Source organism: Telopea speciosissima, chromosome 1 (assembly GCF_018873765.1).
Source record: "Telopea speciosissima isolate NSW1024214 ecotype Mountain lineage chromosome 1, Tspe_v1, whole genome shotgun sequence".
NCBI lineage: Eukaryota > Viridiplantae > Streptophyta > Magnoliopsida > Proteales > Proteaceae > Telopea > Telopea speciosissima.
In genome coordinates, this window is record NC_057916.1 from 26,232,820 (window position 1) to 26,371,137 (window position 138,318).

General features: G+C 39.4%; 9 protein-coding genes across 13 annotated transcripts; 2 read left to right on the forward strand and 7 right to left on the reverse strand.

Annotated features, from left to right (window-relative positions):
* Positions 1–2,242: 2,242 nt before the first annotated feature.
* On the reverse strand, positions 2,243–16,843 carry LOC122671537 (ferredoxin, root R-B2-like). 2 transcript variants are annotated; one of them, XM_043868826.1, is made up of 2 exons: positions 16,801–16,843; positions 2,243–2,822 (listed from the first exon to the last, which is right to left on the reverse strand). In XM_043868826.1, exon 2 carries the CDS (start codon positions 2,812–2,814, stop codon positions 2,362–2,364), a length of 453 nt encoding a protein of 150 aa, XP_043724761.1. In that variant the 5' UTR covers positions 2,815–2,822; positions 16,801–16,843; the 3' UTR covers positions 2,243–2,361. The 2 variants fall into 2 exon arrangements, with proteins under 2 accessions (XP_043724761.1, XP_043724754.1); XM_043868819.1 differs by lacking the exon at positions 16,801–16,843 and adding an exon at positions 4,533–4,590.
* On the reverse strand, positions 14,719–15,335 carry LOC122671529 (glucosamine 6-phosphate N-acetyltransferase-like). The gene has a single exon (XM_043868805.1). The coding sequence runs from the start codon at positions 15,272–15,274 to the stop codon at positions 14,798–14,800; it is 477 nt and encodes a 158-aa protein (XP_043724740.1). The 5' UTR covers positions 15,275–15,335; the 3' UTR covers positions 14,719–14,797.
* LOC122671523 (glucosamine 6-phosphate N-acetyltransferase-like) lies at positions 16,837–19,970 on the reverse strand. The gene is made up of 2 exons (XM_043868793.1): positions 19,464–19,970; positions 16,837–16,849 (listed from the first exon to the last, which is right to left on the reverse strand). Coding segments are annotated over exons 1-2 (477 nt in total). The 5' UTR covers positions 19,940–19,970; the 3' UTR covers positions 16,837–16,848.
* Positions 19,971–21,469: 1,499 nt separating this feature from the next.
* Positions 21,470–66,599, reverse strand: LOC122641152. The gene is made up of 5 exons (XM_043834491.1): positions 66,282–66,599; positions 65,361–65,496; positions 64,517–65,272; positions 42,725–42,926; positions 21,470–21,706 (listed from the first exon to the last, which is right to left on the reverse strand). The coding sequence occupies exons 1-5, from the start codon at positions 66,356–66,358 to the stop codon at positions 21,681–21,683; spliced, it is 1,197 nt and encodes a 398-aa protein (XP_043690426.1). The 5' UTR covers positions 66,359–66,599; the 3' UTR covers positions 21,470–21,680.
* Positions 66,600–67,038: 439 nt separating this feature from the next.
* Positions 67,039–75,550, forward strand: LOC122641162 (iron-sulfur assembly protein IscA-like 2, mitochondrial). Of its 2 annotated transcripts, XM_043834504.1 has the most exons (5): positions 67,039–67,320; positions 69,263–69,384; positions 70,192–70,300; positions 75,223–75,296; positions 75,430–75,550. In XM_043834504.1, exons 1-4 carry the CDS (start codon positions 67,180–67,182, stop codon positions 75,283–75,285), a joined length of 435 nt encoding a protein of 144 aa, XP_043690439.1. In that variant the 5' UTR covers positions 67,039–67,179; the 3' UTR covers positions 75,286–75,296; positions 75,430–75,550. The 2 variants fall into 2 exon arrangements, with proteins under 2 accessions (XP_043690439.1, XP_043690435.1); XM_043834500.1 differs by having other exon boundaries at positions 75,223–75,550.
* Positions 75,551–78,877: 3,327 nt separating this feature from the next.
* LOC122658434 (cytochrome b-c1 complex subunit 9-like) lies at positions 78,878–87,491 on the reverse strand. The gene is made up of 3 exons (XM_043853400.1): positions 87,248–87,491; positions 86,788–86,835; positions 78,878–79,152 (listed from the first exon to the last, which is right to left on the reverse strand). Exons 1-3 carry the CDS (start codon positions 87,365–87,367, stop codon positions 79,105–79,107), a joined length of 216 nt encoding a protein of 71 aa, XP_043709335.1. The 5' UTR covers positions 87,368–87,491; the 3' UTR covers positions 78,878–79,104.
* Positions 87,492–90,149: 2,658 nt separating this feature from the next.
* Positions 90,150–105,213, forward strand: LOC122647887 (protein CIA1). Of its 3 annotated transcripts, XM_043841195.1 has the most exons (11): positions 90,158–90,321; positions 90,352–90,567; positions 90,687–90,833; positions 91,113–91,331; positions 91,472–91,536; positions 95,381–95,446; positions 95,573–95,638; positions 100,323–100,385; positions 102,048–102,117; positions 103,504–103,587; positions 104,960–105,213. In XM_043841195.1, the coding sequence occupies exons 2-11, from the start codon at positions 90,364–90,366 to the stop codon at positions 105,029–105,031; spliced, it is 1,056 nt and encodes a 351-aa protein (XP_043697130.1). In that variant the 5' UTR covers positions 90,158–90,321; positions 90,352–90,363; the 3' UTR covers positions 105,032–105,213. The 3 variants fall into 3 exon arrangements, with proteins under 3 accessions (XP_043697136.1, XP_043697126.1, XP_043697130.1); XM_043841191.1 differs by having other exon boundaries at positions 90,151–90,567; XM_043841201.1 differs by lacking the exon at positions 100,323–100,385 and having other exon boundaries at positions 90,150–90,567.
* Positions 105,214–106,635: 1,422 nt separating this feature from the next.
* Positions 106,636–107,157, reverse strand: LOC122639066 (protein BIC1-like). Its single transcript, XM_043831932.1, has one exon. The coding sequence runs from the start codon at positions 107,155–107,157 to the stop codon at positions 106,636–106,638; it is 522 nt and encodes a 173-aa protein (XP_043687867.1).
* A 2,897-nt stretch (positions 107,158–110,054) lies between these two features.
* LOC122668151 (cell division protein FtsZ homolog 2-2, chloroplastic-like) lies at positions 110,055–123,485 on the reverse strand. Its single transcript, XM_043864741.1, has 7 exons — positions 122,706–123,485; positions 121,462–121,761; positions 120,645–120,735; positions 112,598–112,722; positions 111,348–111,440; positions 110,476–110,541; positions 110,055–110,404 (listed from the first exon to the last, which is right to left on the reverse strand). The coding sequence occupies exons 1-7, from the start codon at positions 123,366–123,368 to the stop codon at positions 110,276–110,278; spliced, it is 1,467 nt and encodes a 488-aa protein (XP_043720676.1). The 5' UTR covers positions 123,369–123,485; the 3' UTR covers positions 110,055–110,275.
* Between the last annotated feature and the right edge of the window lie 14,833 nt (positions 123,486–138,318).

Genomic DNA, 138,318 nt, shown 5'->3' on the forward strand with positions numbered 1-138,318 from the left:
TTTGAGTAACTTTCTTTGGATTAAAATTTGGCCATAAAGATGTCTGTGGGATTCTCTATCAATGGACTAATCTATGTACGGCCAAGTGGCGAATAGTAAAGCATTATACTTCACTAGGCATAGTGACACCTAAAAGACCCATTTTTCTTTCTTTTTTGTGCTCTTGGGATCGCTACGTGCCTACATCTGCTTCTAACCATATAACGTATTTTGTAACCTCTTTTCTCAATCCCTGCTCTCATATAGTTTCAGCTGATTTTGACCGATTCCAAGTTCTTGAACCTTGAAGACACAAGAAAAATAATACATGGATCATCTGCACCTACAAACAGGTGAACGTACATCTTAGAGTCAATCACATTTTAATGTTGTTTCCATAAAAACCCCTCCTCCCCTTGTAAATGGTAAAAATAGAACAGCTGTTTGGCTCTCACATGTACGTTCACCTGTTAGTACGCACGGAGGAACCAAACTCCGAAAAATAAGGGGGGAGGAGAGAAGAGAGAGTTCATAGAACCTTTTTTGTTTTTGTAAACAGAGATCAAGGAACTTCATGTCACTGTGGGTTGACGATTTTCGTATAATTTTAAGAGAGAATGTTCTCTGTATCGAGGGCGCAAGCTGCGCCCAGACACATGGGGGTGGGCACAATGACCACCCTGTCCCCTGAGTGACAGGCCCATGTGTCTGGGCGCAGCCTGCGCTACGGCACAGAGAACATGAGCCCTAATTTTAATCTGTCTGATGATGCATATAAAGGTGTAAATCGGTTTGGTTATTGTTTATTGATTTGGTTCTGAGTTCTGAATCCATTCAAGCTACAAGCCTACAATAGTCGTCAATCAAAATCGAACCAAATATTATTCGGTTTCAAGTTCCCAGACCAAAACCAAACTGCATTTTGGTTTGGTTATTCAGTTCCTCTCTCTCTCCCCACCGACCTTCGTCTCCGAAGTCCAAAACCTCAATCTCGTCAACGCCTGTGCCTATCTGCTGGACTTGAAAAAGGGCTAAGAGATTATATCCCAAGCGACTGGTTTTGGGTATAACCTTCCTCCCAACGTCTCTGTCTCGCACTCTCTCGCTCGCCCTATCTTTCTCCCCTCTCAATTGTCAATGAAAACCGAAAACCTTGTGAATTCTTGAAGCTTCATGAGTTGCGATTTTATTCGGTTTAATTTGGTTTGGAATCAACGGCTTATGGGCCTCGAAACCGAACCAAACTGAATTGCTACTGCATTATTGCCAAAGTAGAAACCATGTTGATACTTCATTTATTCAAAACCAAAACCAAACCAATTATTTAAAGTAGAAACTATAATGGTTTGGAAAATTTTTGTTTTAAACGATTATTGCTAGTGACAGCCTTTAACTGGAACACTAGAAATTGGAATTAGGAAGGAAAAAAAACACACAGATTTTCTCAAATCTATGAGTTTTGGAGCTTTTTATTCAATAATGGAGATATGTAGAATTGATTTTCTTTATTTTACTGACTAGGTGAAGCAAACAATGGCAAAAAATGAAGATCATGCACTAATAATCAACAATTCAATAAATAAGTTATAGGAATTATCTGGAATCAGAATAGCCCTCGTATCTTTATGGAAATTTTGTGCCAAACCTTCAAATCCGGCTAAGTTTGATTGTAAGGGAAATAAAATTTTTAAACCTAAAAAAGAAACTTTCTATCTTCTGTAATTATTATCTCACGTAATTATATTACTAACTTCAAATCATTTCATATTAGATTACAAATATTTACTTTACTTTACATCTAAATCCCTTAGATTTGAAAAATAAAATAAAAACTATATTTAAAAAGCATTATTTCTATATATAATAAGATTTAAGTAAGGGTCTGGCTGGGGCCTGGGAGCACAGTTGTGCTCTAGACACATGAGGCGGTAATTTGTACAATCATATCGAATAATGATTAACAAATTTTCTTTTTTAAGTTAAATTTTTTTTTACTTCCATACACTTTAATTTCCCTTGCAATCAACTGGAGTCCCAAATTTCATAGCCCTGTAATATTATCCTTCCCAACTAAACGTATCTTTTTCTAACGTGGATCTCCTTTGGGGTTTCTTCTTTCTACCTAGACTTAAAATGTACTTCTGATAGCAGTTGCAGTTTTTCTGAAGGGTGTGTAGGGGTGGGTGGACGCATGGGTGTGTGACGCCATCCAGCCACATAACCCCTTGTGCAGGCAAAGATTAACATTATGAAAACTATGGAATTAACACTAAGAAAGAAAAATTATCCAATATCATCAAACCCAGAGTTCTCCTTAGCAAATACTGGGAACCAAGACAACTCCGAAGTTCCATCAGACCAAAAAAATGACTGCAACAATACTCAGTAGAGTTCACCTTCTTTGTGTGTGTGAATCACACAGTCAGCAGTTGGATATGAGATGCAGGTCAGCACATAACCCTTCTCCATCTGATTCTCATCAAGGAAGGAACCATCTGACTGGTCGACTGAACCTGACGCCAACTGCCCCGCACAAGTAGAGCAAGCCCCAGCCCTGCAAGAGTAGGGAAGCTCCAAGCCTGCATTCTCAGCTGAATCAAGAATATAAGCATCATCTGGGGCCTCAATCTCCTGCTCATCTCCTTCTGGTCCAATCAGCTTTATCTTGTATACTGCCATTGCAGATGCTCTGAAGTTTGAGGAAACCTTAACGCCAAAGGCCTTAGAAATGCTCTTCACAGAACTCAAAGAAGCTGGACTCTGGATAAAGACACTGGTGCCCCTTGGGGCTCCACTTTTGAGCAGGCAGGGGGAGGAGAGGCTCACAGTTGACATCTTTAAGCCTGTATCCAAACAGTAATTCTGAGGTTTATTACGAGTTTAAAATACTGCACAACTCAAACCATAGTGAAACAAATGGTGCCTGATCCAGCAGCCAAGGCATATATGTTCATGCATGTAGATGGATGCAAGATCTATCATTTGCATATGCACACTAAAACGCTTTTTTTTGTGTGTTGGGGGGGGGGGGGAGGTGGGGGTAAAGGCAAATTTGCCACAGCATTCTAAAGAATGCATTAGATTGTACAGTGAGATTTCTCCTACAACAAGAACTCCCCTACCTGATACTAAGATCCACCAGCTGGGGACTCTATGCCTATTGCCAAGTATCGCAAATCGTATTCCCTTTAAAGCACTGAATAATGTGTGCCATGTTTTGGTACCCAGAGATGGATCCAATGCATCCATTCCTCTACGATAAACCAGGCAAATTTTTGCTATTTGGAGCTTTATGAGAAGAAACAAGCTCATGTGGCTATCTACTCTTCACTCGAGGCTCCATTTTCCCACCCAACTAGTAACCATGGTATATCATGATTTAAAAATCCCCGTCCAGGTATGGATTTAGATGCATAACTCTCATAAAATAAAGTTACAGATTATAGTAAGAATTTACAGATTATAAGGGAAACCCATTCATTGAAATGATGCTAAATTCCTGTCAACAATTAATCATGTACCAAAGTTTTCCGGTTAATTTTGACCTGGGTATGTGCTCAAGGACATAATAAAACTTTCTGTTCAATAAAGGAAAGGGGTAGGCAGATCCAGGACAATTTAAAAGTAATAAACGTCTGTACATAACTCAGTATAAGATATAGAGCATGAAGAAACAAGCTTCAGTTAGAAAACTTTGGTCGAGAGGTCAGAGGCAACCAAATTGAATCTAAAACACCAAATTAGGTTTTGAATTCGTTCACTGTTACCAAACACTATACCAAAAGATAGTTCAGTTCCCTTCATTGAATGAATATGTACAGACAGGAACTTGGTTCATCAATGATATATGGAAAATTCTGCAACAAAAAGATGCTGATTTGCCTTTATCAACAAAATAAAATACCAAGAACTTTAAAAAGCAGGAGTCCTACCAACAAGTTCCAGTTAATTTTGCCCGCTGTAAGTATTCAAGAGGATAAAATTATAAAACATCAAACCTAGTTTCTAACACATTCTAGGAGCATCCATCCATGCTGTAACTAGAGATATAACCAAAAGATAGTTCAGCTACAGTTGCTGAAGAAATAGAGATTCCTAAATAGGTACTCAATAGTAGACCGGGTAATTAAAGAGTAACCGACATGTACAAATAACAGAGGCGAATCAAATCCGCAAAAAAGTACTCAATTTTCTTACACTAGCTCCAGATTAGGATTTTTTTTTTGTCGGTATGATAGGGTTTAGATGATGCAAAAAATAAAACAAACCTACAATCTTAACAGAAATATTTAGGAGAAAAAAAAACCACCAATTTTCATAAATAGTTACTAACAATAAGACTAGAACAAAGGGAATCAATCAAATGAACATTCAAAGGGAGTCTTAAATCCTTGTTTCGAAGTGCAAAAAGTATTTCAGGCTTTTGAGCTCCGGAGAACAACAGAAAATTAGCCAGAAACAAAACCAAATTGAAACAGAAGTTTCATCTCATACGGATCGAACAGAAATAATCAGAAGAGATTATATAATCAAGAAGATGTAGGAAATAGTACCAGGCCAAAGATGATCGGAAACGGCGACGAAGAGATTCTGAACTAACTTTCTTCTTAATTTGTTGTTTCTGGGTTTGGTTTTTCCTCTTAGCGGAGATTCCAAGAGGACCAACCGTCCGTGCCGTGAACATCTCCTACTATGCCTCTCATATTTATAGAGAGAGAGAGAGAGAAAGATGACTTTTCGCCATTGTCTACAGCCAGCCGACTGAGAGACTGACCGAGTCGAAACTCGAAATGAAAAAGGGAAACTGCAGAGCGGGAAATTGTCAAACTGGCTAACCATAAACAAGTCCACAAATCACAATCGAAATCATAATCTATTTATTTTAAGAAAATGCTCATGTGTCTTTTTTTTTCTTTTTTTTCTTTTTTTTTTCTGTAGAAAGAAAATACTCATGTGTCGCATGAGCATAAGTCCAGACTCCAAGACTGTCCAGTGCTCAACACCAGATCATTTTTCTTCTATAAATGCCCAGATATACCCATCTTGTGCCCATGGTTCAAGGAATCGGTCTCAGGTCGGTAGAATCGAATGGATCGGATGGGGGGAACGATCTCGATTCTTAGCCGATTCAATACTGATTCATTGGTCCGACCCACGGGTTAAAAGATAATAAAAATCAATTTTTATTAAAAAAAATATATATTGGACAAATCTGTCAAATCTTACCCAATTCAGGGCAATCTGGATCGGTATCGGATAAAAAAACCAATCCCGGTCCAGAATCAATTCCCTATTACTAAAACCCTTCTTGTCCTCTAAGTAGATGAGACAAATATTGAGTGTTGGGTGTATATGCAATTTAATCGGTAAAGAACTTTGAATGTTCACTTGAAATTACCACCCCATTCTTGGGAAATAAAAAAATGTATCCATGTTATGCCCCCTATGCATGCCCTCATTGACCCCTGAACTATTGCAAGAGTTATGCAACCACGCAGGGATCTCTTGCCTCTAAATAATTCATCCCACCTCTCTCATGGATTTAGTGCACAATATGGCTTTGGGTATCGAGTACCGACCATCCTAAAAATTGATACAAAACATATACAGATCAGACTCTTGGATTAGCATGAGAAAATATATTGTTAACCATATATTAGGGGTGCAAGTTTGGCCCTGTCAGCCCGAACCCGCCCTGGCCCGCCCTGAGCCCGAACAGGGCCTGGGTTGAGATATCTGGCCTTGAGGGCGGGTCAGGGCTGGAAATTTCTGACCCTGAGTCAAGGTCGGGTCGGGTTAGGGTTGTGGCCTCAAGCTAAGCTTGGCCCTGCCCGGCCCGACCCTGATTTAAGTTATACTATAAAATATATATTGATATAATATATACATTATAAACTTTAAATGTCACCTACATTTTTTTTATATAATATATCATATATGAAGACAATAACTAATAAAATACTTTTTATTATAGTGTTATTTTATGTAAAATTGATAATGTTCTCCCCGGTCCATTCCAACCCATGCATTTCTTTTCCCTACCCCATGATCAGGGCCAATCAGGGTCAGCCTGGCCCGACCCTGAGGGCGGGTCAAGGTTGGATTTTTTGGCCCTGAATTAGGGTAGGATCGGGTCTGGACCTAGCTAAGGGGACTTAAGGTTGGGCTAGGGTTCTGTAAAGCCCGGCCCAACCCGACCCTGTTGCAGCCCTACCATATACAATAACGGATAAGAGTTAATGATGACAGATGCATGAAACTAAGAATTATATTATGAGAAGGGCAATTATGAGAAGATTAAAAAAATGATGATATAAGAGTCAAATCACAAGATCTTTTTGTGGGTCAGAAATAGATTATACAATAAGACCAATAGCGACGAGCAAGTTCAAGTTCATCTCACAGAAATGTGGGGGACATGCCTACCCACTTACATGGTATAAAAATAAGAGAAGAAGACACAAAAGAAGCTAGGAGATGGGCAGCGAAGTTTGCTGTCTTCAAAGTATGCTTAACAATGGAAGACTTGAATCACAAGATCACATCACCGGTTTGTGGAGTGATTCTTTCTTCTTCTTCATCGGTTGAAGAAGGAAAACTTAATCTTTGTAGAAATACTATAATAAATGGAAAAAGATTTATATGAGAGCATGTGTGTCCTGTGCCCAGATATAGGGGTAAAATGATCGCCCTACCCCCTATAAAAGGCTGAATGCCACCCTTCAGCATGTTCTCCATTAGCCCGTGCATACAAGGACCACGCTTCCCCACAAGAAACACTTCTCAAAAAAACCACATCTTCAAAATAGATGAAATTAAAAAAAATAAAAAATAAAAAAATAAAAAAATAAAAAGGGGAGAGAGACTACTTGATCATGTAACCTTTGGGTTAGTGCGAGAATCAATAAGAGCATATGCCAAGCATCCAATATAGAGGATGAGATGGTCATTTTGCCACCCATTTGTCTGGGCATTGGGCGTGCAAAAGAACCCACACACCATTCACATGCAGATCTTTAATTTGTTCATTATAAAAACAAGAAATTTTTCCTCACGTCTTTGCCTTTGTCTTCTTTCACGTCACTAAAAGTTTCCATGTGACCCTCGTTTCACTAATCAAAAAGGCTATTAAAGTTGATGGCTAATTAAGAATATCATTAACTATTAAGATTATTGTTTTTTTTTTTTTTTGGTAATCACTATTAAGATCATGGTTTTTATTTTATTTTTTGGTTAACATTAAGATCATAGTTCATGATTTCAGAAAAGGGACCAAATCTGAAATTAGTACCTGTTAATTCCAATATTGATCCAATTGAAATAAACCGGTAATTGGCCAGAAGCAACTGAACCCTAGGAAAAACCTTGTAAATATCCTATTCAAATCGCCCAGAATTGGGATCGGTTGACCAATTTGAATTTGAGACTGACCGATTCTCCAATCAATCCCGATTCCTTGAACAATGATTATATTTCAGATTATAGGTACCGGTTGGGATTGACACGTAAAGGTAACCGTGTGAAGTGGAATTGTTTTTTTTTTTTTTGGTGAAAGTGAAAGATCAGGTCAAACTCTCTCACAGTTGGTTGGAGATAAGAATCCACAATCAAGTAGATCTCCTACAATCTCTCAAATAAAGATAAGATAATAATCCATTTTCGTTGCAATTCAAAATACAAATTGTAACAACCTCTACGCAGATATCACTTGTATCAACTCTATAAATACAAAACTCAATCTCATTGGTTGAGCCAGCTTCACAAATCACTTCTGCTTATAACTTTCATGATATCAGTCACCTTCTATTAAGATCTGTCCCTTTTGATACTGTGCGCAAGGTCAAACCCCGCGGCAATGGTTATCCTAAATACCAACAAACCCACACCTCCACCAATCCATCATCACGACCTAATCAAACCACAATTCAATTCATTCCATTCAAGCAATCACTATCCCACCTTACACACCAATACCAACATCCACCATCACCAACCCCTGCCACATCACAAATCAAATGTCAGATATGTGCCAAATTTGGTCATAATGTTGAGTCTTCTTTTTTTTCTACTTACTATTGCTATTTTGGGAACATTTTTTATTTCAAATAAAGAATTAAGATGTTTCTTCCATGGTTGAAAAATCGGGTTTTAATTGGGTCGAGTCATTTGAGTTGAGTCAAAATTTTAAGAAAATCTGGTAAAAAATTTTGTAGACTAAGTCAAGACAAAAAATGACAAGACTCGATCATAAATTGTCCGAGTCAAATAAGATTCAATATTTTTACCTGTGTCAAGATAGAGTTGGCAAGTTTAGTCGTTTTTAAAAAAATCATAAAGCCGATTTACTAAGAAATTGAGTCGAGTAAAATCGTACATTTGTATTCTAAAATAGTAAGAAACCCTCTATTCCTTGTCTCAATTCTCTTATTCAATAGAATAAACTCAAAATACATTGATATGTGATTCCTCTTTTTCTTTAATCAATTTATACATATGTATTACATTAAAAATTAAAATATATATATATATAACTCACATTTACTTGGTTTAACAGAGTTGAATTATCATTCTTTCTGAAAGACGAATCGAATCAGAAAACCTAGTTTTCCATCACTTTCCTCCATAGTTCCTCCTAATTAAAGTTAGTGGTAGGTCAAACGCAAGAAAGATTAACAACCAAGCGACTTGCGATTACATCACGTACTGGTAGCTCATCCAATAAATTAATGGTGGTTAAAAGAATCCAGGGATATTTATTCAAATTTACTTGGTGGATTAAAGCAATTACTAAAATATAATTTAGATACTTTTGCATCCATTAGGTAGGTTGGTGGGGTAAATGACACATTTAGTCTGTGGAGCAAACATTTTCCTTTCTTATTTTATTTTCCACTTGTTGGTCATAGACCACGCTACTCCTATGGGTTCTTGAACAGCCACTGCCTGCATCTACCTTTTTTTTTTTTCTTCTTTTGATTGAATAAAAAAACCTAAGGGGAAAGAACCCAACCGGACGCCCAACGCACGCTGCCCTTGTGTCCAAACACAATATCATGCATAATGATTACCACACCCCTAGAAAAAAATGAAAACAACCTAAAATTGAGCTTATAGAAAGCAGAAAGTTTTCCCTTCACCGTTTTCTTAAAAAAAAAAAAAAAAAAAAAACCATTCAACCTCAAAAGAAATTATAAGATGCAATCAGTACCGTCCTATTCGCATAAGAAGGAAGCAACTTCTCTCTCTCTCCAATGATTATGGCTTTCTATGCTGGTTGGTAAACTCTCTCACAAAAACAGTTGGAAATTTATTTGAAAAGAAGAAAAAGTACAAGATTTTTGTCTAGGCATACCCAAACAAATACAAGTATCCAAAAACAAAAAATAATATATTCTCTTTAAAATTTTTCATTTTCAGCCTCGTTCCAATTAGCTTTATCAGAAGAATCCATTTTGAGTCATGTGAATAGTTGATCATGGGTTTAGTCATGGACGTTATAGATTAACAACATGTCAAATTTTATACTCAAATTCAATTAAATACCCTCCTATGTATGCAATGCATCCTTATATTTTTCAGCACTTCATGTCATGTCCATGCACCCTGCCATAGTCCTTAGATTTTAAAGTTTTATTTATGCACTCAGCAAACTCCACCTGGACTGAAACTTGGCAGATAGGCAGAGGATCTTGGAGTATATTTGTTCACCAAATTTAAGCTCCATCCAATCTGCCATGTGGCAGAAAGTTGGAACATTCTGATAGCTTATCAGAACAGCCCATTCTGGAAGCCATATTTTAAAAAAGAAAGCATTTAAGTCTTAAGATGTCTTTACTTCCCTTTTCTCTTTCAGGCTTCCACACCACTCGAGCTTACCATATTACAGAAAGGTTTAAAAAATATCCATACGGGGTGGCGTGCTCTTTCCCTAATCCATAGGTAGAGAGAACGTGCCGCCCTGCACCCACACATAGGATCATGCGTATTGATCCCTGCACCCCTGAAAAAATGGAAATGATCAGGGGTGCAATAGTAATTTCATGCACCCTTGTGTCCAGACACAGAGGCGGCGTGAGTTGTGCGACCAAGTGGCACACTTTTCCTAATTGATTTTATGTATTTTTTTTTTATTCCGAATATTATCTGGGAGCCGGGTTGGCCCCTGACAATTTATTAATAATCCAAAATTAAATGATCAAGAATTACAAAGGGGGGACATACCCCACCTTACCCCAACCCGAGGATACAAAAGAATCTCACTCTCTCATCAAATAAAGAATCTGCACACTAAAAACCCTATACCCACAAAAGAATGGCGGAATATCTGCCCAAGCATTGAAAGTAGTGTTGGACGCAGAATCACAAGCATAGTTGGCTAACCAATCAGTTGTTCTGTTTCCTTCTCTAAAGGTGAAAGTAACCATCGGCCGAAGGGCTTGAGTCAAAGTCAGGATCTCATGGAACCAGTACCACCCCTTCTAAATGTTGCATCTCTTTGTGGAGACGCAATGCACTACTAAAGTTGAATCAAAATTTACATGAAAGTCTGAAAGCCCATCTCCGCACAGAGCTTCAGACCATCCCTTAAGGCCCTGAATTCTACAATTGAGTTGGTAGATGCACCATAATAATTAGCGAAGGCAGCCAGGACTTTTCCTTCTCCATCTCTAATAATTCCTCCTCCACCCACTCCGGGGTTCCCCCTGCAAGCTCCATCCACATTAAGCTTTACTGTAGAGAAAGGGGGTACCAATAAACAGCAAGAGGCGACTTTAACCGAGGAGGGGTTGATGTAATATTAAAAATTTGAAAGACAAGGTTTTCTCTAAAAGAGGGGGAGGTCTTGTAGGAAAATCAACAAAGGGAGCTTCTTTCACCCAATTCTTTACCACCTCTATAATGACCCTAGTAGGTTTTGGCCTCCCAATTGATATTATGTATTCATACGGCACTTATAAATCCCAATTGGACCTAGAGTGGATATTCTTAAATTTGAGAAACGACCCTTGATAGGAGACGGGTTTTTCAGAGATGAATCAGTAGGTGAAAGAATTTTGTCTTCAATCATTTTCTAATTGAGAACAAGAATAACATTTATTATTTTAAACACAACAAACAGGAAAAGACAAAGGAAGAAAATTAAACACAATAGAGACAGAAGCAATGACAGGAATAACGAATAGGAGTTTCTTACATAAGTTCTCTCAAGTGTTCTCACACAATGTAGCACATTCAAAGAAAGTAAATGCAATCCAACTTCATTAACCATAGGGGAAAAAGCATATAGAAATCTTAAAAGATAGTCTCTACATTCTAATCCTAACTTGACTTAGAACTACTCATAAAAACAAACAGAACATACTAAATACCCAGACTAAGACTGCTCATAACAACACAAACAGAACGTACAAAATACCCAAACAACTAACATTATCAGATTTTTGTCCTCACGATATCATAATTCACAAAGAACCCCCCCCCCTCCCCCACTATTAACAATTGGAAGACTTTAAATCACTCAAAACCAAGACCAGATATCCCAACTAATCAACCAATCCTACATAAACACCACTACTTCTAACTGGAACTATTGAGAAAATAAAAAGACAGAAGACCTCAAATCAAACCGAATGAGCCCATAGAACTTAGAAGCTCTTCTCTTTAAATTCTTCATCATAATCTCCTAGACAAGCTAATCATTTTTCCAAGCAACTGAGCATAAAAGCATCACTGAAGAGTCCCCCTCCCACTAAATTAAGCCCTCTCTTCAATACTGACATGATGAAAAGCAACACTATGTATAGCCCAATTATCATCGAGCCCTCTCAAAATAACCAATGACCAACCTCACTTTGTATTGATGCTCTATTGAAAACTCTCGATGGCCAGGATAACAATTTTCCTTTTCTCGTTTCTCCATGAACTGAACAGAGACCATCTGGAGGAATGATCCCAAAGTGGTCATTGAAGTCATGTACTGTATAGCCCCTTCCAGACTCATCCTCCAAAATGGGAACTAATAAAACTGGAAAGGGCATATGTATATCACAACAAACTGACTAGCACTTCAGCAACAACATCCTTGCAACTTCAACACCTACAGCATCACGATTCAGATGACTACATTAGGTCAGAACACAAAAATTAAGATCAGATCCGCAGCTTGGCATGTCGTCCCAACTGGATTGTTGCTAGTTCTACCATCATATTATTACTTCTTTTTTACTACCATTAGAAAAAAAAGAAAATAAAAAGAAACAGAGGAGTGGGGAGTGGACCTTGAGGCACCTAGCCAGCTCACCGGTCCCCATTTCGTCCTTCACCCGCCATCATAAGTCACTCATGAATGTGATGGAGATGATGACCAAACTTAAACATTCAGTGAGCTGAGTGACCCCTACTGTTCTCTACAGATGTTCTGTTGGTTTGGATCAATATCTGGATTGCTCTCTGAAAAAAGATAAATTGCATCTTGTAGTTGGTCTAATTTAGCTTCTATACTTCTTAAAGATGTCCATGTATCTCTACCACCCCAAGCGTCATTTAATAATAATTAAGAGAAAATCATCGGCCCCTCTTCAATGACTCCATCAACTCTGCCTCTACCAATCAACAGAAGGATCATGATCAGAGGTTGTAACGAGACAAATTCTAACAGAAGACTGAATCACTTTCTACAATCTAAATGCTAGGACAGATGGAGCACAATTGTGGGGCAGGTACACTTGATGATCATGTAGGTTGAAACAAGCTGGTCAAATGACGACAACTATACAAATTATTGTTCTTTTTACTTAAGGAAACCCTTGTTTTTATCTTGCTCTGCTTTCAGAGAGAAATTCAGGTAGAGCTTACCGTAAAAAAGAATGCAAATACTCGATTCAAATCTTTCTAATCAAGTTGCTGTCAACATATTTAACTATATATTGTTAAACAATAGGTAGATAAGCAATGAAATTTTCTTGACAGTTTAATCGTTGACCAAAATCTGGATAATTACTTAGCCACATTATCCTTATAATGTCATTTAAATTGTTCGCATCATGTTAGAGTCCATCAACAGAACTGAATGCTTAATCATTTAAGATGGATTACATATGTCTTATTCACTAATTTTATCTTGTGCATTGAGGAAGAGAGGGGAAGAAACATGCTAGTGCATTAAAGTGATAGCTATTCTCCACAAACCTCAATCCCCATTAACTGAAGCAAGGATGCAAACGTGACATAAGTAATTTCCTCTTCCTTTACTTGTCTTTGAATAAATGGTAACAACTCTAGGTAGAAAGGAAGCTGATTGATAGAAATGAACATCTTATTCTTTCGATGCCTAGGCATATGAATGTTCTTGCCTGATTTAACAAAGATAAGGGCAGCGAGAGATTCCATTAAAAATTGGAGATACCGCCAATTAATGATAGTTGGCTCCTTGGATCACCTTTTCCTTTTTAACTGTTCTATTTTCATCTCCTAATACCACATTATCATTCATAAAAAAGAGGAAACAAAAGGGCCGACAAACTTAAAAACAGAACATCCTCCCACAAAAAGGTTTGAAATTAGTTTAGCTAAATTAACAGAGACTTTGTAGCAGAAACCAATGCAAAGAAGCAAACACATGGTTTAAAATCCTCCACATCAAAAATAATATTTTAAATTTTCAACCAAAAAAGAGCTAATTCAGGGCCTTCAGATTGCTATCTCTAATGGGTGACTGGAAAATATAATTGAAAGGGATTCTAGGACCATGCTTGGTTGGTTGCAAGGCAGTAATAGTGATCAATTTAATAAGAAAAGCTAGGCCATCTCTTGGAGGTTGTGTTCAGCTAATTCTCTTGCAGATGAGTTTGCTGGAGACGGGACAAACAGAAATAATCTGTACATGGGCAATTAACCATACGTAGCCCCTCTTGCAGGGTTTCGTGGGGACTGATCTTCTAGGGCTGTTCTTGTTGTTTATTGCTATTGTATATTTCCCATCAGTAATAATTTCCTTTTTTTATTATTTATCCACAAAAGAATTATCCATACATAATAACTCCAATTGCTTTGACCATGAACAAAAAACTAGTGTGAACTCAAGCATAGTGCATAAGATCCTACAAAACAAATGAAGGAATCCCCTCTCTTTCATTTTTTCTCTCCGTCATAGTAGCCTAGGCATCACCAACCTCATTGCTGCTCTCTTAGTTGGTTCAACACATAGAATACCCTTTCCATGTAGTGTAAACTCCTCAGTCCAATGAAGGTCAGTCTTAGATTAAATTTGTTGGACTGTTCTGCCGAAGAATAATCTGCTTCACATAGGGAATACAACCTCCCAGTTTTTATTCAAACTAAGACCACAGGGTTTTTCTTTTAAAAAATTTCCCCCTATTAAAAATCGGAAGGCTTAATAATCTGAAAATGGTTCTACACAAATCATCCCCACCCCCAAAAAAAATAACACCATTCACCCAAATCTCAAATTAAAGCAATGAACTATGCATTCAAACTGATTTCAAATTGCAAATCCCACAGACACAGCTGAGTATTTGTCCAAAAGGATAAGCCAACGTAAAATTTTCAAAGCTCAATTACAAATTGAGAAGTTAGTTTCGGAAAAATAATAACTCAGTAGTTGAAGTGAAAGAAATTATGCATAGGAAGCGACAGGGCAGTCAAGAAGAAAAGAAAAGAACATGTCAACAATAATAACGATATAATACTGAAAGATATAAGGTACTTGCATCCAACAACTAGTCAAAACAAATAAAAAAATTACTGCCAACTTCCAATAAATTTGCCACACTGAATTTGAAGAACGAAGTTGCGTTCACTAATCAAAATACCTCGCCATCTGAATCGACTTATGTTGGAACCCACATTTCTCATAAAAACCCTTATTCTCAATGCTGCAATCGAGAATCACCTTATAGCAACCCACAGATCGAGCATGATCCGTGAGAGAGGAAACAATCTTCTGCCCCAATTTCAGCCCTCGAGCACTAGAATCGACGACCACATCCTCAATGTGCCCCACTTTCCCACAGTTGCGCAGAAACTTCTTCTCCACAAAGACGCTACCCGTAGCGATGATCTTCCCGGATTGTTCATCTTCGATGACACAGATAACATGATCGTCGCCATGGGATTTGAGCTCTTGAAACCGTGCTCTGAACTCCTCGTCGGACACAGAATCACAAATGCTTAGTTGTTGCAGGAGCTCTATGAAACCTTTGCTCTTGTCTGAGATCTCTAGTCTCCTAACCTGGAATCGTTCTTCTCCTTGTTTGGTGGATACCTCGTTCTGCATTTTTTAGCGGAGACACAAATGTACTACTGTCTTGGATGCATGAACTGATGAACTAGTGAGAGCCCGTAAAAGAGGAATGAAAATTTATACGAGAAACCAGCACTAAGGCTGTTTTTTTTTGTTGTCATAATGTTCCCCAAAATCACAAGAAGACATAGATAACTATATTTGTAATTGAACATCAAAATTTCTGATAATGAATTTTAGGAATTTTTTTAAGAGTCTTGACTAACCAATATAACTTGTTCATTCAATAATGCTTTCCCTACCGTGTAGTGATAATCGTAAAATTATATGATAAATAACACTTACTAAATATTTTTGTATGATTGGCTTCCTCCAATATCTTATTATTGTGATTTGAAGTTTTATCATCGTAATTCTTTCCTGTTATTCTAACAACATCCATTTGGGTAGAGGATAGCACTTTGGGATGAATTGTGATGGAATTATACCCAGTATGTGTGTCACTAGATCATAGTGATATTGCAGTTTTGGACAAAAGAGAAGCCACAATTAACACTTAGATAACACATTGCAGAGGTTATATCTTTCTCTTTCCCACCCAAAAGACGTTTAGTCACACCGCTCCCATTCTATTTATATGCAATGAATAAGCATTGAAGCCTCGTGACCCTTAAATTCTGTTGGGCTGTAGCACAACCCATGAACCCATTATCATTTCATGAAGAGGCATCCAAAATAAGTCATAATAGGCAAGAAATAAAGATATAGGAAAATCTGTTTCTATGTGTGTATGGTTCACGACAATGGGCATTGGCCTTGAATCCGAATTCTCTATCCACATGGATCTCATCATCCATGGGATGCGGGGCCCATCTCTAACATACGGGATCTACACTGTATGGATGTTGAGATTTATTTGAAGTGACACGCCATGTGGGAAGTTGATCCCAATTAATTGGCCAATATAAAAGGGGTGATGACGGCACCTATGGAGGACTCCACCCTAAATCATATTCACATAATTCATTATAATGGCGTTATGGAGTTTTCCGAAGACCCTAAACATACAGGGGTGATGACGGCACCTAGACTCCACCTCCATCACATTCACATAATTCACTATATAATTTTTCACGGATTTGTTGAAAATCAATAAAAAAAAATCCGCAAAAAAGTACTCAATTTTCTCACCCTAGCTCCAGATTAGGATTTTTTTGTCGGTATGATAGGGTTTTTAGATGATGCAAAAAATAAAACAAACCTAGAATCTTAACAGAATTATTTAGAATAAAAAAAACACCAATTTTCATAATATTTACTAACAATAAGACTAGAACAAAGGGGATCAATCAAATGAACATTCAAATGGACTCTTAAATCCTTGTTTCAATGTGCAAAAAGTATTTCGGGCTTTTGAGCTCCAGAGAACAACAGAAAATTAGCCAGAAACAAAACCAAATTGAAACAGAAATTTCATCTCATACGGATCGAACAGAAGTGATGATTAGAAGAAATATAATCAGAAGAGATTATAATTAAGAAGATGTCTGAAATCGTACCGGGCCAAAGATGATCGGAAATGGCGACGAAGAGATTCTGAACTTTCTTCTTAATTTGTTGTTTCTGGGTTTGGTTTTTCCTCTTAGCGGAGATTCCAAGAGGACCAACCGTCCGTGCCGTGAACATCTCCTACTAAGCCTCTCATATTTGGAGAGAGAGAGAGAGGGGGGGAATCACAATCTAAAATCATAATCTATTGGGTAAATTACAGATCACCCCCTGGTTTAGCCCTATCTAAATCTAATTTAGAATTTGATTATTCTAAATTAGAATAATTGAGATTTCAATTCAATTAATCAATTAATTTAAATAATAATTAAATAAAAAAATTTAATATAATAATTATAAATAACTATAAAATTATAAAATACAAAATTTTAATATTAAAATCTATAGAAAATATATAGATAGAATTCAAAATTCAAATAGGAATGGTTAGGTCACATGGGAATGGAAGGTACTCTATATGGTATCTCTTAGGAATCGAATATCAGGTATGGGCTCAAGGGAATCAGTGCTCGGGATCAGTTCTTGGCATCGGTTCTGTGCATCGTATCGGCTATGTGCATCGGTTCAAGCATCGGTGCTAACCTCTAATTTTTTTCAGATTTGGCGAGCATCTGGAATAACTAGTGAATTACAACCCTATTGTACCACAATTGGTGCATTGGTCTTTGCAGCGTTAATGCTTTTTGCTGGTTTGTTCCATTATCACAAAGCTGCTCCAAAATTGGCTTGGTTCCAAGATGTAGAATCATTATTTTAAGAAAGGGCTCATGTTCTCTGTGCCGTAGCGCAAGCTGCGCCCAGACACATAGGCCTACCACTCAAGGGGGGCAGGGTGGTCATTGCACCCAACCCCATGTGTCTGGACACAGCCTGTGCTCCCGACACAGAGAACATTCTCCCTTTAAACCCCATGTGTCGCATGCGCATAAGTCCACACTCCAGAGTCCAAACTGTCCAATGCACAACACCAGATCATTTTTCTTCCATAAATGCCCAGATATGCCCATCTTGTGCCCGTGGATTAGGGGTGTCAATTTTGGACCGCAATCGTCCCCCTAGGAACCAGAAGCGATCCACCCAATAGCTTATTGGTTTGGATCTGGTCTTGGTGATAGGTTATTGGTCCGGAACAGTTGAGGAACCATTAAAATCGAAAGAAATGACCAGGACTGGATTATCATCTAATAAAATCTGTCGAATGATGTCATACAAAAGAAAAACAACTTCAGAAGCTGTGTTTTTTATATTATCTCCACTCATACCTAACAACTGCAATGTATAGATTATTATTTCAATAATAGTTTTTATTCACAAACCACCAATTTGGTGATGACAGATTGCGAATTATTATAATAGTTTGCTATTTCTAAACTCTCTCTCTTCCTCTTTCTTTACATAAATAAAGTCTAAATATGAGGAATTATGTGAAAGTTGTAGACATCAAAATTGGTTCAAGTCTAACATATGTGTTTGCATGAGATGATAATATATACATTGACACATTGGAATGTCTACTGTTTTTCTAGAGCAACTCCTATTGTCCTTGTTCATTATAATAATGTTTGGACCCGCTTAGGAACTGGAACCAAACCACCCATTACTTAATGGTCATGGATCTCAGATTTGGAACCGGTGAGCTTATTGGTCCAGATCTGATCTTGACACCTTAGAGTCGGAACCGTTAGAGAACCGGACCGATAGCCCAGAACCTGACCAATTGACACCCCTACCCATGGTTCAAGGAACCGGTCTCGGGTCGGTAGAATCGAATGGATCGGATGGGGGGCGATCTCGATTCTTAGCCGATTCGATACTGATTCACTAGTACGACCCAAGGGTTAAAAGATAATAAAACTCAATTTTTATTTAAATATATGGACAAATCTGTCAAATCTGGCCCTATTCAGGGCAATTTGGATCGGTATCGGATAAAAAAACCGATCCCTATCCAGAACCAATTCCCTATTACCAAAACCCTTCTTGTGCTCTAAGTACATGAGACAAGTATTGAGTGTTGGGCGTATATGCAATTTAATCGGTAAAGAACTTTGCATGTTCGCTCAAAATTACCACCCCACCCTTATGAAATAAAAAAATGTATTCATGTTATGCCCCGGACTTAGATCTTGTGTAGCTGTGGCGGGAGTTGCACTGTGCAGCACCAAAACCCACCCTGAATACAGGGGGGAGGTGGTCATTTCACATGTGGGCCCAAGTGGGACCCACCTGTGAAATGACTACCTTACCCCTATTTTTCTTGTCGTTTAGTAGTGCTGCATAGGTGCAGCTCCCGCCACAACCGGATAAGATCCTTTTCCGTTATGCCCCTGAGTATTTGTCCTTGTAGATCCCACAGACAACTGAGTATTTGTCCAAAAGGATAAGCCAACGTAAAGTTTTCAAAGCTCAATTACAAATTGAGAAGTTAGTTTCGGATAAATAATAACTCAGTAGTTGAAGTGAAAGAAATTATGCATAGGAAGCGACAGGGCAGTCAAGAAGAAAAGAAAAGAACATGTCAACAATAATAACGATATAATACTGAAAGATATAAGGTACTTGCATCCAACAACTAGTCAAAACAAATAAAAAAATTACTGCCAACTTCCAATAAATTTGCCACACTGAATTTGAAGAACGAAGTTGAGTTCACTAATCAAAATACCTCGCCATCTGAATCGACTTATGTTGGAACCCACATTTCTCATAAAAACCCTTATTCTCAATGCTGCAATCGAGAATCACCTTATAGCAACCCACAGATCGAGCATGATCCGTGAGAGAGGAAACAATCTTCTGCCCCAATTTCAGCCCTCGAGCACTAGAATCGACGACCACATCCTCAATGTGCCCCACTTTCCCACAGTTGCGCAGAAACTTCTTCTCCACAAAGACGCTACCCGTAGCGATGATCTTCCCGGATTGTTCATCCTCGATGACACAGATAACATGATCGTCGCCATGGGATTTGAGCTCTTGAAACCGTGCTCTGAACTCCTCGTCGGACACAAAATCACAAATGCTTAGTTGTTGCAGGAGCTCTATGAAACCTTTGCTCTTGTCTGAGATCTCTAGTCTCCTGACCTGGAATCGTTCTTCTCCTTGTTTGATGGATATCTCGTTTAGCATTTTTTAGCGGAGACACAAATGTACCAGTGTCTTGGATGCATGAACTGATGAACCAGTGAAAGCCCGTAAAAGAGGATTGACAATTTATACGAGGAACCGGCACTAAGACTGTGTTTGGTTGTCATAATGTTCCCAGAAGATAAATTTGAGTAATCTATTTTTTGGATTTTTTATTTGAGGGAAAGAGAATGCCACCGCATCCTTCACGGGTCTCGCAGCGCTCGCCCCTTTGCCCTGACACAGGGGCACATAAAATGACCATCGCACCCCTTGGAACCCCAGAAATGACCAAGGGTGTGGTGGACATTTCATGCGTCCCTGTGTTAGGGCGCAAGGGCAGCATGTCTGGCATGTTCGAGTGGTGTTCTTTCTCCCTTAACATAAATACTATATTTCCACTAAGAATTGGGAGAGTGCGCATTAATGTCTAAGTATTGATACACATGCATGGATATACACTGGATGTGTGTCAATAGAAAAGAGGGTGTTTGATTAAATCACACTCTAAAGTTTGACATGTGATTAATCTAGATCATATTCCTTCTATCAAACGGTTGAAATGGACATATCATCTGCCCACATGGCAGAATAAATACCTTGTGACATCAAAAAAAAACAAACACTAATAATAATTCGCACTTTTTTTTTTTTTGGTTTTCTGGTAACATGATTATACGAATTATTTCCAATCACATCGGACCAAGGTTTAAAAACTCGGAATCAAAACGGGGCCAACCGAGAATTTACTAAGGACTCAATAACATAAAAAAAAAACAAAAGGGCATTCGGATGCCTGAGACTCCCGCTACAATGGTTGGACTCGATAAGAATTAACCGAAAATTATCCTAATTCCTAACTCGATCAAACTCAATAGGCTAAGAATCAAGATTAATCAGAATCTGCATCAATTGCTTTTTTTTTTTTTTTTTTGGAGACTTTAACTATAGCTATTAGAGTAGGGGGGTGTTAAGGGGATGCCTTATTGCACAGGATGAAGACAGGAGAATCGAATGTGACCTCCCGAGAGCCTGCACTCTACCGGCAAGGCAGCAACCAACTGCGCTAGCAGTTGTCTTCAGCTTTCAAATAGTTCACATCAGTGTTGGTTTTGGGGTTTGAGTCTGCTAGATTTAAAATCAGGGTCTGCTTTCAAACAGCTAACCAAAACCGCACCAACCCATCAAATTGTTCGGCCAGTCTACAAAATTGTAATGGATAGTCAAAATAACTGGTGTATCTAATAGATTGTTTTGGTTCCATAATAGATCATATTCCCTGTTCCACCAAGAATAGTGAATTTGAAGCTAATCCATAGTTGGATGGGCAAATGGGAGCTATTTACATGAATAAACATCAGTACAGTCTGTTGGGATCCAATCTGATGATAGACAGAACCATGCTCACTGGAATTTCTCATTTTCCATGTATAGGCATGAAAATATCATTTTCCTTGCAACATTAGTATAGAAATTCAAAATTTAATAACTATAAATGTGGCAATTTAATGCAGTTTTAAACCGGCCAGCAGCTCAGATATATCTATCAGGCACAATCAATCATGATTCCATTCACAGCAACCTGCAAGCAGATGATTCTCTTTACATTAATATGAGAAATTGAAAGCTAATAGTAAAGAGAAAGCTGAAGAGGATGGATCCATGTTAAGAATACGGATATTACCCACCACAATTTGCCGGAACCATGGAGAGTCTGCAAAATCCACTTAGACAGACTGTGCTCTCAAACAACAAGAGAAACCAAGATAGCTGCAAAGAAAACAGAGATGTGGGGACCATTAATTGAGATTGCTATCACATATCCTTGATATGCATTACAGATTGGAACTCAAGGCATAATGAAACTTAGTTTCATTTTATTTATTTGGTTCTTAGGGGCAGGGGAGGGGAGTTAAAAAAAAGTTGAAGTTGGGTGTGTCAAACACATAATTGAACCCATAAGGTCATATTTCCTTGTTTCCTATCCTTGAAATATACATGTTAGATTAATAATACCTAGTTCAGGTTTTCTTTTTATGAATATGACTTGCAGGGATCAAGCAGCAATTCAACTCAGCTAGATTTTCCAACTTTGATGAGCTTAACTACTGGATAAAAACTTCATATAATTGCCAATTAATTGTCTTCTTCTCCAACTTCCTCTCTATTTGCAAGAAGAAAGAGAGACAAGTAGAAGAGAAGAGAAAAACACCTACACCTACTTCTCCCTCCACGTTCCTAGTCTTATTAATATGGGCAGCATCTATCTCTTGCTTTAGCCTGCTTGGTTTTTGCTTGCTTGTCTCTTAAATTCACATCACTTCTTCACCTTTCCTTACCTACTTCCAACTACCGGCTTTAGTGACTGAGCAAAACGGAGCGTGCCAAGTGCGTGGCCAGGCTGGGGCTTGCTATTAGCTTCCTCTTCCTCCATCTGCTGCGTTGTTGTCCTTCTCTGTTTCTCTTGTTTTTTTTTTTTTTTGATGAAACAACAACAAAGTGAAGTGTAATCACACAAACCACACACCAGCCCCAAAAGGTTAACCGACTTTTGGAACCGTGGAATGGCGGATATACACAACACATACACCACACACACACCTCTGTTTCTCTTTTTTTCTTCTCTGTTGCTCTCAGGTTTGCACGTTTGGTGCTCTGGCTCGATTCCTGAGATGTTTCTCTGGGGTTTATTCCTTTCTTTGTTACTGGGCCAAGATCTTCGTTCTTCATTTGCTGGGTTTGCTTGATCAGCGCTCTTCCATTTTTGGTGGAGTGCTGGTCTTGCTGTTTTTCTTTTATTTTGCAGTCATTCCACTGCTATCCCAGCTTTGGTTTCTTTGGCTTTTCCCTGGTCTTGCTTGTTGCTTGATCAGGTTTTCTTTTGACGAGGATCTTGGCCATTATCTTCTGGGTGTTATACGAGTGTTGCTTCTGTTACTTCGTATTAATGCTCCTTATGTCTTCTCAATATCCCCGGAGAGCTCAGTTGGTAGGCAATCACCAGCAGTACCAGGGCAGGCGTGTATTTGGATACAGGCATAGAGGATCCCTTAACCCATCTCCCCCCCTTTTTGCCCCTCATGTGCGTGGTGCCCAGCTTTTCATCCATGATCTTCTTCATCCCCACAACAGGATCAGGGAAGAACCAGTCCTTTCTTGTAATGGAAACCCTGTGCCATTCGGCTTCTCCATTGGTTTTCCTCAACCCTCCAACACAGTCCTAAAGGAGCACTTCTCGGCTTTGTGGCATCCATTGGGTCTTACATCTTTCACTTCTGTAGATGAAGGACGTTTTATGGTGGAGCTTAATTCCTTGGCTGCTCGAAATAATCTGGTTTCCTTGAGTCCTTGGTGGTGCGGCAGTAATCTGGTCCATGTAATTCCACATAATTTTGATGAAAATATTTTCGCTGCTGAAAGGGATTATGTTCTTATTTGGGCACATGTCAGCCCGGTTCCTGCTGAAGCTTTTTCGTATGATGCAATTAAACAAGCTGTGTCTTGTGTCGGCAAGGTGATTGATTTATATTTGAAAACTGATCTGGCTCTTCCACCCACTGTAGCCAAAGTGAAACTACTTATCAAGTGGCGACGTCCTTTATGCATGCATTCGAAAATCAGAACTTGTCGTGGAATTTTGATCCTTGTTGATATTAAGTACGAAGCCTTTAAAATATGTGGACGGTGTGGCCGGATCTGTCATGAGATCAGCTCTTGTCCCACCATATTTGGGCCCTCGAGTTCCTCTTCTGCTGATCCCTCCGCGGGTTGTTTGATCAAGCTCTCGCCGACCCATTACATGTGAATTTCACTGGTTATCTGGAGGATAACTTACCTAATGAAAGGCAGATTGACACTGTGCTTTTGACCGGTTCTGGATCCTCCCCTGATTCGGTGGTCCCTAAGCCTGTGCGGATTAGCTCAGTGGATTGTGATGGCAATGCCTCAATGGACTGGGAGGGTATGGATAGCCTTACCCCTGCATCTCCACACTTGGGCCTCAATACTGGTTGTTTCCAGGACTTCATCTCTGATCCAAACCCGAACCCGTTTGTGTCTAACCCTGTGGCACCCTCTGAGCCATTAACCATTACCTCACCTACGGAATCTAGTGATGACTCCTTCATCAATGCCCTCCTGACTGATCCCAAGTCTGATACCCTCTCTGCTGATGTGCTACCCAAAGTAAGAGATAACCTGGATAGTTTGGAATCTGGAGGTTCGGCCACACTATACCCTCCCCCTCTACCCCTGGACCTGGACCCTTATATTGGAATTTCCTCCAACCCTGTGCCTGGTATCCCTCCTCCTCCCCCACCAGCTGAGTTCTCTGCTGATACTCATCTGAGTCAGTTTATTGCTAAAAAAAAAAAAAAACTCTCTTTTCCTCCTATTTCTTCGTCCATCTCTTCTGATATTGCCTCTCTTAAGATGCTCCTGGATCACTATCTGGCATCCAGTACTGACCCCTCTTCCTTTCTTCAGTTCTTTCATGCCTGGATTGAGGAAGCTTCATCCTGTCACTCTTTTGGCTCTTCTAGTTTCTCTGCTGACATCAACTTCTCACCTGGCCTGGCAACTGGCACTGCTCGGGGAGCTTGGTCACTGCATCCGGTACACTTCTTTACTGTTTTTGTTGATTTCTTTAATTATTCGTGTGTTCTATTTATTTGTTTAATCTGTACATCTGTTTGCACCTGGGAACTTAACCAACGGGCTTTGAAAAGAACTTTCTTCCCTCGTCGGTATAGATTTTGTATGCCTCTCATTTCCTGTCTCATTTGTTTTTTAATCACGTTTATTCTATCTTGGAATATAAGGGGTTTAAATAATTAATTTACTCATAAATGTCTTCAGCTTCATGTCAAAAAATATTTTCCTGATATTATTTTCCTTTGTGAAACTAAGTGTGCTGATCATTCTAAAAATAGTGTAACCCAGTTATTGTCCTCTTATACTTCTTGCTGCCATGTTAATAGCTCAGGAACCAAAGGTAGAGAAGGGGGCTTGTGGGTTCTCATTAAAACCCATGTGCAGATTCTTGCTGTTAAGTTTTCTGCGCATTTTATTGCTTTGAAAATTTTAGATGGGCATGCCAGAGTTTTCTGGCTGGTTTGCATTTATGCTCCTCCACATGTAATGGCCCGTGATTGCTTCTAAAAGGATATGCGTTTGTTCCTAAAGCAGCTTGACAACATGATTTGTATTATCGGAGATTTCAATGAAATTCTCCACCCCGAGGATAAGTTTGGAGGATCCCCTTTTAAACCCTCTTCTGCCACCCTTAACTTAACCAACATTATTAATGACTTCTCCCTGGAGGATATCAAATTTAAGGGTTCCTGCTTCACTTGGACCAATAAACAAAAACCACCTCATCTGATTAAAGAGTGTCTGGATCGTGCTATGGCTTGCCCTTCATGGTTTTTTGTGTTCCACAAGGCCACCATCACTAAACTATCCCCCATTGGTTCTGACCATAACCCTACCTTACTCTCCACTGATGGGGATCACCCATCATATAAAAAACTGTTTCATTTTCAAGATGCCTAGACCCACCACCCTGATTTCTCAAATTTTTGCAAATCCATATGGCTGGATAATACTTGCGAACACATCAACACAAAACTTACAACCTTATCCAATGCCCTTCGTGTCTGGAACAAGGAGGTGTTTGGGCATGTTTCCAACCTGAAATTTTCCCTTGCGGAATCCTTCTTACAGCTGTCTGAAAACTCTTGGCCTGATCAACCTTTGTTAAAGCACACTTCTAATCAATTGCAATGGGTTTTCCAGGCTGAAGAAGTTTTTTGGTTGCAAAAATCTAGACAACTCTATATCAGAGATGGGGACAGAAATACTAGATTTTATCATTCAGTTTCCAAGTTCAATTTGCGTTCTCAAAGAATTGAAATGCTGATTGATGAGCGAGGGAATCAAGTGGAGGACCCTAAGCTTATGGCTCACTTATTCGTTGATCACCTTAAAACCATCTTCACTTCTTCTGAGCCGTTGGAGGCTAATTTTATTGAATGTCTTTTTCCCACAGTGCTTCAGGAGCAGGATTGTACCAATCTTACTTCCCTGCCCTCTCTGAAAGAGATTAAAAATGTGCTTTTTCTTTTGGTCCATTTAAGGCTCCCGGCCTCGATGGTTTCCAGGCTGTCTTCTTTCACAAATACTGGGACCTGGTTCAACAGGATTTATTTTCTTTTGTATCAAATTTTTTCCTTAATGCTTTCATTCCTCCTGGAACCAATCACACTCTCATCTGTTTGATACCTAAAACCTCAACGGCTACTAGGGTAGGTGATTTTAGGCCCATAAGCTTGTGTAATGTTACCTACAAACTTCTTTCAAAATTGATTGCGAACAAACTCAAACCCTTTCTGGCTTTCAATCATATCCCCTTTCCAGGCCGCTTTTCTGCCCGGTCGTCAATTCTCTGATAACATTATCATTGCACATGAGATTTTCCACTTTTTTAAACATAATAGGAGCAAACTGGGCTATGTGGCGATTAAGATCGATATGTCCAAAGCCTATGATAAACTCGAATGGGGTCTCATTACTTCTCTCTTCGATTTTCTGGGGTTTGGTAATCATTGGAAGAGACTCATTACAGCCCTCATCTCCACTTCTTCTTTCTCTATCAAATTGGATGGCAATCCTTTTGATTTCTTTCAAGCTTCGAGATGGCTCCGCCAGGGTTGTCCCCTCAATCCGATCTTTTCATTATTGCTATGGAAGCTTTGTCTCGACTCTTTGCTGTTTATAGAGACCTGAATCTTTTTCATGGAGTCAAAATCTCTCCTTCTGCCCCTGAAATTACTCATCTTTTATTTGCCGATGACATCTTCATTTTTTGTAGGGCATCCTCTGAAGACTTAACTAGTGTTAAGGCTATCCTTGATTTGTTTTCTAATATCTCAGGACAAGAAATTAATTTCTCCAAAAGTGGTTTACATTTTAGCAGAAATGTGCCTGCTTCAACCAGGAAAACCCTCTCTGATCTAATGGGAATTAAGGAAATGGTAAAGGATTCTACATACTTGGGAACTAATCTTTTTCCTTGCAGGTCCAAGGTTAAGGAATTTAGTAGCATTGTGGCCAAGATGCAAAAGAAGCTTTCTGGCTGGAAATCGAATTTATTATCCTATGCAGGTCGTAGGGCTTTAATTCAATCGGTACTTGCTTCTACCCCAACTTATATTATGAATTGCTTCCTGTTACCTGGTCAAATTTGCAGGACCATTGATTCAATTTGTCTCAAGTTCTGGCTGGGACACATGAATAACAACAGGAATTCGACTCTTATTGCATGGGATAAAATGTGTCGCCCGAAATCCCATGGTGGTCTTGGGTTTCGTAAAGCTGAGATCCACAACAAGGCGCTTTTATTAAAACTTGGATGGAGGGTGATCACTCAACCAAACTCTCTTTGGGCAAGGATTCTCAAGGCCAAATACTTTCCCAAAACTTCTTTTTTCGATTCTGCCACTAAATCCAAAAGAGGTTCACAAATCTGGAATAGTATTGTTCATCTGATTCCTAATCTTGAAAATATGGTAATTAGGAAATTAGGGAATGGTAGAAACACTTTCTTTTGGACTGAGAGGTGGAACCCGTCCTTCCCTTCATGCTTAGCCAATTACTCTTTATCTAATCTTTCGATCCTTGATAAAAGGACCACCATATCTCAGATCGAAGTGGAGGAGGGTGCACCCCCTAATAATCCCCGGTCCTTGCTTCCCTCTAACATGCACCCTTTGATTTTTAATTTTAATTTAAATAATTCTGATGACAGATGGTGGTGCATTTTGAACAAAAAAGGCAACTTTAGTACTAAGCTTGCTGCTACTTTCCTACTCTATTCTCCTACTGCCACAAATAATTATTTTTCCTCATGGTGGAATTTCTTTTGGAAACTCAAAATTCATCCCAAATTTAAGATTTTCTTCTAGCGTGTGCTACATGCAGGACTTCCGGTCAAGGCTTCAGTTTCCAAATGGACACAGATCGATCCCTCTTGTGCATTCTGTGGAAATTGTATCGAATCTTACTGGCATCTCTTCTTGTCATGCGATTGGGTCAAACACATCTGGGTGGCTGGCCCTTTGAGTTTACGTACTGAATCTCTGGTTTATGATTCCCTGAGTGACTTCTGCTTTAAGTTCTTTTATTCCAAACAGCTAGATAAAGTCTCAATTACCTGGTTCTTTGAGGTGTTTGTTATTACATGCTATTTTATTTGGTCGGCTCGAAACAAAGTTATATTTGGTTCTGAAAAACCAAATGCAATCTGGGTTTTACAACAGATTTCACACTAGATAGTGGATTTACATTTACAACCCTTTCCCTCTTTGCCCAATGATGTACTTAAGGAATCCCGAACTAATTACAATTTAGTTTCTTGGACACCTATTCCTAAATTTAAATATCCTATTTTATTGTGTACAGGAATCCAGACCCCAGGACTAAGACTGGCAGGTTGGGCGTATATTTTTTTGATGGATGGAAGGTTTTTGTTTTTCGCTGCAGGAAATACTTTGTCTTCTAAGGTTTGGGATCCAGAATTGTACAGCATCAGGGCTGGTCTAGACCATGTAGCTTGTTTAGGACTGAAAATCAAGGAGGTTTGCTGCTCAAACCATTTGATCGCCAATGCTCTTCCATCCCCTACTAACTCTCCTTGGCCTTGGCTATATATTAAGGATCTTATGTATATAAGTAATAGATCTTCAGATATAACCTTTTCTATTTTCAATCATACCTTATGCTTAGAAGTGGATCGCAACCTTGCGACCTATGCGCAGGACAATCAGGTTGTATTTTCTCATAATATTTAAGCAGATTTCTTTTCTTTCATCAAAAAATAAAAAATTGTGTGATAAAATTTCACCTTAGAAGTCTAAATAAGGGAAAGACACTTCGGACAAACTAGAGTTAGTAATAACAACTAAGTAACTGATAGTTGGATGCATTTCTCAACCAACCCCCTCTAAAAGAAACCATTGTTATCTAGCTCTTTTCAAGTTACCTCTTTGCCAGTATAATTAATAAAAGAAAGAGCAAATTACTCAGACCTCCCCTTCCCTTCAGACAACTACTCAGACCTCCCCTACTTTTTTAAACTTGGTTTCACTTAGCTCAAGTCCGTTAACGGTGTTAGTAAATGTTGAGATGTGTTACCCGATATTATAAGGGTATTTTTGGTTTTTTATTTATGCTTTATTTATGTACTTTTGAACAAGGGTAGGATTGTAATTTGGGCTGTGACACTGCTCACGTGAACAGTGTCGTGAATAGTATCGTGAACAGTGTTTCCCTTTGTAATCTCTTTTATTATTATTATTATAAATAGAGAGCTTGACTGATCTCATTGATCATTCAAGCCATTCACGAAATTCCTGTTTTGTTAACATGGCATCAGAGCCAAATACACTCTGATCTAGGTTTTCAAAACCCACCTCCCTCCCTTCGATTTTTTTCTCCTTCCCCCCATCGAGCTTCTTCCCTTCTTGTTTTTTCCTTTCTTTTGGTTCTTCTTCTCCCATTAGGGCAGCACTACTGAGGTGATTGTAATGATCTAGCTGCTGCCCCAATATACCTCCTTTTTTATGCCTCGTTTTTGGATCGAGTGGAGCTGAAGCACTGTCTGCGATTTTAAGATTCCTATTTTTTTAGGAGATCAGGCCTCTACATCTGTTTCGGCTGCATCTTCTATTGTGGGATCTTTATTTGATATTGTTCTCAGCCCCTATTCACTTCATCAGATTGGTTGAAGACCCCAGCCCCTTATCGATCTCTCTTCTCAGGGTTTTTTTCAAAACCCTGACATTAATCGATCTTGGGGTTGGGCTGCTGGTTCCTGCTGCATCTGATTGGCACCCTTGCTTCCTTCATTCGACATCATTCCCAGCCTACATATTTGAGATTTTTTGCTCCAATACAGCCCTTTTCTATTGGGGGTCGATTCCAGAATTTTTTTGGATATTTTTTGGCTGTTTGCTGCTTCATTGAAGATTGGTTACCTGCTGCAATGACTGGTTCAGATTCTTCTTCGGCCTCTCCTGGCATTGATGGCCTGCCCCGGACTGATTTTCTTCCCCTTGCTGCCCCAATCAAAATGATGGCTCTAACTACCTGAAGTGGTCTCGGTCTACCTATCTGACAGTAGCTGGCCGTGACCTCACTGGCCATCTTCCTGGGACAACAACTAAACCAGTGGAAGAGGGTTCTCAGCTCAACAAGTGGTTATCGAATGATGCGATGGTGATGTCCTACTTGATCCATTCTATGCAAGGGGATATCTCAAACAATTTTCTTCTACTGGACACTACCCATACTATCTGGAATGGTGCCAAAGAGACTTATGGTCGTACGGGGAATGATGCACAGGTCTATGAGATTAGAAAGAAGGCTAATGCCACTACCCAACAGGAGCTCTTTGTCTCCAAATACTATGTTGCCCTCAAGAACATGTGGCAGCAATTGGATCATTACTCCGACTATCAGCCCTCTACTGCTACTGATCTGGCTGCCTATCGCAAACACGTTCACAAAATACGTGTCTATGATTTTTTGGCTGGACTAAATATGGAGTTTGATCCTATTTGGGTGCAAGTACAGTCCCCTTTTCCATCCCTAGAGCAGGCCTTTGCCTTGGTTCATAATGAGGAATCTCGTCAGGCTGCTATGCTGCATTCCTCTACTGTTGATCGCTCCGCCTTGCAAGTTGCTTCCAGTACTCCTTCTCTTACCACTACTGATGGTGGTACTGCTGTCCCTAAAGGTCCTGTCAAGTGTGAACACTGCAACAGGCTCTATCATACTAAGGCTCAATGCTGGAAGCTCCATGGGTAGCCTGCTGATTTTGAGGAAAAGAAAGCCCGTGGGAAGTTTAAGCCTGAGGCTCATATGGCTGATTCTCCTACTACTGCTGCTGTTGCTGCCCCTTCATCTGACATTGGGCTTACTCAAGATGAGCTCCTAGCTTTCCGTCGCATGCTACAGGCCTCTTCCGCTGCCTCCACTACGGCATCTACACCTGCTGCCCCTCCTGGTTCTAATTTTGCCTCAGGTACTCCAGTCAGTAGTCTGTGTGCATCGGCTGTATCCAGTCCTTGGATTATAGATTCCGGTGCCACTGACCACATGACTGGCTCCTCCCATGTATTTCATCTTTATTCTCCATCTTCTGGCAAAGACAGTGTTCGAGTAGCTAATGGTTCCCTTTCTCCTATTAATGGGAAGGGTTCCATACGCTGCTCACCTACCCTTTCATTAAAATCTGTTTTGCATGTTCCGTCTTTTCTACCAACCTTCTCTCTATTAGTAGTCTAACTAGAGATCTGAACTACAAACTAGCTGTTCCCTTCTCATTGTGTCATACAGGATCTGGAGACGGGGCGCACGATTGGGGGTGGTAAGATGCAGGGTGGTCTCTACTTACTTGAACCGGGTCAGCCTTCTACTTTGCATTCGGCTTCTTCTACAGCTCATCATTTACAGTCCACCTCGCCTCCTGACCTTCATCTCTGGCACTACCCACTTGGTCATCCATCCCTTAGTACTTTGTCTCTTTTGTTTCCGAGCTTGATTAAGCATTGTAATAGGAATGAGTTTTTATGTGAGGCTTGTGTTTTGGCCAAACAGACTCGTTCCAGTTATTCTTCATTAAATAAAAGAAGTGAGTTTCCTTTTGCTTTGGTTCATTCTGATGTGTGGGGCCCTGCCCGTTGTACTTCCCTTTCTGGTCATCGATGGTTTGTCTCGTTTATTGATTGTTATACTCGTGCCACTTGGGTGTACATGATGAGCCATAAAAGTGAGGTCTTCCGTTGTTTTCAGTTATTTCATCGTATGGTTCAGACCCAATTCAATGCCACCTTGCGCATTTTACGCAGTGATAATGGCAGAGAGTACATGGAGGGTCAGTTCCAACTTTATTTGGCTGCACATGGTATTGTCTATCGGACCGTGTGTTGACACACACCGCCGAGAATGGGGTTCTTGAAAGGAAAAATAGACATCTCCTTGAGGTAGCCCGGGCCATTATGTTTGCACGGCAGGTTCCTTCTCACTACTGGGGTGATGCCATTCTTACCGCTGCTTATCTCACCAACCGTGTGCCTACCAGTGTCCTTGATGGTCGTTCCCCCGTTGATCTCCTCCAGGGTTCCTCCTCCTTTGTGGTTCCCCCCAAAGTTTTTGGTTGTGTTTGCTATGTCCGCAATCATCATCCTCATGGGAAATTTGATCCACGGAGCATTCGGTGTATTTTTCTGGGCCATTCTGCGACCCAGAAAGGATACAAGTGTTACCATCCACCTTCTCGTCGTACTTTTGTCTCCATGGATATTGTCTTCCATGAGTCCTTGTCATATTATTCCCAGACACCTCTCCAGGGGGAGCAGGATCAAGGTTTTGAAGATGTGTATGCTATTCTTCCGGCTTCTATTCAGGGGGAGCCCTTTGTAACTTCAGCTCCTACTATTCTTCGGGCTTCTATTCAGGGGGAGCCCTCTATAACTTCAGCTCCTATAGTGGCTCCTATTCAGGGGGAGCGTAGACCAGTTAGTCAAATCCCTGTTGATAAGGTATATACCCGGGAGCGCACAGGACAAGTTGAGACTACCACCACCACCATACCACCTCCACAATCGTCTGCACTTGATCCAGATCCAGACCCTACTACATCATCTGGTAAGGATCCCTCCCTTGACTTACCTATCGCTGTTCGTAAAGGCGTTAGGTCATGCACCCAACACCCCATCTCCAATGTTGTTTCCTATAATGCTTTATCTCCTTCCTATCGTGCATTTGTTTCTTCTCTTTCCTCTATTTCTATTCCTCAGAAATGGCAGGAGGCGATTGCAGATCCAAAGTGGAAAGCAGCCATGATGGAAGAAATGACGGCCTTACTTAAAAATGAGACATGGGAGCTAGTTGTTCTTCCTTCGGGTAAGAAACACCGGTGCAAATGGGTATTTGTTGTCAGCGAAGCGGATGGAGCAGTGGATAGATATAAAGCCAGGCTTATGGCCAGAGGCTTCACTCGGACTTATGGGATCGACTACCAGGAGACATTTGCCCTTGTTGCGAAGTTGAACACTGTCCGGGTCTTACTGTCTTGTGCTGTCAACTTTGGCTGGGACCTACAGCAGTTGGATGTAAAAAATGCATTTCTTCATGGGGAGTTGGAAGAGGAGGTTTATATGGATGTTCCTCCGGGTTTTTCCTCTGACAAGACCCATGGGAAAGTTTGTAGGCTCAAAAGGGCACTCTATGGGTTGAAGCAATCTCCACGGGCATGGTTTGGTAGGTTTCATAAAGCCATGGTCTCTTGTGGATACAAACAGAGTCATGCTGATCACACTCTGTTCATCAAGCGAAAGGGAGAAAAGGTCACTCTTCCCATAGTTTATGTTGATGACATAGTTGTGATTGGTAATGATATAGATGAAGTTTCTCACCTGAAGGCTTTCTTGGGACGGGAATTTGATATAAAAGATCTAGGACAGCTAAGATATTTTCTTGGGATTGAAGTTGCCCGTTCTCCAAAAGGCATCTTTATCTCCCAGAGAAAGTATGTTCTAGATTTACTATCAGAGACTGGTTTGCTTGGTTGTCATCCTTGTGACACTCCCTTGGAAGCTACTACTCGTCTGCAAGAGAAGGATGGTGAGCCTGTTGATAAGGGCAGATATCAATGATTGGTGGGCAAGCTGATTTATCTCTCCCACACCAGACCAGATATTGCCATTGCTGTGAGTCTTGTGAGTCAGTTCATGCATGATCCTTATTCCACTCACATGGCTGTTGTTCTTCGTATTCTCCATTACTTGAAGTCAGCTCCAGGAAAGGGGATCTTTTTATCTCCTCATGACCATCTTCGCATTGAGGCTTACATAGATGCTGACTGGGGTGGTAACCCTGACAGGAAATCTAGTCACATGGCGGAGTAAAAAGCAAAATGTTGTGGCAAGATCTAGTGCTAAAGCTGAATTCCGTGCTATGGCCCAGGGCATATGTGAGTTACTGTGGCTTCAGAGTTTACTCCTTGATATCCGTGGTTCTGTTCATCTTCTAATGATGTTGTACTGTGACAACAAAGCAGCAATTAGCATTGCCCACAATCCAGTACAGCATGACCGTACCAAACATGTGGAGATTGACAGACACTTCATCAAGGAGAAGTTAGAGAGAGGACAGATTTGTATTCCTTTTGTGAAGTCTAGAGATCAACTGGCTGATGTCTTCACCAAAGGGTTGAGTGGGAAGTTGTTTTATCCTAGTCTAGTCAAGTTGGGCATGTGTGATATCTATGCCCCAACTTGAGGGGGAGTGTTAAGATGTGTTACCCGATATTATAAGGGTATTTTTGGTTTTTTATTTATGCTTTATTTATGTACTTTTGAACAAGGGTAGGATTGTAATTTGGGCTGTGACACTGTTCACGTGAACAGTGTCGTGAGCAGTATCGTGAATAGTGTTGTGAACAGTATTTCCCTTTGTAATCTCTTTTATTATTATTATTATAAATAGAGAGCTTGACTGATCTCATTGATCATTCAAGCCATTCACGAAATTCCTGTTTTGTTAATAGTAAAAAACCTGCTGTGACCAAAATGCCCTTCTTCTTCTTCTTCCTCCAGCTACCCCATCAACGCACCCTTTCCCTTTTTTTTCTTCTTCTTCTTCCTCCTGGAACCCCATCACCGCACCCTTACCCTTTCCCTCTCCCTTTCCCTTTCCCTCTCCCTTTCCCTTTCTTCTTCTTCTTCTTCCTCCTGCAAACCCACCTGCTCCCACCCCTCTGCAACCCCATTCCCTTGGCAGAGAAACAGAGAAACAGAAAAATTAAATGCAATTACTTCGATTCATGCATCTGTACACTCATGATTCATCATTCATGTACTAATAATTACCACAAGACGAGCACCAAAGGATCAATAAGTGTAGCTACCTGTCAAAGAACAAATTAAAAGGAAAGAAGAAATCTTTGAGTTTTCTTCAACTGTGGTTGCAGAACCCTAACATTAACCAGCCAGTCGTAAGCTTCTTCTTCAACGTTTCCCGACATCCTCTTCTTTCTTCCCCAGCCTGCGAAATTCATCAATGGAAACATCACATCTTTCAATGACCTCGTCACTAACATTAACCAGCCAGTCGTAAGCTTGTTCTGAATCTTTAGGAAAAGTCATCTCCTTCCCCCACAGAAAACTCGATGAACCAATATTTTTCAATTGCGGTTTCTTTCATTGGAACTTTGAATTCATCGAAGTTGTGGAAGAAATGGAAATCTTTGTCTGAAGGAATACCTCTGGAAGAAACGGAAAGCTTCGAAACAGAAGACCAAAGGACCATTAGCCAACGCTTGCAATGTTTCAGCTTTTTGTTTCAAAGTCTCCCCTGGTACCAAATCAATCTCCATCGCCTCTGCTCTTACCGATCAAGAAAGATTGGCTAGGGTTTCGATTAAACCATTATGTAGAGAGACCTTAATAATAATAAAGATTAAATAATAGACAATAGAGTAACAGCAGTAAGGTTTTTATATGTGTTGAAGGTTAGGGTTCTGCAACCACAGTTGAAGAAAACTCAAAGACTTCTTCTTTCCTGTTCTGTCTCTGTATCACCTCTCATTCGATCTCTCTTTTTCTCTCCTTCCCCCTCTGTCTTATTCTCTTGCCATTTATCTCCCAAAACTCTTCAAACCAGAAAAGATCAAAAGCCCTTAAACCAAAAATCGAGGAAGAAGACCACTGCCCTCTTTTTTTTTTTTTTTTGTTAAATATTCTTTTGGGTTTCTTCTGTAGCTCACAAGCACAATTCTCTGATGGTACAAGCCAATCCTTACTGATGTATTCCAGTCCAAGGATCGACCTGGACCCGCGAGCTAGAGAGAGCAGGCTGGGAGCGTGGGAGGAGCAACAATTTGCTTTGTCTCTAGAAAATCTCACCATCGCTGCAGATTTCAGTCGAAGAAGATCACTTTCGGTGATAGGGCGAGGTGGGCGATCGATTAGAGTTGCAAGTTAGGGTTATTTTTGGAACATGGAAGGTAGCAGAGAAGAAGAGGAAGAAGAAGAAGAAAGGGAAAGGATGTAAGGGCAATAGGGTAACTTCCTAAAGGAAAAATAGGTATAATTGTCAGGTTTCTTAGGTTTTTCAAATTTATCCGTTAACTGGCATTAAATTACTAATGGACTTGGGTTAAGTGAAACCAAGTTTGAAAAGTAGGGGAGGTCTGAGTAGTTGTCAGAAGGGCAGGGGAGGTTCCCTGAATTGTCAGAAAGGTCAGGGCAGCTCTAAGTAATTTGCTCTAAAAGAAAAGGTACAGATAAAGAGGATAGAAGAGAGTTCTCCTAATAATACTAGAAAGATTAAGGATATGCTCACGCCAACTAAATTTTCCTAGCCAGGTGATTTGTGTAGCAACTATCAGTGTAAATAATTAAAGGGATATGCCTTGGCAACTGCAGGATCATCCACCTAGAGGACCCCTAAATTTGATTAGGTCTCATAGAGCAAAAAGTTCCTTAAGAGAAGAAATTTTAAGAGACACCATGTGGTACAATGCAATCGGTGGGTTCTGCTAGATAGCCGACCATGCGGTCCTCCCCGCTTGCTCATGATTAAACCCATATGATCTATAGGTGATATCAACAATTTAAATGTCATGATGCGAGTTGGAAGAGTTCTCTAAATAACATTGTACAGATAAACACTACAGCCATGTAAATTAATTCTTCATGGTCACATTACCCAGTCTGTAACTAACAGTAGTATTGCAGTCAAATTCAAATTCATAGGTGAAATGTTCACATCCCCCCCCCCCCCCCAAAAAAAAAAAACGAGGGTGAAATCCAGTACAATGGGTATGGGCATGGGCATGTGGCACATAAAAAAAGGGTAGAGAAAGTGTGCCAAAATGGCTGTTTTAATAAATACACAGTATACAGTCTAGCATCCAACATCTTTGTGCGTGTCTCTTTGAACTTTGGGCGTGCACATGCATGCTTATGTGTATGAACAATGAATAGCCACTGGGAGAAGGAGATGGTGATATAAGTTCAAACAGGGATTTTGAGCAGGGAAGAGGAGAGAGAGAGAGAGAGAGAGAGAGAGAAGGAAGAATAATACAAAAGAGAGGAGGCGCTGGTTTCTGCTTAATTAAGAAGAATAATACAAAAGAGAGAAGAGGCGCTGGTTTCTGCTTAATACAAAAGAGGAAGAATAAACAGGGCTTTGTTAGTTCTGCTTAATTATTGCTCCTCTACCTCTTGATTTAATCATGTAAATATTGAATATCAGGGAAATCCAATCAACTTAAATGTGCTGAAAAAGTGTTGGCTTTACAGCTCATCTCTCAGATCTAAATTGCATTCTCCTATTCTGCCGTTGCTCTAATAGAAACCTTATGTTGTTGAATTTTTTTTTTGGATTCTAGTTCTATCCCTATTACACAGATCTGATTTGGCTTTTGACTGAATCCAAAACCTTCTGGATCTGTATAATCAGCAACTGTAGAGTTCCTATTACACCCTTCAGTCCTACTTATTTCACCCCTAAACACTCTCTTTATTGCCAATGAACCTTAACACAAGGTTCCAAGTATGCCAAAGAGTATCAGAATCAATTTTAATATATGAATTATCGATACACATGGATATGCTTCAATACACTGGAAAATTTAAGGTACGTAATGATATACTTAAAGAAATGCATAGAAAACTTGTGAGGACATACAAGTCTTATTTGAATGCATGGAAGCAATATTAGGATTTATGATGCTTCCCGAAGGACAAATAACAGAAAATAAGAGGGATTGATTAAATCAACCCACCAATACAGATAAAAGCTTCTGAACCACCATTAGAGAAATTATAATTTTAAGGTTTTAATTCATCCATAGATTATTATAGCTAAGAGGGGGGGGGGGGAAACACTTATTTATGTTTCCTAAAAATCCAACATTTATGAACTCCTCCAAAAAAGGAAAAGATCAATGTATCTGTTAGAGAATACCTGGATCTTCAATGCTTCAAGTGTCCCACCACCAGACAAAAAAGTATTTGTTTTTTTTTTAGATTCACCACTATTTTATTGGAAAAAAAAGAACTTAATGTGCACTTTCTTTTTAACCCATGGATCAGATAAATACTTGAAAAATAAATAATTAAACAATAAAATATTTGTGAAAATATACCTTCGACAGTTAAAGTATTGATTTTTTCCTTTTCCAGTGCCCAATTCCTAGTGTTGTATCAGTCCAATATGATCAATACCTACGGTAATCCAGAGAAACACCATATCCACCAGTATCCTGTATCATTTGTGAAGATACAACATGGCAATTGGCTGTATCTTTTCCATACTGAATTCCTTACTTCATCAATAATTCTTGTCTTGGAATCTGCTTTGCCCATTGTCATCCTCATGTTCTCTTTCGGTACCCAACCCCGCCCACCCCCCAAAAAAAATAAAATAAAATAAAATAAAGAAAGACATAAGTTCTCTTCAACCTAATTCAACATCAGAATCAGCCTCCTAACACCATGGATATACATGGCTAGGAGCAATTAAACAGAAAAGTTCTGATTCTATTCATTCTGTAGAAGTGCCTGGCAAACCTCTATCTGACCCAACTCCTACCAAGAACACAACTCCTTCTAACTAGACTCAAATTAAACAAACAATCCCATCAATAGCACGCATTATTGATACTTCACGAGTTTACGTTGATTCATGTTTATTGTTTTTTATATTTTATGAATATGCTTATATTATATCCAACACTTTGTTTATTATATGTTTGTTTTCTCATATTAGGTCATTACCAGTATAATTATTTCTTATTGCCTTGATATGGCTTCTATGTTGCATATTATTATAATCATATACAATTATCATTGTTATATTACATATATTCGTATACTGCATGCCTAGGTTGCTTACCCTCCAACACCTTGGTTCGCCTAGTCTCCATGACAGTTATGAACCCCATAACCTGGGGGGGGGGGGGGGGGAGGAGGGGGAAGAGCCTTCTGGAAAACATAATAAAAAGGCATACTAATCCCCCAGTTCTGCTACTAACATTGAGTGACCTGTACATAAAGGGATCTTAAAAATAACTCTGTGCACAACCCAATGAAAACCGTTTTGGTTCAATATCCTACTAACATAACCTACAATCAAACACAAATATTGGCCTAACATGCGTGCTCCAGTTCACTGTTTTCCTTTTCTACCTTTAGATTCCCATTCTCTTTCCTCAGCTTGGTAACATTCATCTCTGGAAAATGTAAAAAGGGAAATGTAGCTTAAGTGAAAATTCATGCTAATCTTCTCAAAATCATTTGTGAGAATACAGGTACACTTAAATGTGGCAACCCTTTCCATTTCACCAAGAAGCAATATATAGTAACCTCATGTGAAGATGATCTGATCATCAAGGGCATGTTCAGTATCTTCCTCAATGTTAGAGTTGTTAGAAGTTATGTAATAAGGGTAGTTTAGGAACTAGCCTTTCGTCCAATTGCCTTATTATGTATTTTCTCTTTTTTATCTTTTTTTACCTTTTACCTCCCTAGGGAGGTGGATGTAATATTTCTCTTATTATCATTGAAGTAATATAGCTGTGTGGAGATGACTCTCCAACACAACACATAACCACCGAAATATCTCTCCCTCCATTCTCTTGTCTTCTGCTTCCTCTCTTCCTCATCTCTTTCTCCTTCAACTTCTTCTCCTTCTCTTACTTGTATTCCTAACCTAAAATTCAACTCTCAATCCCAGGCATTGTAGGAAGGGTTATAGCATGCTCAGCATCTCCTCCATCTATAGGGTCTCTATGCTTTAGCGTCAAGTACACAAGATTGAACACATAATGGACACCCATACCCACGGTAAGTTTCAAAATATAGGCATTAGAAGTTTAGAACTAATCTTATAAGACTTTGTATCGAATAGCACCTCTGAGAGTAGCTTTTAATGTTTCCACATAGGAAATATCTTGAAAATGTGTATCTGGAACATCTCATCTTCTTTAAAATTGGATAGCTTTGATGGTGATCAGGATAGACCTTTTACAACTCATGAGACTTGAACTACTTCTAACTAGGCTCTCACCCAACAAATTAAAAGTTAATAATTAACTCCACCTATTAATGAAGCATGCTAGAATACATAATCAGAAACCCAAATTAAACCCCATAGGCAAAATTATTACAGTTATGCCACAGTAACTGACCTGCAACTAAAAGTAAAAGAATCTTCTCACTAACTCTTAGTGTCTGTTTGGAACATTGGTGGTTTAACTCTGTCATTTTAGGATGCATGTAAAATAGACTAGAATTAGATTTAATTTTAACTGGCAGTTTAAATTCCATCAATGATAGGCAAGTCTCATGTTTTATGGGAGTTGAAACCTCCAGTTATTTGGTGGGGTTTGAATTGTTACAATAACTTGAGTTGGATGTGGAGATAAACATTTGAAATTCCCATGATGCCCATCCACAACTGATTAAACATAAAGACTCTACCAATTCTTGGCAGTGTGGACTGTCAAAATCCAAACTGAGCCTTAAACAAATCATAAACTGTTTTAAACCATATAGTACTAACTAATCCCTGCAAATTGGACAAAAAGCAACCTTCATGAATTCTGTCACTCTAAGTCAGAAAGGAGAAAATATGCACAGAAACACTCAAAAGTGCACCATAATGGTTACTTCTTTCCTACTCTCACCCCACTGTCATAGGAAGATCGTATCTGGTTTAGACTACCACTGAAGCCTACCTCCTCAGTAACCAACTGTTCTGAAGCCACTTGGAACTCTTACAATGTCCATGTGTCCGCATCATAACCATTACTAAAATTGAGGTATAACCACACTCCAAGACTCGGATCAATTGTCCAAGTCTTGCACAAATCAGCCTTAAAAAATAAGTCAGATATGATATCAAACAGTAAAGTTTGAGAGTTTGAAGCCAGCCTATGGATATCAAATTACTTAAGCCACCAAATCAAAAATGGATTCTGTGATTAGAGTCTTGATAACATAGTTGTCAAGGCGGCTAGGCGAATCAAGGCGGTCGAAGGGGTTGAAAAACAAGGCGACACCAACAAGGTGACAAGGCGTCGCCTAGGCAACCAAGGCAACACCAGAATTCAAGGCGAGGGCAAGGCGCCTAGGCGACGCCTTGACAACTATGCTTGATACCCCACTTTAGTCAGTGAGATGGAATAAAGGGGTCTAGAACAAAGGAGGAATCAATAAATCTAGGACGTACGACCACAAAAGCAATTAAACATCACTTCTCCACCTTACATTGCCAGATCATCTTGACATCATGTAGTTCTAGAGGATAAGACACTGCAATGCAGGAAAAATTGTTCGCCTGCAGGTGATGGGAGCAACCAACAATAGGGATATGGATAAAAAATGGAATAACCAAGAATTCTGACACAGAAAGAAATCTAAATCTGATTAGTTGAATCAAATAGAGATATTAAGAAAACTATATATAAATTTTAAAATGCCCAAATCGAAACTTATCGAAGAATCACCACAAGGAGATGCTCCTGCATCTCACTGAACGGAAAGAATTATTCCAGATTTGAAAATCTTAAAACTTAATAATAAGTGGATCCATAAATGTAGGCCATCTTTGGTATGGGTTCTCAGAAACCATTTCTGCTCTTTCTCAGAAAAATATTTCAGAATGGTTTCTGGGTCAGAAAGAGAAAATGTTTGGTTGCTTTACTTCTAAGTTTGTTCAAAATGGGAAATATGTTAGGACAATCCTATAAATAGAACATATTCTACATTGAGTTGGAGCTGCCGAATGGATGGTTTTGACCATCCCATCAGGTTCACTTTTGAAGCACTACAGGCCATCATTTCCAACAAAATTAACTGTTCTCGACAAATCTGAAAGTTTCTACATTTTATGAACAGGAGAACTCAAATGTTTCCTACCAGAAAAGACAGCCATTTATCATCTTACTTTGGGCAACAAGGATTCCTGTAAGATTGATGGATCCAACTCGGTGACGACATCGTTTTTGTCTCAAAACCAGGTGACCAGCTCAGCAGTTGCATCTCTCCCCTTGCAAGCGCAGCACAATTGCATTATTTTGTTGTAAATCAAGCAATGGACCACATGGATATGAGGGAAGGGGGGAGGGGAGACCGGCCAGAACTCCAATAGAGCTTCTGCCAAGGGCGTCAGAGTACAAATCTTGCCACCCCTCTTTCCTCTAGGCTCTCTTTTATTAGGTATATGAATTGACCAAAATGCCCCCAGATTCCACTCATTAGAGCCACGTGCTTACTAGTTTAGCGCAAAATGGCTTTCATTCTAGTTCAGGCTTTTTCTGAGAACAGACTAAGAAACCATTCTGAATTTCTGAGGAAATTTTATTTCTCTCTCCTGGGAAATGGGTTTAGAAATCATACCAAATGACCTTCTTTGAAACCAGAACAGTGTCTGGGCCAGAAATGGTTTCTGAGAAACAATACCAAAGACACCTGTAGTTTTATTCTTCATTTCTTAAGAAAAATTAAATAAATGGTTTCAGGATCCAACCCTTTTTCTGCAGGAAGCTTTTATGTAATAAGGTATATTGGCTTCAAGATATCCACCACCAACAGAGGATAATGAAGTGGCACAGATACGTGATTATGAGATCCAAGAAAACGTGGTAATCGATTAAAAGAGAAAACTGAATGCTAGAAAGATTAAAAAGTGATACCAAAAGGACCTTGTTCTTACCTAAAACTATCAGCGTAATGAGTATAGCTGATAATGACCGTACAGGAACTCGATTGACGTGGGCAAAATATTGCAACCTTTGAAGTCCCCCTTTACAAGACCCACTCAAGCTACATGATTGCATGGTATTTGTGAGTACCTTGAAACATACTCTATGGTAACTGCCAAATCCAGAAGCAAACCCATTGCAGGTATGCCGACCCTGTAAAAGAGAAATCAGCAATATAAGTATCAAAACTCTCAAAGGCAAGTATTTGAGATCATAAAACCAGCATTTAATGACCCAACCATTACATTCCTATTTGTATTACATTGACTTCAACCAGATTCGGAAACTATATTTTATTTTTATCTTTTCAGTAGCTTTCACAGACACATAACAAATGAGTAACTTCGATATTTTATTCTTGTTATGGAATCTTGTTGTACTTGCTCAAAAGTTTGAATTCAAAGACATTTTACTAATGGCATTGTACATCAGACCATTTATGCATTAAGATGGTCTAATATTTTTCTTTTCCCTCTTTACAATGATAATTTATTAAAGAGAAAAAAGGTAACCCCCCTGCAATCAAACATCGGGAAAAAGAAACTGCAATCATTACACAAGAAAATTACATCGGAACCACTTGCACGCTGTTGATGTGTGTAGATATACATTGTTGTAGCCATGGTTTAAAGTATTGGTATGTATCGTATTGTATCGGCCAATACATATCGGTATCGGTCGGTACCGATACGATACAGACCGATACGTTTCATTTTTAAAAAAAATGGACTGTCTCGGATTGTATCGAAATGTATCGGCCGCTATAGTACGATACGATATGATACAACCAATAATATCGATACGTCTGGTAAAGGGTTCTGTGGGTGGTCTAATACATATCGATATGTATCAATATGTATAGGCTGATACGGCTAGATACATACCGATACCATCGGTACATTCCATTAAAAAAAAAAAAACCTTTTCACTCACAGACTCGATACAATTCCTATTCTAACAAAAAAATAAAGGAAAACTCTCAACCAAGAGTCTAAAATCTTGCATTTAATCTTAGTTTTTCACACTTTTGGACTAAAAAACAAATCAAGGAGTGCTACAACATCATCCTTTGCATCATCCAATACTCTTCATGGCTATAGACTATTACAACATGTAAGCATGGTACAAAATCTCGCGAAATATCGGCGATATATCGTGATATTTCGTGGATTTCGAGCTTACCGAGACGAAATGGTAGCTCAAAATGGAAAAAGACATGATTTCGGTCGAAATTTCGTGAGATATCGACGATATTTCGTGAGTCCACGAAATATCGCCGAAATACACTATTTTGACTTAAAGTGTCACGTGAGCCCATGGGTATATTCCAAAATTCGCAAGTCTCAGTCGATATATCGACCGAAACTTGCTGAAACTCATTCCAAAGCTCATTTTAAGCTTTTCTTCCTCACTTTTTGCTCTTCTTCCTCCCTTCCAAGCATCATCCAAGCATTGTTCAAGCTCCTTGTTGACGGACTGTCGCCGGAAACACGTTGGAGGCTCATCTAAGCTCATCCTCCAAGCCTTTTTTCACTATTTAAGGTAAATCCTATTTCTCTAAAACTATTTTTTTGAAAATACTATGTACAAATGTTGTTGGATGGTGATGAAATTTCTATATGTTAGACACCGGAGGCCGATCTATAGCCTCACGGTGTCGAAATTTTTTTTCCATATGTATTTTTTTTTTTAATTTTCTGGTTTTAAAAATTGATTTTCCTACAACTAAAATAGGAAATAATTATGGGTAATATGACTTAGACGGGAATGAATTAAACATATGTTAAACACCAATGGCCGATCTACGGCTTCACGGTGTCGAATTTATTTTTCTACCCATAAATAATTATTTTAATTTTTAGAAATTAAGAAAAATATATAAAAAATTAAAAAAAAAAAGAAATAAATAAGGAAGAATATGAGTTTTAAGTTTGAAAATTAATAAAAAATTATGAAAGTAATTTCTACATGTTTTGAAATGCATTAGATATATATTATGTTTAATAATTTTCGGTTTTGTTGTGTTAGGTCAATAATTATATTAAAATTATATATAAAAAATTGTTTTTAATTATGCGAAAAATTTAAGGGTTAGGGGAAAAATATTAAATAGCTATACAAGTTTTTAATTATTTGTTTTACTTACATTGCAGTAAACAAGTATTATTATGACGGATCGTGAAAGACAACGTGCGAAGGGCAAGCAAAAGGTGGGGGAAAGTAGTCAACAGAGGGGGCAGAGGGAGCAAAGAGAACAGAGAGAACAAGAGAGACCAGCCAGCCAGCATAGGGGTGACATTGCATGGTTACATGGCACTCCAATTGATGGGGGTAAGAGAAAATCTCAATGTGACTATTGTCACATGCAGTTTATGGGAGGTGGGTCCAGTAGACTTAAACAACATCTGACTGGAAGATCTAAAGATGTTGTAGGTTGTCATATGGTCCCTACTCAAGTAGCTAAAGAAATTGGTGACAGTTTGAGGGGAAAGAAGAAGAGGAAGGCTGACAAGCAGAGGATAAGAGAACAACTTGAGGATACAGTGAGGAGTTCAATGGGAAGAGGAAGACAATACCATGATGATGATGATGACTCCTCTGATGATGATGATGAGGACATTGCAGTACCTGATGATATACAAACAGGAGAGGAGGCTAGGGATTTTCGACGGACTGTTTCAAGGAGTAGAGTTAGTTTTCAAGAAGATTAGAGACAGAGAGTAGGGGGTAGTGGAGGAGCTGGCACATCTGGAGGTTCTAGATCTTTCAATCCTTTTAGAAGATCACAAAGTGTGAGGGCAGCCCCAACACCTCTATCAATACCAGTACCACCATCAGCATCAGATCCTAAATTGCATAAGAAGAAAGGAAGCAGTCAACTAAGAATCAAAGGAGCATGGAAGGAGATGAAGGGGTTGGTTAAAGAATCAATAGCTAAGTAGATGTTATACCATACCATCCCAGCAAACACTGCACAAGACCCCCATTATGATACCATGATAGATACCATTGCAGAGGCTGGCCCAGGATTCAAGGGCCCCAGCCCATATGAGGTAATGAATGTTTATCTACCTCAACAAAAGTCTGAGATTAATGAGTATATTAGGGAGATGAGGAGTATGTGGGAGACATATGGGGTGACCATAATGGCAGATGGATGGACTGGGCGTACAAGAAAGTCCATCATCAATTTCATGGTTTATTATGATGGGAGGACAGTTTTTCTCAAATCTGTGGATGCATCCAAAGAGATAAAGGATGCGAAATACATTTACAGATTGTTAAAGGAAGCAGTTGAAAAAGATGTGGGCATTGAGAACGTTGTCCAGATTGTAACGGACAATGGAAGCAACTTCAAGCTGGCCGTTGAGAAAATGATGAACAACAGTAAGTACTGGCTCTTCTGGACTCCTTGTGCAGCTCATTGCATTGATTTAATGCTAAAGGATATGGGAAAGTTAAAGTTGGTGAAGATGGTGGTTGAAAGTGCAAGACAAGTCACTAATTTTGTATACAACCAATCTTATGCACTCAATCTGCTGAGGGAAAAATGTGGGGATGACTTGGTTAGGCCTGGCATCACAAGATTTGCCACCAACTACATTGCCCTAAAAAGCATTGAGACAAAGAAGGCTGGGCTGAGAAATATGTTTGCTTCTGAGGAGTGGTTTGGATGGAAGGGTTCCAATACTGCAAGTGGGAGGGAAGCACAAGCAACCATGTCATCTGAGGACTTCTGGACAAAACTAAGCAAAGTGGTGAAAGTTTTGGAGCCAGTAGTCAAAGTCCTACATTTTGCTGACTCCACTCTCAAGGGCCCAACCATGCCAGTCCTATATGCTGCAATGGACTTGATGAAAGATAGTGTCTACATTGTGGCTCCTCGCAGTAGCAAACACTTCTTGGATATCATCAATGCTCGCTGGGAGAATCAACTTATGCATCTACTGCATAAGGCTGGTGAGTAAATTTGTTTTATATAACCAAGGTTTAATATTTCGCGATATCTCGGTATCTCGGGCCTACCGAGATATCCGAGATACCCGAAATATGACCGAAATATTGCATTTTTTCTGTAATATTTCAGGGGTCCATCTGGGGGGTATTTGGCCATATCTAGGCCTGAAACTTCATGGACAACCTTATTTAAGCTTAATAAACACATTTAAACCATAAAATTGTAAAAATGTGAATTCAAATTGGTGTTTTGGGCTTACACCCTTGATTGACATACGGTCGCCGACCCTAATGTATAAATAGTTAAATACACATAGACTAGGCAGTTAATATTTAATAATAGTATTTAACTTCATCACATATCAAGTTAAAGCCAATACACATTGATGAGTACCATGATTCTCATAAACTCTATAATATTCAATAACTCAAAACTCAATAGCTCAAATGCTTAAAGCCTTAAAGGTAATACACTAAGTGTCAAAGTCACAAGACTCGCAAGTCACAACTCACAACTCACAAGTTCATAGATCAATGAAATCACAACTTAAGTTACAAATTACAAGTGCTAAACTACTAATAGTAGTTGCTGTGCCTCCCTGGATCAATCCCACCCATGCCTCGCTGGAGTCGACGTCCATTGCTCTCTATTTGAAGGACATATGTGGACCATGGTATAGAATCGGAGAAGAAACGAGTGTAGTCATCCACAAGTGTCACGTAAATGGAATCATCAACATACTGTAGGTAACCTATCCTAGGATATAAGCTAGGGTTACCAATCGACCCAGTCCGTGAAGAAGATGATCCACTGTGATATGATGTTGGTGCCGGCGCAAGAGGCGATCGCATTGGCAGCATGTATGGCTGGTGAGGTTGGTAGCTAGGTCTGCTAGGGTATGCAAAGATGTTATCTACAAAAGATGATCCAGTATGTCCCTAGGACTGGGACTGGTAGTCATAGTCCCCTACCCCACTAAACTGCCCATATGATGATGATCCATATCCATATCCACCGTAAGGTTGTGATGCACCATAATCCGATGCCAATGGAGTGGTATGTGCGTCAAAAGATGGGACACGCCAATGTCCAGTCGGTCCTCCCTCCCTATCACCCATACTCAAACCACCACCAGAGCTAGATAGGTTATCAATGTCCATGTGATCAGGTTGCAACTGTGTTTGTCGACCCCTACGCTTCCTGTTGTATGTATGTAGGGGGCCTCTTGAGGGTGGGGGTGCGGGGGCACGTGCTCCTTGGTCCGTATCTTGTGTGGCATGATCAAACTGTGTCTCTCCAGTGAATCGGAGTGGCTCTACAGGTGCCGTATCCTGGGCCTCCTGGCCTACCACATAACGCTCTCGCATGCCGTCAAATTCTTCACCAGCATCACCACCACCAACATCACCACCACCAGCATTACCACAACCAGCATCACCACCACCACCACCAGCATCACCATCATCATCATTTGAGGACTTAGACCAGTCTTCATCATCAGCAACATTGCCACCAGTGGGCTGGAATGGTATGGGTGAGGTTTCACTTGCATGTATCTGACCCTCGTCAGCCATATACTCGTCCACATCAGCACCAATCTCAAAAGCTATCATGGGGTCGGGCCTACCTCCCTCCTGATCCAACACTGGCTCACCTCTATCCCTCACCCAATCCACAATAGGGTCTTCATCGTCTGAGTCAACTTGAAAGATGTCAGCTAGATCAATGGTGCTCCTCTGTCCCTCATGTCCCATGCGTATGTGTTGCAGTTTCAGCCTCAAGTTGTAGTGCACATACACCATGTCAGATAAACGTTGAGACCCCAATCTGTTGCGCCTTTTGGAGTGGATGAGTGTAAAGGTACTCCAGTTCCTCTCATAACCAGATGCAGAACATGTTTGGGCAAGGACTTTAATTGCTATTCTTCTTACGTTTTCAGCCGATTCCCCATACAACACCCACCATTCAACTGCATTACAAGTTTACAACAAAAAAGACATGTGTCAAATGTTGTTTCAACTTTCAAATTTCAATACATATGTAATTTAAAACTTAAAAGAATTACCAGCATCACCACGTGCTCTGCCTTGTATCTCAACCTCAGTTCCAAAACTTCCCAATGCATCCCTAAATACCTTGATCTACACCCATGTGGAAAATTAGTAAGTACTTCTTCACTACTTATTTGAAAGCATCAATAAGTTGAGTTTCCAAATGAACTCACCTCATTGTTGCAAATTGCTTGTAGTGCACCATCTGGCTCCAACTTCTTCACTACTTGTTTCACAACATCAATAAGTTGAGTTTCCAACCCAAGCCTATTGTTATATTGATACTTAGGGTTCAAGTAATATGCTGAAATAAGACATATAGAATAGAAGTACTGTCAAATGCATAGGTAATTAGTAAATAATAATACTATGAATTAGTAAACATAAAACAAATTTACTCTGACCTTATGCAATGGATGCATAAGTTGATTCTCCCAATGAGCCTTTATGATATCTAAGAAGTGTTTGCTCTGCGAGGAGCCACACTATAGACACTATCTTTCATCAAGTCTATTGCAGCATATAGGACTGGCATGGTTGAGCCCTTCAGAGCGGAGTCAGCAACATGTAGAACTTTAACTACTGGCTCCAAAACTTTCACCACTTTGCTTAGTTTGGTCCAGAAGTCCTCAGATGACATCGTTGCTTGTGCTTCCCTCCCATTTGCAATCTTGGAACCCTTCCATTCAAACCACTCCTCAGAAGCAAACATGCTTCTCAGCCCGGCCTTCTTTATCTCAATGCTTTTGGGGGCAATGTAGTTGGTGGCAAATCTTGTGATGCTAGGCCTAACCAAGTCACCCCCACATTTTTCCCTCAATAGATTCAGTGCATAGGAGTGGTTGTATACAAAGTTGGTGACTTGTCTTGTACTTTCAACCACAGTCTTCACCAACTTTAACTTTCCCATATCTTTTAGCGTTAAGTTAATGCAATGGGCTGCACAAGGAGTCCAGAAGAGCCGGTACTAACTATTGTTCATCATCTTCTCACCGCCGACTGAAGTTACTTCATCTCTGATTATGTTGGACAACATTCTCAATACCCACATCTTTTTCCACTACTTCCTTTAACAATCAGTAAATATATTTTGCATCCTTTATCTCTTTGGATGCATCCACGATTGAGGGACACCGTCCTCCCATCACAATAAACTATGAAATTGATGATGGACTTTCTTGTAGGCCCAGTCCATCCATCTGCCATTATAGTCACCCCATATGTCTCCCACATATTCCTCATCTCACTAATGTACTCATCAATCTCTCTCTTTTGTTGAGGTAGATAAACATTCATTACCTCATATGGGTTGGGGCCCTTGAATCCTGGGCCAGCCTCTGCAATGGTATCTATCATGGTATCATAATGGGGGCCTTGTGCAGTGTTTGCTGGGATGGTATGGTATAGCATCCACTTAGCTATTGATTCTTTAACCAATCCCTTCATCCCCTTCCATGCTCCTTTGATTCTGGGTTGACTACTTCCTTTCTTCTTATGCAATTTAGGATCAGATGTTGATGGTGGTACTGGTACTGATAGAGGTATTGGGGTTGCCCTCACACTTTGTGATCTTTTAAAAGGATTCAAAGATCTAGGACCTCCAGAACTGTCAGCTCCTCCACTAGCCCCTACTCTTTGTCTCTACTGATCATCTTGAAAACTTACTCTACTCCTTGAAACAATCTGCCTAAAATCCCTAGCCTCCTCTGCTGTTTGTATGTCATCAGGTACTGCAATGTCATCATCATCATCATCAGAGGAGGAGTCATCATCATCATCATTGTATCGTCTTCCTCCTCCCATCGAACTCCTCACTGTATCCTCAAGTTGTTCTCTTATCCTTTGCTTGTCAGCCTTCCTCTTCTTCTTTCCCCTCAAACTATCACCAATCTCCCTAGCTACTTCAGTAGGGACCATATGACAACCTACAACATCTTTAGATCCTCCAGTCAGATGTTGTTTAAGTCTACTGGACCCACCTCCCATAAATTGCATGTGACAATAGTTACATATAGATTTTCTCTTATCCCCATCAATGGGAATGCCATGTAACCATGCAATGTCACCCCTATGCTGACTGGCTGGTCTCTCTTGTTCCCTCTGTTCTCTTTGTTCCCTCCGCCCCCTTTGTTGACTACTTTCCCCCACCTTTTGCTTGCCCTTTGCACGTTGTCTATCACAATCCGCCATAATGATACTTGTTTACTGCAATGTAAGTAACACAAATAATTAAAAAACTTAATGTAGATGCACTTCAATTGACACTTTTAGATTACTAATACATTTGTATAGTTATTTAATATTTTTCCCCTAACCCTTATATTTTTCACATAATTAAAACCAATTTTTTATATATAATGTTAATATAAGTATTGACCTAACACAACAAAACCAAAAATTAGTAAACATAATATACATGTAATGCATTTCAAAACATATAGAAATAACTTTCATATTTTTTCATTATTTTTTAAACTTAAAACTCATATTTTTCCTTATTTATTTCTGTCTTTTTAATTTTTTATATATTTTTCTTAATTTTCGAAAATTAAAATAATTATTTAAGAGCAAAAAAATAAATCCGACACCGTGGAGCCGTAGATCGGCCATTGGTGTCTAACATATATTTAATTCATTACCATATAAGTCATATTACCCCTAATTATTTCATATTTTAGTTGTAGGAAAATGAATTTTTAAAACCAGAAAATTAAAAAAAAAAATACATATGGGAAAAAAATTTCGACACCGTGAGGCTGTAGATCGGCCTCCGGTGTCTAACATATATTAATATCATCAACATCCAACAACATTTGTACAAAGTATTTTTAAAAAAAATAGTTTTAGAGAAATAGAATTTACCTTAAATAGTGAAAATAGGCTTGGATGATGAGCTTAGATGACCCTCCGACGTCTTCCCGGCGATAAGGAACTTCAACAATGCTTGGATGATGCTTGGAAGGGAGGAAGAAGAGCAAAAAATGAGGAAGAAGAGAGAAAAATAGAGTTTCAACAGCTCTTGGTCGAAATATCGATCAAGAGCTGCGAAATATGGTATAAAATGGCCCCTCACGTGACACTATTTGTCACTTTTTCAATATCTCGCAATATATCGTGAGGTCTACGATATTTCGTCAATATCTCACGATATATAGACGAAATATTGTATTTTTTGGTTTCGGACTGGTTTTGTATCTCGGACATGTCGAGATATACGAAATTTGGCGATATATCGCCGAAATTTCGCGAGATTTTCAACCATGTATATAACTAATTCATAGTATTACTATTTACTAATTACCTATGCATTTGACAATATCTCATTTCTATATGTCAAATTTCAGCATACTATTTGAACCCCAAATATCAATATAACAATAGGCTTGGGTTAGAAACTCAACATATTGATGCTGTGAAACAAGCAGTGAAGAAGTTGGAGCCAGATGGTGCATTACAAGCAATTTGCAACAATGAGGTGAGTCTTATAATTCATTTGGAAACTCAACTTATTGATGCTTTCAAACAAGTAGTGAAGAAGTACTTACTAATTTTCCACATGGGTGTAGATCAAGATATTTAGGGATGCATTGGGAAGTTTTGGAATTGATGCTGCGATACAAAGCAGAGCACGCGGTGATGTTGGTAATTTTTTTAAGTTTTAACTTTTAAATTACATATGTATTGAAATTTGAAAGTTAAAACTTGAAAGTTGAAACAACATTTGACACGTCTTTTTTTGTTGTAAACTTGTAATGCAGCTGAATGGTGGGTGTTGTATGGGGAATCGGCTAAGAATTTAAGAAGAATAGCAATCAAAGTCCTTGCCCAAACATGTTCCGCATCTGGCTGTGAGAGGAACTAGAGTACCTTTGCACTCATCCACTCCAAGAGGCGCAACAGAATGGGATCTGAACGTCTATCTGACATGGTGTATGTGTACTACAACTTGAGGCTGAAGCTGCAACACATACGCATGGGACATGAGGGACAGAGGGGCACTATTGACCTCGCCGACATCTTTCAAGTTGACTCAGACGATGAGGACCCTATTGTGGATTGAGTGAGGGATAGAGGTGAGCCAGTGTTGGATCAGGAGGGAGGTAGGCCCGACCCCGTGATAGCTTCCGAGATTGGCGCTGATGTGGATGATTATATGGCTGACGAGGGTCAGATACATGCACGGGAAGCCTCACCCATACCATTCCAGCCCACTGGTGGCAATGTTGCTAATGATGCTGACTGGTCTTGGTCCTCAAATGATGATGATGGTGAAGATTTTGACGGCATGCGAGAGCGTTATGTGGAAGGCGAGGATACGGCGCTTGTAAAACCACTCCGATTCATTGGAGAGACACAGTTTAATCATGCCACACAGGATACGGACCACAGAGCACATGCCCCCACACCCCCACCCTCAAGACCCCCCTACAACCATACAGCAAGAAGCATAGGGGTCGACAAACACAATTGCAACCTGATTATATGGACATTGATGACCTATCTAGCTCTGTTGGCGGTTTGAGTATGGGTGATAGGGAGGGACGACCGACTGGGCATTGGAGTGCCCCATCTTTTGACGCACATACCACTCCATTGTCATCGGATTATAGTGCATCACAACCTTACGATGGTTGTGGATATAGATCATATGGGCAGTTTGGTGGGGTAGGGGACTATGACTACCAGTCCCAGTCCCAGTCCCAGTCCCAGGGACATACTGGATCATCTTTGCATACCCTAGCGGGCCTAGCTACCAACCTCACCAGCCATACATGCAGCCAGTACCAACGCCTCTTCCGCCTGCGCTGACATCATATCACACTAGATCATCTTCTTCACAGACTGGATCGATTGGTAACCCTAGCATATATCCTAGGATAGGTTACCTACAGTATGTTGATGACTCCATTTACATGACACTTGTGGATGACTATACTCGTTTCTTCTCTGATTCTATACCGTGGTCCACATATGTCCTTCAAACAGAGAACAAAGGACGTCGACTGCAGCGGGCCATGAGTGGGGTTAATCCAGGGAGGCACAGCAACTATTATTAGCACTTGTAAGTTGTAAGTTGTAATTTCACTGATTTGTGAACTAAATCTGTTGTGAGTTTGTGACTTTGACACTTTGTGTATTGCTTGAGGGCATTTGATCTATTGAGTATTGACTATTGAGTTATTGACTATTATGGAGTTTATGAGATATGATTTATGAATGATGTCTTATGAGTTTTAATTAGTTTGTTTAAATTTCTTTTATGTCTTTAACTGCCTAATCAATGTGTATTTAACTATTTATACATTAGGGTCAGCGACCGTATACTGTCAATCAAGGGTGCAAATCCAAAACACCATTTTGAATTCATTTTTTTGCAACTTTATTGTTTAAATGTGTTTATTTAGCTTAAATAAGGGTGTCCATGAAGTATCAGACCTAGATATGGCCAAATACCCACCGAAATGGACCCCCGAAATATTGCAAAAAAAATGCAATATTTCGGCCATATTTCGCGAAATTTCGGATATTTCGGGTATCTCGGTAGGCCCGAGATACTGATATATCGCGAGATATTATACCTTATTCAGAACTAGAATACAAAAAACAGAACTGAGAAAGCTCGAATGATCTCTTGTGATCACCCAGGCACCTTTATTTATAATGCTAGAATATGAAATTACATGACCAAAATACCCCTGCCTAGCCGATACAGCTAGGCAGTACATAAACAAGTATAAAATATAATACTAAAGCACCCAAAAGACCATAATACCCCCACGGTATTCTGGTTTACATTATTCAACACTCCCCCTCAAGTTGGAGCAAATATGTCGATCATGCCCAACTTGACTAGATTAGGGTGAAATAATTTGCCAGGCAGACCCTTGGTGAAGATATCAGCAAGCTGATCCGAAGAAGTCACAAAGGGAATACAAATCTGCCCATCTTCTAATTTCTCCTTGATGAAATGCCTATCCACCTCAACATGTTTGGTATGGTCATGCTGCACCGGGTTGTGTGCTATACTAATTACAGCCTTGTTATCGCAGTACAGCATCATAGGAAGGTGAATAGGGAGACCCAAGTCTTGTAGCAGCCCTTTAAGCCAAAGTAACTCACAAATTCCTTGTGCCATAGCTCTGAATTCAGCTTCGGCACTAGAACGAGCAACTACATTCTGCTTCTTGCTACGCCAGGTAACAAGATTTCCACCTACAAAAGAACAATATCCAGAAATGGACTTTCGATCTGCTGAACCAGCCCAATCAGCATCGGTGTATACCTCTACCCGTAGGTGACCATGTGAGGACAAAAGAATGCCCTTTCCAGGAGCTGACTTCAAATAATATAGAATACGAAGAACAGCCTCCATATGAGAAGTGTAGGGATCATGCATAAATTGACTCACTGCACTTACAGCAACAGCAATGTCTAGACGAGTGTGTGAAAGGTAAATCAGCTTCCCTATAAGTCTTTGGCACTGGCCTTTATCAACAGGCTCACCACCATTTTCCTTGAGCCGAACAGTAGAATCCATAGGAGTGTCCGAAGGGTGGCAGCCTAGCAAACCGGTTTCAGCCAACAAGTCTAGGACATACTTTCTTTGGGAGAGAAATATGTCTTTTGCAGATCTGGCCACTTCAATCCCAAGAAAGTATCTTAATTTGCCTAGATCTTTAATCTCAAATTCCTGGCTAAGGAAGGTCTTCAACTGGTTGATCTCATCACCATCATTGCCAGTAACCACTATATCATCAACGTAGACTATAAGAACAGTGAGTTTTTCACCAACCCTCTTGATGAAGAGTGTGTGATCAGCATTACTCTGCTTATAACCCACAGAAATCATGGCCTTGTGGAATCGACCAAACCAAGCCCGGGGTGACTGTTTCAGCCCATACAGTGCACGCTTCAGCCTGCACACTTTTCCTCTATTACTGTCACTAGAGAACCCTGGTGGAATGTCCATGTATACCTCCTCCTCCAGTGCTCCATTCAGGAAGGCATTTTTAACATCTAGCTGTTGCAACTCCCAACCAAGGTTGACTGCACAAGATAACAACACACGAACTGTATTCAACTTTGCAACAGGTGCAAAGGTCTCCTGGTAGTCTATGCCGTATGTCTGAGTAAAACCCTTGGCAACGAGCCGTGCCTTATATCTATCCACGGTGCCATCCACCTTCTGTTTCACCACAAACACCCATTTACATCCAACGGTTTTCTTCCCAGGTGGAAGAACAACAAGCTCCCATGTGTTATTTTTTTTCAAGGCTTCTATTTCTTCCATCATGGCTGCCTTCCACTTTCCATCTGATAAAGCTTCTTGCCAATTATTAGGAACACGAACAGAAGAAAGAGAAGTAACAAAAGCACGAAATGATGGGGAAAGGGAGTCATAAGAGACAACATGAGATATAGGATGCTGAGTACAAGTCCTGACACCTTTGCGAAGGGCAATAGGCAAGTCAGGAGAAGGAACATTACCAGGTGGAGAGGCAGGTTCTGGATCCAGGTTCGGCAATTGGATGGGTACAGGAGCAACAGTGGATTGAACCTGATTATGTCTCCTTCCATAGGTCTTCATAGTGCTAGCATCAATCCTCCTCTGAAATTCACTAATGGTCCTCTGGACAAGAGTTTGGACAGGAGTTTGGGCTTGAGGGGTCTGCTCCCCCTGAACAGGAACCTCAAGCTGGACTGGAGTGGTCTGCTCCCCCTGAACAAGAACTTCTCCCCCTGACTCGGGGGGAGGACCAGAAGTAGGCTGAACAGACTCATTATAGATAGACTGGAGTGGAGGAGGATGCTCAACAGTCAACACATCTTCGCTAACACTCTCCCCCTGAAGAGGTGGGGACACATAGGAGGAGAGACGCTCATGAAACACAACATCCATGCTGACAAAAGTCCAGCGGGATGGAGGGTGATAGCATTTATACCCCTTCTGAGTAGCAGAGTACCCCAACAAAATGCACCGAAGACTACGGGGTTCAAGTTTGCCCAGGGACCTGGTATCCCGGGCATAGCACACGCAGCCAAACACCTTAGGGGGAACAATAAAGGAGGAAGAGCCAAGTAGTAGCTCAACAGGGGGTCTAGAGTGAAGGACCCGACTGGGCAGCCTATTAATTAAATAGGCGGCAGTGAGAACAGCATCCCCCCAATGAACTGAGGGGACATTCCGGGCAAACAAAAGGGCACGAGCGACCTCTAAGAGGTGGCGGTTCTTCCTCTCAGCCACACCAGTTTGGCCTGGAGTATCAACACAACTAGTCTGATGGAGGATCCCATGGGCAGCCAGGTATTTTTGGAACTGACCTTCCATATACTCTCGCCCATTATCACTCTGTAAAATTTGAATAGTGGTGTGAAATTGAGTTTGAACCAGCTGGTGAAAGTGCTGAAAACATGAGAAAACCTCACTTTTGTTGTGCATCAGATAAACCCAAGTAAACCTAGAATAGCAATCAATAAAGGTGACATACCACCGATGACCCGAAAGGGCAACTTTTCTACTAGGACCCCACACATCAGAATGAACAACATGAAATAAAGAAGATGACCTTTTATTAGAAATAGGATAGTTAGAACGTGTCTGTTTGGCCAAGACACAAGGCTCACAAAAAAAATCTTCTTTATTATAAGTTTTGCCTAATGCGGGAAATAAAGTAGATAAGGTTCCTAAAGGTGGATGTCCTAGTCTAGAGTGCCATAAGTGTAATTCAGAGGAAAAAGATGTTGGTGAACAAAGCCTAGAAGGTAAAGCCTGTGTAGATGCAGGATCTCCATCAAGCAGGTACAATCCGCCATGCAATTTACCCGATCCAATCGTCTTCCCCGAGTCCAGTTCCTGAAAAACACAATGAGTAGGAAAGAATGTCACTTTGCAGTTTAAAGATTTAGTGATACTACTAATGGAGAGAAGGTTAGTAGTAAACTTGGGAATATGTAACACAGAAGATAAAGTCAATGAAGGAGAACAACCAATGGAGCCCTTCCCAGATATGGAGGAGAGGGACCCATCAGCAATTTTTACTTTGTCTTTACCAGAAGCAGGGAAGTAGGTATTAAAAAGACTGGAGGAACCTGTCATGTGATCAGTAGCTCCAGAGTCTATGATCCAAGGAGTGGAGACCACTGATGCACAATGACCAGCAAAGGAAATACCAGTATGGGCAAAGAAGGAACCTGAATTGGCAGCAAATGTAGTGGGGGCAGCAGATGTGTTCAACAGACGCCGGAGAGCTTGAAGTTCTTCCTGGGAGAAACCAATGTCAGTAGTGGGAGCTGAAGCTACACTTTCAGTGTGATTGGCCTTGTTTTTAGATTTAGCACGACCACGTTTGCTCTCAAAATCAGCAGGCTTCCCATGAAGTTTCCAACACTGAGCCTTAGTGTGATATGGTTTGTGGCAATGATCACACTTCACAGGCTCTTTACTAGCAGCAGTAGTAGCAACATTATCAGCAGAAGTGTCAGTAGTGATGGAACCAATAGTCTGTAAAGCTGATCTGTCAACCTTAGGAGTAATCATCATAGCAGCCCTCCTTGTCTCTTCACTGTGAACATATGAAAAGGTTTCCTCCAAAGTGGGAAAAGGAACCCGCCCAAGAACCTGTACCCGAATAGGGTATAATCATCATTAAGTCCAACCAGGAAGTCATAGACTCGAAACTGATCCACATAAGTGTGGTAGGCTGTAATATCTGCAACAGTAGTAGGCAGAAATCGAGCATAGTGATCCAGTTGCTGCCATAAGCACTTGAGGGCAGCATAGTACTTGGTGACTGTCATCTCTTTTCGGGTAGTGTTTTGAAGAGTCTTTCGGATCTCATAAACCCGAGCACCACCCCCGAGCGACCATAAGTACCCTTGAGCAGTCCATATCCGATCGCGCGATGTCGAGGAGAAGGTACTGACTAGAAATGTCGATGGTCATAGAATTGGAACAAAAGACATCACCATCGCATCATTAGCTGCCCATTTGGTGCGGGCAGCCCCTTCTTGATGGGCTGTTTGGTGATACCGAAGGTGGCGTGAGTCCCCCGCCACCACAAAGTGAGGGATAAGGATCTGGCCCAAATCGGATAATTGGTACCATCTAGTTTAATGGCAGCAAGATAGGGCGGAAATCAGTCCTGGTCCGATCTCCTCCGATGAGCAGTGATGTAACCTCCGAGTCACCCTTAATGCAAGAAGGTAAAATTCGAGTTTTTGAAAAAAACTGAATTTCCAAAATTCTGCGATGAGTCGATCCGATATTGGACAGAATTCTGATCTTCAAAAAACAGCAGGAATTCAAGGCTGAAACAGTGTCGAGTACAGCAATATAACCAGGGAATAATCCCTCAAAAAATCTTCCCAAACAGCAGCCTAGAAGAACCAAATCGATAAAGTGTCAGGGTTTTGCAAAACCCTGATAGTTGAGATCGATAAGAAGAGGAAAGAGGCTGCAGCTGTGGGGTCTTCAATCAATGTGAAATCAGAGAGGATAGATGTTGTCGTAGGCCTGCATTGATGCTCCAAAGAAACCAATCGATCTCCCAACTGTTATGAGATCGATCTCCAAAAAAAACTGAAGCAATCCTGAATCGCAGAGAGAGATAATGGCAGCAGCTATCGATCTGAATTAGGTTTTAAAATTGAGGTGAGATGGTGGGCAGCACTCGAACCATAGATGGATCACCTCATGGGTGCTGCCCTAAAAAGGGTTGAATGGATCAAAGGAAGAGAAGAGAGAAGGGAGAAGGGAGAGGAGAGGAAACAAGGGAAAAGGGTTTTTTTAACAATCGAGCAGGTCTTAAAACCCTAGCTCTGATACCATGTTCAGAACTAGAATACAAAAAACAGAACTGAGAAAGCTTGAATGATCTCTTGTGATCACCTAGGCACCTTTATTTATAATGCTGGAATATGAAATTACATGACCAAAATACCCCTGCCTAGCTGATACAGCTAGGCAGTACATAAACAAGTATAAAACATAATACTAAAGCACCCAAAAGACCAGAATACCCCCACGGTATTCTGGTTTACATTATTCAACACCTTGCATGTAAGAAACCTCATCGTTTATAACAATTTCAATTTTATGCACTTGTTTGGTTATACATTATTCTCCATTTTAGTGCTTATGCATGATACTTGTTATATATTGCTAATTTATATTGTTTTTTGTTCCAAAAGTGTATTTCCATGTGTATCTTGACCATTTCCATGCATATTTGTAGTGTTCGATACGTATCTCCGATACGATACGTCTCTTAAAATCACCCGACCAATACGATTCCTGAAACCGATACTTTAAACCTTGGTTGTAGCCCTTATTTAACAACTCGAGCTTTGAGATTATCGGTTGTAACATGGTATCAAAGCCAGGACGTCGGGTGTTTGATCCCCAGTAAGTGCTAGGAGTTTGTGTTATGTGTTGTTATGCTCCTTGGTGCCACGTGATGGTGTCATGTACAGAGCCGTGTGTGTATGCAGGAACCTGCACATGTGGAGAAGTGTTGATATGTGTTGATACACATTGTTGTAGGCATAGCCCTTACTTAACAGCACAAGCTTTGGGATAAGCGATTATAACAAGGTATCAGAGCCAAGAGGTTGGTGCTCGATCCCCAATAAGTGCGAGGGATTGTGTTATGAGTTGTCGTGCCCCTGGTGCCACGTGATGGTGTCACGCACATAGCCGTGTGTGTGTGTGTGTGTGTGTGTGTGTGTGTGTGCGGGCCTACACGTTCAGGGGGCGTTAATGTGTGTTGATATACATCGTTATAGCCCTTACTTAACAGCTCAAGCTTTTGGGATAAGCAGTTGTAAGTTGTAACACACATAGTGATTAACAGTATCAAGGCTTCACTTCAACTAAAGGCATTTATTAAGTTGTTAAGTAGTACCGTAGGAAAGAGAAAGTGTCATGCGCAAGTAATGATGCAGGTTCATCATAGAAATTGGCTTATTTCTTTAGAAATAGACCTAGGGTTGGGTTATATACATGTTGGGCCTTTGTTCCCAAGGGTTTTCTATGTATTAGGCCACTTTAATGAGCCTAAACTAGGGGTATATAGGTTGCATACGGGATTAGACCAATACTTAGTTTATTATTATGTTTTTTAATTGAACCGGTTCAAATTGGTTGCATCCAATTGGTTCAATTTAAGTGATCATGTGACTTGGTTAAGTGGTCATGTGACAACTTAAGTGGTCATGTGATGTAAGTTGGGCTGGATTAGGACTCTATAAGTCCAGCCATGTTTTGAGTCTATTTCCTTTAGTATTCTAGTTTCCTAGTCAGTTTAAGTTACCTAATAGGTTAGGGATAGGGTTAGGCCTTTCCTTTTTAGTGTCTAAGTCTATTTTTAAGTCTTCTATATAAGTTTGTAAGGGAGGCCAGCATTGAACACGAATTTTGATTAATAAAAACTCAGCTTTATGCTTGCTGCCTTTGTTGCTGCTATTGCTCCCTTGTGGATCTTAAGGTGCTAGAGTGAGTGGACTCTCACGACTCCTTGCGTCTGTCCAGTACCGGGAGGTTCTTCTTCTTCTTCAATCAAGCTTCTTCAAGCTGCTGCTGCTGCCTTTGAAGGAGATCAAACCAGCAAGTAATTTTAGTTTTCTGCATATATCCTTCCCCTCCATCCATCAAACCCTAACCTCCATTAAACCTGCAACTCCTACCTTAACTAGGACTCCCTCATAACTTCAGATCTGTCCATCAGTTTCAAACCAAACTTCCAGCATACAACCCCCACACTTCTCCCTACACTCGATCCTAAACCTAGCTCATAACTCCCACTCTATCCCCTCCATTCCTCCACTCCATTAAAACCTAAAACCTCAAATTCAACAAAGACTTTACCTGTAGGCATGATGCAAATCTCTCCTGATTGGGACAACATATCCACCACGGATTGTGAAATAATGTTGTTACGTCACCTCTCATCAACAATTAATATGGTTGTGCTCCCATTGGGTAGACGAACTCGGGTCTTGAAAACGAAGGGAGGTGGGTCTTTCGAAGCTTGGTTGGAGCTTCCCTCCGCCATAGCTTTGATACAGGAGACCTACTAGGAGCCAGGCAACAGGATCAATCAATGGACAGCACTAGGATTTAGGTAAATTCTAGGATTTAGGATGGGAATTTGGGAATGGGTCTTATATGGCTTTAATATGTAGGTCTAGGGGGTTATTATGGGATAAAAATAATTGGATTTGGGAAGGTTTTAAAATTCTGTAATTCTGGACAGAATTGAATTGCAGGTTTTGGGTTTTAATGGAGTGGAGGAATGGAGGGGATAGAGTGGGAGTTATGAGCTGGGTTTAGGATCGAATGTAGGGAGAAGTGTGGGGGTTGTATGCTGGAAGTTTGGTTTGAAACTGATGGACAGATCTGAAGTTATGAGGGAAACCTAGTTAAAGTAGGAGTTGCAGGTTTAATGCAGGTTAGGGTTTGATGGATGGAGGGGAAGGATATATGCAGGAAACTAAAATTACTTACTGGTTTGATCTCCTTCAAAGGCAGCAACAGCAGCTTGAAGAAGCTTGATTGAAGAAGAAGAAGAACCTCCCGGTACTGGACAGACGCAAGGAGTCGTGAGAGTCCACTCACTCTAGCACCTTAAGATCCACAAGGGAGCAATAGCAGCAACAAAGGCAGCAAGCATAAAGCTGAGTTTTTATTAATCAAAATTCGTGTTCAATGCTGGCCTCCCTCACAAACTTATATAGAAGACTCAAAAATAGACTTAAGACACTAAAAATGAAAGGCCTAACCCTATCCCTAACCTATTAGGTAACTTAAACTGACTAGGAAATTAGAATACTAAAGGAAATAGACTCAAAACATGGTTGGACTTATAGAGTCCTAATCCAGCCCAACTTACATCATATGACCACTTAAGTTGTCACATGACCACTTAACCAAGTCACGTGATCACTTAAATTGAACCAATTGGATGCAACCAATTTGAACCGGTTCAATTAAAAAACATAAAAATAAACTAAGTATTGGGCTAATCCCGTATGCAACCTATATACCCCTAGTTTAGGCTCATTAAAGTGGCCTAATACATAGAAAACCCTTGGGAACAAAGGCCCAACATGTATATAACCCAACCCTAGGCCTATTTCTAAAGAAATAAGCCAATTTCTATGATGAACCTGCATCAAGTAACCAGGGAACTAAAAGTTATAGGGGTTATTAGCCACTTCATGGAAATGCCCAAGCGGCCCATTGGGAGGCAACTTGTCAGATTTTGTGTTGTCTTAAAAATGATCCAGGGAAGGATCTTATATATAGACCAAATAGGAGTGTTGATCTGGTTGGATATTTTTATGTTAACTGGGCTGGTGCTGAAGGTGATAGGCAGTCTACTACCGGCTATAGCATTTCTTGATGGAAATCTCATTACTTGGAGAAGTAAGAAGCAGATTGTAGCAAGGTCTAGCGCCGAGGCCGAGTATAAACCTATGGCTCATACTGCAGCAGAATCAATGTGGTTAAAGTACCGTCTTCAAGAGCTTGGATTTCCTATTAGTAAGCCTATCAATATGTTTTGGGATAACCAGGCAGCTATTTATATTGTTAGTAACCTGGTGTTTCATGAGCATACAAAGCACATTGAAGTTGACAACCATTATGTATGAAATGTTATGATGAAGAAGTTGATAGCTACAGTCTTTGTTGAATCTGGGAATCAACTTGTTGATATGTTCACTATGGCATTGTTTCGTACAACTTTTCTTGTAGGGTGTTCCAAGCTAGGCATGGGCGATGTCTATGTTTACTTTCTTCTTCTTCTTCTCTCTGTGTTCTTTGTTGCTGAACTAGTTCTTCTTCCTCTCTTATATTGTCACAATCATGGTGCGTAAGTTGGTAGCTAGATGGCCAGACCCCTGACAGAAACTACATTTAAAAGGTTAAAATAGTTTTATGCTTGGACGGTAATGGCTCTGATGGTGTTTTCCAAGTTCCTACTTTGCCCTAGTGCTCCGGGGAGCAGGTTTAGGTTCTTTTTCAATTCCTTTTCCTTGAACTATGAGCTTGTGGTGCCAAAAGGTATTATTAGAGAAAACTTCAGCTATTTATCCATTGAGAATGAAATTTAACCAACAAAAGGAATAGCAATTTACTCAAACCATATTACCATCACATGCCACATGGGAAAGTTTTGTGATATTCCCCAATCCCCATGGTTATATTCATAGTTGGAGCCTAGGTGATGCCTAGGAAAGGCCAAGGCAAGGCCACATATTCCTTGTAGTTTTCCATATTCTAGGCATGTTTTCCGTATTAAAGGCATATTTCCTTCATCATCTAGGTATAGGCGCCCTGAAACATAAGGTGCCTAGAAGCCTTGTACATCAAGGCACACCTTGACAACTATGGTTATATTAGCTTTTATTTAATAAAATAATTGGGTTAAACTACTAAAATTTATCAGTGAATCAGTTCATTTTCTTCTAGATGATTCAACACATATTAGGCACCGTCTAGATCAGTTTGTTTTCTTCCAGTTGAAATTGAAAAGTGAAAATCTTGCATTTGTCTTTCTTGTTCTCTACGTTGAGTCGACCATCCATTTAGGCCTAAAAAGGACCATGCAATTCCATCTTTTTTTTTTAATAATAAAGACGTTCCATCTTATGAATGTACCAAGCATCATATTAACAATCAAAAAAATGGCATTCAAGTTGAAACATGAGCAAAAAGATTCATATGTACTTACCCGTTCAACCTGGGACATGTCAATATATGAGGAGGATGGCCTTTGATCAAACTCCAATCCTATCTCTCCATCTTTCCACTTTTTTGTGGAGCTTCTTGTCATATTACTGCCAAATGCAGACCAATAGTTGCCCAAGAACCGTAATACATTTAGTCTATTGTAGGATTCTCTCAACTTATTCTTGGAGAAGAAACTTTTGGCATTAGAGTCACATTTTTCCAAATCCCAACTCCTAGCTTCACCATTTCTGTTCTCAGAGGAGCCCTGGAGGGAAACTGATTCCTCAAAACCCAATCTGGCAGGGTAATGAGAGCCTCCTTTCCTTAACTTGTGCTCCTTTAACAAATCAAAATTATGATCTAAATGTGTAACCCCATTCAGCTTTGAGTCCTCATTTTCTTCAGGTTTTAGCTCAACAATCTCATCACTCTTGTTATCGAATCCAGAAGCTGTGGTTGAATCAAGAAACCTTCTCATAATACTACTATCTTCTGAGTCATAGTGTGCATGGTGTTCCCCAGGGTTTCCCCCAGACAGAAATAATGCCAACCCATCTCTGTCTTGTTCATTTAAGTATACAGATTCAGAAGTTCTACCTGAATCTCCCACCAATGGATCTTCCAAAGTTTTCTCCACTTGAATAATCTGTTCTCTAATGGCTCTAATAAATTGCTTGTGTTGGGAAATAACATTTTCCCTCAGATGTGACTTATCTGACAAAGCTGACAGATTCACTGCTCTTTCAAAATCCTCCAACTGATTTGAGAGCATGCCAAAAGTAAGATAGATGGTCTCTCTCTATATAAAACATCAGGAGATAACAAAAATTAGTATCATAAAGTACCTGCCATTTGGCTGTTCCCAGAGCAGTCTCAAGATCACGCTTATGATACTCCAGTGAACTAAGGAGCTTTGGATCTGAAGAGGGACCTTGAACAGGACTTTGCTCGTGCAACAGCATTCGGAAAATGGAGTCCATTCTTTAAATAAATAAGGGGGACGGGAAAAAAGGAAAAGAAAAGAAATTTTAATCATTTGGGCTATTGGATTTGGATCACCCAAAATAAATTTCAAGCTAAACCATTCATTCTAGAATCCATATACAGGGACAAATTGCATTCTGACGGCCATGAATCATTGATTAAGACTGTAAGAAGGAAGTTTTGCTATCGTTTCAAAAGTTTATTTGAAATTTAAATAAAGAAGGCAAGAATTTTATATATATATATATATATATATATATATATATATATATATATATATATATATATATGGACAAAAAGGAAATTGAACATTTAACTAAATTTTATTCATTTGGGCTATTGGAAAACCCATAGAGGATTCAAATAAATTATAAGCTACATTATTACATCCAAATGCAGACCACCAGGAACCATAGAGTAAGACAATAAGAGGATATATTTGTTGTATTTTTAGCCCCTGCAGCATTGTTGAGGGCCTGAGGCAGTAGCAGGTGAAACATTTAGTTCATAACATCACCACCATACAATTCTCTTTTACATTCAATGAAAATATTCTCTTTCAATAAAAATATTTCATGTAAAATACAACCAAAAAGTACATGCAGATGATGGAAATTTTATATTCAATGCAGATCACATTAAATATATAATATAAAGAGAGAGATGCTAAGAAGACAAGAAACATCCTTAAAACCTAATTGAAATCAGAACACACCATGTTGCAATTAAACCTCCCAAAAAGAAAAAGATAAATTAAATTTTAAAAAAAGGAAAATAATTACCTGTCTGCAGAATCTTGAACAACCTCGGCTGCAGAAAACAAAGGATCGGATTCCCATTGGCGGAAACCCGTTGCCATCTTCTCCTCACGTTAATGTTGTAATACATAAATATATTACAGATAAAGTATGGTCATTGAAAGTTCGCAAGAACCGTAATAATATATATACAGGGAAAATTCAAAAATCGATTGTGACAAAGGTAAATCGTCGCCCTGAGACTAACTGGTTCAGAACCCAGGTGAAATTCAGTTCCAAGGAGTTGTAAAAAGCAAAGCAATGCTTTAGGGTTCAGCAAAAATTGCTCAGAGCATTGCGATGTACAAGAAGATTGGGAAATCTTATACTCCAGGTTTAGAGAACCCTGAAATGGCCAAAAAAATAAATGAGTGCAGAATATCGAAAATAAAAATGGAAAAAGAATACTCCTTAATAAAATTAAGAATAAAAATAAAAAAGCAACACATGTGGGGTTTTTTTTTTTAAATAAAGGGTGGAAATATTATGTGGGCCCAGATCATGATTTCTTTTGACCAAAAAAAATTTTACGCCAATTTTGCTGTTAAAATTTTTCCTCCGAATCTCTGATTTTACACCAGATTTTACCTAGCAGGAAGGCAGGGAGACAGGGAGGGGGACCTGAAACTGAAAGTAAAATTTCACTTGGAAATTTTCCCCTTATAATTTACTTCTATTTTACGTGAAAACAAACGCAGCCTTAAGGGAAAGCCTTGCGTGTCGGATCTGATCTCTGAAACATCGTCTATCGTAGTATCGTACAGAGAGATTCAAAGCTTGAGAAGGAAGACAGGTTTCGACATCTCTGAAAATCAGAAATCTAAACAATCGCTATAGTGGATACCAAGATTGGGGGAGTTGGTAGCTTACGCTGAGAGAAGCCATGTCCAGGTCTCTCCTTCTCCGTCTTACGCCTTTCATCTCCGCACGGATTCGATACAATCAAAGACTTCTTAGCTCTGCTCTCGATAGAGCTCCATCTGAAGCTCAAGAAGCCGTACACATGACGGATGATTGCATTCGAGTACTTTCTCTCTCTTTCTGTGTCTGTCTGTTTGTGTTTTTTTTTTTTTTTTTTGTGTGTTTCTTATGACCTGTAGCTATTTAGAGAAATTGGTGCTTGTCTTTAGTGTGTTTTTGTGTTTCTTATGACCTGATAGCTATTTAGATTCCCCTTTTTGTTTTGGGTTGGAGAAAATATGTGAGGTTGCAAACGCTAAACATTTAAGCTTGGTCCCATGGGTATTTGCTTGTTAATGCTTCTAATTTATTACCATTGAAACCATTGCACCTGATCTGGATCCAACAGCTAGAGTTTTCTTCACGTTGATCAACCTATCTGTTGGAAAACTTTGCTGCTATTAGATTGTGTATGCTGGATTTATGATGGAAAGACCATGCTACAGTTAGACCAATGTCTTTGCAAATGGGAATTGAGTTGGTTTGGAATATAGACGCTCCAGCAACTCACAAAGTGATGTAACTTTCATGAAGAGATAAATTTTCATGGGTAAGGCTCCATTTTGTTGCAAATAAAGGGAAGTGAAATCACTGTGAAAAAAAAAAGGGGAAAGTTTTGTAATCATGATTGCGTAACCTACCTAAAACACTTTTACCATATTTGATAAATATGCTTTTCAATGTAAAAATTATTTTACTTTTCAAATCAAAGGAATTTGATTGCAAAGTAAAGTGAAATTCGATAACCAAATTTGGTATGTTTTGGAGTTAGTTACACCATCATTTACTATAATGATTACAAAAATTTTGCCTTAGTACTAATTTGATTTCACTTCACTTCCCTTTATTTCCCTTGCAACCAAACCACATCTAAAGTCTTAAACTAAAGACTGCAGCATGGATGGCTTGTTGAAAGCAATCATGGTCATATAGTTTTTCCTGAAGTAGGTAGAGGCAACATTTTCTCTAAGGCTCCATTTGGTTGCAAGAGAAATTAAAGGAAAGGGAAGGGAAGTGGAAATTTTCAAACCTAAAAAAGAAACCTTTGTATCATTACCCAATTCCATATTTGATTATTAAATTTCACTTTATTTTGGATCCAAATCCCTTGGATTTGAAAAGTAAAATAAAAATTACATCTAAAAAGTATCATTACTAAATATTGTAACAAGTTTAAGTAGTTTATACAATCATGTTGGCTAATGAGTACAAAATTTCCATTTTAGATTTGAAAATTTCCACTTCCCTTTAATTCCCCTTCCCCTTGTAACCAAACAGAGCCTAAGTATTTCAAGGAGATGGATATACTGTGTGGGTCATGAACGTGGCCTTAAGTCACTAGGGGATTCGCTGCAACCTATAATTTGAGAGTCTGGGATTGGGTGGTATGACTGAAGATCAGTGTGTAGCCAGGAAAATACCAATTTTGCAGGATCTGTCATGGGTGGGAATTGTTGCTTAAGGTAAGGGAACGTGGGCAAATGGAATTCATTGGCCTTTTTACATTGCTAAAATGTACCAACAATTTATGGTATATTACATATCTTAACTTCCTCCCCTATTTCATCCTTCAATGGATCAGGCAGCTTCGTCTAACAAGCCTGTATACACTATACAGGCCCAAGATTTTATTTTCTCAGTTAGTCCCATAAATTGCTCGTGTTTTGTTTCTTCCATTAAAGTTTTTCATGGGCCCTGGGATGGCCTTTGGAGGGATGGGGGAAATTTTTTTAGTTAAATTTTAAGTTGGTAATAATGGGTTATGTATTAAACATATTGCAATACCCATGACTTCAAATTAGAGGCTTTATGCAACCTGACCGACCATTATACTTTGTTTAGTTGAATGCTCTGTTATTTGTCTCACTATTTGACCTTTTTTGGCATCTCAAATCCTTCACTTCGGGCTGAATGAGGTTTTAAGTTTATGTTATACATTTCAACAGCCTTTGATTTTTTTGTGGTAACCTTTGCTACTTTTTATTGACTTTAGGAATGTCTTGCAGAGAATGAAAGAACTGCAAGCATCTGTAGAGGATAAAATGCTTCGGCTGAGTGTAGAGACCGGTGGATGTTCTGGGTTTCAATATGTATTTTTGTTGGATGACAAAACTAATGCAGATGACAGGTTGGTTCCCTTCCAGTTTTCTTCTTAGTATGTTCGGGGGCAGAGCCAGGAATTTTTCACTGGGGAGGGGGACACAGAAGCATCAAGGATTTAGGGCTTGAACCCGGGGATAGGATCGACCATTACCAATCCCAATCCTCCCAAGTCGGCTGAGTCAAGTTCTGGCCAGGTTCTCGTGAGTTTGGATATAATAGCCTGTAACACATACTGTATCGCCTTAAAATTTGAATTGGGATTGACATGCAACTCAGACGTTCCAATCCTAAGTCTTAAATCTATGAAAAGCACAGACCAATTTTGGGAATTTAAAATAAGCTACTACTAATTTGCTTATCTGTACAACATATAATGAAAATGCAATAAGGGATAAAGAAGAAAGTAAAAAACTTGAAAAAGTGACTAAAAACGTCTAAAATCCTCACTAGAGTTCACCAAATTATAAAATAAAAGAAGAAGATCTGACTGGAGTTTTAGAAAGACGGAGGATGGTAGTGATTAGGGTTGCATAATTGCATTTACCCCTCTTTTGTTCTTTTGTTCATATAATGGGCCGGTCCATCACTGAAGTCCTAATGGGGTACTATGGTTAAGTGGGGGCGAGGTTATATAAAATGCATTTCCCTTTAAGAAACTATATGATATGATAGAGGCTTTTTAAAATCTTTCAGGAGAGGCATGGCCACCCTGGTCCGCCCCTGGTGATATTAGTGAAACACCGTTGTGGTGGTTCTACCAACAGAAAAATTAAGGATTTGAAGTTTTCATTGTTTCTTTCTTGATATTGTTTATATTTTTGAATGGCTATAGAGTTTTTGAGAAGGATGGTGTTAAGCTGGTGGTCGATAAAATTTCATACGACTTTGTCAAAGGTGCAACTGTTGATTATGTTGAAGAGCTTATTCGATCAGCTTTCCTGGTCAGTTTATTGGTTCTATTTTTTATTGCAAAGAATTTTATTTGTCAATTACATACATATATGCTCATTCTTTGGCTACCCAGTATCTTAGACATTTATCCATTACAATTGGAACCGAACTTAAAATAGGCCTCCAGATGTATGTTTCAATGTCCTTTTTTATGTGTTTTATTCTGTCATAATCCTCTCCTACTACATAGACGCTGGTGGCATTGTTGGGTACTGTCAAATATCTTATTTTTAAGGGATATTACAGAAAAAATGGCTGAAGTTATACTGTACTTGTAGCTGTATCAATTTGCTTTTAGAACAACCCTGACGTGATATTCCACAGAGGACTTGAACAACTACTGACTACCTGTATCGTGGATATAAAAAATTCTCATATGCCATCAGGACATTGTTACTCATCTGATTACCTTGAGAAAGTCTTCCCCTAAAAGCCAGACTCTGTTGTTGTGACCGAGACTGAACAAGGGGGTGCGGTGCATATGCTGCTGACTCTCAAGATTGATTGACGGTCTTCTACATGTCCATGTGTGAATGATTCTGATTACATCAGATGAGACTTGAGAGGGATGATCTTCTTTCCTAGTGTTGCAAATGTAGTCCACCTTTCCTAGTGTTGCAAGTGTAGTCCACCAAGAGCTAGTTTTGGGATCAGGAGAATATCCACAACAGTCCTCTACCAGTTACTTCCCTTGCTGCTGCGGCAAACCCCAGCTTATGGAACTAAGGTGTAAACCATTTCCTGCAACTTGCGTTCAAACCTCTCTTGTACTCAAATTTTATAGTTGCACCATTCTGCAGTTTCATCCTCATCAGATGTCTATACACTCCACTACCTTAGTCATTTATGGAAGTACCTAGCAGGTACATATTGCTTTTCCTTTAAGCACCTTTTACAATTTGCAAAATTTGACCGAATAAGTATTATTTATGATGCTTAAACAACAGCATTGTTAATTATAAGATTTACCCTTCATATTACACACTCACCATTGGCGATGCAGGATGGGCATGTGAAACCCTTTGCTCTATGCTTGTGTGGGCCCACCCTGTAGTCATCACTTAACTGTACCACCAATTAGACATCACAAACAACTTCAGATCAAATATATTAGATTTTCGGCAACTGAATATTTCTGGAGTTTAGATAAACAGGAAGTGAACTTCCCTTGGAATGGAAGTTAACATGGTATATTATAAGCAGTAAATGAATGATTGTCAGTATCAATTCAATCCTTTAAATTAACCCTTTCAACAAGGAATATTTCTGACTGTACAGCATTGCCTTGGCCGATCGAGTAAACCTTCTCAAAATTTAGTAAAATTAGTTCACTTACAGCACTTAGTTGGGTAACACTTAGTTGAGTTGTAGCATTTCATGTCCATTCATTATCTGCCAAAAATCAGTATTTCATCAAACTTCAAGGACTGAAAGAAGGAAAATCTGTCTGCAAGAGGTCTAGAAATTGCTCTCTTGAGGACTAATAGACCCCCTTCTAAGTACCAAACCAAGAAGGTTGATTAAAGGGGGAATCCAGTTGAACTCCTCCCCTTGTCGTGGTTTTTTTTAAGGATACATGGTTCTGGGACTCATCTGTGACTAGCATTACTAGGGAGAGCGAGATAGATGTCATCCTTATGCAGGAATTGACATCGAAGAAGTTCAACGTTGGAGTGATAGCTCGTTTTGGAGCTAGAATACAGTTGCTTGTTTAATTAGACGGGATTTGGATGTTTCGGAAAAGCTTGATATGGTGTTAAGCGCCTTTTGGTACTGCTAGCTCTGTTATGCAGGAACAATGACCAAGAATAAGTGGTAGCCAAGGTTTATGGATGTAGTAAAAACACTGAAAGAGAACATTTCAATCGAAGATGTGAGTGGGTGAATTTCAGCACAATTACATGTGTTGGAAAAGAGGGAGGCGAAGAAAGAAATAAAGTGGACTTTGTTTCAAAAGAACAAGTGCTTGAGCATTACTGACTTCATCAACAATTAAAAAGTTTAAATCAATCTATTTGTGAAAGAATCCTACGCACTTGGACGAATAATCAAGACCCACCGATTCTATGAAGACCGGACATGATGTAGTTAAGGGTGTCCAATCAGGTTAATTGGGCCTCAGAAGACTTTACTTTGGCCCATGGTTGGGTTTTATGGGACTTGGGCTTGTTATTTTTGGGTTTATTAATATAATGGACCTCTTTTATAAGCCCAAAAGTTGGGATTTGAGGGGCTACATGGGATTTAAGTATTTTAGGGTAAGGTTGTGTGGGTCCTTAAGTAGTTAAATCTTGAAAGAGTCCTTTTAAGTGTTTTATTTATATCAGCTTAAGTTAATTTAAACTTATTAGGAAGGATAAGTCATTAATGAAGTCAGTTACTGGTTTTTTTTTTTTTATTTGTCTTTATATATGTAAGTATGTAACAACCCTCCGTTATGATAGAGTTGATAAGTGAATGGATTAGTTTGGTGTTTTGGAAATTGCCTTGGTGGCTGAGCTGTCTTCTGTTCTCTCTCACGTTGTTCTTTCATTTGCCTCTCTCCTCTCTCCTCTCTTCCCCCACCCTCCGATTCTGGTCTCCCTCTTTTCTTCTTCTCCTGCGATCCCCCTTTTCTCCCTCATACCTGCAGCTTTTGTGGCTGGCATTTTATCTCTCTTTATTGCTTTCATCTTTCCTCGCAAAATTCTGTTCTCTTCTTTCAGTTCAAGCTGGTGACAATCGCAGACATAGTAGGGGCTTTTCTGTTCTCATATCTGATCGACACCTCTGTGGGACCGTGACAACACATCATATATTGGCTAGTAAACGACTGTTCTATTTTTTACATTTGAAACTCTGATATTAGTTACTGAATGTCACTATCTGATTCCAGAATCAGTTGATAGTTTCAGATCCATATTCTGTGTTAAATCAGAAATGTTTTGTCAATCTAATTCATTTACTGTTACTCTGTTACTGCACATATTCTTCTGTTGTTCAGATTTGATCTCTAATCTATTCGTTGAATCAGTTTATTATATTCTGCCCATTACTTGATTGCCGTGTACATTGATTACTGGGACCCGTTTGCAACTGAAATTCATACCCTTTGGTTTCTCAATTTGCATTAAGACAGCTTCTTGGTCTCTAGACATTGTTTTGAGCATCATCTAGACTATTTTGAGGAAACCATTTTGTAGCATTTCAAACCAGAAACCAATTTTCCTATATAGATAGATACCTTTTAGTCAAAGACTATTTGGACCTGAAAAGTCACAACTGGATAGGTGACACGTGGCAAACGATCAGAGGTTCAACAGTCAAAAAAGTATCGTTGATTGGTGATTGTGGACTGGCTGATTGGGGACAGGATTGAACCGAGGCCCTAAAAGAAGGAATTTTAGCACAACCTTTTTATTGGTAAGAAGATTCCAAATGAATGGATATGGGATAGTTTAAACTCCTCCTGAACCACTGTGTCTTATTGGTTGAATATCCCCGTCCCGGATGCATCAGAACTGTAAGAGAGAGACGCTAGGTCTTGAATTCTTTCACTTATCCTGACCCTGATCCTGTGAGTGAAGGATGGGCTGATAGTTGGCTTTAGAAAGTAGAAACTGTTTGAATCTTCAGACAAGATTGGTGTGGCTGCAATGAAACTAGCAGGGGGCTGGATAACCCTACATTTGAGTATTTGACAGCTTATATGACAACACAAACAAACTCAGAAGAATACGAGTAACACAAACTGAAGTGGTCCCAAGATGCCCCAACTGGGACAGATTTCATGACCCAGTTGCACCTTCTGTGCTAACAGTTGTGGCCCACAAAGACCAGACTTGTATGTTCTCGTTGCAACAGTAGATGACATTAATGATGGGACACAACTATCTTTAGGTCCTTTTGATAGTCCATAAGGAGATGCAGGCCTTTGGCTCATTTGTCAACATTGTTCAAGCTTAATATCTGTACTCGGGCCTTATCTAGAAATGGGATTGGACAGCGATTCTTTAGTCAGAACAAGATAGATGGGAAGACGTAAGTGGGACTTTGGAATTCATGGAGACTCATGGTTTAAGATAGATTTATATCATAGCCTCATTGATGTGTGTCTTGGTGTGTGTTAGAGTAGAGTTCTGGGCCGTTGATTATTTGCCTGGAAATTTTTTCTTCCCTACTTTTAATACTCCAGGAGAAATCACAATCTTTTTTTTCTACTTTTCCATACTGAAACCTGGTTTTATATATTTAAGAACCATCATCATTTGTACGAATGATATTATGTAAGTGCTTCTTTCAATGCCTTGGAGGGCGGACCTCGGCGCAACCGTGAGGTTGCTCCATTGCGACCCAGTGGTTGTGGGTTCAAGTTGGAAAACAGCCTCTCCGTGAAGCGGGGGGTTAAGGCTGTATGTGCCTGCATACATTATGACCCTCCCCAGGCCCTGCAGTGGCAGGAGCCTCGTGCACTGGGTACACCCTTTTTTTTTCGTCTTTCAATGCCTAGTCAAATGTGACTTCATCCCAGTTTAAAAGGGAGTTCAGTATTTTGTTATTGCATTGTGGTCCTCGTAAAGGGGTGCAGAATGAGGAATATTTACTCACTTATTATAAAGTTTCACATGCTCTATTCAAAATGATTTATCTTTCTACCAAAAAAATTCAAAAGGATTTTTGGACTGCCCTGTTTTTGAAAACAAGGTTGGTTCTGCCTATGAAAATGCGTTCGTTATTTGAAACTGTTAAAGATGGCTAGGTATTAAAAATGAGAGGCATCTGCATGCAATGATACATGTCAACTTAAATCTTTGGGGATCTATCCAGGAAAAAATAAACTTAAATTTTCCAGGTGGCTTGAAAGCTTTTATCATCCTTCTCTTCCTCTCTTACAAATAGTGTAATAATGTGTACATTCCTCTCCATTTAGCAGGTAACTTCAAATCCGAGTGCAGTGGGCGGTTGTAGTTGTAAAAGCTCTTTTATGGTGAAATAGAATTTCTTGCAGGTCAATGAAGCTAAATGATATTCATCCTTACTGATAATTAATTGAAATTAAAAGATGTCTACATTGTATCTTGTTATCTATCACAAGTAATATCAGTCTACTTCCCATTGTAATTCAAGCAATTCTGCTGGCTATTGTACTCATCTGCTTCCATCATTAGGTCCAGTCTACTTGGGTTCTTGCATTGGAGAACATGGGAGTATTTCTGGTACTGTAATTTTGTAATGTTGATTTATTGACAGTGAGTTTTGAGATATATGAATGGATTTTGAAGCTTTCCATGACCAACATTTGTTGCATTCACTAAACACCATTAGACTTTTTTCAGGGAGGAGAAATGTGAATCGTTATCTCCTCCAATTCGCTGCCTGCTCCAATTTCCTCCAATTCCTCACATAGGAGCGGAAATGATCACCCTACCCCCTGCCCGAACACACTGCCCAAGGTGGGGTAGGGTGGTCATTTCCGCTCCTATGTGAGAAATTGGAGCGGGCAGCGAATTGAAGGTGATAATTATTCAGGGAAATGTTGGGGGTAGGTAAGGGTGGGAATGTTTCGTTCTACTTTTTTATAAACGATATATGTAGAGAGTGGGAGCTTACAAGTCTAGTTCTTTAGTTCTTCTCTTTAGAAATTTCGGCTGTAAATCATTTGTGATTGCAACCATCTAATCAAGAAAGAGCAAGAAAGGGATTGAGATCAATTGTTTCGTTTTATCTATTTGATTTTACTTCTTTACTATGTGGTCCATCTCTCTTAGGATCCACTGATGATATGATTTTAAGACTTAGGGATTGGATCTGTGGATGGATTAGGGTATATTATCTAATTCTAATCATGTTCCTTCAAAACTGGACCCGAATGGGACTGGATCAGCATAGTCCATACGTGATTGGATTCTGCTGTTCCAGGTCAAATTGCAAGTTTTATAACATTGCTGGTGCTCTTCCAGGATGCGTGTGATTACATATGATAAATCCCTTTAGCGTACAAGTTCATTAGAGTAACGGTTGTGTTCATTAAGTCATTCTAACCTTTTTCTGGGCAATCCCTTAGGTGAGACCGAGGTTCAAGCTTCTAAAGTTTAACATATTACGTTTGCTGGACCTAGACAAGGATACTATTAGATAGTGGATCTTTATCCCCTGAGGTTCGCTGACTGGTACGATTGTGAGATTTCTCTCATAGGGGGGGTTAAAATGACCATTCCATCCCCTGACGGAACACATTGCCCAGGTGGGGTCCATCCCCCTTTTATTAGAGGCACTAAGAAACCGTACTGGACAGGGGAACCGTAAGTGATAAAGATTCGTAAGATAACTTAACCAAAACTTTTCAAATATCCAACTTTGCTACCATCATATCAGAGTCAACAAGACCTGATTCTAGTGTCGATTCCAGGTTTTAAAACCTTGGCCTCGAGTACAACTCCTATGGTCTAGCTCCAAAATTCCTTCTCATAACTAAGATCTTTCTTCTACTTACCCAAAAAAAAAAATGATAATGTATATTTTAGATTACGCTACTTCACATATCAGACTTAACTCAGAATGTATATTTTAGATTAAGTATAGTCGTTGCTAGGAACTTGGCCAGGAATGCTTGTATTAACGGACCTGTCTGTCCTTAACTTGGGTTCCTCCTTTTCATCAAAAAAAAAAATTGAGGGAGAAAGTTTTATGTCCGGAAGTGTGGCCTACGCTAGCACTCCCATGTGTCTATCTCTCTCCTCCTTAAAACAAGGGGGCAGATCTATCTTTTCATATGAAAAGGAGAGAGATAGATTCATGAGAGTGCTGGCGTAGGCCACACTAGCGGACGGAGAACTTTCTCCCAAAAACCTAAAGATCTTTCTTGCTAATTTTGTTACAGATTTTGATAATTACAGAGGACTATAACATCTTCACACTTGTAACATCTAGAACCATTCCATTGGTTTACCGTTTACCCAAAAAAAAATAAAAAAAAACGATTACATTGGGAGTTTATGAAACTTTGTGCCATTGTGGCTTCGCAATATCAATTCATGATGTGGGTTACCAAAAAAAAAATGCCTATTGAAAAAACTTTTACTCATATATCTAGGACAAGATTATAGGGAAAAAGTTTTCCTTCACCATGCAGTGAAGATTTACCACACCATCCACGGTTCATAAATCCCTAATGTTTTAGTGTTTTCTCCGAAATACCTTCTCGATACCCTCCTGTGTGCATCTGAAGCGCTGCGATGAATAGTTTCTCCTTCACTCTAGCTTAAGGAAAATGAAGTCTATTTTAGAAATTAAAATAGAGGGAGGTAGAAAGTGCCAAATTTAGGAATCCAATTCTTATTGTGCAAAAGCATTTCTCAGGGGAGAATTTCTGTAGACGATATATTGAAATTTCCCCTACCATGCATCGGACAAGGGTGTAAATCAGTACAGAACTGGGTATCCAGTTCTGTTCTAGGGAGCATTAGTGTGATCCGCCTCGGTTTTGAAATTTGGTACTCATACCGAATCTGTATTGTTCCAAATTTGATTCCTACTTCCTACACGGTTTGGATCCGGTTTCCGTACTGGGTTTATACTATATATATATATATATATATATATATATATATATAAAATAAATATATACATTATAATTTATTAATATTATAATATATTAATATACTAAATGTATTACCCTATATTAATACCCAGGACTGGCTTCTGTTGCTTAGTTCCGGACTATAAACAAAGTCTATTCGATTCAGTTTGTTTCCAATTATTTGGCCTGGATCCGGTTTCAATCTTCAGTTCCAATTCCAATTCCAATTCCAATTCGACACCATTATCGGACATACTTGCACCCTTGCATTAACACCTCACATTTCAACCATTTTTTAAAAAACCTTGCTTTGATACATGGTACTGTCTATATATCTGAAAATTAACACCCGACAGAAAATTGTTCATGTTTCTGAACCGGACTACTATATGCAGATATAGCATAAGAAATCATGTTTCTGAACCGGACTACTATATGCAGATATAGCATAAGAAATCATCTGTCAATGTGCCAAGTATTTGATTGATATACCAAAAATTCCAGAACTACTTGAATCAAATCCTTTAACGTATCCCATATCAGACTGACCCACATATACTAAGACTGAACCGCACCTACCACATAACACGATAAAAGTGAAGGAACACTCATGTCTAATAACTAAATAAATTAACAAATAAAAGACAAGGTAGTTCACAAATATGCTGCATTTGTAGCGTGGAAATTGCTGTTTCCAGGCCAAACATTAGGATTAGTCCATGCATGAACCAATAGCTTGAAAGCAGTGCATCCACGCAAAGGAGAATACAGTTGACTGACTATGTTCTCCCAAAGCAGGACTTGCACTCCTCAAAGAGCCATTACCCAATGATAGAGCCAATCCTAACCTTAAGCATTTTTTTGTGCAAAGTGGGTGCTCTCAAGAGTCAAACCCGGGCATTTGCCCTTGCAGCCCAAACCTTATACCATTGCTCCAAGCAATGGCCCCTGGACCTACACTCTCTCAAACCCCCCCCCCCCCCCGACCCAAAAACAGGAAATAAATCTCCTGAAATCAAATCAATAATAAGTTCAAACTAGCCAAACCCGAAATCCAACCATCCAAAAACAATCTAGCTGCATTTTGAAAAATTACAGTTAGTCGCCTGAGCAACATAGCACTTATTAAATGATCAATATAAGATGTTTCCAAGACCATCAAAATTGTTGAACCCGCCAACGTTCAAACCAATTCTGTGAAACTTCAGGGAGTGGAGACGAAAATTTGATATATCATTATTCAGATTGCCTTGTACCCAACACCGGAATGTCCTCGTACCGTTTCTGCATGACAATAAGAAATTTTTATTTAAAACCCATAATTGGAGAAAAACTAAGCAACAATTAACCTGATGCATGCATGATTTACAACTGCAAATTTACAAAGAGGACAAGAATAAGCCTCACCAAGGAAGATAATCATTTCGATTTATTTTTTATTTTTAATTGAGCAAATCCACAGACGAGCAAGTAGCTGCATGATAGCAACAGATATCTTAAAACCTCCCCATAGTGGACACAAGCTTCCAATCTTTACAAGGAATTTCAATTCTTTAAAAATGCTGGACCAGGTAACAGTCACTTGAATTTTCCACCATCCATCTCCAGTTAAGCAATTTCATCACTTAAGATCATCTTTATTGACTGTTCATGGCTTCACCTTTTGTTTCATCCAGTCAACTCACAGTTGACGCAACAGAACTGAAAACATTCTAGATGCTTTCCCACATCTTATGGCTTACAATAATCAAGGCTTTTATTTTACTTCAAATGAAGGAATTATTTGACAGAACCACAAGCTGCTGGTTCATGATTCAGATACTCCATATAGTTCAGTTCTAGACTTGAGACCAGAGCACATAGGGAAATTTAGAATGAATAGAAAGAATATATGTCATCCATTATGTCTTTGCCTCTAGTATATTCTCAATTTCCTTAACATCTAAGGACACTTGCAACCATCTGATTTATTCAATCCTAAATATTTCATCGAAAAGTTAATTAGAAGTAAGAAATGTCCCAGGAATACCCATGGGAGGATGATTTCATCTTTCCCCTGAACCTAGAAGCAATAGGGCAGACAGCAAATGGAGAAACTGACAACATTTTATTTCACAGACTTGGGGTCTGATCCCAGTTTCCAAAGTTCATAGCATAATTCTTCAAAGAACAAAAACAAGGAACTACAAAAAAAGAAACCCAGTTACAGGAAAACAATATCCACAAACTAAGCCAAGCTAGGGGTGGGGTGGGAAGAAGCGCCTATTATCCTGATTTCTGGATTTTGGAAGAGGTTGCAGTATCCGTGACAGTGCACCAAACTACTCTGTATCCATGAGTCAATAATGAAGAAAACCGAAGAACAAAGCAATGATTCCGTTCATTTATCAACAGTTTTCTCAGTTATATGAGTTCAGCACTTCAGCCGATATTTATGAACAATTCAAAGGAAGACTAGCTATTTGTCATCCCCAAGCCTTCCAAATGGCACCATGGTAAAAAAATAGCCGACTTAAAAGCATTTTAGAATCCCTACAGATGGCACATCTTAGCATCAGGAATCTAGACAGCCAGACCAAAGTTAGCAATATATGTATTGCCACCAAACTACCACAGCTTGGAGGGCACAAAACATATCCGACCTCTAGGTTAGTCTAGCTCTCATTTTACATAGCCATTGATGTGGAATGCAAACATAAACTTTTAAGCAAACCTTCTATGAGCAGCAATAGTTTCATGGATCTGGGGTTTTAGCAACATAAAGAAAAAAAAACATATGCATATGATAGTAGTGGAATTGAAAACACTGAGGTGAAAGAGTGGCAAGACTGAAAAGGACAGACTCTTGAAAATGTAGAAACTATTTTTTTGAGAAAATAATGCATTCTAAGAAACTCAAAGCTACACCAATAGGTGACATGAAAAGGGAAAGTTAATTGACATGATCCAGCCGCAAAAATGAAAACCAACAAATGCAGCACTAAGGAGAGATATGGTGCAGAGTCGAAATGTTAACAGATACAAGGACAAAAGGCAAGTAAACAACACCCCAAGGGAGTAGCTCAGTTGGCAAAGACCACCACCTTAAGAGGTCATGAGTAACTCTCCTTGAGGCCTACCTATAAAAAACAAAGGGCAAGTAAACAACAACCTGGTGAGATGGTAAGAAAAGAAACAAATAGTTGACTTGACTTGATCAGACCTTAGAGGGGAATGACAGAGCAGGTCTGAAGTAGCCAACTTCCAAGTACTTGGATTAAAGCTTAGTGAGTTGAGTCGAGACGATGTTAGTATCACTTAGATATTGTATGTCTTGTAAATAAGCTGAAATTGGAAATTCCAAACTAGAGATAACATCAAAATAAAGGTGGTCTTCAAAGAACTATGAAATATAATTCGAGCTGGTATGCACTACCAATAAATCAACAAAGAAATAAGAACGAATTTTGAAGTTCCAGTTTCATGTGGCAATAAGACAGGCTTTTAACTCTTTGTCCCACTGAAACTTGGATCTAACCCCCACCAATGAAATAAACACTTTATCGATAAAGAACTGAATAATGAAGTAAAGTGGCATCCCACTAATGGAGGCAATAGAAGTACAAACCCCAACCCAACAGCCCAAGCTATGAACTAGAAAGCAAGCCAATGCCCATCATTAGATCTTTAGCTGGTAAACAAATTTAATCATTTTCTAGCTTTCTTCCGATGGTATAAGGACTCATTTGAGTTTATTCTTCCTAGAGCGAGAGAATAGCACCTCCAATATAATAGTTCTATTTCTTTCGTATTTACGGGAGATCAAAGATCTACAAAAATAAAAACTTGCTACTTGCATGAAATAGTATTTTCTATGTTCCATGTGATGCATTTTTTAAATAACAACATCGAAAATGCTCCCACATGACATGATCATCTTTGCTCAGCAACAGTAACATATGAAACAAATGCAAACTTCCAAGTACATATGAAATATTTTCTTAAGCTTTCTTGATGATATCATGTTCCGGTAAATCAACAATGTTTTAGAGCCTTGAAACATCCAGTTACCAGATATAAATATATTCATCAAATTCTAAAAAATGCAGGAAAATTGTGAACCAAAAGCTCAACTCAGCAATTTTGGAAACCAGAGACGGAGGTTTCTAAACAAACATGGTTTATAAATTAATCCATAATAAACAGAGAACAGGAACTTACCTCCATTACGTTCCATCATGCCTACCATACTATGATTTATCCAACGTACTGCTTTCCTCTGGAGGATTCTCCCTTCAGATTCCTATTGTTTATCATTAATGAGTTTCTGGTTTTTCAGGTTACTCTCAGACCAAAAATAATCCCCAACATAGACGGACTCTATTGTTGTATATATCCTTAAAACCAGAACCCTTCAACCATTATGTAACCACTAGTATTCACCTTCCTCTCATCAAGAAAGTGGAGGTGATTTCAACAACCGTTGTAGTCCACACAAGTAGCCTTTAGCAACTCAACATTAGTGGCTCAATATATGCATGGGCTGATGTGGCCCAAGTGCCCAACCCTGCTGTAGTCCGCACAAGGAGCCTTTGGCAACTCAACATTAGCAGCTCAATATATGTATGGGCTGATGTGGCAATTTGGGTCGCATTAGCCAACAGTCTCGCAGTTTGCTCATATTGTCACATGGCAAAACACGTCTTCAATTACAAACTTGATATATGGCCATACTTCATCACCTAGGTTCAATCCTTATGGACTAATTTATGTTCAAAATGAAAACTAAAACTCATTAATCATGACGGACATGTTCAATATGTAGAACACTACCTTCCATGTATTACAATGAGTCATTCTTTCAAAATGAACCCTTATGTGTCAAGCTTCAACTTTATGGAATCATCTCCATGGTCATTTACGGTCCAAATCTTTATAGACATCTATCATTTCAGACTTTATTTGGGCAAAATAAACAAATGTTAGAAAAACTTATATTCAGTAACATTAACTATATATTATAATGTCTTTGATAAAACATCAGGTACATAATGATTCAATCTGATACGACCTACATTGGTGTTATGTTGCTGTTTTGCAATGCATTGTCCTGAGAGAGGCTGAGAAAGGTGAGACGCCCAATCCCTCCTATCCCTATCCCCCTTTCTTCCTTACCCGATCCCCCTTCTCCTTGTTCCTATTTTGTTTCCATCATCTGCAACTAAGTAACGGACCCCTATTATTGAAGCTGTTAGTCTCTTTCAGAGATCACCACATAGTTGCACACCTACTGCAATTTGATCACTGATCTGTGGCACCAATCACACCTTGCGGCTGGGTTAGTTTCTAATTTTCTGCTGCTTGGTTCAATCCTGGTTTTCCCTGCAGTTAAGGAGACCTTGTGATGCAAATTCATCACCAAATAGGGCTTGTTTCATTGGAAATAAGTCTAGGGTTGGGTTACATACATGTTGGGCCTTTGATCCCATGGGTGTCTAATGTAATAGGCCACTTTTCTGGGCCTAAAATAGGGGTACATAGGTTGCATACGGGATTAGCCCAATACTTAGTTTTTATTTTGTGTTTTTAATTGAACCGGTTTAAATTGGTTGCATCCAATTGGTTCAATTGGTCTAATTTAAGTGAAGTGATCCTATTGGCTAAAAGGTTCTTATATCCTATTGGCTACTAGGGAATCTTCTTTTATTTTAGGTAGTTTAAGTTGTTTTTAAGTCATTAAGACTCTATTTTGAGTCTATTTCAATTTCCTAGTCAGTTTAAGTTAGCTCATAGGTTAGGGATAGGATTAGGCCATTCTTTTTTAGTGTCTAAGTCTATTTTTTAGTCTTCTATATAAGTTTGTAAGGGAGGCCAGCATTGTATACGAATTTTGATTAATAAAAACTCAGCTTTATGCTTGCTGCCTTTGTTGCTGCCTTTGCTCCATCGTGAGTGTGCTTTGTGAGTAATATCAAGGTTGCTTTGTGAGTAATATCAAGGTGAAGGGATTGGTGGACTCCGATCGACTCCTTGCATCTTGTAGATCGGGAGGTCCTTCTTCTTCTTCATTCAAGCTTCTTCAAGCTACTGTTGTTGCCTCTGAAGGAGATCAAACCAGTAAGTAATTTTAGTTTCCTGCATATATCCTTCCCCTCTTCATCCTCTAACCTAATCCACACCCCTCTCCCTCCATGAAACCCTAATTTCCATTAAACCTGCAACTCCTACCTTAACTAGGACTCCATAATCTCCTTCATAATTTCAGATCTGTCCATCAATTCCTAACCAAACTTCTAGCCTATATCCCTCACACCTCTCACCATACTTGATCCAAAATCCAGCCCTTAGTCTCCACTTTATCCCCTCCATTCCTTCACTCCATTAAAACCCAAAACCTGCAACACAATTCTGTCCAGAACTGCAGAATTTTAAAACCTTCCCAAATCCTATTATTTTTATACCATATTGACCCCCTAGACCTGCCCATTAATACCCTATAAACCCCTTTCCCAATATCCAACCCTAACCCTAGGAATTGACCTAAATCCTAGTGCTGTCCTTTCGAACCAGCAGCCCCTTTTGTTATTTGATCCTGTTGCTTGGCTCCTAGTAGGTCTCCTACCTATCTAGGACTACATTAATTGCTGCTGCAATTCTGGGGATCATATCACCCCTCAAAGAGGCTCACTCGACCTGAGTTGGAGTCAGGTATGACTTCAGATCAGCAAGCTACTGAAACCCCTTGATCTATGCTATTGGCTGGTCTGTTCTGAAGGTTACTGCTGCTGTAATTCGAAGGAGCCATATCTCAACAACTGCTGTTTAGAATTTACCCAGATTTTGTGGGTGAGGAAACCTATTTATTCTACTGTTTCAGACCTGAGTTCCAGATTGCATCACTGTTTCAAATATGAAACCAGTACCTATATTGGTGTTATTTGTGATCCTGACTGGGGTTGGATAGTTCCTATATAGCCTCATAATTTGGTATTAGAGCCCATCACCTCCTAGGTATGAGGAAGATGAAGTCAGCAGTTCCTTACTTTGTTGGACAGAGGGATCTATTCTTCTTCCTTGATTGGTTGGATTCTCCAGAGGAAAATTTTTTACCGGTACAACCCGACCGAGGAGCAGAAACTTAGGGTTGTTTACTCGCGATTGATTGGTCATGCTAGAAAATGGTGGAAATTCCATGAAGAGAGACTCTAAGCTAGAAGATGTGAACCTCAGACTTGGGAAGAGATAAAGTACAAGTTGAAGAACAAGATCCTATCGGAACATATGCGAAGAAAGCTCACCACCAAAAGGCATTTACACTTGAAGAGAGTGTGAAGCAATTATTAGACCAAATGGCTTCTTTTGAACAAACGTTTGAAGTCATGTTTGGTCCCTTCCATCCTCCACCTCCAAGGAATGCTACTATGGCAGTCATTGAAGTTTTGAAGATGAACAAGCAACAAGATATGAAACCTCCAATCAGTGAATGAAAACACGAAGTTGAGGTTAATATTGAAGATGTTCCAGAAATTTCATTCGTAAAGGAAGAGTCAGTCCTTGATGTTTCGAATGTTGAGGCTTACATTGAAGAATCTTAAGCAAGCAATGTTGAGGCAGAGGATGATGTGGAACTTGGTGTTACAGTTGACGAAGTGGTTGAAGAAACAATTGAGGAGACTGTGAATGACAAGGAAGAACTTAAAGTGCTCAGGTTTGTAGCAGAGAAGGTTGAAGATACATTCGTGGACAACCCAATGGACAGGATTGTCAAATAGCGATAGAACATGTTGCTACTAAGGAAATGATTGCCGACCCTTCCACAAAAGGGCTTTCGCCCAATTTATGGATCGTGTGAGTCATATGGGATTGCATAAATCATTCTATACCTAATGTTTTATCAAATGCATTGCAATATACAATTGATATTTCTGAATTTAAGTTTTTCTGTCATTTGTTTGTTTTATGCAAATAAAGTCTATGTCTATAAAGAAAAAAGGTAATAAAAGTTTTGGACAATGAATCAACCATGGGGTTGATTGCATAAAGTTGAAGCTTGCAACATAAGGGTTTATTTTAAAAACTATGAATCGTTGTTATAATGGGAGAGAGTGTTCTACATATTGAACATATACCTTCATGATTCATGATTTTAGATTTTTCCATTTTGAACATAAAGTAATCCATAAGGATTGAACCTATATGATACAGTATGGTCATACATCAAGTTTGCAACTCAAGACGTATTTTGTCATGTGATAAAATGGAACAAATGGGCAAATGTTGGCAGATGTGGCCCAAATAGTCACACTAGCCCGTGCATATCTTAAGCCGCTAATGTTAAGTTGCTAAAGATTCTTTTTGCAAACTGTGGCGGTTGTTGTAACCAAACTACCTCTGTTTACTTGATGGGAAGAAGGTGGATATTATTGGTTATATAATAGCTAAAGGGTCCTAGTTTTCTAGATATATACCCCAACAAACTCCATCTATGTTGGCCCTTTTTTTTGGGGTCTAAGAGTATTTTGAAAAAATAGAAACTCATTAGCGATAAACAATTGAAATCTGAAGGGAGAAAGGCAACAAAGAACCTATCGTCCAGACTCCAATGGAAGAAAGCAGTGTGTTGGACAACCATATGGCAGGAAGATTGGGACCTAATGGAGGTAAGTTCCTGTTCTCTGTTTATTTTGGATTAAATTACAGACCATGTTTGATTTGTAAAGCTCCATCTCCGGTTTCTTATATTTGCTCTCCAACAAGCAACACTAATTTATGCATTAAACATGCAACATTTTCATGACATTATAACAACCACCACAATGAAAACAAAGTGGCAACTAACTATGAAAAAAACATACAGAAATACATCCATCATTTTATTTTTTATTTTTTTTTGGGGGGGGGGGTGGTGGGGAGGGTTGTTGATAGGGTATCGATGCATACCCCGACGTTGTTGTACTCCCAGATCTTGTCAACTCCGTAATCCACTGCCTGTATCCAATACAAAACCTCATTGATTAAATAAGAAGTAGAAGAAAAAAAAAATGCGCCACAAGGGAAAAAAAAGAACATCATCTTTTGTTTTACATTCAAACAATACAATAACTTGGTATGAATTAAATGCCATCGTGAAATACAGCGTTAATTCAGTAATTCGTTCCAACATGTACCAATAAACACAATTTTAAAATAGATGATAGCTACTCCAGTTTGAATTCGATCGTTAAAATTAAGATGACTACATCATTGATCTCTTTCTATCAGATCTCACTATCGCGTTCGAATTCAGAAGAACAGAAACAGAATCAAATCGGTCTCTATAATCCACAAGAGATCATTACTGGGGGAACAGAGATTCAAAAGTGGGAAAAAAAAAAAAAGGGTAATTAAAGCGAAACCCTACCCGTTCTCCAGCGAAAGCGCCGAGGAGGACAAAGGTCGCGTACACAGAGTTCCGGCGCATAAGGACCCTGTACAGTCCTTCTAATATCCCTCCTCCGCTTCTTCGAGCAGACGACTCCATGGCTTAAGCCTTCTTCTTTGGCGTTTCTTTCACCTCTCTGTTTCCTGATCGGAGCTCCTGTTCGGCAAATGGGGCCTTTAACCTCAATGAGCTCCCAGATCTCAGTTCTATGATTTATTTCTACGGGACTACATTTATTTTCGGTTTAGGTCAATGACTCAGATACCGGTTGGAGGATGGAATTTCAGTATTATCAAATTAACAAGTGACAAATGTCCCTGAAAGGGGATGCTCTACGGAACTGGTCAATGTTTTTTTCTAACCCTTTATTACACTTAGGCCACCTTGTTTCTCACAACTTCAGATTCCTCCCCACTTTATTTGAGATTTCTAGTACCTCCCTTTATTTAGTGACTGGGAAGTAGAGATGTAAACGGATCGGATTCGGTTCGGATAGTGCTATATCCGCATCAGTATCCGATTAGCTTTCGGATGGATTCGAATAGTGCTAACGGATACGGACACGGATATGGATCGGATATTTTCTCCGTTTACATGTAAATATAGCTTTTCGGATAGTTATAGCCTATCCGTATCCGTATCCGTATCCGTTTAGCTTTCGGACGGATTCGGATAATGCTAAACGGATACGGACACAGATACGAAAACGGATTTTGGCTATTCATTTACATCCTTAATGGGAAGTATGATCCGTGGTGTTGGAGAAGAGGCTCCCTGAGCAAAATCCTGAGTAAAATGTAGAGAAAATTACAAGGTTACTCAAAATTGGATTCTACCCTACCAAATCACCCACTAAATATTTTCTATGACTAAAATACTTAGAATAAAGTTTGGTATTATAAGTCAACTTTCTCCTAAATATTAAGCCATTGTTTTGGGGCATGTGGTAGTAGAATAACCATTTGTTATGCTTAATACAATGAATCACTTAATTCCAAGTATGTGATAGCCGCATGGAATTAAATTAGGCGTGCAAGCAGGTCTTATTATCTCTTACATGCCTATAAAATTTTAGATCAATCTTATTAATACTTTGTGAATTGTGATATTAAAAAAAAAAAAAAAAAAAGGAGGGATCGAGATGTGTGCGAGACAACCCAACCCTTGGATGCTATCCTGGGCACTCGTTGGGCATTGGGCTCCCTGGAAAGGAGCCGGATCCCTAAAGGACAGCTAAGGTATGATTAAAAAAACAAGTAACAGTTAACCAAAGAAAGAGGATTTCCCACACCACTAATGTAGGGATGAATCTATACACCATATCAATGGTTGTCTTAAAAACTACATCATCCATGTCGACTCATATATTAGGAGCAAGAAAGATAGAGAAAAAAAAATAACATTTGAATGGGAATTACTCTAACATCATGGATAATTTTTATTTCCTTCACCAAAATAGCAGTAACGAACACTGAAAGAGATGTCCAATATTAAGTGAATCATATGAGTGAGTAATTAGTTGGATCGTCATATATTTTTGTAGGTGGAGTTGCAAGGAGATCTTAGACTAGACGAGGACCAAGAAATCTCAAACTCGAAACCTCCTAGGGCCTAGGTTCCTCTCAACTGTACTAGCCTCAAGCCAGCTATGCTAGCTGTTATCCTCTTGGATCACCAAATTTGACACACCACTAATTCAGAAGAGAATCTTAACTATCCAAGGTCGGAATTTGCCATATAATCAATCACTTTTGATCCGGTTTAATGTATTAAAGACCATAAATAATGGATTTAGATCCTTTTCAACATGCATCTAACGGCTGAGCTAGCATGATGCACACCCATGCACACATCCCAGTGTGCATCATACCAACCCAATCGTTAGATGCACGCGGGAGAAGATCTGGTTCCACAAATAATAGCAGAGAATATCGGATAATTGGATCCCAATGTGCTGTGTATTGAAGATCATTAGTCAGAAAAAGGAATGTAGAATCGGTTTATTTGCCCAGTGATTTTGGTTTTGTGTGTACACAATATGACAGTGTTAAGAAAACAATGCCCAGAAATGGCGATTTACAGAAGAAAGTGAAAATGAGAAATCACACAACGCACAACACAAAGGGAATTATGTGGTTCGCCCCTAAGATGGGAAACTATGTTCACAGCCGAGCAATAGAATGAATTTCATTATATCTCTGAAAAATTACAAACCCTCAGATTTCACTCCCTAACCTCTCAAAGTGATAAGAACACTTTATAGAAAAACCATAACCCGAGAAAATACAGAAATGCCCCCAGACCCGAAAATGTCAAACCAGACAGAGTCGGACCAAAACATAATATATATCTCAAAACATATCGATTCGAAGGTCTCGACGAGCCCAACACAACTCGCCATGTGCCTTTGACAAAGATGTATCCGCTTTTTAGGCCATTCGAGCTAGTTTCGAGGCCGAAATGACCCTCCAAAGATCCCAACTGCACTTTCTGGACCGAAACCAGGCTTCACCATTGACAATCACGAAGTGAAAAGGCCCCCATCCATAGTTCGTAATCATGGATTGGATCGGATCGGCCGATTTTGGCCAGATTGGATCGGTATCAGCTGAGACCCATCCAATCCAGCTGTACGGACAAGGGTAAAATGGTAAAAATAAAAAAAAATTTATAAAAAAGGAAAAAATGTCATATATGCCCGAGTTTGAGTGATCCCAATCCGTATCGGCCGATCCAGCCGATACCGAGATTACGCACCTTGCAGGGCCATCGATCAAAAGATTAGACCTTTGCCAGGTATTAATGTTTAATGTTAATCTCAATTCCACGTCATGAGTTCGAATCTAACCACTAGTAATTAATTAAAGTTAAGGCACGAGCTTTCCATACACCTTTGATCGTTCCTCCGAGGCTTCTGCCCCAGTTTCGGTAGTCTGTAGTCGTTGAGTAGTCGCAACTCGCAAGTCTCACGAGACTAAGAGTCGGAGAGCGAAGCTGAAACACTCGGTGGTTTCCATTTGCAGATCCATTCGAATCACCCGAGACGATCACTACATTAGTTACTCCACTGTATTCCATATTCGCGGAATTCTTCCATGGAGTTAATCGACGGAAATCTCCAATTGAAAGAGATTCAGAAGCTTGAAGGCCATACCGATAGGGTTTGGAGTCTGGCTTGGAATCCTGCTACCGGTGTAGCTGGGATTCCCGCCATGTTGGCTTCATGCAGCGGCGACAAGACCGTCCGAATATGGCAGCAGACTCCTTCCGGCCGGTCGTCGGGTTCTTGGGATTGCAAGGTTTGTTTTCAACCCTTTTGGTTTTGGTTACTCGAAGTAGCCTAGGATTTCGTGGCTATTTGATAATTATGTGGGTATCTGTTGGATTTCTTGTTTATTTGGATGATACAACTACACAGGCCGTTTTGGAAGAAACGCACACTCGAACTGTTAGGTCCTGCGCCTGGTCTCCGTCTGGGAAATTATTGGCCACAGCAAGTTTTGATGCCACTATTGGTATTTGGGAGCAAATTGGGAATGATTTCGAATGCATTTCTACCTTGGAGGTACTCCTCCAACTGTGTGAAAGTGATGTCATGCTCTTTTTCTGTATCCTTATTTGCTGACCATCAATCTCTCATTCTCTCTCTCTCTCTAGACCCCTATCATTGCTAGTTTAGTTCAGAAAATGTTGTGGAATTGGGACATTCTCACATTGTTTACCGTAACCTAGGCTACTGTGGCTTGGATTATATAGAATGTTGTTAATTGAGGACTTATTTGTATCCATCCCCCCCCCCCCTTCTGCCTGCAACGTATGATAGCTTCTTTCTGTTTATGTATAGGGCCATGAGAATGAAGTCAAAAGTGTTTCATGGAATTCATCCGGTTCTCTACTTGCCACATGTAGCCGAGATAAATCTGTTTGGATCTGGGAAGTTCTGCCAGGGAATGAGTTCGAGTGTGTTTCAGTTCTGCAAGGGCATACGCAGGACGTGAAGATGGTTCAGTGGCATCCTTCTGTGGATGTTCTGTTTTCTTGTAGCTACGATAATACTGTGAAGGTATGCGATTTGGTGAATTATATATACCTTCCCTTCGAGGAACCTGACTGTTAAAACTGGTAGATGTTCTCAATCCATTTTCAACAACTAGTAGTGTGGTTTACTGATGATGCGCCTGATCTTATTTTATCAAATGGCAGATTTGGGCCGAGGATGGAGACAGTGATGATTGGCATTGTGTTCAAACTCTAGGTGAACCTAACAAGTACTATATCTTAACATCTCTGCTTTATCTTAGTGAGTACTCTCCTAAAATGGAGTTTCCTCATGCCGCTTTCTATTACCATTTTCTTCTGGTTGTAGTTTATCAGTTATGCTATAGTTGGCATCTCTTATTAAAAATATCCTTTCCTACTGTGTCCCATTCACAATCAGTCTCACATGAATACTGCCGGTGGTTTTTGAATTGTCCCTTTCTCAGATTACTGGATACCTTTTGCTTTTCCTCTTTTGCCCCAAGTCTTCTTCATCGCGCTGTTGAAGGAGTAGCTAGGCTGGTCATCCATCAAAACATAAACTTCAATGGGGATCATGTCTTTCTGTTTGGTTCTGAACCCTCAACTAGCTTTCTCAATAACCTAACTTTATCCAGTTGATCCATTTACTTATTATTCAGTCCCATTTGTTGACCGACTCAAATTTTCTATTGGCAAGCCTATGTATTTTCGATAATGTCTTGCCTGTTGCTGATTTAGATGTTGCATAGGCCTTTCACATACAAACTTGGGTTCAACCTACTGTGTTGCAATAACCAGACATAATATGCGGGGATGAAGAAAAGATGATAATGTTGATAGAACAGAATAATATAACCGCACGACTTGTGTGAATGGTGATGCAGTTGATCATGAAATGCTGTATGTGATGGACGGTCTTCTAAGTACGACGTAGCAGGCTTTATGTGTCACCAATACTTGTTCTTGTGATCTATATTCTACCTAATGTAATAGCAGTAGACACCAGTTTTTTTTTCTTTTTTTTTTTCTTTTGGGGGGGGGGGGAGGAGGGGAGGGTGTTGTAACCCTGCAGCAAGTCGTGCAGTTGATTTGTAGGTGAAGACTGAGGAGAGAATGTATGAGATGAGATATGTGTCCTCTTGCCATTTGCAGATGGAGTAGAGGATGAGTTCAAGGAGATTTCCCCCCCTTTCTTGTGCATAGACTTTGTCCATTCTGTGCCAGTGCTCTCATTGTGGCTCAAACTCTTCCAATATTTTTTTCCCGAACAAAAGAAAAGGGTTAATTGGTTTGAAACAGAACGAGTAGGTGGATTACACCATTACAGTCCTTATGTAGGACATGAACAAGAACATACGCAGGAAAAGAGATCCTTACAGGATAAACAAAGAAAGAAAATGGACTTCTTGCTAGATTGTGAGCTGCTTTATCAGCGATCTGGGGCAATGTTGGAAAATGCAAGCTCTAAGAAAAGCAGATAAACCCTTCAAATTGTCCATGATGATCTGCATTTCAGCATTCACAGTAGCCTCCCCATTAACAGCTTGAATGAGAAATAGAGAATCTGACTCCTACAGCACCTGAAAATAATTCAGACTACGAGCTGGATGGACTCCATCTCGGAGAGCTAGAGCTTCAAATATCAGAACAGAGGAGAGTGGACTGACTGCAGCTTTTCCAGCCTCAAATCCTCCATGTCTATTACTAATTTTTACCCTTCTACCTGCTCTGTTCTTCTTCCTATTCTGAGCCCCATCAAAATTGATTTTCCTCCATCCACTGGATGATCAACCCAGGAAGGATAATAACTTTTTGCTGATTGAGATCTCAAAGTCATTGGGGCTTTCCTTAAGTTATCAAATTCATTCCACTCTATGTTAATTCGATTTGGTACAGCATTTAGATCTGAAGTCTTGCATTAATGATAGCATCATTTCAAGCCAGTAATGTGTATCAAATAACAATATTAGTATCAGAGAAAGTTCTTTCTTAGGCTGCCATCATCACTTGTAGCAGTTATGATTATGGAGAAATCGACATGGACTTCAGTATCAAATGACAGCAGTGGGGACTTAGACCTTTAAAGGTATAGTTGTTTTCCAAATTCTCAACATTGAGAGTTTTAGCTTAATGTAATTGAAATGGCATGGAAACTTGTGAAGGTGATTCTTCAACAAACAGTGTTGAAACTTAAGGTCACTGATAGGAAGATATAAGTTTTTATATGTGCAAGTCAGAGCGATATACTCCCTGTATGTGCTTGCATGGGTATTTATGTGTTCTTTTGCTGGCTAGCTTTTTGTTACAATATCTTTTTGGTACAACATATTTCCTTTTGGGCAATGAAGCTAAAATCAAGAGATCTCCGTAATTTTCTAACTTATATACTGATACTGCATAGATTTTGGTGATAGAATACAATTGAGCCCATTTGAAAGGAGAGATAGTGATCTGGTGCGACTCCTACCTTGAATCAGTGATACATGGTGACACTTCTGGGGCTCTCATTCTATGCTGTCTAACTCAGCCTGTTATCCTTTTTTCCCAGTAATCTTGTTTTCCTATTTATTCTTTGTTCCATTGAATGAATACATAACTTCACCATCCCTAAACACATCCAACCCTGACCTTATGTTCTAGACTGCTGTGTGGATTGTCTTGCTTCAACTTTTGGTATCATAGCATGCTTTTACGGTGATAGATCTTTTGATGGTTGTGCCTTGGTTGTCACTCATAATGGCAGGCCATTCCCAACGTTCACAATTTTAGATCTTTTGGTTATTTTTTATGGGGATTTGAAGTCATAAAAGGGAAAAGAACAGGAGTTGAATTTGTGAGCCAAGAATATTGTTTTGCAGGCTGGATTTGGTTCCCCCACAGGCCCCACCCCTCCACCTGGGGTGCAGTGAGCCCCACTTGGTTACTTTAAGCGTGCAAATTGATGTCATTAGTTACGGTTTATAGAGTAGTACATGTGGTTAAAAGGGTTTTGAATAGGTTGGGCAGGTTAGAAATAATATTCAAGGAAAAGTTAATTTTTGTTGTGCTGGCACTTCTGTAATAGTTTGATTTAGTGTAGATAAGGTTGTGCAGAAGGTTATTCTGGGGATTTTTTTATTCATATAATGCTATTTTTTAGTTCCAGTTATTAGTGGGCCTTTGTAGGCTGAGCAGTTGCTTTAGAGAGGTTTTCTACTTCTCATTTGACTTCTATTTAGTAGGTGTTGAATCGGTACAAGGGATTAGAATGTCTGAGTTACCGTAGGACTTGGGCTGGGTGGCAACTATATATATCAATGTACCCCTAAGAATTTAGCAATAAAATAAAAATAAAACAAGATTGTTGTTGTGATCAAGAGCCAAAGTGGATGTTACTTTGAGTGATTATCATCACCTTTTTGAGTTCACCATCTCTTATAGTTGTGTGATGTGGAGGGAAATAGATGGCAGCTGTTAGATTCTGGTCTATAAGCTTCAAGAAAGATGGGAGATATAGCACTATGAAAGAGTCACTGTTTAAGACAAAAATAGATGAAGTTGAAATCATATGTATCCTGCTTCAAGATTTCATGAGGAAAGTCTAGATTGGGCAGTTATCAACTGACTGAAGTCTGTACTGGACAAAGATGAGCTGCTGGATTTGAATTTCCAAATTGAATATTCCTGGGATTCTTCAGCAGGTTCTTTTCGGTCTTCCAGGAATTACAAAATGAGATGCAGCCAATGGCTAACATTTAACAGGTAACCGGTATCATTCCAAGTATGATAAGCCAGCATTCTTGATAAATTAAGTAGAGGCTGCTAAAATAAGTGCAGTTTTTTATCCTTCAGTATATGTGACTTCATATTTGTCCTTCCCTAGTTTGCACTATCTGTGCAAACTTGGTAGCATTTGCTTCTTGACACCCACAGTAAAAAGAGGGAGGAGAGAGAAAACCTTTTCTTTGTTAAGTTTGGTTCCCTCATTCTCCCATTTGCTGTAGATCAAATTTATATCTTTTATTATTTATATGGACATAACTATCTAACCATTTCTACAGCATTTCTAAAATAATTTTTTCCAATAAGGTTTTTTCTTCTTTTTCTCTTTAGTGGACACTCATCTACGGTCTGGGCCCTATCTTTCAACTCTACTGGAGATAAAATGGTAACTTCTAGGTATGTAAAACTTTTATGGAGGTTATTCTTTCTTTAGGATTGACTACTCTTTGTTCTTGTTAGTGCTGTTATCTTATCCCAGCAGTGCCACCAGGAAAGTTTGAACTAATAATGATGGTTGTGCAGTGACGATCTTACTTTAAAGATTTGGGGGACTGACAGACAGGCAATGAATGACGGTTTTGCCCCTTGGTGAGAAGATATTCCCCTGTATACTTAATACCCTTTGCATCAGTGTACCTCCCTAGGCTTACATTTTTTTTTTTTTGCATTTGTTTACCATAGGTAATATATAAATTAGCTACTTGTTTGTAAAATTTAGTGATTTCTGGTCAGATTTCTATATCCTTAACATTCTTGTGTACAGTCAAAGACTTGTCTATTTGACAAGGATACTGTATCTTAATTGTATTAGTCAAAAAAGATTGTAAAGATACTTAGATGCTGGAAATTGTCTTCTTAAATTCTGTGTTATTAATAATATACCTTACAGAAGTAGAAGGAATGCGGTTCATTAGAAAAGAGGGGAGGGGGGACAAATGCAAATGATGCAGGGATTTACTAGAAGAACCAGAAGTACTGCTAGGAGAAAGAGAAACTTAGGGATCTAGATTTATCAACACATCCCTCAAGCTTATGTCCGACTGTTGATTGGGTTAGCTTTGTTGTAACCATTTGCAAACCAATCAACTTGGCCATAACCATGAAATGGCATCAATTTGATTAGATTGGCTTACATGTTAATGGCACTGGAATTTTTGTAATGCATTGCAGGCTTATATGTTTATTCCACATCTCAATAATAAGAATCTTCAATCACGCTCATAAGCTACATGAGTGATAGTATACATGCAGGTTAATTTTTTATTTTTTTTTCTTGTCATCCAATCTCCAGGTGCCTGATGATATGACAAAGTATGGCAGCATACTGGTTTAAGCCAATCCACAAAAAGAAAGAATTTTATAAAAAATTTTAAGTGAGACAAAGAATTATAAAGCTTTCTAATGTAATCTTTACTAAATAAAGTTTCCAGTTCCCTGATTTACCACCCCCAGTGGTCAATGGACCAAGGCAAGCCATGGTGGTGGCTAGGCACCAAGGTCCTCGCCAATGTGGTGCCATATTGACCAAGGCAATGAATAATTATGAGAAATGTAAGACACTCAGATTCTAAATTCAGTTAGATTAGTGATAATTGCAGTTTCATTTAAAAGTGATGCTATGAGCCTATGTTTTCACTTCAATTATTCAACAAAACAACACTCAAAAGCAGCATTTAGCATGAACATATCCCAAATAAATAACTAAAGGAAGGAAGGAAGCAGACGGCAGTGTTGTAGCTTTTACTTTTAAATCATGTAGTTGTGTGCTGAAATTTTTATATAAATTTAATTATTCAAGAAGGAAGACAGCACTAACCAAGTGTTCCAGCAAAAGTGAAAGCAAGACAAGGAGATTGCTGCAGGAAAATCACATGAATAAGTTTATTTTAGTAGCAATAAGCCTTGGGTTAAGTTACATATGTGTTGGGCCTTTGGTCCAAGGGGTTTTCATTCTAATAGGCAGCTAATGGTAGGAGCTATGACTACGGGATTAGTCAAGTAGAATTAGTTTAGTTTAAGTTTGGCGGGTTATTTGAGTCCTTTATTTGTTACAAGTTAGCTAAGTCCAGTCCTAGAATTATCAGGAATTTGAGTCCAAATTTCATTATAAGTCTATTTTCTTTCCTTCTTTTTTTTTTTTTTTTTTTTAATTTAAGATTTCTAATCGGAATACAAGTATCAAATACTAGTCTGTTTTGGCTATTCCAAGTAGTAATTTTAATTTCAAATCAGTTTAGGATTGTTAGAGAGTCAATTTATGAAATCTATTTATAGACATGATGGTGGATGGCCTATGACCTCGTCTTCAAATTTATGAATAAGTTTAGTTTCTTTAAACTATGCTGCTGTGGGAGATTTATAGATTTGCTGGGTAGATTCTCAGTGGGGTGCTTGGTGATTCCAAGGGGCCAATACAGGTAGATTCCTGTCCTCCATCTTTCTTTCTATTTGCCCTTCTTTATTCCTTCCTTTCTCAGGCTAGTTTTCTCTACTTCCAAAGTCTGTGGCACCCCTGTTTTTTTTCTTCCAATTTTCAATTTGTTTTCTAGTTACACAACTCCCTCAGTTCTGCTTAGTTTCATCTCAAATTCCATATAGTATATCTGGTTACGCTTTCTCTTGAATTCTGGTCTTTACTCCTGATTATTACTGTTGAAATCTCAGCTACTACAATGCTGCCCTGTTTCGCTTGTGCTACTAGGAATACCCTGCACATCACTGTCCAGGTCTCAGATTCCTGAGATATTTTGCGGGGAGTCTTACTAACTGAGATCCACACTCAACCAGAAATTCAGGTCAATCTGACCTTCCTATTTCAAGTTATACAATTTCTCCTATTATTTTACTTTGTTCTTGTGAGCTTGAATTTCTGCAAATCTAGTTATTTTGGGACTGTTAAGCTTTAGGAAGAAAAGGAAAAGATAAATTATGCCCTTTCACTATGGTTCCAGACCAGCCTGATAGAGAGAGATGGATTTCTAAATCTTATCAAAGGAACAGGTGTTAGAGGTCCATCTGTGGAGATTGCGCTCCATCCAGATATGGTTCATAGCAGCACCAAAGGCAAGCTTGCTGACTACATCATAGATAGATTTCCCAGCATAAGTCACATCAAACTAAATCCCTTCCCTTGCAAAAGGGAGTATTCTTCTATACTTCTTTCCAAACTATAGAGGAGAAGGGGCAAGAGAAGGAGAGATGGTCAACATCCTCAATACCATTCCAGCATAAACAACAAGCAGGGGAGACGGTAATCTGGCGATGGAGAAGAAAACCCTGCGTCGGAAAACAATTTGATAACGCTCTCCAAACTGTGAAGTTGTGACGGGGATGTGACCTGTAAACCGCACATCTTACACCCAGGAGATAAAGGCCCACGAACTCTAACAAAGTCCCAAGCTGAGAAGGAACTGGAGAAGTCATTAGATGAAGAGAGCCAAACAACCATATCACCCCTACCTCGCGGAACTGAGGGGAGGGGGGGGGGGACAAAGCATTCCATTTAGCGGATAGATCGGGGGAGGAGAGAAGGGGGGGAGCTCAGTCCCCATGTGAAATAATTGATGCAACTGAGTGCTGTTTGCAAATACTCGAAGAGTAAATAGCTCTAGCACCCACAACTATAAGAAGAACAACCATCAGATGCCACTTATCAAGCCAAAGGGATGTAGACACACCATCATTAATCTTGGAGGAGATAGCCCGAAGAGCTATAGGCCTGTGTTTCAAAATATTTCGCCAAACCCATGAAGCATCAGAGGAGTGGGGAAACTATCCAAAGCGAATCCTTTCTGAGAAGACCAGAGTAAACCCAATCCACCCAAATGCTATCTTTCTTAGCTACAAATTTTCAGATCAATTCGAGCATGCCAGCAGAATTAGCCTCTCTGATCCTTCTCAAGCCAAGACCTTGCTCTTTTTTAGGGAGACAAATAGTAGTCAACTAATTGGGTGAAGGAATCTAGATGATTCAGCTCCTTTCCAAAGAAACACACACATTAGGGATCCCATTGCCTTGGTAGTGGACTAAGGAAGCCCAATAACACCTGACCAGTAATATAGGAGGATTGGAGGATTGGTCTGATCAGCTCTAGAGCCCCCCCCCCCCCCTTACCCTTCCGAAGTTGAAGCCTCTTATGAATCAAATCAAACATTGGAGTGCAATGATGGGCTGTCAATCTGGTTGGAATCAAAAGTAAACCCAAATACTTGACCGGGAGGCGGCCAAGAGAGAAACCCATTATCTCAAGGAAGGAAGTCATATCTGCATCAGAGACCCCGAATAAGAACAAGTGAGAGTTTTGGAGATTGATACGAAGACCCGACAATCCTTCAAAGTGGTGCAAAGGTACTACCAAGGCATAAGAGTTTTTGAGATGCTTTATAGATGTCAATAGATGTAGGATCTGCTTTTGAGAAAATCATGAGATCGTCAGCGAAGGCAAGATGGGATAAATTGAGGGCCTTGCATTTCGGAATGGGGGAAAGGAGGTGCTTCTCTGTATTGGATTGGATGCTCCTAGAGAGAACTTCAAAGGCCAAGGAGAAAATGGAAGGGGAGAGGGGACAACCCTGACGAATACCCATAGAGGAGAAGTAGTCAGCAAAGCTACCATTGACCAACACAGAGCAACAAGGAGAGGAGATACAAGAGTGAATCCAATTGACAAAGACTGGGGAAAGGACATCTTGAGCATGACTTTGGAAATGAAATCCCATTTAAGGGAGTCAAATGCTTTATAGATGTCAATCTTCATGAGGGCAGCAGGAGAGTGAGCTTTTCCCTCTTGCTTTATTTATTATGAAGTTTATACTGTGGGATTTATGTTTCTGAGATCCAAATAGAGAGCTGGGTAGTCAAGATATTATGGCTTTTTCCCTCTTGCTTTATCCTTATGAAGTTAAAGAAGCTGCAAGGTTTCCTCCATGTGCATAATTCCATTTTCTTGATTCTTTTATTGCATAGATATCTTTAACTGACATTGCATTTTTTCTTGAAGTTTAGCCATTGATCATGGCTAACAATATTGTAAAGAATTTTTTGTTCTCCCTAGGAATAATTCCTTTTCCTTTCTAGCGCCAGGAAGCATCAAGGTTTTGGTTGCCTTAACTGTAGCATAATTTTCAAATTAGATTGTACTTGCATTTATCATTGGTTATTCCTTGTATTTGATTTTTGAAATAGTTGATTGTCAGCTCTTTTCCCATTTTTTAGGTATTTGTTTATTCTTTTTTTCCGTGCTTTAATAAGAGTGTTGTTTTGATTTCTCAGGAAGCACCTTTGCACTCTTGCTGGATACCATGATCGGACAATATTTTCAGTTCATTGGTCAAGGTAGTAACTTAGACAGTTCTGACTATCATTTATTTATTGCCATCTCGAAGCAACGACAATACAATCAAATATATTGTCTTAGATACAAACTTCTTTGCTCATTTCCTCTCTTTCAGTAAAGTTTTATTAGCGATTAAATTCTACCCTTTATCTTTTGAAAAGAACACTGAATGATCCCTGTGAGTTAGCATAGATTTTCTCGAAGTTTAAGCAAGACAGTGTGAAGATCTTTCTTCTCGTCTCTTAACTTCTTTGATTGGATTTTTCAGAAGTAACACCAATCACCAATACAACCATATCCTTAGCATAAAGTTAAACTCATTGTCTGTTTCTAGTTTTTCGTAATCTTCTCTCAATCACTCTCTCATTCGAAGTTTCTCAGTAAGGCTCACAAACTTCATCTGTTCATCCTACTATGGTTAGTGGTCTGAGTTTAACCCTTCTTCTTGTTGATAGGCATCATGACATTTTTGCTCCATTCATTTGACATTCTACTGGTGCTAATAATCTTGTTGAACAACTTAATAAATCAGGGTAATCCAAGGGATCATCCACTTCTGCCATGCATTCCAGAATCTCAATTGAGTTGCCATCTTCTCCTAAAGCTTTCTACCTCTATGCTTCTCAAAGCCTTTTTGACTACAGGAACCCTACTTAATGGAAGTATTTTTTTTTTTATCTGTGGTTTCTTCAGTGTTCTTTATTCATTTTAATTTTCATTTCCCATGTAGTTCTCATTTAATAATTGCTGAAAATACCTCTTACTTATTTCTTTAATCTCTTCGCCCTCCACTAAAAAACTTTGATCCTCATTCTTAATGCAAATGAAATTAGATGGAAATTATTGAAATCAGGACATATTGGCAACAAAACAAAGCTATTTGTCAACAAACTTATTCCATTATGAAACGAATGAAGGAAAAGGCTGACCCCATTCAGTTGGGATATGGCTTAGTTGAGTTGAAAGGAATGAAGGAAAAGGGTTCTTTACATTTCATAAAATTTCCAGAATTATCGTTGATAGAAAATAGAAGCTTGTTTCATCAAAAAAAAAGAAAGAAAAAGAAGCTTTTCTTAAATTTTTTTTAAAAGTAAAGATAAAGATGATTTACTTAAATGTCATTGAATTGCAAAATTCTATTTTTTTTGGACACGATTTGAAATAGCAAATAAGATATTACGGAAAAGGCGGTGTGCTTGGTCAGCGCAATTGATTTCCATGTGCTGTTCATTATTTCTTGATAGAGAATGTCACAAAAACCAATACTGGCACTTGATTCTTACAAAGTCCTTGGTTATGCATTCTGTGCACAGAGCCCAGTGCCCTGGCAGAGCACAGGACCAGCTCATCGATATTAAAATCTTTACTGAATCAAGTTTCTCTTAATTGAAACTCGGATTGAATTATATGTAGTTTTTGGCTCATTTTTTGGCCTACCAATCTCCTTTAGACTGGATGGTATAATAGCTTAAGGTTTCATCTAGACATCCGCTGTTTTAATAATGGCGTATATATAGGTATTGATTATGTGCGCAAAGTCTTGCCTGAGTATATTGGCCTGCTTAAGTTTACACAACTGAGAAACAACATTATCATATCCAAGACAATTCATTTTTCCCTTTCTTTTTGGAATTTATTTTTGTTATTTTTGAATTTGACAGGGAGGGTGTAATTGCTAGCGGAGCAGCTGATGACGCTATTCGTCTTTTTGTTGAGAACAAAGATGGTTCGGTAAACCCCCACATGCCTCCTCTTGCAATTTTCACATTAACTCTTGAACTAAGAGCTCATGTGAACTGCTGGGTGCAGTTTCTTATATCTTGCTTTGTGCTTTCGATATCTTTTGTATTGCCCCATTTATGCACAGTGAAGAAGGTTTTTTGTTATTGTTGGGTTTTAAGATTGTTGATAAAGGAGAAAATTAGTGGAAAGAAAGGTGGAAATAGTATAGAATATCAATTTGTCCAAAATAACTGCCATTAATACATTAAAAACTGCATGTCACTTGGTTGACAAAGTGACGGTGGTTATGAAACCCCATAGGTTATAGGCCCAGGAAACATATCCTATATATGGTTTGCTAAAATAAGAGCTCCAATTCTAGTGTATTGGTATGAAATGATACCAACGACTAGGAACAAATTCATGCCCTCCAAAGAAAAGCAAAAATAAATTGCATTGTTGACCCACAGTGGTGGGAACCTTGTGCACTGGGTATCCCTTTTTTTATTAAATTGATTGGTTTGCCCAGAGAAGTGGGGAAAGAAAGAAAAAGTTACCAACCAGCCAATTGGATGCAGTTTTTTGAAGCACAGAGATTTTGGAACTGAGAAGGGCATCAGTTCCAGTCAAACCTGATTCAGCTGTTTTAGTTGTTTGTGTTTCCAAAACTATGGTACTCCCCAATGGTTCCCTTCCAGCAGACCAGCACTTCCATGGTTGCAGAAAGGTGGTATTATTATGCAATTAAAACAACACTGAAGAGGATTGTCGAGGAAGGAACGGGGAGAGAAATTCTTTGAAGATTTACTGGTCCTCTCATCCTTTTCATAGTTGTCAAGCTGATGCCGAGACAACAAGACGTTTTCATTTCTGTTGTGAATACAGAACTTAGGGATGACAGCAAAGAGAAAATAGGTGTAGGAAAAACGAAGAAAACAAAAAACACAAAGAAACACAGGCAACTTATGTTGTTCTACATCCATGGGCAAAGACGATCAGGGGAGCTTCCAGTAAAAATATTTGAAGAGTACAACTCATAGTCCATAAAGCAACGTCAGGCCCTAAATAACCAACACCCCAAACTCTTGAAAAATCTCTCTTACAGGGTCCAAACTCTATTGACTATACAAATTTATATGATGCTAATACCCCTATCCCTTATGGAACTTTCCAGCTAATCCTTGTACTTGAGAGTTTCTAAAAGACTAATGATACAGAAACACATTCTTGAATTATTTTTGGAAAAAAAAAATCTCGAATCAGTTGGATTAGGAGCACACAGAGATGGTTTTCTCCCATTCATCTACTCTTTTTTTTTTGGGTGTTTTTTTAAACATTGATTAACTGATGATTTCCCACCTTCTCTAAAGGTTTTTAACTCTGCTCTTGTTACAGATTGATGGACCTTCCTACAATATGCTGTTAAAGAAAGAAAAGGCCCATGACATGGATGTAAATTCCGTGCAATGGAACAACACGGTAAGCTGTATGTAGTAGGATTAGGGGTGTAAATGAATAGCCGAAATCCGTATCCGTGTCCGTATCTGTTTAGCACTATCCGAATCCGTCCGAAAGCTAAACGGATGCGGATACGGATAGGCTATAGCTATCCGAAAAGCTATATTTACATGTAAACGGATAAAATATCCGATCCGTATCCGTTTAGCACTATCCGGATCCGTCCGATAGCTAATCGGATGCAGATGCGGATATAGCACTATCCGAGCCGAATCCGATCCGTTTACAGCCCTAAGTAGGATATTATGGTGGAATTATACTAATATCAACCAGTTGACAAATGGGTCCCATCTGAGAAGTTTCCCCACTTAGAATTCAACATTTTCAAAATTCATATCCTGGGCATTCCATAATTATTGTTATTTACCATCATGGTTTGCTACTCTACCAATGATGCAATTGAATTTGTTGAGATTTTTAGTCAGAAACACATTTCTGGAAGGAGGTTTCTTTTCCCTTTTTCTGTGGGATGGAGAAAGGTGGGATGGAGAAAGGGGAGGGGGGGGGTGTTGTTCAAAGCATGAAATTATTGACACAAATTAGTGTGTATTATTATAGCATAACTTTGTGGTATTCTCCTTGTCTGTATTTAGCTGTGATATGGCGTTTTATCTTTTCCCCCTGATACCTGCAATATGGTAGTTCACAAGCTGCAACTTTGATGTCTCCAGAAATGGATTCAGCAGCCAGTGGTTATAGCCATGTCATGTAAGCATTACAGTATCTTTTGGATACACAGATGCTTTGGACACCATGGATTGTGACGTGATGGTATCTGGTGTTTGCTTTTTCTAGCCATATTTTCGGAATGCTGGGTACAGGGGTTGAATAAGCCTGTTTATAAACATATATCGGAGATTATAAATAGAGTCATGCCATCATGGCCTGCAGGATGAACTTCGTCCTACCTGTGAGGCCGAAAACTGACATTTGTCAGACTTGAAAAAGGGGAGGGGAATTTATAATCTTTGTTTTGAAAACAGGTTTATCCAGTATTCCCAAGTGCACTTGTCATCATTTCACTAGATCAGAGGGCACAAATTATGTCCTTGGATCATATTATATTTCTCTTTACCACTATCATGGTAAGAGGAAGAGTGTCCATCTCATTCTTTGGAAGGGTGGGCATGTACAGGAAGAAGTCCTTGCCTTTCTTGAGCTTGTGAACCCCCCCCCCCCCCCAAAAAAAAAAAAAAAATGTCAAACCATCTTAGTAGACTGGTGGTTCTATTGCTAAACACCACAGCTCACATTTATCTGCAAAAATTAGTCCTTTCCAATGTTGGTTCACAGTATTTAGCACTCATGTCCTTGGCCTTTTGATATTCTGCAGGAAACCAGTCTGTTAGCTTCAGCAAGCGATGATGGAACGGTGAAGATATGGGAATTTGCCTCTGTACCCTGATATAATCACTTCAATGTTAATTTTTTAATATATGTCATGCAGTCGTATTATTAGTTTATTATGTGCTTGGCTGTGTAATTTATGGAATTCTATAAATTGTCCATAAAATTGTTAGTTTTTTCAAGCTTGAATAGGTGTATTCATGAAAACGAGAATGCAATGTTTTGTTGACTGTTGTAAGAGGAGCAATTCTCGCCAATGGTCTGCTCATAATTTTAAACTCCAAAATCAAGAATCCATCTTATCAGTCACATACTAATGATCTCTGGTTAACTAGGGGAAAAGGGAAAATCAAGACATGCAGATCTTTGATGAATATGTCAACAGTAGAGTTCTCACATTTGCAATGGGCTATACAGCCAATACAGGACCTCGATGAGAGTGGATTCCACTGAATAGAGGTTTTCACTACTGTGCATGAGCTGAAGCTTACTTATGCGTGTGGCTAGCATTATAGATGAGAAATGAGTCCATTAACAGCTTTGCCTGGTTCACCGATTGAGCCCATCTGTATTTGCTTTTATAGCTTCTCTCCTGTCTTTCTTCCCTCCCTAGAATGTTAATATCTGCTAACGTGACACTATCATTCCTTGGTGAGTTGGGGTGTGCCTATTTGCCTGGTTTTGACTGTACTGTCCCGTTCAAGGATTTTAAACTCGGAATCGGAGTTTAATTTGTCCTTGCCGAAACCAATTCAGATCAAAATTAGCCAGAATCGGTCCCAAAAGCTCTAGATTCGATCTCTTAGATCTGAAAATCAAGCGATCTGATCATTGGCTGCTCTGAAATGTACAGAATTGGGATTGATCATGGCTAGTACCGATCAGAATTTGCTGATTCGACTGATTCCGATTTTTTAAACAGTGGTCCCTGTTGACCAGCCCCAGCGGCAAATATCAATCAAGAAGTAACGATTTCTATAAAATCTGTGATCCCTTTTTTTTGTACCAAAGATTAATAGGTCTTGCAACAAAAGATAGGTTTCATTGATTTTCTGTAATTTTATTAACTAAAAAAAATGGTAAAAAATAAAGATACATAGTTGCAGGTATCGACATTAATGGAAGATTTCTAAAACTCGGGTACCAAATTAGGGAAAATTTTGGGTGCTACACTTGTAGCTAGCAGCCAAGGAAATGGAATAATTCACTTCTCCTTTGGCTTTTTCTTTTGGCTTTTAGATTCATAAATACCTTCCTAGGTTTTAGTATTTTTTAAAATACCTCTTAAGATCCTATTTCCTTGACTGCCAGCCTTGTAGTAGTAGCAGCAAAATTTCATCCCCAAATCAGTGCCGTATGGCAGCTAACCACTTAATAATTATATTGGAAAACTAAATTTATAGGGGAAAAAAAATTCATAAATAAACACAGGAGATTACTACGGACAATTCTCTCTCCAAAAGCATTATTACATTTTCATGGAAGTTGAAAATTTTTCCTTTTTTTCTGAATCAACGAAGAAGAAATTAAGTTACAGACAAATGGGAGGAGATCGATGGTAAAACTGTGAAAGGCAAAGCTGAGCTCATACATAGTAGTAAACTACTAGTAGTAGTAGTAGTAGTAGTACATACCCATGCCATCATGTCATCATCATCATCATCATCTTCTTAAGCTACTAGAGAGAATGACTGGACATCTATTATTCTCTATCCTTAACCCACCACCACCACCTGAATTTGGTTGTTGTCCCTCTTCAATCAATGCAGCCCTTGCAGACATTATTCCACTTGGAACCAAAGAGGCATTGAAAGCTGAACAATCCATCCAATCCTTGAGAAACTCTTCTTTACCCCATATCTCTGGTATCCAAACACTACCTGCTACTTCCTTACGATGCTTCTTTAGTCTCTCACGTCCAGAATTCTCTGCTGTCACTTCTTCTTCTTCTTCTTCTTCTTCTTTTGAATTCTTGTGATCTTCCTTTTCGACTTCCATCACCACCACCGTAGTCGAAGAAGAGTACTGACCTTGTAATTTGACTTGTTTCTGATCTTCAGGTTCAGATTCGTCTTTGCCTTGCAATTCGATGGAATCGTCTTCTTCCGAGTCTTGTTGGATGCTACTTTGCTTGTCATTTGAATCATTTGGTTTTGAGGGAGTCGAAGGAATCTGGTCACTCATGTTTCTGATGAGTAGTTTGTATGGTGAATGAGAAATGGTTCTGCAATTTCTTCTGCTTCTGCTTCTTCTTCTTGGAATGGTGAATTGGTGATAGAGAGGTAAGGTTGGCGTATGGGAAGAGGGTTAGGAAGAGAATGGGTGGGGTGTTAGTTTACACGTCACAAGTGTTTGCCCCTCTTTTGTATGGTATGCGACATCTGTACGTGTCAACTTGGTGATTGGATTCCAGTTTGTGTGGTTTAGCTAAAGTAAGAGAGAGAGAGAGAGAGAGAGAGAGTGAGAATTAGCTTTTGGATAATTGAAAGGTTGACGTTGATTTGAAGAAAAAGAGAGAGAGAGAGAGAGAGAGAGAGAGAGAGAGAGATGATTCTCCAGAGTTGGCCAATAAGACGGGAGCTTTTGATAGGGGGATGAGGCATCTTCCGGTGGCTCTACAATTAGCATGTTAAATTTTTTTTGGGGGGTTGTTGTGGTCTGTGGGTAAAATTAGCCACTTCTGATGTTGTGGGTAAAAAGTAAAAACAAGCCAAAAGCTAGATTCAAGGACGACTAAAATAGTATAAGGGTCTGGTTCAATCTAGCGCCCATACACTAGAGTGGACTCCATTAAACACATAATAATGACATTAAGCATCTAGAGCAGACAATATCATTAGATGTATTCGGAAACTTATTAGATTGGAAATAGAAAAGAGTTCCGTATAGTCTGTCTCCACAATAAGTCTCAGGCCAGCTTTAGCATTTTCTGGTCATGATTTTACCTATTTATGTTACATGAGGAGTTTGGATCACTTACCTGTATGTGTATGCTTCACATATAATTAGGTGATGACATCTGTCGTTGATCCTTTAAACATTCTTAATGGTAACAAGTAAGACAAATGTCATAACCGTATCGTACGTGAAATGTACATGTACAGGTGATCCAGTCTCAAAATATAGGATGTGGGATTGGGGCACATACGAATTGCTTTCTAAATTTTTATACATAAAGTAGGCAGATGCGAGGGAAAATGAGATTTTGGAAACCAGGAATCCATATGTATTCAATCTTTGCAACAATACTAAATTTGGATCCTAAGAATCCAATCCCTATGGATTGCTTTAGTTTTATTTTGAATCATATTTATTTGTATGCTATACATCGCATTCAATTATTGTAACAATTGAAACCTCAACCAGGATAAGTTGGTGTTTTGATTCCCTCCAAATAGACTTATTCATTGCAATTGAAAAAAAATTACCACCTACTAACCATTAAAAAAATAAAAAAAAGAATGTACTCAGAGTACGAGGCTCCCGCCATTAACCATTTATCTTGAAATTTCATTGAAGTTGAAACTTTCACCATCTAAAATACCCAATTAATGATAAACATGTTTACCATCAGATTTTACCAAATTCATGACATCATGAGACATGCCCATGGTTTGAGGCATCAAAATCATATCCCGCTGATTCTGGTTGAATCGAAATTGGCCTATTCTAATTCTGGCCAATTTGAAATGAGTAATTTGTACCTAATTTTTAGGGTTCAGATCGATTCCAGCCAATTCTGAACTAAAATCCATGGGCATGCTAACTAAAAAGCTAACCCTGAGAAGGAGAGCTGTCGGAAATGACAACATATATATGGTAGACTAAAATGGTCTGTCTAATCTCTAGGAGGATGACTTGTACAACAACAACAACAACAACAATTCAGCCTTGACCTAACTGTATGACATCGTTTACATAAAACCTTGCCCTCCTATCAGCTCTATTCAAAGTCATTCTTTTAATCTCGATGACTTGTATGTGTCCTTTAAAACATTTCATATGGGCACACCCATATAATTAACCATGAGTTCGTGACATAACAAACACTAACGTTTTTGTTATTAAAGAGTGATTTCTTTCTGGAAGAATGATTTTATTGGTTAGAATAACGTTTGATAATATAAGTGTTTTTTTTTTTAACTTCTCAAGTGTTCCTCCATAACTTTAAAAATAAATAAATAAATAGAATGCATTGCATACTCTCTCACATTTAAAGACTGTTTTGGTATGACTTCTATTTCATGGGATGATTTCTATTTAGGAAATTGTTTGGTATGATCAATTCTTTGAGGCATAACCTTATGTTATGTCCACCAACCACCTGGGGTGGGAGGATTCTATTTATTCACACATCACACCTCAGTTGCCTTCAGAGAACATGAGACTACACTTTTTACTTCCCGGGTATGCACCAATCCGTTCTATGAAGTTCCAACAGAAGTTGAGATTCTTCCACTTTCATAGTGAATTGAAGAAATTTCATATTGATCGATAAATTTCCTAATCTCACAAGATCAATTTTCATCACATTTAGGCTGTTTTGGTATGCATTCTTGGAGTAGATTCTGGGTCTAGAGTGTATTCTGAAATGAGAAAATGGAGAAAAACCAGGTTTCAGAATGCATTTTAGACCCAGAATCTATAATGAGAATGCAAACCAAACACAGCCTAAATAGTTTCCTGCCACTATATCTCAGAGCCAAAAACAATTATAATCACCTATTTAACAATCCACACAGAAAATGATGCCTATAATGTCAAAAAACTGGAAGTAACAACCAACATCAATGTACAGGTTCATTGGTTCCTCACTGTGGAGTGGAAACTGAAGCAAAACTTCTACAAAAGATCCAAAATCATGATGGATGCTCTAGAGCACCGAGAAATACAAGGAAGATTTCAGTTCCGACAAATGATGCATTGTACTCAAGCCTCTAGTCATCCATGAAAGCAACACTTCAGATCATTAGAGATGAACAAGGCAAGTCAATTCAATATGCACATGCTCCGAATTGCCCTGTTAAAACTCAAACCAAAAGTGGAAATTGAATACTATTCATGTAACAGACTGAAAAACCCAAACAAATTAAGCCTTTTATTATTCAATAGGAGAAAATAGGCTTTGTAGAAAAGGATACACTGGATCTCGGAGTTGGTAACTATTTAAGGCATACTGACCTTGATATGTCCTAATCTATTTTGAACACCCGGGAATGATTTAAAGTAAAAAAACAAAAATGAACTGAAAAATGGTGGGCACGGAGATATATTACAAGGAAACAAAATGAACGAGAGTGTTTCAAGCTCTAGGAAAACGTGAGCGTCCTTTCTTTCTCAGGAACTCGGGGATCTCCACTGAGCCACCTTCAGTGAAAGAGGAAGGTCGTCGATTGATCCCAAGGTTGTCTCCATGTGCTAGCTGACTTCCCTGCAATATATCCAGATCCCAAACAATAAGAACCAATGGAAGCACATGAGAGAGAGAGAGAGAGAGCCAACCTGAAGAGGCCTTCCTTCAGCTTCATCTTGACGTTTAAATCCCGTAGCAATCAGAGTGATGCTAACCTGAACACAGATCAGTTGAATGAATCTCAAGGTTCATATATGCTATGTCATATTGTTATTGTTCTGGGTCCCCCCAGAAGGTCCCATCGGAACCTATAATACCTCTATCAGTTTTCCTAAGACTTCCTAAGACCATTACTTTTGTGCCTTATAATTAGATTACCTACATAATATCATCTCTATGTCCAAAGAATGGCATCAGTCATAGCACCAACCAAAATGTCAGATCTATTGAATACCCTTCTCTTTTGTTCACTGGAAGATTAATAGTTTTTAAGACTAGTTTTGCCCTTTATTCGTCAGGGTTACTATTCTATTTCTTATGCAAACACAAGATCTCCTCTCCCCCCCACCCACCACCAGCACACCCCCTCCCCCCAACCCCAAAGGGGTAAAAGAGAGTGGTATTTTTCTTCACATAAGCCCTTCTAGTCTACAAGCAGAAGGAGCATGAGTTAATGTTCCAGATCACTAAAATTATGTCTACTGTCCAAAAGAACTAAATCAGGTAGATATGCTCCCAAATCTCCTAACCAGTATTTGGGGGGTCTCATCAATTCAACTATGCCATAATCTTGATAGTATGTTTGTGGATGGCATAGTTGTCAAGGCGTCGCCCAGGTGACCGCCTTGGCATCCAGGCGCCTTGACAACTAGTGCCGCCTTGTTGGTGTCACCTTGCATCCAGCTCCCCTCCAACACCTTAGATTGCCTAGACGCCGTGACAACTATGGTGGATGGAACTTAAAATCTAAAACACTTGCACAGCCACAGTATTTTTTCAGTAGGAGCAGATCCCAACTTACTTGACCACTGAGTGACTGATCTATAACTGCACCAAAAATTAAGTTTGCACTTGGATCCACGAGATCATAAATCACCTCTGCAGCAGCATTTACCTGCAAGAAATCCAATATGGGAACTGAAGACTTGAGAAACAAAGTCATCAAGAAGGAATAGTAAATAACATCAGTAAGCTTGTATGAGTTCTACAAGCTTGAGAGATTCTCTCAGCGAAATTGTGCGGTAGCCACTATTTAACAGTTTTCTAAGTGCAGTAGGAGTCGTATGCAGATTGCAGACTAGAAAATCTTTTTTATTTATTTATTTATTTATTTTTTATAACTTTGGGTTAGAAACTTGAAGAATGAAACAGTGAAGTTTTTACACAAATTTATGGTCAATATTCATATGCCCTTTTTTTTCTCCAGCCATTATTTCCTAATAAATATTGATGACCAAATAAAAATGAGTACAACTAAAGGCATTGGATTGCAAAACTAAATATCAGGTGGGGCTTGGGTAGATTTGTGCGTTGGGAGTCCGAGTTTTTGCTGCTGTCATTGTGAGATACATGTTTTTGACCTTGGATCATTTCTTTGCACAAACAAACCCAACCCAAATTAGAGTGAGGTTGCACATGGGAAGACAGCTTGTATCAAGTCCACTAACAAGTTGAAAGTTCAAATCCCAGATGGGTTGGGTTGGTGCAAAACCAAGCATTACCTGCCCACTTAGTGCACCTAGTAAATAATGCAAGTTTGACAGATACAAGATTTGGATTTAAGAAAACAATTAGTTCAATGGGCCAATTACTGCACAAGTGAATGAAATATTCCATATGAATAAGCTAAAATTATAAAGCTACATGACAAGGAGAAACATTATATATAAGAGAAAAAAAAAGGGAGAAACAGGGAAATAAGACGATAAAATCAAGAATATGTATCCCGTATTATATCATTGCTGACATACCACAGAGAGTAAGCAAACTTATCATGCAAGAGTAAACATTAGAGAACTGCTCCTCTTAGTGAACATGTCATGGGTATGGAAAGAGATTCATGAATGTGGATTAGCGAGTATACATGAAAGACACCTCTAGAAAAGAATACAACTCCCATTCCACTTGAAATCACAAATGATCTCCAACTCACTGGTGGTCTAGGCTATATGTACATTTTAGTTGTAATCTAAGAAATTCATGCACAAATGAACAGCCAAAAAATGAACAAAATAATGCCATGGTTCAGGTCCCTATGAGAACTACGCATACCTCGTATAAAGTTAAATCACTTCCACCAGTGATGTTCCATACAATCCCAGTAGCCCTTTCTATGCCAATATCCAACAAAGGTGATTGGATGGCGTTCAATGCGGCATCTCTTGCCCTGGTCTTGCCTGCAGCATAACAATCATTACAAAATTATATTTAACTTCTAATAATAATACTATTCATCCTCCCATTCTCAAGCAAACTAACAACACTGTTCATCTTCCCATTCTCAAGTACCATTAATGAAAAAAAGTAGAACCTACTCGGGGATACCAACGCCAGAGCAACCGACATGATCCTGACCGGCATTCGTGACGGCACCGGCGCCAGGGGATTCTTGGTGAAGAAGACAAGAAGTACATCTACGACTTAGAGAAGGGGAGAATGAGAATCAGGATAAAGGTGGGTCTGGCGCTTGGGGTTGTGGTATTGTGCATTGGCACAGGGACTGTCCAACTATGATCTTTTTTTTGTGGAGCATTTGGGTTTGGCTGATTCTGTTTATTTGTCGGTTATGTCCGTCACGGCTGTTGGTTACAGCGAGAGGGCCTTCAAGACTTTGCCCGGGAGGCTTTTCGCCTCTCTTTAGCTGTTCTTCTCTACCCTGGCTGTGGCCAAGGTGTCCTGGTGGGGGGTAGGCAGGATGAACCTGGGTTCAGGATAAATACCCCTCTTACTACCAAGTCACCCAAATCAGAAAAGCAAAAAAAATCAACATTCTCAGATGAAAGTCAAACTCTGACAATCACTCACAAATAAATAGGATAAATGATCTTCAGAAGATAGCAGTGATCTATTGGTCAGATTTAATCTAATTTAAAGAATAGTTAAATTTGCGGAAGAAAAAACATCGAATAAGGAGGAGGATAGATTAATGGCTTCCCACCAAGAACAAGGATCAGAATCTCACGGTCCTCCAAGGATCTCCCACCCTCTACTGAATCACACAGCACTCCATAAGAAGCAAAGCTTAATTTTATTAATCATCAAATCATCTCAAGCCTTGGCTCATTACAAGCTATTTATACAAACTAAAGCATATTCCTAATCTGAATAGGAAAGTAAAATCCTATTGCTAAGCAACATAAATAAGAAGCATAATAATAAAAGGAAACTTTCCCACGCAGAGTGAGGGAATCCAAAGCCTATTAAACAACTTAAAAATTAAAAGAACTAACTAAGCCTAATCTCGTATGTGCCTACCTTCTACCCATATTTTAGGCCCATTAAAGTGGCCCATTACAATGATAACACATAGGATCAAAGGCCCAACACATACACAACCCAACCCAAAGCTTATTTCCAATAAAATAAGCCCTTTAGGTGACTTATCTGCATCAGTTCCTCTACTTAGCGAAGAGGAACCCAAAATCCACCAGCACGAAGGCGTAGGCAAACAATTTGGTGGAGGGGGTCAGGGAGCGATCTCGCCGTACCTGATGGTACACATGGTGATGATGCAGAAGCTAGCGCATCCACCATGGTGTGAGTCTCAAAGCCCAAGAAGTAGTCTCTATTGAATGAATAGATTAAAATGCCCAACGAGAGATAAATGATGAGAAAGAATATGGCCTGTTTGATGACGGAATTAGACTCCAAGGCTTTGTATGGTAACGTTCTTTTTCAGTGTTTTTTGTGTTTTCCCGCTTTTTTGGAACAGAAACACGCTAAAAACTGAATGGTATATCTGGTTTGTTTTTTTTGTTTTTTTTAACGAACCGGGCACTTGGCAAACTTTTAACACACATTTGCAAAACACCAAATTGGTGTTTCACTTGGTAGAAACACTTCTACCAATTTTCGGAGAAACACCAGCTTCACTTAAGTGAGTGAGGGTATTTTTGTCTTTTGGTAATAAATCATAACAAAATGACATTTCCATATCCATTCTTTGGAGAACTAAGTAGAACGAAGGTGAGAAGGGAGACGAGCCACTATCCTCTGCTCAATACAAAGAGGAGGACGACCACTACAACTCCCGACAGCCGGTGCAACTCTCGATGACCGCTGCAATTCTCAAAGACTTCTCCGGCCCTTCCCCTTTCTTGAAACCCTAAATTTCTGGTTAATCGCTTTTGCAACCCATGGTGTGAAGAACCCTAGCGATCTCCTTCTGCAACCAAGATGTGAAGAAACCTGCTCGATTTGGGACAATACTTTAGGTAAGACATTCTTCTTCTTCAATTTATTCAACAATATATGAGCTCATACCAATCACTCTGACCTTTGATAAGTGTGGATAAAGTTAAACAGGAGAAGCTGATAGACAAGGTTCGAAAACTCGGGTCTCGGAGCCATCTCGGAGAGTTTTTGTAATTTTTTCGACTCGAAAGCCCATCTCGGTGGGTTTTAGACCTCTTTTGGGTCTGAAAGTTGGTATTCAGCCTATTTTAGGCCATTTAAATACAATGACACTATCAGATTTTGCAAAAACAAAGTCCAAATAGGAGTTTCAGTTAGTGAGAAAGCAGGACAGACACTTATGCTAGAAACCAGGACAGACACAGGACAAACAGACTTATTTATGCCTAATATCATTTAAGTAAATGAAATGTATTTCATTCACTTAAGATATTATGCATAATTAAGCAAATACCCCTTATTTGAATCCAATAAAAATAGTTAAAAAATCAAATTCCAAAAGGAATAAAAGTCAACCCCCCAGTTCAAGAACAAAAACTGGATTTTCGGCGGTAGGTGCAATTTTCAACTTTCTAATGCTGGGGTTTTTCTCAAATAAAAAAATTCCATAAATCTTAATATGGTAAAACATTGCTAAAAATCAAAAGTACGGTAAAATATTCATTTGTTTTGATGTCCAAAAATGTATTTTCATTCAGAGCGATTTTGACAACATTCGCGCACCTTAACAAAGCTTTCCAACAAGTCCAAGATTGCTTAAATCTGATTTATATTGAAGGAGGTATGTATCGGTCAAACTTAATTCGGTGTGCGCGAATGCTGTCAAAATCGCTATAAATGAAAATAGTTTTTTTGGACATTAAAAAAAATGACTATTTTACCGCACTTTTGGTTTTTAGCAATGTTTTACCATAATAAATTAATAAGATTTATGGAATTTTTAGATTTGAAAAAAACCCCAACATTAGAAAGTTGAAAATTGCACCTACCGCCGAAAATCCAGTTTTTATTCTTGAACTGGGGGGTTGACTTTTTTTCCTTTTGGAATTTTATTTTTAACTATTTTTATTGGATTCAAATAGGGGGGGTATTTGCTTATTTATGAATAATATCTTAAGTAAATGAAACATTTACTTAAATGATATTAGGCATAAATAAGTGTCTGTCTTGGCTCCTGGCATAGATAGGTGTCTGTATACCAAGAATTTCCAGCAAGATCTCGAGATCTGGCACTCATATAAAGGACCTAGATGGGCATTTTCCTATGTCAAACCGAGATCTCGACCGAGATCCAAGATCCGAGATCTCGTACTTTTGTGACTCGACCCCCATCTCATCTCGGATTTTCGAAATACCGAGAAACTCGGCGAGATCTCGCGAGTTCTCGAACTATGCTGATAGACAGGAAGTGATCTGTGTAGAATTAATTTGGTGGTTCAGTTTCTTCACATTCGGTTACATGTAACCATTTGCCTTTCTTTGTGGATTTATTCCTAAATTAGTGGCCTTTTCATCTGTGTTTTGTTGTTATAGTCATTCAAGCATTGTTTATTCGTTTACTTTTAATCTCTGTTTTAGATTTCTTTTTCCACTATTGGAGCAGCAGAAGAAGAAAACGAAGGAAAAGAAGAGGAAGAAGAAAACGAATGAAAAGAATATGATCAGGACTTCTACTGCTGGAGAACATGGATTGGATGATTTGTAGAGATAGATCAGAATCCAGATAACCAACCTTAGATGGTTCTAGCAAAAGCTTTGATGCTCTTTTCCGGATAAAAATTTGTGGCCGAGCAAAAGCTTAGGTTTGGAAGATGTTACTTAATGATATATATTTTTTCTTTTATTTGCTCATGGTGATAGGAAACAATGGTGGAACTTGCGATGTTTTTTCAACTTTAGAATTTAGTTGTAATAAATTGTTTAAACTCATGGTTGTAGTACCTAAACAATTTAAGTAGTTTTTAATTGTGATGGTTTTTTTTTTTTTGCTTAAAAAACCATAAGTATAAAAGCCATGGTGTAGGTGGCAATTACGTAATTTTTGGTAAACAACACAAACGAGTTAAGTACAACCCATACAGATTTTTGTTTCTTCTAAATTTCAGAAACGTTTTTTTTTTCAGGGTTACCACACAGGCACTCAGCATTTAAGGACCCAGAAATGCTCAAAAAACACAGAAACACATAAAAGCATGCCGGACCCAAAAACACTTAAAAAAAAAACAGAACTATTAACCATACAGAGCCTAAGCATCTGGGTTTGGTGCTGCCTAAGGTCACTACCATGGCCAGGGCACTATTGCAGCGATGGAGACCGGCCTTCTTACAGCCATCGGGTGGTCTGAAGCCTCCGAAGCTGGAGGATGACGAGGATGATAATACTCATGGCAATGGGACGATCTCTATTTCAGTTTCTCGAGTCTCTTCAAAGATAGCTGGGCTGGTGAGGAGCTGGGGAATGGGAACCTTGAAGGAGGGGCCATCTTGATGTTCATGTATATGATGGTGAGCTTTGTGCAGCAGACACCGATATTCCAGTTGGTTAGTGTTGTGGTGGACAGGTGGAGGGCCGATTAGGAGAAGAGGGGAAATCTGGGAAGAATCAGAGTTACAGGGGGAGAGAGAAGAAATCGCATGAGGGGGGGGGGGAGGAGTGCATACACACAGCCACACAAACTACTTTTGATTAGTTGGAACAAACATAAAGAAAAGATGAGTAACAGTAACTGATCAGTAAGTGAAGCATTACCATCATCACTCATCATCAATAAACATACATCTTTTCTTTTTACATATGAAAGAAGAAATAAAAAGGATGTGACCTTGATTTCACCACCAAGCCCAACCTGTTGATTCACCACAACAGAGTTGTCTCTACATCACCACAATCACAAGTTTCAAATCACCACAGAACACTCAAAGGCATAAGCCAACAACTCATTCATTTCATCCCCACCTCCATTACAACAGTACAATGCTTAAATAAAAGAACAAGAACAAAGAAATAGAAACTTACTAATTTGGCTATTACAAGAAATAGAATCTTAATCCAATCTAGTCAAATCAAATCTTCAGCCAATGGAAATTCCAGCAACCAAATCTTCTAGATAATCTCCTCTCCACACAAATCACATGGGGCCCACACTCTTCATTTAATTTCTAGATGCACAGGCCATTTTATGGGCAGAATATGGGCCTCAAGGTCAACCATAATATGGGCCATATGGGCCTTTTAACTTGAACCGTGGGGCTAAATAGGGGCATGATTGGGCCAGGCCTTCTTCCTTCTATGCTGGCCTTGTACTGCATCAGCTCCTCTCCATGTCATCCATCCAACTCTAATTATATACACAAAATCCTCTACAGGCCATCTCTTTTCTCTCTCAAGTGAACAACATTTTTACTAAGAAATGAACAAATACAAGAAAACTACAATCCCATGTGGAGGATACTAGTCCAACAACAGAAACTAGAAATAAATAAAAGCAGCAACAGGACTTGTTACATGATTAGTTAAGACCCTATGTATAGATAATCTCTCTAAGAGCCCTCCTTTGCAAGTATTGCTGATCTGGTCCTCCACTGGGAAATTTTGTTTCAGTCTGATGAACATATCTAGCCTGCCTAATCAGATGTGCTTATTGGCATGGAAAGTCTCCCAGACATCCATTGAATCACCAAACCTGAAATTGCAGTCCATTTGATGCAGCACAGCCAAGAATTATGGATTTTCCAAAGCTGAACTTTAAGGGAAGGTGGGTAATAGGGTAGGTCGAATAGGATGTATGGAAATAGAACAGAATAGGAAAAAGGAATAATATGCACAGTTATGGGACTCAAAGAGTACCTGTGAACAGTAAAATTGCAAGAAAATAAGGAAAGAGAAGAGATGAGAGAGAAAGAGAGAAAGCGAGAAAGCAATAGACAGCAAAAAGAAGTCGCACTGACCTGATATGTCAGCAGCAGCCTCACAACCAAATAACAACTTCATTCAATCCAAAAAACTGAAAGAAGGATACAGCCCTATTTAAAAAGACTACATTGACTGACTTTAGGACTTGTAAACTTACTAAACAATTACCCATTAAGTTACCTAAATAGATACTTCATAGAAAACCAAATAAAATATGAAAATAGACTCCTAATATGAATATAATTACAATATAGCAACTCCTATATGACTGCCCAACCCTTTTCCTAATTTAATAAAACTATTAAAAATACACTTAAGATAGAATTCCTAATCCAGTTATACTTCTTAAAATAGAACCCCATTACAGATCAACACACAATGACACGAATATCATGCAAAATAGAGAAGTTTTGACCATCCAAAAGTGTTCTCATAGAACAGCAGTGAATTAACCCAAGTCCATGTCATGTGATATTCCCAATCACCAAAACTAGACCAATACTCTGTAGAACATATCCAAACCGCTCCATTGGACCCTTCGGTTGGTCCTGCATTACCATTTCTACTCCTCCTTTTACTAAATTTTACTTCATATGTTTTCTTTCATCTGGTTTACCTTAAAACCTTCTGATTCAAAAGCACCACTCCATATTTCACATTCGCCTTTATTACATACTGACACTCATCAATCAAAGACATATCATCAGTAAACAGCATATGACATGAGACTTCCTCCTTGGATGTGCAGTCCACTTATACATTACTACTTTAAATAAGTATACGCAACAATTTAAGTATTTTTATCGGGTATCATATCGAAGGGGTGATTTGAAGAGATGTATCGTATCGGAGAGACATAAGATACGCTAAATATACACATAGAAATGATGAAGAAATGCATGGATGTACTTACGATACATATAAAATACAGTTTTAAAGCATAAAATACCTTATTATGCAATATGTAAATATATATCATCTTGATGCAAGGATTTGAGTCGTTTTTACCTAATTAATGATGCATAACATATAAAAGTAAGGGGGAAACAAAAGAGATTTGAGCACCAAAAATAAAAAAGAAATCTGTAACGTACCACTTTTTCGCCCAAATATGTTTGGGCCGTGATTTGAGCATTGTAAGTCCCCAAAACTTGTTGAAATGATGAAGAATGAAGATTAGAGTCATTATTTACGTTAGATGATTTCCAACTCATATCGAAGAGAAAAACAAGTTTTCAAGGCCTTTGGTTGCTCTTAGTTTCATATCTCACTCATGGTTTCTGTTTTGTAGGTTTGAAGGAGGCATAGCAAGTGCATCTTACCTGTATTGGACCATATTAGACCGGTATTGGTTGAAACATTGTTTGAAAAATATCGTATCGGTATGCACTGATACCGATATGAATTGGCCAATATGATATGATGCCTACCGATATTTAAAACCCTGAGTATATGCTCAATGCTAACCCTTGGTGTCAACTCAGAGATTGAGAACACTTGCCTCTCCCCAGTTGCTATAACAGCAGTTGCAGCCACAACATACATATCCTTAAGTCTTGAAATGCTTTTCTTTTCCAGAACCCAACAAATGAACCCCCATATGCTTTCCAAGTAATATAGAACTTTTAATACATAAGCACATCCATGTTTTCAGATAATCCAGCACAGAAAAACAGAGCTCCAAAACAAAAAGAGAGAGAACTCTGTTAAGAAATATTGCCTCTATCTATATAACATTTAACATTTGACAATTAAGACCAATCACCAAAACAAAAACAAAAACAAAAAGGGACACATTAGGAAGTTCATAAATTCTAGACCATAATTGTACACTAGAACAAGTCATAAACATAGCAAATAGAGCTTTTTAGATTTGGGAAGAACAGGGGAACTTAGGAATCAGAAATGTATCTACCAAAAAAGTATCAAGAGTTGAGCCATCTAATATGCTTCCAACAGCTCCTCACTCTTAAAACAAATAGTTGAAATTACCAGTTGCTGTTCCGATTCCCATCAAAGAAGAACCTGCATTTGCCATGATAGCTCGGACATCAGCAAAATCAACGTTGACTAGACCAGGAACCTGCAGTTGTGATAACCCACAACTAATTAGAAAACAAGTAAATATTAACTCCCAGAAGCAAAAGGATATCAAATTAAAGAAGCCAATTTCCCCAAGTACTTGTTTGACATTTTATCAACTATCTACCAACGCATATCCATTCATATGGCTTGTAAACAACAGTGAGAAGGTACAATGGGCATTCTTCCTACCAAAATCATTGATCAAATTTGATGATCATAACCATCTAATTTAACCTTTTTATCTCTGACACATACCCAAGTTTTTTATTTTTTTTAATGTAGAATCACATTAATCATTTATAATCACAAAAAGAGAACCTTTGGTTTGATCTTGTCATGTTTGAGCTCCATTCATCACATACATGTCATATACACCAGATCAATACTGTCCTTATGGTCTACCACTAAATGAGGCAGGCCTATCCATGATAGACTCTATCATATGTATAAACAGGAAGTTACAGACGTTCAGACGTATGAGCTATAAACATCATAGGATCAAGAATGTTACAGCATCAAGATTCAGAAGCCCAAAATGACTTTATTCTGCACTAAACTATATGTTTTTGCTAATACATCAACAAACATAAAAGTGATAATGAGGACACTCTGGTCCAATGATGGTACTAGATCATAAAAAGGTGGGATGTTTCCATCCATTAGAAGTGCATCTGATATGACTTTTAGAAGAGTTTCATATCATAACCAGTTTTGTTTTCCATACCGTGATTATATCAGAGATACCACGAACACCTTGTCGGAGTATATCATCAGCCAAATTAAAAGCTTCAGTAACGGGGGTAGATTGGGAAACGGCAGTCAATAACTTGTCATTTGGAATGACAATCAATGTGTCAACATTATCTCTCAAAGCTGCAACTCCTTCTTGTGCTTGTACCGCTCGCCTTCGTCCCTCAAAAGAGAAAGGTGTTGTAACAATACCAACAGTCAAGATACCCATTGACTTTGCAACTCCTGCAATTACTGGGCCACCACCAGTGCCAGTTCCCCCACCCATTCCCGCCTGAAAGGAAAATGTTAGATCACAATTAGAGAGAGAGGGGGATAGAACTATCATTAAAAGAAACTAAGTGCCTCTTATATCAGGAATGTGGAACATCTTTCCGACTTTATTCTGTTGCTAACTGACCAAACTAGTAAGGGTGTAAACTACAATATGATAACACAATTACCCAGTGTAACTGACCCAAATTAGTAGGGTTTTGGATCCAAAATTTAGACCTAACCACATTTATACCATATCAGGAATGGATCTGATACAGTTCTGACACCATCAAGTATTGGCTAGCAGATAAAGTACCAGTAACCGGGTGGCGTTGGGTATAGATACAAAGATTTCATACCCAACCTCACAGATAGTGTTGGATGTGACTCATGAGTACAATTGCACATAACTTTCAAACCTTAAATTAGAAAGCACCATATATTACAAACGAATGATTGAGTCATAAATGGCAAGGAGAGCTACACAAATGGAGCTCTGTGGGATACACACATGATACAACTAAAATTTTGAAAATGACATGACTGAACTAGGCCATCATCTTCAGTGGACATAACTCATATATACTGGCCTGACAACATATCATTTTCGATGTTCAGAAAAAAAAGGTGGCTGCCTAACCACTATTATAGACCTTTTCCCCAGAACATTAGTGTAGTGTTTCTTAACCGCCTAAGTTTTACCACCAGATTAGAAGGTTAGGATCCTACTTTTAATACCAAGATGGGCCTACTTCCCATCCAACTGGTGGCCCGAGATTAGTGGCCATTTTGACGAGTTAATAAGCCATCCATACATGACAAAATTACGAGGGTAGAATTTCAAAGGATTATAAACCGCTCAGGCCTATTAGATGTATCTTCAAGAATTAATTTCCAACATGTTGCACTCAATAAACAGTTCATTGTCACGAATTAGAGTGGATAAATGCATATGAAACCTACCGTTACAAAGACCATGTCAGCACCATGAAGTGCCTCCTCTATTGCTTCTTTGCTTTCCTTGGCAGCATTCATGCCAATATCTGGGTTCCCACCGGCACCAAGTCCCCTTGTTAGCTCTCGACCTATTTGCAAGCGGTTCTCACTAAACACAGGTGACATCCTCATCGCTTGAACATCAGTGTTAACTATCCAGAACTCAACACCTTTCATGGAACTCTCAATCATTCTATTAACAGCATTTGACCCGCCACCCCCAACACCAATTACTTTGATTTTAGCTTCATTATAATTATTCGGACTGGACAAGTCTTTTATGCTCTCAGTTACAATGCCACTAGAGCTTTCCTTTCTTGGATTAGTTACCATGTCATTTCCCTCGCCTCCTCTTAGCAACGATACTTCAGGATGTAGATTCAGAAATGGATCTTGACTAGGATATGGGCTGACGTTGTGGGAGTTGGCTAAACATCTAAAATGGGCCAAACTAGAAGTGATCTTATGGTTGGAACCAAAAGGCACATTCTTCTCATCGAATAACTTCAGGTTCAGGGAACAAACTTTACCAATGCGGTTGTTCGTAAAAACTCTTCCTCCCAGAACTGCTGAAACTCCTACTGAAGTTCGAGTATCAGAGGGTGTGAAACATGGTAGATGAGTTGCCATCTTGACCAACAAAAGTTGAACCTCAGAGATTGAATTACACAAAATGGTTGGTCAATAACTCAGAAACTCAAACGCCCAAATGTCTGTAACTGCATTAGAAAACTTCATTCTGGCACCTGGTGAAAAAAAAAAAAACAAAAAGAGGGGAGGGAGGGAATCAGAGAACACTGAAAAAAAGTTGGAAACAATAAATGGTTGAAGTGCTACCGGGGAAAAGGTGAAAGAAAACGACGCAGAAAACAACCAGAAATGGTTGTTGTAGCCTCTATGGCTTTAGGCCCCTCCTGCCCCTTTCTCTTCTCTTCTTAACAAAATTATTGTGTCATTTTCACGAACAGAGATTGTAGCATTCCCGACCCCAAACACAGATTAAGATGGCAGCTTCAGGTGGCAGCCACCATAAATGCCAACGAAACCCATAAATTGTACAAAATCAATAAACCTGAATCCTGAAAACGGAACATCAAATTTGTCGTCGACCCCACATGGTCGGAATAATGATTCCTTGGGTTGACCTGAGTAAAAAGGTGCCTCAGATACTCAAAGCTCATATGTTACAGTCCTTTTGTTCACTGATAGAGAAGGGTGACAAAGAACCAATTCAAGAAGTTCAGGAAGTGGAGCAGAAAGATGTGAACCACAAATCATATGCAACAATGATCACATGAAATGCAGCTAGTACAAAGATTAAAGAAATGCAAAACCATTTCGACAATAGTGAGTCACAGTCACAGTAAAATGGCGAATAAAGAACCCGAGTAACCCTAAACTCATGACTAAATGCATCAAAAGACCCGGTTCTTGGTAAAATCAGGAAAACGAACTACCTTAGTTAACTGAAAAACCCTAGGATACCGTGTCATACGCAAGTGATGCTGCAGAATGAGCTTACGCTGTTGAGAAAAAGGTGGAGAAGTAGCTCTGTTTCGAAGTTGCGAAAACTTCTCTAAAACCTCAATTTTCTTCGCTATTCGAATTTAGGACTTCCATGCGGCGCGGAGAGAGAGAGAGAGAGAGGTGTTTGAAGAAATGCCTTCTTTTTTTAATGCATTTTGAGTAGAACCGTTCGACGTGTGAGAGGCAGGTGGGCTTCAAATTAAGACAGTCACAGAAGAATGAAGAGAACCCTTATCACTACTTATAAATGTGATTTCAAGGGATTGGCTCTCACACTCACACCATTGAGATCTATAGCTCCTCCGTCTTTTTCCCGCAAAACAACTTCTACTCATGGGACTCCAGGGACCAAGTAAAATACCACTACTCTAAGGGTGGATCTTCTACTTGTGCTTTTGCTGTCTTCTCCACTTGGAGACATTGTTTTGAATGTTGACTTCTCTTTCTCTTAAACCTAACTAAATTGTGGAGAAATTTGGAAGAAACCCTCAATTAATTAATGAAGAAAACAAATTTGTTGAGAGAATTCTTAAGAAAAGAAATTTGTTTCTGCTGACTCTAAAGCATGGTGAAAAATTCAGACCATCAAATTTGACATGTACGTATTTAAAATGATACTTTATTCAATAGATGGATTAACCATGTCAAATTGAATACATATCCGACCATAGTAGATTAAGATGACAAATACAATCTATCCACTAAATTTGAGGACCAAAGTTGCTTTGAGTTTAATAAAACAACCAACGCTTCTCAAGAGAAAATTATCAGGGTATGACTAACTAAATAAACTAAACTTCATTGTGGAGAAAGTTTTTTTGTACTCAAAATGAACTCTTAACCCTGTTAGATTTAAAATATATTTTATTTTATTTTAAGTTTCAAAATGTTTTGATTGTTTTATTATGGTATGGGACCCATGTGATCAAAGAAGTAATTCCAAAGGTTGTAACATTCTATGGGTACCCTAAAGTCTATTCATGGTCACTTTCATGAGTGGGAAGGTGGGTCAAGGATATTGAATGAGATTGATTTCTCAATTCATGGTCATAGGTGATATCTCTCCCTTTATGGGGTATTAAGGCCTTTATGGTCTTTAGTGGAGAATGACCCTTTATGGGGTTTTAAGGCCTTTATGGTCTTAGTGGAGAATGAATGAATTTTAAGGTCATTCATGACCTTTAGTGGGGAATGACCATGAATTTGGAATTAACCTCCAATTCATGTCCATATTCATGTCCATAAATCTTATTCTTCAATTTGGTCATAAGTGGATGGTTATTCTTGGAAATTCCAATGGAGTGCAAGGATTGGTCTTGGGCCTATATAAATCCAACCAATTGCTTTGTAAGAGACATCTTTTGGATACATGTTCATGCCCATACTTAGCAATCACTAAGAGTGTTATTCTCTCTCTCTCTCTCTCTTTTCTTCTAAGTGTGTTAGAGAGTTGCTGTGTTGAAGCTCTTGGCTCCTTCAAGGGACTAGAAAGACTGCTTCATCTTCTAGTTGGAGGTTGTTTTATCTTGGGGTAGTGGTGCAGAGCACTCCTTAGTAGTAGGAAGCATCAATTACCTTAAAGGCAGCACCACAAGTGTGACTCAACCTCAAGCTTGTTCAAGTTGTTGCGGGTGTGGTTCTACATCAAATCCAAGCTTTGGTCTTCTCATTTCAGCCAAAGGTCAAGCCTAGTTTCTACTGCTTAATCTATTGTATTGCAATTCGTGTTGTTTCAATTATTTGTAAGGAATTGTAATACAATTACCCAACAAGTTTAAGGTAATTGATTTTACAAAGATCTCATGGCTGATCTTGGAGTTGTAAACAACAAGAGTGATGCTTCGAACAACAACACCACTGATGGAGCTGCCAATAAAGAAAATCCTTCAAACAAAAGTATTGAAGGAGCAATCAACAACCAAGAAGGCGGAGCTATTGTTAGCCGCAATGATAAGGAGATTCCTCTTTTCCCTACCATTGACTCAATTCCCACCAATGTTATCCCATCAGTGACGGAGCTTATCCCGGATTTGGGTAAGATGATGATTATCTCTGAATTTGACAAGATCGAACAGTTTGGAGGTCAAAATTTTAAACGATGGAGGCAAATGATGTTGTTTGCATTAGCCCAAATTGGGGTGGTATTTGCCTTGACTGAACCCATGCTGAAAAAAAGTAATGATCCTGAAAAGGAGGGCAAAAGGGTGGCTTGGATTCAAGCGGATTACCAGTGCAAGAATCGGATTTTGAATGCATTATCAAATGACCTATACCATGTGTATAGTTCTTTGGAGTATGCATGTTCGATTTGGAATGCGTTGGTAAAAAAGTACTCTCTTGAGGATGCTGGTTCAAGGAAGTACTTGGTGGCTAACTTTTTAAACTTTGCTATGAAAGATAGTGACACCGTCTTAAACCAAATTGATCAATTTCAAATTTTGGTTGGAAAGCTAGCAAATGAAAGGATGGTTCTACCGGAAGAATTTGTGATCGGTGTCTTGATTGAAAAGCTTCCATCTTCTTGGGATGCCTTTAAGGCGTCTATGAAACATAAGAATACAGAATTGACTCTAGACCAATTGATTGTAAGGATCAAAATTGAGGAGAAGAACCGGCACAAGGACAAGGATGAAAAAGACCTTGGGGAAAGACGTCTAAAAGCGAACTTGGTAGAGACCAACAAACAAAATAAGAAAAGGAATAATCGTCAAAACAATGATGAGCATTCTTTCAAGAAGAAGAAACTTACTTGTTTTGTGTGTAGTAAACTAGGACACTTTAAGAAAGATTGTCGGTTCAGGAAGAAAAATTCTGAAAAGGTGAACCTAGTTGAAGATAACGTCTTTATTGCTATGGTCACGGAAGTAAATTTGGTTAAAAAACCAAAAGATTGGGTATTGGATACCGGTGCCACAAGACATATTTGTGGTGATCTGAAGATGTTTTCCTCTTATTCCATGAATACAGAGAATGAAAAGGTATTTATGGGAAATTCCCAAAGTGCTCCTGTTATGGGAAAAGGAAAAATGGCTTTGAAACTCACTTCAGGGAAGACTATGGTTCTCACCAATGTTCTTCATGTGCCAGATATTAGGCGCAATTTAATTTCAGTTCCTTTGCTTAATAAAGTAAGAATAAAATTTGCTTTTGAAAGTGATAAGGCGGTTATCACTAAAAACAATGTTTTTGTGGGGAAGGGATACCTTAGTGAGGGGTTGTTTGTACTAAGTGTTGGAAATGTTGTAATTGAGAAAAACTAGTACTTCTTCTGCTTACATGATTGTCTCTTCTAACTTTTTTTATTTGTGGCATGGTAGGTTGGGTCATAGTAGTGTGAAATATATCACCAAACTATGCAAGTTATGCATGATCACCGATAAGGTGGAACCCCCCGTGAACAAGTGTATAACTTGTGTAGAGGCAAAGTTAACCAAAAAGCCTCACAAGACTATGGATAGGAAGAGTGATCTCTTGGAATTAATCCATAGTGACTTATGTAAGTACAAGTCATATGAGTCTAGGGGAGGAAACAACTATGTCATAACTTTCATAGATGACCACTCTAGATATACCATGGTATATTTACTCAAATCAAAGGATGAGGCCGAAAAAGCGTTTATGTCTTATAAAATGGAAGTTGAAAATCAACTTGGTAAAAAGGTTAAAAGACTTAGAACCAATAGAGGAGCTGAATACTTTAACCTTGATAAGTTTTGTGAGAAAAATAGAATTATCCATGAAACAACCGCTCCATACCAACTGAAATCAAATGGGGTTGCCGAAAGGAAAAATAGGTCTCTTAAAGAGATGATGAACTCTATGTTATTGAGTTCAGATGTACCACTTGATATGTGGGGGGAAGCCATGCTATCGACATGTTATCTATCAAATAGAATCCCACATAGCAAGACTGGTATGGTTCTATTTGAGAAATGGTTTGGTAGGAAACCAAGTCTAAAACATCTACAGGTTTGGGGTTGTTTGGCTAAGGTGTTGTTACCGAATTCAAAGAAAAGAAAATTGGGACAAAACATGTGATTGTGTGTGTTTGGGTTATGCTACAAATAGTACGGCATACCGGTTCATGGTGATCAAAGTCATAGATGATGTTATTGAACCAAATAGCATCATAGAATCAAGAGACGTTGAGTTTTTTGAAAATTTATTTTCCTTTAAGTTTATCTTACCTATAAGTAAGGATAGTCAATTGACTAATGGGGAAATTGAGTCAAATGAAAGGGTTACCAATCAATAATTGAGTAATGATGACGAAAGTCGGCCTAGGATGAGCATGCGACTCAAAAGACCCAAATATACAGATGATGAGTGGCTTGTCTATTTAGTAAACAAGGATCCTCTTACATACAAAGAGGCTATTACATCACTGGATGCCGTCTTTTGGAAAGAGGCAATCAAGAGTGAACTAGATTCAATCTTGGCGAATAACACTTGGGAATTGGTGGATTTACCATTCGGGTCCAAAACTTTGAAAACCAAGTGGATATTTCGAAAGAAATTAAAAAGTGATGGGTCACTTGATCGTTTCAAGGCCAGACTTGTTGTCAAAGGTTTTAGGCAAAAGCCTAATATTGATTACTTTGACACATTTGCCCCGGTGTCTAGAATTGCCACGATAAGGGTTATGTTGGTAATGACGTCAATATATAACCTGGTAATCCATCAAATGGATGTGAAAACGGCTTTTCTTAATGGGAACTTAGAGGAGGAAATTTACATAAAACAACCAGAAGGTTGTGTTGTAATTGGTCAAGAGCGAAAGGTTTGCAAACTTCGAAAATCCTTATATGGATTGAAGCAAGCACCGAAGCAATGGCATGAAAAATTGGACAAGGTTCTAATTTCAAATGGGTTCGTTGTAAACGATGCTGAAAGATGCTTATATAGCAGGTTTCATGGTGGTAGGGGTGTATTCATACTACTATATGTAGATGATATGCTCATAATGGAAACAAACTTGGAAATGGTTAATCAAAATAAAAAACTTTTGATGTATAGTTTCGACACAAAAGACTTAGGGGAGGCTGATATGATCATTGGGATCAAAATCATCAAGCTAGGAAATCATATTACAATATCCCAAGCCCATTATGCAGAAAACACACTTAAAAAGTATGGGTACTATGAAGTTTCAACGGTTAAAATACCTTATGATATGGGGTGTCACTTGAAAATGAACCTAGGTGAACCAGTGAATCAAAAAAGATATGCTCAAATTATTGGTTCGGTCATATATCTAATGAATTGTACGCGTTCAGATATTACCTTTGCGGTAGGAAAGTTGAGTCAACATACTCATAATCCAAGTAAGGAACATTGGAGCGCGGTTGATAGGTTACTAAGGTACTTAAAAGGCACTATAAACTATAGTTTACACTATAGTGGTAAACCAGCGGTTTTAAAAGGGTATTGTGATACAAATTGGATTTCGGATACAAACGAGTCCTTAGCTACTAGTGGATATGTGTTTACACTAGCAGGCGGTGCAATCTCATAGAAGTCCACAAAGCAATCTTGTGAGACAGACTCTACCATGGAAGCTGAGTTCATAGCCTTGGAAAAGACAGGAATGGAAGCCGAATAGCTTAGAAACTTAATGACGGGTATTCCATTATGGCAAAAATCGGTGCAATTGGTATCACTACATTGTGATAACCAAGCGACTATACATCTAGCCAAGAATCGGATATACAATGGTAAGAGGAGGCACATACGTCTCAGACACAACCTTGTGAGACAGTACATAGATGAAGGAATGATAGTTATCGATTATGTGAAGTCAGAAAGTAACCAAGCTGACATGTTCACAAAGCCTATGTCTATCAAGAACTTGTGTAGTGCATCTACAGGAATGGGGTTAATGCCTAATTCATAGGTCATGTGATGGACACCCTACCTATGTGAAGAGGCTAAATGCCTGAATTAGGTTCAAGGGGTACAAACAAAATCATTGGTTGACCGGTTTTGTACTACTACTTGTATAAATATTCATTTCAAGTTGTAGATGGTGAAAGTAATACTATCACAAAGAAAGAGGTTGAGCGGTAAAGCTCTTAATTAGTCTAATCCCAAGAAATGTGGGGGTGTGTCAGTTGTGGTGCACACCAGTGACTAACCTAAGTGAATGTGGCCGCCGTCGATGAGAACTTATAGGCGAGTTCTCTAAAACATTCAAGAGTTCAAGATAAGGGATATGGCCGGTTCAAAAGTCCAAAGTGATTTTATGATGGGTAGCGCAAGAGTCGACCTATGGGATATGGTTGATGGGACGGTCAGCTACACCAATGAAAAAAGGTTCAAGGAGTCTGACTCCACCTCTACTCTGTAGCGCGGTCCATTAGACCTAGTGTAGGTTCAAGTCCGGAAGACACCTACAACGATGTGTCCTATAGTGTCTAATTCAGTCACAGCATGTGTGTCTCATGTCATTTTGAAACTTGTGGGGGATTGTTAGATTTAAAATATATTTAATATATATTTTATTTTATTTTAAGTTTCAAAATGTTTTGATTGCTTTATTATAGTGTGGGACCCATGTGATCAAAGAAGTAATTTCAAAGGTTGTAACATTCTATGGGTACCCTAAAGTCTATTCATGGTCACTTTCATGAGTGGGAAGGTGGGTCAAGGATATTGAATGAGATTGATTTCTCAATTCATGGTCATAGGTGATGTCTCTCCCTTTATGGGGTATTAAGGCCTTTATGATCCTTAGTGGAGAATGACCCTTTATGGGGTTTTAAGGCCTTTATGGTCTTAGTGGAGAATGAATGAATTTTAAGGTCATTCATGACCTTTAGTGGGAAATGACCATGAATTTGGAATTAACCTCCAATTCATGTCCATATTCATGTCCATAAATCTTATTCTTCAATTTGATCATAAGTGGATGGTTATTATTGAGAATTCCAAGGGAGTGCAAAGATTGATCTTGGACCTATATAAACCCAACCAACTGCTTTGTAAGAGACATCTTTTGGATGCATATTCATGCCCATACTTAGTAATCACTAAGAGTATTATTCTCTCTCTCTCTCTCTCTCTCTCTCTTTTCTTCTAAGTGTGTTAGAGGGTTGCTGTGTTGAAGCTCTTGGCTCCTTCAAGGGACTAGAAAGACTGCTTCATCTTCTAGTTAGAGGTTGTTTTATCTTGAGGTAGTGGTGCAGAACACTCCTTGGTAGTAGGAGGTATCAATTACCTTAAAGGCAGCACCACAAGTGTGACTCAACCTCAAGCTTGTTCAAGTTGTTGCGGGTGTGGTTCTACATCAAATCCAAGCTTTGATCTTCTCATTTCAGCCAAAGGTCAAGCCTAGTTTCTACTGCTTAATCTATTGTATTGCAATTCGTGTTGTTTCAATTATTTGTAAGGAATTGTAATACAATTACCCAACAAATCCACTATTCTATCGTATTTAAATATCTTCTCTATGTATGTTGAAGGTCCAAAAAAACCCCTTTCACTATTCAGAGAATCTCATTTAAGCACAATGATGATCGTTGACTAAAAATATTCCTTTCACTGGAGTGAAGAAAAATTGGTTCCATTCATTATGCGATTATATTATAGAAAATTATGTTGGAATCCATTTTCTTAAAACTATATGAAACCTTAAATTTACTCTTTTAACTATTTTTTGTACTTGTCTTGTGTTGAAATGGGTGTAAAGTCCTCTTATATGGATCAACTTGCATCTACCCAAGTTTTCCTTGCGATTCCATGTGGCAAGTAGTTACTGATAGAAATGTAACTACCTGGTTGCATGGCCCCTGCGCCTAGACACAGATGGGCACAAAATGATCACCCTACCCCTCATGGAATGGTGGAAATCCCACCCTCTGTGATGCTTCCACGCATACTCCCATTGGCCCCCGCATTGGCACAGGGGCCCTGCAATCAAGTACCGTTCTCTTGACCTATAATATTTGTATCAACAAAAGGGAAGATGATTATGGTTTTTCAAGTTGTGTTTTTCACCTGCAATGAAAATGATTTTCCACCATGTGGTACATTGGTCGGAGCCCAAATTTCTCTAAGGCTATGTTTGGAAGCCAAGAAAAAAAAGGAAAATGTTCTCAAAGGGGCATAGTCCACACCCAAACACAATTGGGGGAGGGGGCGTGTTATACCCGCACCCGGTACCCTAATATTTTCTTTCTTTTATCCTTGTGACGTGTAGAGGGTGCTGCCATGTATGCCGGTGAGCTGTTCACAATGGTGGTCAAACCAAGCTACAAGATTGTTGACTTCGACACGGGTTTGCCAGTCGAGGAAAGATTCCTCAATCGGGAGTGGGGAAAATTCATCGACGGTGATTTCATCGACTACCCTCCAAGTACCAGTCCCAAGAGTGAGGAGTATCGGGCAGCACACCCCGTATCGCCCTACTTAGACACTTCACTTGGTGACGAACTTAGCGTCGCGGTGGGAAAACTCTTCGGGATCACAGAGGTTGCACCTTGACGTGACAGGGTAAGTGGTTGACCAAATTTTTGTTGTGTGTTTATGCCCCTCAAAGCCCTCGAAGTGTGGCCCAAAGGCCCCCGACCCCTTATGGTGGGAACCACCTTCCTACTCGCATCGGATGCAAGGTTACTGGCTGCCTCCGACCTTGCATCCAATGCTGCTGACAAGGACCCTTGTGAGTGAGACCCTGTGGCTAAGGTGCTATTGGTGCCCTGCCATGTTTGACCCTACCCAAATAGACCCTAGGGTGCACTTATGAGGCCTTATCCTTATAGGCCATTAATAGTGGTTTTCTATAAGAGAGAGGTGGGTAGGACTATTCATTAGTCTTGGCTCATTTCTATCTAACCTAACCTAACCGTGCTTGAGAAGGGAGTTATGAGGAGAGAGGGCTAGCAAGGAGAAGGAAGGGAAGAAGAAGAAGGAAACGGCTGCTGAGTTTGGAGCTTAAAGAGGGCACCTCGAGTGTACCTCAAACCAGGTGAGCCAAGTGCCCTTTTCCCCCTTTCTTCTCTCCTCCCCCTTGCTCGTTTGAGCTTGGGTGGTTCGTTGGTTGCAGCCCCAAGTTGGGGTTTTTTTTTCCTTTTGAAACCCAAAGGGGTAGCTTGAACCATGTTTGGTTTCCCCTTGTAGGATGCTATCCTACTTTCCCTACATCCCTTGGGATCTCCAACTAGGTCTCTCGACCTAAGGTTCCAACCACCTAGGAACCCCAAATCTGGACTCGGAGTTGTTGGCTCCTTTAAACCCCCCTTAGATCTTTAGGTGTTGGGTGTTTCTAAGACCCAAATAGACTCCAAGACACCCCCTCCCTAGTCCCTTGAGGCTTAGAGAACCAAATGGGACAACCCTGGGCTTTTAAGACCTTGAAATCGCACTTGGGTTGCATCGGAGGCAAGTCTGTGTGCCTCCGATGTTGCCTCCGATGTGGTCTGAGCCTGCAGAAAAGGTCGGAGGCAAGGTCGGAGGCAAGCCTGCTGAGTCCGATGTTGCCTCCGACATGGTTTTCAAGGCCTAGAACTTATGCAAACTGCGAGGCTTTTCATTGAGGCCTCTCCTACACTCTCTCATACTCTTATTCACTTCCGTAGGCGCCAACACTTGTGCTAGGGGGTGATCTCGTGCGGGAATCGTTACACTTAATCAAATTCCTAATTCAAGTAAACGGTGAGTGGGTTTGGGTGACTGTTTGAGCTTGTTTACTATTGTTTATTCATGCATTTATAAATTATATTATGACATTATCATTCAAGCATGATTGCATATTTGCATTTATTCTTATTTGATGATGATAATTGATTAAGATGATATGGATTTGTGTTGGGTTACGGTGCCAGGAAGTACTGGCACCGGAACCCCCGAATTACGTGGAATTGTATATTGCATCTCATTCTTGTTCGTATGCGCCGTGTTGTCTTGGTACCGGTGTTAGATGGAATGGGACGTTGACACACCCGGATGTACCTCTCAACACGATAGGATTCATGTAGTATATCTGTGGTTAGGCTCAGTTCCCTATGCTACGACCCTTACCAACAGGGGTTTAGGTGTTGGGTAGCGAGCACCTGCTGCTGTGGAGAGTTAGAGAGGCCAGGCCAGGGGTAGTAATGGTTATCGGGTCGCCTCGGTGGTGATGACTACGACCGGCGCGGGCTCCATAGTAATAATTGAGGTTGCATTGTGGTGAGAATGGAAGGATCCACAGTGTCTTCCCGAGTTATTGCAGTAGCATATACCCATTGACTTAGCATTGTGTGTTAGGTGGTAAATGAATTAATAATGGCATGCACCATGGACTATTTGTGATTGTGTGATTGTGTGATTGTGCATCCCCTTTTCTCTCTCACTGGCTCGGTGGAGCTAACCCCTCTTGTGCACACCTTTTTAGGTGAGGCGCAGGAGATGCTTATTTTGCAGACTCGAGGTTCAGGCCTCGGAGTACGATGATATCGGTGAGAGGACCCGAGGCCGTGACCGAGGAGCACGGTGATGGGTGTCCTTGTGACGATCGCGCCTACGGGCCGTATTGATACATGGGACGTGTTCCCTTTTTTGTCTTTTTGGGGCCGCGTGCCTTGTATAAACATTTATTGCTATACTTGTTTTAGGGTAGTTATGCTATGGTCATTCGGGATATCCATCCAAACTATTTATGTATCTTTTAACCGTATGAACATGAGGTAATTACTACAAACGCTTCCGCTTATTTTATGATCGTTGGAAATGGAATATTCCTTGCCTTTTGTACTCTGAATCTTATGGTATGTTCTTTTAGACTAAGACTGTGCGTTGGGACACTGCAAATCGTGATTCTGGTAGTCTTATGGGACGACACGTATCGTCCTAGTCACCCCTTTATCATTAGTTTATTCCTCAAACGGGATGGGGGCGTGACAACATGGTATCAGAGCGTGATGCTCTGCACCAACACAGTCTATCAAAAACCTCCAAGAGAAACATAATATCAAATGATAAGGACAACTGTGAAAAAAAAATATATATATATATAAATTTAGATATATATACATGTATGTTCCCTAAAACCATTTGTTCCAGACATCAACCGCAGTAGTACTTACATCACCAAAGAGAATTACTACAACCTATAACTGCATACTTAAATGTCTACTTCTGTCCAAAGAAAGTAAAGGCTGAAACTATTAACTTAGTCAATGATGGGATTGATGGGATTGATGTGATGAGGCCTAGTCCTCCATCGCATCACCGCCACCCCGTGCTCGTCCTCATCATCACCCTCGTAATATAGATAGGCGTTAATGTCGTGAACCTCCTTCTCCAACCTATCATAGCGTTGGTCCGCCCGGCAAGTTGTTCATGAACGTCTGCGAAACCCTGGGTCATGTCTACTGAATCGTCCCATCGCAGCAAGGATCCTGTCGGTGTCGCTCATGGGAGGAGTAGGTGCTGAAGAAGAGGATGCCACATCGATGCCATGGGGGGCGAGGGGTGCTGGTACCACCAAACAACACAGGAGGAAGAGGTTCCCCGTCGCTGTAAGTGTCAGTCTTGACACCCATACGGCCAAGAGATCGATGGTCAAGCGGGGGGTCATCAGACATCAGCTTCGGCTCATTCTCTAGTTTCACCCCAAACCGCACAAAGATCTTCGTAAGGAGTCGTCCATAGGGCAATTGAGCCTTCTTCTTTAGGTAGGCCAACGGGTAAGCCATGGTCCGCAAGATGGCAAAGGGAAGACACACGGGCTTGGATTTGTAGAGGCAGTTGGCGAAGTAACTCACAAGGATAGGAGGCTCAGTGCAATGCCCTCCTTTTGGCAGTACATTGGTTGACACGAGACGGCTGAGAATCCGTTGGGACTTGCCGTAGAGAGTCTCCGATACCCTCTTATGGTGGGCCCCGCTCGTGAGGTCAAGAAAGAGCTCCTCCCGCCCCTTTGCACTAAGAAAATCGTTCGCATCATCATGGGACTGGTGGTAAGTCAAGACCCCACCAATGGACACTCCGATGATCTCACTCACCGCCGAGAATCAAAGGATATCTCCACCCCTTTCACATAATCGTGGATCCGACAGGTGTGGAGTGTCTTCCGTTCAATCCTCAAGTTGGCGTAGAAATGCCGCACCAACCGGGGATAATAGAACTGAGGGAGATCGAGCATGGCACTCCACCCCAATGCCTCGAACCTGGCCCTCACCTTATATGCCTCGAGCTCACTAACCGCAATGTCTCTGCCCTCTAGGATCTCCCTCATCCGGAGGTGCTGCCGGTATAGGGTTTGGGCTTCTAGGGACTGAAACCATACAGGGTCAAAAGCTGCGTGCGCAATTGCTGGAGCAGGGGCATTTCTAGTCTTCCTCAATCTTGGAGGCATGATGCGCAAGGACCTACACACAAGAGCCATTACGTGAGACCACTACATTGAACCAATTCAAAAAAAAAAAAGGGGGGATAAACAACATTATAGACTGAAACATTCGGATTGTCTCACATTTGGGTTACTTTCCCCAAACCCAATGAGTTGCAACTTCATCAGGATACAATAACAGAGCTTGCTGTAGATATGGGATTATTCCCCATATCACACTCTCATGCTCAATCAAATGCCCAAATACATAATACAGCAATTGGGGCAAATTTAAAACACTGTGAAACTTCAAGCAACCAAGACAAAAAAAAAATAGTGAAGCAATCTCATTACCAAGCTCATGAAAGGAGGGGTTATGGGCATTTCAAACAGAGAACATCAATAGCCTTTAGGGCCTAAGCATATACAGAAACCATTCCATGGTTCCTCTTTAAAAAAAAAAAAAGAAAAAAAAAAATATATCTGCAGGGTCGTGGCCGAGTGTGAGTGAATGACCAATTTCCTAAGTGGATGCTTCAATACCTTGGCCCATAAACAAACAAGAGAGAGAGCAGCAGTAGTTTTACTAAAGCCCTCTCACATTTTTGCCCAAACCAGAAAAAAAAAAAAAAAAAAAAAAAAATTTCTGCAATTTCTGGGCGTGGCTTCCAAGCCCTGTCTGGAATCGTGGATGGGGCAGCTAAGAGGTTGTGGGGTTGTGCAATCGACCCCATACCATGTGAGACCCAAGTAAACAGCAACCTTGTTGGGTTATAATCAAAAAAAAAAAAAAAGCCAGGTAGAAGAAGACGAGATTTAGGGTTTTGGAAGGAGGAGAAAAAAAAAAAAAAAATTCTGGAAATTTCAGGTTTTGAGGAAGAAGGAAGCATACCTACAAGTGTCTTGTTGGTGGAAACCGAGATTTGGAGCTCAAATCCTCAAGCCAGGAAGGAGAACCAAGATCGGACGCAGCCCTAAGTCGCCTCCGAGCCAAGGAAGAAGGAGATAGGATGAAGAGGAAGAGGCGCGGGCTAGTTTAAACCAAGCCCCAAAGGAAAAAGAAAAGAAAAGAAAAGAGAAAAAAAAAAAATAAAAATAAAAATTTTTTTTTTTTGACTAAACCTCGCGGGTCATTGGACTCAAGGTTGGAGGCATCTGATGTTGCCTCCGATGTTGACTCCTACATGGCCAGAATTTCAGGCTGGGGCTTCAGGCTGGGTCGGACTCAAGGTCGGACTCAGGGTGACTGCCTCCGATGTTGCCTCCGACCCGCCCAGAATCTATTTTTGGGTTGATTTTCTGGTGTTTTTCTTTTCAAATCTTCCTTATCCTTTAATGTTGACTTCTCCAACATACTTTAGGGTTGACTTGTGGACGCATCATTGATGAGATGTCTTGTTTTCTTTTCTTTTGTTTAGTTTGTGCTAACGGTGCGTGGAAATCCCAAATTTGAGCAGGTGCTCGTCATGGTTAACACTCGCTCGAATGGGAACCCTTCCCCTCCGAGAGACATTAGTGGGGACGCGTCGAGTGCGGCTTTACCGGTGCCCCCTCCGGTCACCAATAGTGCGGATGCCGCCGCACTGTTGAGTAATATGCTTCGAGCCATGCAAGAAGAGCATAGGGAAGCGCAGAGGGAACAACGCCTCTTCATGCAGAACATGGCCGATCAGCTCAGGGACATTAGTAGGGAAAGGCAACAAGTGCCCCCTCCGGTACATGTGGTTCCCCCTCCTCCGGCTC

Coding starts and splice junctions, on each gene's coding strand:
- LOC122641162 (XM_043834500.1), top strand. CDS start 67,180: ATGTCCAGGTCTCTCCTTCTCCGTCTTACGCCTTTCATCTCCGCACGG. Junction 67,321..69,262: donor TGACGGATGATTGCATTCGA/GTACTTTCTCTC, acceptor AATGTCTTGCAG/AGAATGAAAGAACTGCAAGC. Junction 70,301..75,222: donor TTATTCGATCAGCTTTCCTG/GTCAGTTTATTG, acceptor TCCATTTAGCAG/GTAACTTCAAATCCGAGTGC.
- LOC122671529 (XM_043868805.1), bottom strand. CDS start 15,274: ATGCAGAACGAGGTATCCACCAAACAAGGAGAAGAACGATTCCAGGTT.
- LOC122639066 (XM_043831932.1), bottom strand. CDS start 107,157: ATGAGTGACCAGATTCCTTCGACTCCCTCAAAACCAAATGATTCAAAT.
- LOC122671537 (XM_043868826.1), bottom strand. CDS start 2,814: ATGTCAACTGTGAGCCTCTCCTCCCCCTGCCTGCTCAAAAGTGGAGCC.
- LOC122671523 (XM_043868793.1), bottom strand. CDS start 19,939: ATGCTAAACGAGATATCCATCAAACAAGGAGAAGAACGATTCCAGGTC.
- LOC122641152 (XM_043834491.1), bottom strand. CDS start 66,358: ATGGCAACGGGTTTCCGCCAATGGGAATCCGATCCTTTGTTTTCTGCA. Junction 65,497..66,281: donor GTTCAAGATTCTGCAGACAG/GTAATTATTTTC, acceptor ATTTATTTAAAG/AATGGACTCCATTTTCCGAA. Junction 21,707..42,724: donor CATTACGCTGATAGTTTTAG/GTAAGAACAAGG, acceptor TTTTCTTTGCAG/CTATCTTGGTTTCTCTTGTT.
- LOC122647887 (XM_043841191.1), top strand. CDS start 90,364: ATGGAGTTAATCGACGGAAATCTCCAATTGAAAGAGATTCAGAAGCTT. Junction 90,568..90,686: donor CGGGTTCTTGGGATTGCAAG/GTTTGTTTTCAA, acceptor ACAACTACACAG/GCCGTTTTGGAAGAAACGCA. Junction 103,588..104,959: donor CCGTGCAATGGAACAACACG/GTAAGCTGTATG, acceptor GATATTCTGCAG/GAAACCAGTCTGTTAGCTTC.
- LOC122658434 (XM_043853400.1), bottom strand. CDS start 87,367: ATGGAGTCGTCTGCTCGAAGAAGCGGAGGAGGGATATTAGAAGGACTG. Junction 86,836..87,247: donor GCGCTTTCGCTGGAGAACGG/GTAGGGTTTCGC, acceptor TATTGGATACAG/GCAGTGGATTACGGAGTTGA. Junction 79,153..86,787: donor GGGAGTACAACAACGTCGGG/GTATGCATCGAT, acceptor ATTGTCATGCAG/AAACGGTACGAGGACATTCC.
- LOC122668151 (XM_043864741.1), bottom strand. CDS start 123,368: ATGGCAACTCATCTACCATGTTTCACACCCTCTGATACTCGAACTTCA. Junction 121,762..122,705: donor CTGACATGGTCTTTGTAACG/GTAGGTTTCATA, acceptor TTTTCCTTTCAG/GCGGGAATGGGTGGGGGAAC. Junction 120,736..121,461: donor GTATCTCTGATATAATCACG/GTATGGAAAACA, acceptor TCACAACTGCAG/GTTCCTGGTCTAGTCAACGT.